General features: G+C 42.5%; 1 protein-coding gene across 5 annotated transcripts; it reads left to right on the top strand.

Moving 5' to 3' along the window:
* Window positions 1-24,653: 24,653 nt before the first annotated feature.
* On the top strand, window positions 24,654-137,501 carry LOC130206398 (RNA-binding Raly-like protein). 5 transcript variants are annotated; one of them, XM_056434347.1, is made up of 9 exons: window positions 24,654-24,731; window positions 71,162-71,435; window positions 122,905-122,980; window positions 123,738-123,785; window positions 125,006-125,184; window positions 130,050-130,166; window positions 132,212-132,381; window positions 133,683-133,721; window positions 135,287-137,501. In XM_056434347.1, exons 2-8 carry the CDS (start codon window positions 71,180-71,182, stop codon window positions 133,713-133,715), a joined length of 879 nt encoding a protein of 292 aa, XP_056290322.1. In that variant the 5' UTR covers window positions 24,654-24,731; window positions 71,162-71,179; the 3' UTR covers window positions 133,716-133,721; window positions 135,287-137,501. The 5 variants fall into 5 exon arrangements, with proteins under 5 accessions (XP_056290322.1, XP_056290323.1, XP_056290321.1 ...); XM_056434348.1 differs by having other exon boundaries at window positions 24,663-25,482; window positions 132,215-132,381; XM_056434346.1 differs by having other exon boundaries at window positions 24,663-25,482.
* The last annotated feature ends 6,678 nt before the right edge of the window (window positions 137,502-144,179 follow it).

The raw sequence follows: 144,179 nt of genomic DNA, 5'->3' as shown, positions 1-144,179 counted from the left end.
ATCGGATTAAAACTATAAATACACACAGAGCACAGATTAATAAAAAGACCTGCAGAGTAACCCGGTCTCGGAAGATTTTTATTTATTTGCAACAGAGATTTATTTTTCCAGAACACATTTAGTTCCAATGCAGGAAGAGTGTTACGTTCAGTGTGAAAGGTTAAAGGTGAAAGGTGTGTGTCTACTTTTAACTCATACATGCAATCTTGAAGTTGTCCTCACCCTTAACCAAGTAGTTACATCATTGAAATAAGGACTTCTTTTTAGTTATTATTAAGAATATATATATATTGGAAATAAATATATAAATTATCCATTGCACTACAAAGCATTGTTCTCATGACACAATATTTAAAAAATAAACTAGATGCAAGCGTTGGGCACATAAAACTGTCACTCATCGATATCAACCGGCTTTTAAAATATCTAATAGCTAAAAATATAATAGTTAAATCCAAGAAGCGCTTGATATCACCACAGTTGCTCTCTCCTGATTCCATCATTTGCTTCCGGTATTTCCTGACTGTTCCTAAAAACTTCAGGACAAATTTAGCTCAATCTTAAATCGCTGCCACGGTGAGATTGATGCTTCTGTTACGTCATATAGGACGAATAAAAGCATGATTATTTTCACAGCTTATCTTTCTCTTATTTTTTTTTACGACTCCCTTTTGGCCAAGAGTGCGAGTCCTGACGAATACGCTCAGAAGCCTTATCAGAGCCTCCTTTCATCCCGGCGAGGCCTCTGCAGACGTATCTCCCCCTCCACTTCCCCCACTCGCTCCGTCTTCCTTCAGCCCGCGTCTCTGGAACATCGATGATAATCGCTGAAAATCTCAGACGCATGCCAGCGGCGTCACAATCTCAGGAATTCCTGCTTTATTTTGGGTTTTTTTGTTTCACGTCGACCACTTAAACATCTCTCCGCCGCGCGTGCCCTCCGTTGCTTTTTTTCCCGCGGCGTTGCCAAAGAGTTATTAATCGCTTTCGGAGGAGACACTTCAAAGTCCTCATTTGTTAACCTTCATTTGCCATCGACTCACCCCCCCCCACCCCCCACACACTCCCAGCCCCAGCTTAATCCCGGGCAATTACTCATTGTTGAAGATGGGGAAGATGAGCGGTCCATAATCAAGCCGCTCGGAGTTGAGAAACTCTTTGTGATTGATAGCGAGTTGTCATTAATGGCGAAATAATAAAGGCGCAACGCGCCACGGGGAGGCCTCGGCCAATGGGATCGAGAGGAGAGGAATTAATTACACGTCTTCTCGTTTGAAACAGTCCGTGGACTGCGTCGCCTCTCCTCACTCATTTTAAGTGCTTCCTCTTTGTCCTTGGGAAAAGTTTCAAGCCCCCCCCCGCCCTGCGTTGATCCGGCCTCTGAGACGCTGCTGTTCAGATGTTGTGTTTGAGCTCCTTTTTTTTTTTTTACCTACTTAAAGAAGCTTCTGGAAGCACGCGAGCAAAGGAAAGTCGAGGGGAACGCCGAATGAACGAGAGGTTTTGAATTGATGATTGGGGAAGATTAATCCTTATATATGTTGAAGTTTAATCATGATAAATGTCTCCTGAGACAATGGCGGGATCCAGCAGTCGAAGACAAACAGCCCTCCGCTTTCTTTAAACTCTTTATCTTTCAATATGACAATGGAAGACAGAACAATGTGAGGACATCTTTCCAAAAGAACTCCTCTGCCACATGACAATGGGATAAGTGCTGCCTCAAAAAAAAAGCCACAGATTGATCTTCTTTTCTTTCTCATAACTTTTTTTTGGTGAAAGAATGACATCATCAGATTCAGATTTAGATTCAACTTTATTGTCATTGCACAGAGTAAAGGCAGTGGGGCAACGCAGTGTAGTTTCACATCTGACCAAAAAGTGCAAAGAAGCAGTATAACATGAATAAAAAATAAAAAATGCAGTGCAGATATGGTCAATAGGGGAAATGTACAAATATATATAAACAGCATGTAACAACAGCAAACCAACCAAAGCAAAAGCCAAAGGTGCAAGTGACTATATTTAGACATTTAAGGTGCAGTGTGATTGGGGGTATTCTCTCTGGAGAAAGTGTCCGTTTAGATCTGAGATACACTGAAGCATAATAGAGAGACATCATCTCGTGTTTATTCACGATGACAATCAGTGTGTAAAAACATGTAAAGTCGGTCTTTGAATTTTGACGAAAGATCCCACAACAGTTAAAAAATGCTGGGCAGCACATTTTCTCTTTCCTACGAATATTTTTTATTTGGCAAATCCAATTCATAGCTTACATGTGCACATATCTTGTTGGCCAACCTGAAACAAAAATATTCTGCTAAAAATCACTGCTTTATTTTTCTTTTTTAAATCAATATTATTGAGATGAATAATAAAAACAACACCGAAAAACATTACACTTAATAAGGTACATCGATACATGGGGTTCATGTGCTATCTCCAAAGCCACAAATACACATAATAATATTAATAATAATAATAATACATCTACACACCGACAGATAATTACTTAGATAACGTAATATAATATTCCAAATCCCTCCTGAAGTCACCTTTAGCTGTGGCTGCTCCCACCTGTCACTCACACCAGAGCCCGCCCTTAAATTATGCAGAACTTTAAGCCTTACTATAATTGAAATTGATTTATATATAATGAAAAAAAGTTGGGATTTGTTTATCATTGGGTTCTTTAGGGATGGTCATGTGTTAAACGACACACACACACCCACACACACACACACACACACACACACACACACACAAAGAGATTAACAAGGTAAAACAATAACAGCCGCCTCCATCCTCCGTGACCTTTTTCATCTGCTTGCACTAAGCCAACACAGATGAGAGAGGAGAGCACAAGTCTTCCCCTTTTTATTGATTTGTCCTTTTCTTTCCATTTTTCCGTTTTTTCTTTTCACTTCCAAATTCATTTCCCCTTTCCTGTTTCGCTCAATTCTCTTCCCATGGCTTAGTTTATCATCAATGTAGAATTTTCATGGTTACTCATTTTCTTTTAGATGTCAACCCAGTGTGATTTAATATTTGACATGTTCAACATTAAGCTGGTACCTTTATTATGCATGCGTTGTCAACAAATATGCATATATATATATATATATATATATATATATATTATTTGCTGCTACTCTGAACATTATATGGTTAGGGGTTAGAGTGTTAGGGTTAGAGGGTTACGGTTAGGGGTTTGGGTTAGGTTTATAGGGTTAGGGTTGAGTTAGGGTTATTTGAATTACTACTCTTGGAAAATAAAGCTCCTTTTTGCTCTTTGAGGGCAGAAATATGACTTGAAACGTCCTTCAAGGTCAAATTTGCTCGGGTTGAAATTTCCTTCTCTGTCACAGTTCATCACCGACTCCTTTCATCCCTTTTCCCAGGTGGAAAGAAAACAACTATGTGAGCTGTGAAGCACAACAAAGCATTAATACACGTGCAGGATTATGTTCGCTTGTCCTTTAGACGCAGCGAGTCCACCGGCCGACCCACCAACCAGCTGCCGGGGTCTTTCGAGATTAGCCGAGAATTTCGTGAAACGGAAACGACGGCGCGTTTGCACAGAGTTCGGCGTCGGACCATTTTTTCATTGTTTCATGACAAACAACTGCGGCGCTGCGGGGGGAGCAAATAGTAATGAAGGGAAAGAGAAGAGCGACGAGGAATCCAGACGAGGATGAGAGCGGCTGGAGGGAAATCGGCTTCAATTATTCCGAGAAAGGTCAACTGCTGTGATGACAGATTGTTTGACATGTGATGAGAGTGCACATTATTAATAATCCATATGTTCTACTGTGTGTAATGAACAGTCATGAGTAGTGATGGTTGAAATGAGCCACAGTGTGTGTGGCTTCATGCGAAGGCCTTTCACAAAGACACACAGCAATTATTGTGACTTCCCTTGACATGCAGGTCAAACATGGCATCTCACCTACGGGACTCGGTGCCGTGGAGAAGTGAATGATGTGTACAGTTTCTGGAAATGAAGTGTTTTGATATTGAATGTGGATGTTGTATTTTAGGTTGCATACACTATACGAGAGAATATGGTTTATTAATTAACGATATTATAATGCCCTTTCTCCCTTTGCTCTCTATTTACTCGTCTCTACACGTGTTATGTGCAGTTTTTTTAATCTCCAATCGGGTGCATGAAGTGTCCTGAAGATGAAAAGAGAGCTCTGTCGTATAGATACAGGAAAACATTCCCGCCCACTTCAACAAGACTATACCATACATCAGGATAGCATCTATCAACACTGTTACACTGCTGTTTGTTTGGTTGTTTGTTTGGCTAAGTCTTTTCACTATTGTTTTATTTGCTTTAATATTTAATATCAAATATTATATTTATTTAATTTTAAGTTATTATGCATTTTTTAAATTATTATATTTTTTTTAATATATATTGTGAATTTATTTTATTGTGTTGCTTACCTGTATGAGTAAATGGTGCTGTTGTCCCCTTGTGGGATTAATAAAGTGTCCATCCATCCACCAACCCACCACCCACCCATCTATCTATCTATCTATCTATATATATCGATCGATCGATCGATCTATCTACCTACCTACCTCTATCTCTATCTGTATCTCTATCTATCCATCAACCTACCTACCTACCCACCTACCTACCTATCTCTATCTCTAGCTATCTGTCTATCTACCTACCTATCCATCTACCCATCTATCTATCTACCGTACCAGTGGTACCGGTACATACCCAGTGGTGCTGGTACATACTCAGTGGTACTGGTGAGTATCCCTATAGCAGGCTCACATTTTCAGGTTTTTCCAGTCAATGTGTTATCTAACGGGACATCATCAGAAAATCCTTTATTATTTCTAGATTGGGGTTTATTTTTATGAATTTTATTTGATTGATTCATTTCTTTTGGTGTTCTATTTTCTCACTTCACCGTCTGCCTCCGATAACGAAATGCCCCAAACAGCTGAGCACCAGACGACCCATCGGCTTCATTATCAGAGTGTTTCTGCTTCTCACACCATCAGTCGCCTTCATCTCTTCCTTAGCAGCCATGTGTGTGTGTGTGTGTGTGTTTTGTTTCACAGCCACGTCAATGATCAAATTTATTCACTGTACATTTTAACATGAATCCCAACAGTTGATGAAAATATTTTGACTAAGTCGGCCGCGCTGTGAGTGCAGACACAAAGTGGAGAGACGACTACAGGAATCAAGTGAAAATCTTTTTTTTTAATCAGACCTATTGAATTTTAATAGAGATGTTATTCCTATAAAAATTAATGGACGCTGAGAAGATCTCAAACCTTTAAACAAGGCTGTGTTTGGTTCCACAACAATGTATTAAAAAAATAAAGTTTATTTCCTAAAAATATGGAGACATCAAGGGACAAAGCATCTTAAAATGTTAAAAAGGTGTAAATAATGTGTTCTTGAAATATAAAAAAAGATTTTTTGCTATTTTCCCACGTACAGTATGAAGAAAATGCAATGGCCTATAAGTAAATATGCGACGTGGTCCTCGCTATCGATGCTCATCCTGCATGGATGCTGATGTCTGTCAAAGGGCTCATACTAAAAAAATAATAATTAGGATCTGTCACTGCTGTAGATGCAGAACGTAGTCAACTGGAAATAATTCAGTGTGTAAATTGTGTGTTTATTGGCATATGAAGGCGAACCTGTGCATGTATAAATAATATCATCACGTTCCGCCTGCACGGGAGTTTATTTCTGTACGTGTAAATTAGTTTTCAAACGTTTCCTTTACTTTGCTCTCAGATTGAAATGCGACTTCTTCCAAGTGGCTCGATAATGAAGCTGATAACTAGACGCCGGCTCCGGCCTCCTGTGAGAGGCATATAGTTTGGAGGCATGATTAATATTCATGTTGTTGGTGTGTAAGCTTCAAATCCCCGTTGAGTGAGTGCAGCGCTCTTGTCACAGACGGCTGTTAATGCGGAGAACGAGCCAGTCAGCAAACGCCTCTTCACGTTCAAGAGCTCGGGATACATAACTCACATTATGATCAACTAGCTTTCCATAAACGGAGTCAGAGGAGGTCAGAAATATTCTCCCGGAGGAACGACGGGAACATAAACTCCCACTGTTGGAAAATCTACATCATGGCGTGTGTGAAAATTACAGTTTAGACACACGGAAGTAGAAGAATAGCTTCTAAAATACAATATTATAGTCTTGAATTGTTCAGGAGACAATTTAAAGTGCATATATGAGGGATTAAACTGTTTTTGCATTGTGGAAATAAAATTTAAAAAAGCTTTTTTCTCCCACATTAAGAACCGTCATTAATTAAAAGTTACACGCTTGAATGACATTTGGTTTTAAAAAAAAGAGTTTCTGTTTAATTTGAACTATTTTCCGTTTCCTTATTGAATTAATGGAAGAGCCTTGGGTCGCCTTGGTATAAAAATTACATTTACGATGAATAATTTAATCAGTGCGCTTAAAAAAATTATTATATAGAGAAATTGCGCTCACAAAAGAAGTAAAAAAACGAAAAAAAATTCACAACTTAATAAATAGTCCAATAAACTATTTGAAAAATGTGAATAAAATATGGAAAACCCATTCAGTCCGAAGCCGTCTGCTCCTCCGTTATGTTCGTTTTCCTCACTTCACGTTCGGCGTATTCGTATAACTATCGACCACGGCCCGTTTGAATACTCGATTCTGATTGGTTGCAGGGTGTCCATCAATTCCTGATCACGCAGCTCCAGTGACACCATTCTCAACACTACACCACATGCTCTCTGCAGCTATCCGTTTGTTATATTGCGATATCGCGAAAGGTTGTGAAATTGAAATCATGTCGGCACGAGCTGATCCGACGGGTCCAGGTTTTCCCCGCCGGAGCCGAGAGGCCGGCGGCACGCGGCTCGGGCTGGAAGAGCGTCGGCTAGCTGTGAGCCTCCCGAGCCAAAAAGGCACCCGGAAGAAAGAAAAAAAGCCATTCGGCACCGCGGCGAGCTTCAATGGGAAGAAAGGACAATAGCAGGCAAGCTCCCGTGGACACGCTCCTGCCCTTCCAGGGGAAATGTGCATCAGAAAGACCGGCAAGGCTGCCAGAGTCCCGCTGGCCTCTCGGCGCTATCGGCTGCTGCAGACATCTGATGAAGACGGATGTCACACAAACTTCCAGAAGCACCTGGTCGCCAAACTGAAACTCCAAAAAAACCAGTTTGGGTCAAGCAGGAGAACATGTGGACACACACACACACACACACACAGAAGGTCTTGGTCCACCTCAGGGCCGCCGTTAGGCCTATTTTAGGGGGGCTTCGGCATTTCGTTCACTTGAGGTCAATTAAAGAGATGAGCAAAATAGCGAGCGAGGTATTTTGCTAGAAACTGTCTCCGGTGAGAGAGCAAATTCAAATTGTTAGAAATAACTATCGACATCTCTCTGTTCTTTGCATTAATATATAATTAGAATATTGTTTTCTTTATTTTTCTTTATTATAAGACAAAAGACAATACATAGACATAACACCTAGAGGACAATGAAACAATGCGGACGACAAAACAATGGACATAACATCATGAAGTCAGAGTATAAATAAATAAAATAATAATAATAATAATTAGGAGAAGAAGAAAGAAAGACAGATGCATGTGTATATGTGTGTGCGTGTGCATTATGAATTAACTAATAAATAAGAGGAGAATATTGTTTTCCATTGAATGGTATAGTTGACACTGAACTAGTTCATCTTTATCTTAGTGACAGAGTCCAAATGAGCATAACATATCACTATGACCCTGAAATTATGTCGCTTATGTTCTCATAAACTGAATGCAGCAAAACTACAGAGCAAAATCACTTTCTGAATGACCCGATCTATGAACTGTTGGAAACCTTATGCCTAACAACATATTCTGTTTCTATTGCCAGATTAAAAATGTATATTTTATGCAGCGAATGTTGTCCCCTGTCATGGAAACGACGCGTAACAGTCGGTGTCTCACTTTAACTCAACCGCAGAGCAAGGGGCTGATGCATTCCTGACTTTGGACCACATCAGTGCACATGTGTTCTCACAGTGTGTGTGCTCAGAGTCGGGTTAAAACTAATCACCGTCTTCTCTCGGTACGTCCAATAATAATCAACATTACGTGTTTTAACCCTCCTGTTATGTTCGTTTCTTACATACAGCCGTGATGGTCAATTTGACCCGGATAATGTTGAATCACCCAAAAGTGGTCAGAAACAAAAAAATCCTCTAAACTATAGTTTGTACCTCATCACCAACACCATTACTAACAACTCAATCAGTTTTTAGTGTAATTGAGTTATTCACCCCTCCATAGATCAGAGTTCAATCAGGAGAACTCACTCGTTTTAATGAAAAATACATGTTAAAACAATTTTTTAGGTACATTGAACAAATCTAAATCTAAATTGCTTTAGTCTGCCATATGTATTCTCCTAAATTTTATTTGCATTTTGTAAAAAAAAAAATTTATGTGGTGATGGAAATAAATAGAGATGAGACACCTGTTCTGTTCAGGGTCATATTGACCCGCCCACTAAAAGGCAAGCCAAATGACTCAATTTGACCCGCTACATAACAGGAGGGTTAAGTATTAAAATATACTCAACACACATATCTCAGCCATGTCGCAACTTTTAAAAAATCCCATCCAGTAAAATCTTAAAACGGTCTCAGTGATCATCGTCTATAACGGGTTTGAATAATTGATTAGCTCGTACATGTCAGCTCAGCTCGGTGAGTCTCAGGAACGATCTCATTAGGACTTATACCTTCGGGCTGGTTTCCCTAATAGATGTCAACCGTTATCTATGTCGGGCGTTTTACTGGCGCTCAACAACACAGCCACAATATCAATAGAATGAATTGAGTGTAACATTAAAGGATACAATCAATATGTTCAGCTCTTGCATTTTATAATTGGTATTTCATAAATAAATAAAAAAGGGAATATGAGAAGATGTACATTTGGCACATTGAGGGTAAAAAAAATAAATGAAAATGTTCATCAGCAATACTAAATTGAGCAAATAGCTTTGAAATGTTAAATAAAAAGACTAAATCCGAAATGAGTTGGGGACGTGAGACCACGCAACACAGAAAATAAACCAATAGCAACATTAACAATGTTAAACAGCATGAAGCTAATGAGCAAGAAGGATGTGCCTAAAATGGATTCTTTAGTAACACAACTGGCTTCAGTTAAGCTTAACTCAATTATGAAATTAAGAGCAATCAGTGTAATGAAGTATTGTGCTTCCTAATTTAGATTATATGGCACGGCGTCCTGCGTCGTCCTCGAGCTTCAGCCTTCATGCACCGACATCAACCGCAGCTTTCAACAGGTTTCATTAATTGGAAAACAAACGGCTCGTTAATTATCCAACAGGGTGCCGTTGTTGTTATTGTTTCCCGTTAGCATCAACAGCACATGCTAGCATGGCATACGAATCTTAATTTAACGTGTGATTCCACGGCGTTCAGTCTGCACTGAGACGCGTACGACAAGAGCGAGTGGTGGAGTGTAACAAGACCAGGTGGAGGGAAGTGGACGGGTCAAACAAACAAAGGACTTTCAACCAGGAGGCCAGAGTTCATGTCCCAAAGTGTTTTTCGGAAGATTTCACCATCAACAAGAGTAAACGCATTTAGAAACTAGAATGGGCACTCGGTAGAGGGCATACCGTCGCATATCACAAGATTGGGCATTGAATTATGAACATGTTGGCATTAGTTGCATGCCAATTGGATAAAAATTGACCGTGCTATGGTAAAAATAAGATTTTGACCTTTTCATGACCTTGACCTTTGACCCGATTGATCCCGAAATCTAATCAAATGGTCCCCGGATAATAACCAATCATCCCACCAAATTTCATGCGATTCGGTTTAATACTTTTTGAGTTATGCGAGTAACACGCATACAAATAAATAAATAAATACACGGCGATCAAAACATAACCTTCCGCGTTTTCAATGCGAAGGTAAAAAGGAAAAAAATGATGTTTTTTGTCAACTAATGGTCCAAACCAAAAGAGTAGGTGTAAAATAAATCATACACCACCTTTACGTTGAACACATATTAGATGTGTTTTTAAAATATAGAACAACGCGTATACAGTATCCTTTATAAAAGTGTGACATGAGTCCTGTGGCTGAAGCAGCCAGTGTGTAGCTTCACATTGAAATGGGCGACAGGCGTTTTTATTTACTTTTAACTCTCCTTACTTGGGAACAATTCCTAACTCCTGTTGTTGTTAGCCGAGTTCATTTTTCATTTCCAGCAACACCGAGGCAGCAAATCAGAGGTGACGAAGACTTATGCAGAGGTCTTTAATATATCAAAATCAAACCACACCCGGGGTTTTATTGTGTTTCATACAGGCAGACGTAGAAATGAGAAACACGCAGGTCCTGAATACCAAATCATTCTGCGTGCGTTGCTTTAACGGCCTTGGAAGTCCAGAGGACGAATTGACAATCTCCAGGTGATTTTTCTTTTTTTATCACATCCACCGCTGACAAATAATAACACTGAGCATTATGTAATCTACCTTTGTGTGCTCAGTCAGAGAGAGCAGCTTCTCTGCTGTTATGGGCACTCAGCAGAAAGAGAAGAGGAGCAATCATGACTATCAATAAAGATGGATGTATAGATGGACATGATCGCTGCCATATACAGTATATATATGAAAAACAAATAATAATAAAAAAACATATATATATATATATATATAAAAAGAGGAGGCAGCAGAGAGGAGAGGAGGCAGCGATATATATATGTTAAAATAATGAATATTGTTTATAAGAAATAAAGAAACAGTATATTGTTTTCTTTAGAGTTTATTCAATAATTGTAGTTACGACACACTTGTATTCATATATACTTGTATTTATACACGTATATGTATAGATATGTACTTTTAAATAAAAGTATGTATATAAATGAAAGTGTAGATACATATATATTTATACATATACACACTTTTATATATATATATGTATATATATATACATATTTTTTATTTATATAATTGTATTTATATATATAACAAATACAAGTTATATCAATTATTATCTATATGACCGTCTTTAGTTAAGTCGGTATAACATTAAATATTCATGACGTAATTTAGTTCTCTCGTGAAATAAAAACTTTAAATCTTGTCTAAGAAGCGTCTATATACATCTATGCAGGACCCATTTCTCATCATGTCACGTTGGCCTTTTAGAACGTTAGCGGGTATCAGTTCTGTGGAAATTTGAGAAGCGGCCGTGCACAAAGACATATGCTACAAGTAAAGACGTTTTTTTTTTGTAAGACATTAAAAAACAGTTAACTGATATCGTCTTTTGGCCACACGCAATTCACTCCCAACAGTCGCAGCTGGACCAATTTCATGCTCCCGTGATCGAACAAAGTGCTTCGGCGGTTCGGCGTCTGTGGAATAAAAAAAAAGGTCCAGCGGTGTGTCCGACATCCGGAAACCCCAAAAGCGAAGCCGGGGTCTCCTTCCACACACACACACACACACGCTCCCAAATGAGAACGGGAACGCTCGCACGCAAACAAATTAACTGTCATGTTCTGGTGTTAGTTAATTAATCCAGAGGGCGCGGCGCCGTCAGCCAGCCTCCGTCTCCCACAATGCTCCTGGCGGAGCGGCGGCCAGCGGCGGCCTGCTGGTGGAAAGGTCATCTGGCCTCAGCTTGCAGCCGGGGAAATGGAAATGTCCCCATGTGACATGACAATTAGTCTGACTGCCTGTTAACAAGGTAAGTACATCAGGTGTGTGTGTGTGTGTCTCCTCCTTCCTCCCGTCTATCCGTGACACTGTTTACCTCGTTTTCTCCCTTTTTTCAAAGCCAATTATTTTGTTCATCAGAATGCAACGGCGTGAGCGCTTTCTTTTCTTTTCTCCTTTCTTCTCTTTTCTTTCCTCCCCCCATCCCCTTTGTCACCGACTGCAGAACAATGAACTCGAAGCGGAGGAGGAACCCGCCGCTCGGGACTCTTCGTTTCTCTCAACTTAATCGGAAGCGTAAACGCTTCGTGAGACGAGACCGCGGCGAGCAGGAAGTGTGTGTGTGTGTGTGTTTGTGTGTGTGTGCACCTCCGGCTGTCCGTCTGCGTCTCGACCTTTGACCCCCATCGATTCATACTCGTGTTTACCTCTTGACGAGACAGCCGAATGAGTATCATGGGACGCGAAGGGAAACGGCGTGATTGAATACAGGACGCCGTGTAATTGGCTCTCGTTCCACAAACGGAGCGCCTCGGTTTCCACGAGAACCACGACGACTGTTGACCGTTGTTGTTTTCATGAGAAAAGACTTCAAGTAACTGCAGCACAGAAATAGAAACAAAGCAAATGAGCGGACCAACAAACAGCCGCATGCGGTCCACCGGGGCGTCGCTACAAAAGCAACCCGGGCCTCTGGACATACATATTAATTTGGGACGTCTGCGGCGCCATCTGGCGAAACTGTGACGATTCATTAAATGCGAAGATAAATAAACGGAGGCATTCTTCATCTCGCGTCTTATAATTGTCACGCTCGTGCGTGATCGGACTATTAGGGAATCGTCGTTTTGAACTTTCTACCCCCCCCCGATCGGAGAGATTAACCCTCCTGTTACTTTAGGGTCAATTTGACCCCATTCAATGTTTAACCCTCCTGTTACCTTTATATTTACTGACATATTTTACCCTCGGGGTCAATTTGACCCCAGCAATTAAAACCTCCAGAAAATTATTAGAATTAATATTGTTTTCCAGGTTTAAGTGTGAGGTACTTTATGTTTGTTTGTTGACTACCTAAATAGCCCTTTAAATATATAAAAAAGTTGATATTTCTTATATGTTTGACACAGTGAAAAACAGCCTGGGGTCAAATTGACCCCAAAGAACACCGACATTAAACATTGATCGGGATCAAATTGACCCTAAAGGTAACAGGAGGGTTAAAGAGACGGATGAGAAGAGGGTGATGGAAAACACGCTTCCTGCTCATTGAGAGTCCAACAGCTGTTTTATTTTTAAAAAGCAGGCGCAAAATCATTGCCGTCTTTATTCCACGCGTCCTTCGAACCTCGCCGACGCTCGGCGCCTACATTTCCCACGATGCATCTGGATTGCCGACAGTCCAGAAGGGGACGCGTTTCGCGAGCGGCGGTTTTGAATGTAGCCTCGAGCCAGAGACGAGGAAGTCGCCTCCCCCGGGTGTCCAACTCGTCTCAGAACTCGGCCCCTCGAGCCTCAAATGACATCACCATGAGGCGAGTGAGCCGAGTTCACGCTGCTCCCTCTGGAGCGCCAACAGGCTCCTCCCCTCCGGCGTCAGGCATGCAGTCATACTCACAAACGCAGCAAACGGGCTTTGATGCGTGAACTCGACGAGGAGCGCTTGAACTCTGTGACGTTCGAAGGTTTCCTTACAAATATGTCCACTTTTGTACTCTCGCGAATATCAGGCCGAAGATTTCTCAAATGAGCAAAGTCGGCATATTTCAGACTCAATGTGACTTTCTGAATGTCGGGTTGATCGCAACATTAAAATCATCTCTTCATACAAATCTTGAACTGAAGATATATCCCCTGAGATTGGACTAATCAGCACGATGTCACATAACCGCCGCCGACTTACACATGAAAGGCTTCGCTCTATTTACCCGACTTGTGGAAAGGACGTTTGCATTAACGGAGTGAAGAGCTCGCCGTCCGTATCTCCCGATGCTGACGCGTCTATCTCGGTTTGTGACTTTGGTGACGCCGTCTCTTCGACTTTCAAGAAGGCGATTCGTCTCTTTTGAACCGCGTACCGGCTCTCGCGTCGACTTTAGATCCCGTTCTCGGTGAAACGTACGGAAACACGCGGAGCTGCAGCGCGGCCGGTGAGAAGGAGAAGCTCTTCACAGGAAGTGGATGAGTTAACTCTCTAGGACTTTGCTTCTCTCTCTCTCTGATGGAGTACCCAGAGCCCTGTTTCGTCTCCGCATCCTAATTACTTCCCAGACAACAATCCAATTGTCCGTTTCGCTCTGGAAGGGAGAAGGAAGTCGACCGGCGGTTCGTCGGCGGAGGATTTGCGATCGACGCTCCGCTTCGTGATAAACGCCGCCCCGCCGCTTCAATAGCCCGACGCTTGAGTGGCGAAGCGGTGGGACATGTTGGGTGCGCGTCATTGGTAATTAGATACGGCTCAGAAAGAGGAAAGAGAGAGGGAACTGTAGCTAGAGAGGTTGAGGACGATGAGATCCAGTAAAAACTGTTGGTGCCGGATTACGAGCGTCTGTCGACTGCTGAATCCCTCAAGAATGGGAGGGACATTTGGGAATGTTGTTACCGTCCACGGGGGATGGATGGATGGTTGGATGGATGGGTGGTTGGATGGGTGGATGATAGGTGGGTGGGTGGGTGGATGGTTGATGGATGAATGAATGGATGGGTGGGTGGATTGATGGATGGATGGATGGGTGGATTGATGGATGGATGCATAGATGGATGGGTGGGTGGATTGATGGATGGATGCATAGATGGATAGGTGGGTGGGTGGATTGATGGATGGATGCATAGATGGATGGGTGGGTGGATTGATGGATAGGTGGGTGGGTGGATGGATAGATGGGTGGATTGATGGATGGGTGGGTGGGTTGATGGATAGGTGGGTGGGTGGATGGATAGATGGTTGGATTGATGGATGGATGCATAGATGGATGGGTGGGTGGATTGATGGATGGATGGGTGGGTGGGTGGATTGATGGATGGATGGATGGGTGGATGGATGGTTGATGGATGGATGATTGATGGATGGATGGATGCATAGATGGATGGGTGGATGGATGGTTGATGGATGGATGGTTGATGGATGGATGATTGATGGATGGATGATGTCCGTTCTGGACTACCGTAGAAATGGCGGACTAAAGAGGAACCGCTCTGTATCTAAATATATCGAGGAAACAAAAACACAACAAATCCAACTTATTGTTATTTGTATTCAATAGATCCTAAAAGCTTCACGCTGAAACCAACAGTTATCTCCAAATGAACTGAAGCAAATAGTCATACAGCCTCAAACCCGAGTGATGGATGCGACACGAGGCCGGTGTGTTTCTGTGGTTTCTCGACCTCTGACCTCAACCGTGACCTCCTGCAGGAGGAGAGGTGTTCATGTCAGGGCGTCGGCCTCCAGGGACGAAGAGAAGAATGAAGATGAGGGTGCCACGAGAAATATTGAGGCCGATACGTGAAATGCTTTCATTGACATGTTCCTAATATGTAAAATATGCACGATGGTTTTACGAAACCTGAATGTTCACTGCAAACACAAGCATTGAAAGAAAGAAAAAAAGTCTTTCAAGTATATTTCCAGTTTAACTTATTTGATTTAATCCTTCCACCTCAAGCTTTAGATTTGTAAATGTAAGTTATGTACCCCATTTATTGTAATGAGCATTAAATCCCCTCACAGTTATGTGTGCAGTGCACACTCCGTTTAATTTTGATTAAAATATCCCACACGATTTCTGCGGGCTCCTTGACGAAATGCTAATTAAAGAATTCAAATCCGCTCATTGCTTTAATAAAGGAAATTAATTCAGTCCGTGGTTTATATTTGTGTATTGTCTCCGGATCGTGTTCACCGCCGCCGCCACACGGTGAAGTGGGCTTTCAATCAGGGGACTAGACGGTATAGAGGGGTCACAAAAAGCAGAACAAGGGGGATCCGCTGCTCTTCTTCTTCTGGAAATGACGATATTCCCCTCGCAGCTGAATTGCCGTGATAATCTGTGACTTCCTAAAGTTTCTTTCCTCCCTGCGTTGCTGCGTGTCGATGTCAAAGCGGATTAATAATGTGAGAACACGCATTGATTAAGGCTCCTCCAGGGGAAAAACATGTCGGATGAGTGGAAAGGCCCAAGGGCCCGCATGCTGTGAGCTCGGCCTCTGATTGGCTCTTCGTGGCCCACGGCAACCAGCGGTCCTCGCACTATGAATTATGATTCTGCTAAACTATCGTATTAAATTTTTTTTTAACAATACCAATAGCGAGATTTATATTAGTGTCGAATTAAAAGGGGGAAAAAAGTGTGTGTTTGTTGTGTGTGTGTTGCTACTGATGTATACAAGGAGCCCCCCCCCCCCCCCCAACGTCAGGAGGTTGATATGATGGATATTTCTTATTTCATATATTTATAAAGGGCATTCTGTTACCTTCACATTTACTGACATATTTTACCCTCGGGGTCAATTTGACCCCAGCAATTAAAACCTCCAGAAAATTATAAGAATTAATATTGTTTCCCAAGTTTAAGTGTGAGGTACTTTATGTTTGTTTGTTGACTACCTAAATAGCCCTTTAAATATATAAAAAAGTTGATATTTCTTATATGTTTGACACAGTGAAAAACAGCCTGGGGTCAAATTGACCCCAAAGAACACCGACGTTAAACATTGAATGGGGTCAAATTGACCCTAAAGGTAACAGGAGGGTTGACCTTGCCAGTCACTTCCTGATGCACATGCCTGATACAGAGTGTGTGCTGCCCCCCCCCCCCCCCCCCCATTGTCGAACCAGGAGGAGACGGTTGAAGTCAAGTGACTGTTTGTCAAGAACGATGTCATGCATGAGTCATAGTTTATTATTATAAAGTGTGGAATTGGATTACCAGGAATTAAGCCGGCTGCGGTCTGATTGCCTCTCTCGTCGTCACCTCCGCTCCGCCGTCTCCATCCATCCCCGTCCTCAGTTAGAGCTCCGCGGCGTTCCGGATCCCCTCGTCGGGGTCACGATCGCCCCCGGGCTCCGGTAATAACGGGCCGACGCGTTCCTGCACGGCAACACGCCGACCGCCGAGTACAGTTTAACGGGCGCGAGGACCGGTGCGCCGCGACACCGCTGACCTGTGACCCCGGATGGGATTGAACAAACAGCGGCGCGCACGTTGCCATGGCGCCGACGAGAGAGGAGAGGTTAAACACACACTCGATGTGCTTCGAGTGAAGTTCCTGCAGGACGCCCCCAACGCATTCTTCACAGTCTGGGAAAACATGGTTGTTTTTCTTTCTCCAGCGTGCCTCCCAAAGGCGACTCGGATGTGATCTGGAACAGTGAATTAAATTATCCGTGCGCTTAAAGGTGGGAACAGTGCGGCGCTCATGATGAACGGTGGCAGTCGTCTCCGGCGCCGCGTCACACGCCGACTTACAGCGAAGCCCGTCTGACGGCGGCAGGCAGACGGGAACGCGCCAATAACACGTTATGACCTCACTGTCTGGAGCCATCAGCACCAACACACATCCACAAGGTGTGTGTATCCACATGGCGGGAGGGAGAGAGAGAGAGGGGGAGGGAGAGGGAGAGAGAGAAAAAGGGAGGGAGGGAAAGTGCGAGAGAGGGAGGGAGAGGTGGAAGGTAGATGCAGGGAGAGAGGGGGAGGGAGGGAGAGAGTGAGGGGGAGTGAGAGAGGAGGGGAGAGAGGGAGAGGGAGAGAGAAAAAGGGAGGGAGAGTGCGAGAGAGAGGGAGGGAGAGGTGGAAGGTAGATGCAGGGAGAGAGGGGGAGGGAGAGATGGAGGGAGAGAGTGAGAGAGGGAGGGGGAGTGAGAGAGAGATAGGGGGGGAGGGAGAGAGGGAGGGATTGAGAGGGGGAGGGAGAGAGAAAAAGTGAGGGAGAGTGCGAGAGAGAGGGAGGGAGAGGTGGAAGGTAGATGCAGGGAGAGGGGAGGGTGGGAGAGATGGAGGGAGAGAGTGAGAGAGGGAGGGAGAGGGGGAAGGTAGATGCAGGGAGAGAGGGGGAGGGAGAGGGGAGGGTGGGAGAGATGGAGGGAGAGTGAGAAAGAGGGGGGAGAGAGAGGGATGGATAGAGGGGAGAGAGAGAGAGGAAGAGAGAGAAAGTGAGAGAGAAAGAGGGGGAGAGAGAGAACTAGAGAGAGAGAGAGGGAGATAGATAACTAGAGAGAGGGGGAGGGAGAGGGGGGGGTGGGAGAGATGGAGGGAGAGAGTGAGAGAGAGGGATGGATAGAGGGGGAGAGAGAGAGAGAAAGTGAGAGAGAAAGAGGGGGAGAGAGAGAACTAGAGAGAGAGGGGGGAGAGAGAGAGAGGAAGAGAGAGAAAGTGAGAGAAAGAGGGGGAGAGAGAGAGAGAGAGTGTGTTGTTTTCGCTGTGTTTTTTCTGGGAGAAAACATTGTTGGTGCCATGACCCCCCCCCCCCCCCCCATGCAGCGTATGGATTTAATGCACAACCGGTGTTCACCGCCATGAAGCGGCTGCAGCATTCCGCGTTGTGCATGGCGGGAATAAAAGAAAGACAAATGTAATCAACAGAAGATCCAGATGACCTGAGCAGCTTCCAAAGTCATTTCTTTAACTTATATTCAACACATTATGAAGTCCTCTGCATCGCATCCCCCAGAATGCATTTCACACACTGCCACGCTTATTCCTGTTAATTTCCGCACCGTGGAGACGACCAGGCGGCGTTAATAAACATGTTGTTACGAACTCAGACACTTAGGAAGTAGGACCCAATTGCACGACCCGGGAGACAGAGATAAAGTATTTGTAAGTACTTTATTCTTCGGTTCTGCAGTGAACAAAATGAAAGCGCTCACGTAGTGAGGGATCAAAAACTTTTCAAGAGCACAACATAACCCGACCTGATCATGGCAAAAGACCAGACGAACTGACAAGGAACACTGGGAGACAGGGGAATTTAAGCACATGGTAACAAGACACAGGTGGGACCAATCAGGGCGCGGGCTGACACTGATGAGCATAGGAGACAGGTGTGATGACAGGTGAAAACAATCAGGAAGCCTGGAATGAGAGAAAGCGAACATAAATGACATGAACCTCTCTAGCATATCTGTCGGTGCACAACAGTACCCCCCACTCTAGGGCCAACTCCTGATGGCCCAGGCTGATTGTAAAAGTCGTGGATAAGAGTCTTGTCTCGATAAATGAAGCAGCTATCCAGCTTCTAGCCTCAGGACCGTAACCCTTCCAGTCTACCAGGAATTGCTTGCCCCTCCCTATTACGGACCTCCAGTAGCTTACGGACCTTGTAAACGTCACCCCCTTCAAAGAACTGGGGCGGTGGAGGGGGCTTGGAGGCGGGAACAAGTGTGCTCTCACACACCGGCTTGATTTTACTAACGTGAAACGTTGGGTGCACTCTCAAGGTCCTGGGGAGTTGCAAGCGTCGGCCGGGTTGATGACTCTGGATACTGGAAACGGACCCACAAATCTCGGAGCCAGTTTCTTTGAGGCGACATGGGTGGTAAGTCTTTGGTAGAGAGCCAAACCTTTGGCCTGGACTGTAGGAGGGAGCGACCCTGCGATGAGCGTCCGCAACAGCCTTCATCCGAGCTGAACCGGAGAAGAGACTGGCGAGCACCAGCCCAAACTCTGCGACAACGTCTGATCATGGCATGTGCCGATGGAACCATCACCTCTTCCTCGTTGTTAGGGAAAAGTGGAGGCTGGAAACCATTGACACAATGGAATGGAGAGAGACCTGTGGCCGCCGTAGGAAGGGTATTGTGGGCAACCTCGACCCATGTGAGGTGGTCACTCCAGGTGGTCTGGTTCGGGAGGCGAGACAACGTAGTGTAGTCTCTAGTTCTTGGTTCAGGCGCTCCGACTGTCCATTTGACTGAGGGTGATATCCTGATGACAGGCTGACGGTGGCACCTATGAGTCGACAAAACTCTTTCCAGAAGGCGGAAATGAATTGTGGACCCTGTCGGAAACAATGTCATTAGGAATCCATGGATCCTGAATACTTGATTCATCATGACCTCTGCGGTGACTTTGGCAGAGGCTAGCTTGGTCAATGGGATGAAGTGAGCCATCTTTGAAAATCGATCAACCACTGTTAGAACCGTAGTCTTGCCTCTGGATGAGGGAAATCCTGTCACAAAATCCACCGAAATGTGTGACCAAGGACGATGGGGAATCGGCAGCGGCTGGAGCAAGCCCATCTTAACTTGAGATGAGGTCTTATTACATGCACACACCGGACAAGCCGCTACATACTCGGCCACATTTTTCTTCATGGATGGCCACCAGAAACGTTGTTGAATCCTGAACATTGTTCTTGCTACTCCCGGATGGCACGAAAGCACAGATGAGTGAGCCCAGTGGATGACCTTGGAGTGAAGAGCCTCCGGAACAAACAGCAGATTGTTGGGACACTCGCTAGGCGCTGGATTCATGACATTTGCCTCTTTAACGTCTGACTCCACTTGCCAGGAAAAGGCTCCGATCACCCGGTTAAGTGGAAGGATGGTCTTGGGCTCTACCGCAAGTGGTTCGGGATCGTAAAGTCGAGACAAAGCATCGGGTATTTGATTCTGAGACTCGGGACGAAAAGAGAGTGTGAAGTTGAATCTACTAAAGAAAAGTGTCCACCTGGCCTGACGGGAGTTGAGACGCTTAGCCTTTCTTATATATTCTAGATTCTTGTGATCTGTCCAGACTAAAACAGTTGCTCTGCACCCTCTAGCCAGTGTCTCCATTCCTCGAGGGCAGCTTTTACAGCTAACAATTCCTTGTTTCCCACGTCATAATTCCGCTCTGCCGTTGTCAACTTCCGCGACAGGTAAGCACATGGATGCATCTTGTTGTCTTCTGCAGAACGTTGAGACAGTACTCCTCCAATTCCCTCATTGGAAGCATCCACCTCGACCATAAACTGGCGCTGGGGATCTGGAATGGTGAGTATGGGAGCTGATGTGAATCTATCTCTGAGAAGTTTGAAAGCAAGATCCGCCTGGGGTCCACTTGAAGGAACCTTAGGAGAAGTCAGAACATGCAGAGGAGCAGCAACAGAACTGAAATTCCTAATAAACTTCCTATAGAAGTTAGCAAATCCTAGGAACTGCTGAACCTTTTTCCTGGAGTCTGGTGTGGGCCACTGGGATACTGCACTGACTTTCGCAGGATCCATTTGGATATGATTAGGTGAGACTATGTATCCTAAGAAAGACACCTCTTCTGTGTGGAACTCGCACTTCTCTGCCTTGACATATAGCTGATTATCCAGTAGTTTCTGCAAAACTTGGCGGACATGGTTAACATGAGATTTAGCGTCTGGGGAGAAAATCAGTATGTCATCCAGATACACAAACACTGAAATATTCAAGAATTCCAAAACCTCATTCACAAAAGCTTGAAAACAGCCGGTGCATTGCACAGTCCAAAAGGCATTACCAAGTACTCATAGTGACCATTCTGAGTGTTGAATCCAGTCTTCCACTCATCCCTTGTTTTATTCTAACCAAGTGATATGCATTTCTTAAATCCAACTTGGTGAATATCTTGGCCGTTTGAAGCAGTTCAAAAGCAGATGACATGAGTGGCAGAGGATAGCGGTTCTTCACCGTAATGTCATTTAGTGGACTGTAGTCTATGCAAGGTCTCAGAGACCCGTCTTTCTTTCCCACAAAGAATCCGCTCCGGCTGGAGACGATGAAGGACGGATAATCCCTGATTTGAGTGAAGAGGAGATGTATTCATCCATTGCTGTTCTCTCAGGTCTCGAAATCGAGTAAAGTCTCCCCTTGGGAATGGGGGCTCGGTAAGAGATCAATGGGACAGTCAAAATCTCAGTGAGGAGGTAGCGACAAGGCTTTAGACTTGTTAAACGCTTCTTTTAAATCATGGTAACAGGAAGGTACCTTGTGTAGATCAGGATAGTCAGGGTGATCTATAATGATCCTACTAGAGTCTGTTGGTGCATTAACAGGTTGCAAGTTTACACCTGCCCTTACAATCCTCTCCCCATTCCTTAACTTTCCTGAAGGCCAGTCTATGTGAGGATTGTGGATCTTCAGCCAAGGAAACCCCAAAATAATCGGGTGCTGAGTCGACTCAAAATATGAAATTGCATGCTCTCGGTATGGTCCTTATTTATAGTAATCCGTATGGGCTCAGTGCAATGGGTAACTGTGAACAACAAGCGGCCGTCTAAGGCACTGGCACTAACAGGATGAGATAGCGGGACAGTTTTATTTTTAGCTGTTTGACTAGGCCCCAGTCTATAAGGCTTTCGTCAGCCCCTGAGTCTATTAACACACCCTGGTCAATGGTCTGATTGTTAATACAAATGTCTACCTGAGTAACAGGTCGAGGAGGGAAGTCTGCGGAAAACTTGCTCACCAGCGCCCTCCTTTTGACTGGTGAGCACGATCTTTTCCGGGCATGAAGCGAGTTGATGACCCGGCTGGCCGCAGTAGAAACAGCAACCCTCCGTGACGGCGCTGCCTCTCCTCCAGAGAAAGCCTGGTTCTTCCAAGCTGCATGGGTTCACGGAGTCATCCGGAAGTGTAGTCCTCTGATGGTCCGGTAACATGAGCTGGAAATCCTCCGCTGGCGGCGCGACCCTCCGAGGCGAATTCTGGAAGCTGGGAATAACATCTCGGTTGCGTCGACGCTCCTCTCTCTTTCGAAGGCGGTTATCGATCCGGATGGCCACAGCGATGAGGATTCCAGATCCCGGGTGTCTCCAGTGGAGCCAGCTGGTCCTTTATCGGTTCGAAAGTCCTGTCATGAAGGCGTCACGAAGAGCGGAACATTCCATCCGCTGTCCGCTGCTGCTGTACGAAACTCGATGGCATAATCAACCACCTGACGGTTGAGCTGACGTATTTGAAACAGTCTTCTGCTGGCCTCCGTAGCAGGCGATGAGTGGTCAAAATGCGCCTCATAGTCTCTATGAAATCGGCCAATGAGTAACATAGTTCGGTGTCTCTAGACCATTCTGCAGTAGCCCAGGCTGCAGCTCTTCCCGTTAAATGAGACACAATAAACGCCACTTTACCATGCTCAGATAACGAAGCTGCTGGGTTGTGTTGAAAATGCAGATCACACTGTACCAGAAAGGCTCTGCAATTCGAAGAGTCTCCGGAAAATCTCTCCGGAAGAGCCAGCCGTAACGCGGAGGAAACAGCCTGACCTGGGTCGTCAGCTGGAGTATTGACAGGCAAATTCTCAGCTGTGGATGACGTCACCGGAGGAGCAGTCTGTTGATGAGTGAAAAATTATTCATTTGGGCAACCAGTTGTTGCATCTGTGTAGATAATTCTTCCTGAACCCGGCCTGGCGTCCTCTCAGCTCTTGTATTTCCGGCTGACTTTGTCCAGTCTTTCCTCGTGATGAAAAATCGTCACGCCCTGTACCGACAGAGCGGCGTGAAGCGTTCTTGGGTCGGCTGGGTCCATAATGTGGTCAGTTCGTTCTGTTACGAACTCAGACACTTAGGAAGTAGGACCCAATTGCACGACCGGAGACAGAGATAAAGTATTTGTAAGTACTTTATTCTTCGGTTCTGCAGTGAACAAATGAAAGCGCCACGTAGTGAGGATCAAAACTTTTCAAGAGCAGAACATAACCCGACCTGATCATGGCAAAAGAGCAGACGAACTGACAAGGAACACTGGGAGACAGGGGAATTTAAGCACATGGTAACAAGACACAGGTGGGACCAATCAGGGGCGGGGCTGACACTGATGAGCATAGGAGACAGGTGTGATGACAGGTGAAAACAATCAGGAAGCCTGGAATGAGAGAAAGCGAACATAAATGACATGAACCTCTCTAGCATATCTGTCGGTGCACAACACATGTCTGTGTCTGAAATCACTATTCCATGACACGTGTATGTGAAGCACTCTGCGGACACAGTGGCGGACGCATGCTTGGACTTCCAGTTTTCAGCACCATGAACCGGACCGTACATTAATACAGCACAGCTGGTATTCCATATATTCAGCTTCACTCAGGGATTTTACCATTATTTAGGTCATTTCTGCATCAATAAAAAGAGAAATCCAGCCACAAGCCCAACCTCAATTTTTATTTTTCCAATGCATAAAGGGAAGATAATGTCCACCAACAGACCTTTTTAAAAATCCAACATTTCTATCATGCATTCAGACTTGTTCAGTATAGATTTTACATTTACGACACACTAACAACCTGATTGGAAAATGTTATAAGTAACTGAGACTATTTTTCTTTTTTCCCCTTTACATTAAAGTACATTCCCAAGGCGTCCATGGACAGAGCTCGTGGATATCACGTGGTTTATACCTTCAGCACCATGGACAGAGCTCGTGGAGCGAGCTGAGCGGATCACAACGCCGTCGCTCGTTCCTCTCATTCTCCCTGTGATCACTGGCATTGGAAGAATGTATGCGATGCCAGCGTGTGAGTGTGTGTGTGTGTGTGTGTTTTGACCTCGCACCCACTGTGATACCCCTGCGACGCCCCGTCCCCTCCATTCCTCCCACCGAAGGACCAGCAACTCGCGGCGGCGCATTCCAGCTCGCGCACCGACGCGGAGTGAGAAAAGCTCGTCGGGATCTCGCCGCCGACGCCGAGTGAGCTCTCTGCATCTTTAAAACAGAAAAAAAGAAGGAGAAAAAAAGCCATAAGAGAGAAAACACACAAGCAGCTCAGTCATAACTGTGGGATGATAAGGACTACCTCTTTTTTACTTTTGGAGCGAGCCGAGCCGCTAGGAGAGCATTCGGCGTCAGCTGTTCAACGCCGCTCTCTCATTGCTGGAAGTCGGGGCTGAGTGAGTCACGTGACACATCTGGAGGCAGAGATCTAGAGAAAAAGGCACAGCATTACGGCTTGCACCGCCATACTGTATTTTGAGCCATATCACGTTTTTATTGCAACATTTTACTCCCGCTCGGTGAGTACATTTTCAATGGCTTTTTTGTAAGCATTTTTTTGGTCTTTTTAATTGCCCCCCCTCTATTTTTAATTTTTTTCTTCCTTTTGCTGGTGTTTGAATTTGAGCGTTGACGTGGTGGTTTGGAGCGTTTTTCACATGCAGGCTTCAAGTTTTTAGCATGCCGTTATTCCAACAGGGTCCTCGGTGCAGTGTCGGGCTCCAGAGAGCCTTTACTGCCTTGCCGTTTTGTTTCGAGGGTTCGAAACCGAAACAGCTTTTGTCGGTATTGAGATTTTTCAAACAATCTATTTGGTGGTTTTGAAACCTTTTTTCCCCATTTTTTTTTTCCGTCTCGACTTTTGCTGTTGCTGTGCTTTGGTTTGCATTTTGCGGTGTTGTTTGTTGCCTTCGAGTTTTGTGATTTTGATGTGTCGGTGAATCTCACCCACCAAACCCTTTGCTTTTACTTTTCTTTATAACAGAAAAAAAAACACCGAGTCATTTTTAAAGCCCGATGACGTTTTAACGTGATACTTTTCTTGCAGCTGCAGCTCTCAGGTTTGTTTGTTTTTGTGTTTCTCTCTCTTTTTCTTTTTTTTTCACCCCGATTTCATTATACTTTTGCTGGTGGCAGTGTCGAGTATTTTTGGATGTTATCGCTTTTTGACTAGATGATGCTGGGTGATGGGCAGTTTTGATTCTTGGGGCAGTTCAATGCGTTTTTGTTTTCTGTACCAACGAGGATGAACAGACATTTCCCCCTCTGCAGGTATACATATATAAAACACGAGTGGATAAGTGACACGTTTCTGTATTTACAATAAAGAATAAGGTGACAGACATATGCACCTGTGGCTGACGTGTTATTTCGTAAGGTTGGCCAAATAGCTCTTTAGAGAAGGCATTCCTTATCAATGTTATCTGAAGGTTACCTGATTTGTCCGTTATGCCTCTTAAAAAAATATATAAGAAAAAAAAATGTGATCAACAAATTCAAGAATATGGATTTTGAGAATCCCACACTCAGTTTGATTGATTCCAACGTGTGCTTTTGGTTTTGAGTTCAACAATCTTCAAGCCGTTGCAGCTGAGGAGTAAATGTGAGTCGCTACATGCAGGTCCCCTGGGAAGCATGCACTGTAACCACTGTAATGATCTCCCACTGATAAAGTATCTCAACTACATCATTACGTCGACTCGGAGGGGCAGAAATAACTATTTCCTTCACTGGAGCGAGATTTAAACGGCTATTGACGACGAGGAAGACACATAATAGGAAAACCACAGTTTGCATTGTGTCGAATATCAACGCTACACTTAAGTGCCCTTCCTCGTTGCTGGACAAACTCAAACCGGCTTTCATAGGCCTAGATTCATAAACACTCTTGGATTTGTCCAATCTGGTGTTGGCAGGACATGGATAGAGCCACTAAAAGAGGATTTAGGCTGGATTAATCCTCCAAGAGGCAGGGTTAACTTCAGATTAATGGCGTGCTGCGGGATACACACACACGAGTTGTCGGGCAGTTTTAGGGAAAAAGCCATGGGGTGCTTTGTGTTTGTGTGTATCGAGGGCTGCTGGGTATTTGAACCTTCTCTGAGTTTCCTCTTTGCAGGAGATCATGATCATAAAGTCGTTCCCCACAGACCGTATCTGACTTCTTCTGGACTATTCCAGGACTGATCTCTATATGTTGTGTTAAGTGCTGGCGTCAGTCCTCTCTCTCTCTCTCGTAAGAAATAAGTTCATCTTGTGCATATTATCTCGTGGATTCGCTTCATTTGGATCCATATGTGATCACTTTAGCAGAACACGGCTTCTCTCGGTCTATAACAGATATGAGCGTGGGCCATTAAGTCTGGGTAAAGACCGTTGAGTCTCAGTCATTAAACAAGCTGACATTTCAGATCTGGATCAGTCCAGTTTAATGTGGTGAAGTGATGAATACTGAACTAGGTGGGTAAACCTTTAAGACAAAAAGAAGGGCAAAGTGTTTGTCGCAATTAAAAGAATCCATTTCATCATGCATTGAAAAGCCATTTTCCACCTATTGATTTTTTTCAAATCATGCAGCGGAGGGACGATAAAGAGCCAGTGGGAGGCTTTTAATGTTTTTTAAGTTGTGAGACAATTTTGAAATGTTCAACCCCTTGTCGGGTTGCATCATCAGAGCTGTCATTAACAAGGCTCAAGGTGCGTTAGAAACCAAACAACCCAACAGTTGGATTCTGCTGCAGTGACCCAAGGCAGCCATTCATTGTTCTTAATAATTAAACCCATTCTACAATAAGGCACTAAGTGAAATAATGACGATCATTTCCAAGACCTTTTCATTCTCATCCTCCATCATCCACTACCGTTCAAAAGTTTGGGGTCATCCAGACAATTTCGTGTCTTCCATGAAAACTCACTTTTATTTATCAAATGAATTGAAAATTGAATAGAAAATAGTCAAGACATTGACAAGGTTAGAAATAATGATTAATATTTGAAGTATTAATTTTGTTCTTCAAACTTCAAGCTCAAAGGAAGGCCAGTTGTATCGCTTATATCACCAGCATAACTGTTTTCAGCTGTGCTAACATAATTGCACAAGGGTTTTCTAATCAGACATTAGTCTTCTAAGGCGATTAGCAAACACAATGTACCATTAGAACACTGGAGTGATCGTTGATGGAAATGGGCCTCTATACACCTATGGAGATATTTCATTAGAAACCAGACGTTTCCACCTAGAATAGTCATTTACCACATTAACAATGTATAGTGTGGATTTTTGATTAATGTTATCTTTATTGAAAAAACAGTGCTTTTCTTTGAAAAATAAAGACATTTCTAAGTGACCCCAAACTTTTGAACTGTAGTGTACCTCCAGCACACTTGTTCATCTCTGCAGAAGGAAGCGCAAACATCCGCTGCGTCCGGCTTCCACGTCCATCTGCCTCTATCGGAGCGTTTTCCTTCCCCGTCGATCACGACGTGTCGCCTGTCGCCTCTTCGAGGCTCGACTCGTTGACTCGTTGCATCGCGACACATCGGCGTTTCTTGCCGCCCCCTCGCCGAGAGGCCACGCCCCTCCCGCCGAGCATTACGATGGCTTGAAACAGCAAGTGTGAACGCCACGCGTGGCCTTCACTGTGGGATCGTACCAGCGTCTCCATATTGGTCTGGATGTCTCTGAAACAACGCCATAACATAACTAGACAAATTCAATTCATATCATTTTATATCGCCCAATATCACAAATTTCGAAATTCCCCCTCCGCGGGCTTTACAGTCCGTCCACACACACATGGCATCTGTGACCTTTGACCTCACGTTAGATCAGGAAAAACTCCCGAGAAATAGAAAAAAAAACTTTCACGGGGGAAAAAAGGGAAGAAACCTTAACGTGGAGACATCATTTATATGCCGTGCAATGCACGGGTGACGCATGCGGGATAACTATTATGGGATGTTGGATTCGGCCAGCTGCATACTCAGCTATCGTCATGTCGACGGGATGAATACCCCCCCCCCTCCCCTCCCCCAACGCCCAATCAGTGCTGGTGGTAAATGTAGTCCAGTTGAGGAATGAGAATTCCCCAGTGCACGCTCCAATGAGAAAGCTGCTTCCTCCTGTTGTGTCTCTGCATTTGGCTACGTATGAAAATAAACCAATTCTTACACCGTAACATGTCATTTAGCTGACGCTTTTATCCAAAGCGACTTAAAATCCTGTTACATTCGTACACAGTAGACGCAGCTACAGGTAGCAACTCAGGGTTAAGAGTCTTGCTCAAGGACACATCAACTAGGGCGGGAATTGAACCGCCAACCCCCTGATTGAAAGACAGACCTGCTAACCACTGACCCACATCTGAGTTAAAGTTTCTTTCTTTCCCCCGAACTAAAAGAAGTTCAACTGCCTTGTCGACTTATAGTAATAAAAAAAACCACTTCCTTAACCCTCCTGTTACCTTTAGGGTCAATTTGACCCCATTCAATGTTTAACGTCGGTGTTCTTTGGGGTCAATTTGACCCCAGGCTGTTTTTCACTGTGTCAAACATATAAGAAATATCAACTTTTTTATATATTTAAAGGGCTATTTAGGTAGTCAACAAACAAACATAAAGTACCTCACACTTAAACTTGGAAAACAATATTAATTCTAATAATTTTCTGGAGGTTTTAATTGCTGGGGTCAAATTGACCCCGAGGGTAAAATATGTCAGTAAATATAAAGGTAACAGGAGGGTTAAACATTGAATGGGGTCAAATTGACCCGAAGGCAACAGGAGGGTTAAAACTGGTCCGAAACAAAATGAAACTCGACAAAAAGAAAACATCTCGTTTCGTCTTTTCTGAGCAGATCGGGTTTAGGCGAAAAAAGAAAGAAAAACGAAGCTTAATTCAGCGATTGAGAAGTGACGATATGATTTACACGCCGGTCTTTCCCTCCGACGGGAACAAGGGCGCTGAAGCTCTGACGTTTTTCCATCGATGCCACTGCAGGACGTTGGGAACAATTGGCAGGAAGTGCAGGCATTCCTCCCGTCTCCTGACTCCGATACGCAGAGATGAGGTTCAGATTCAGCACATTGTCCCCCTTCTAAAGATATTTTTCATAGATAATCTGAGATATTGGAAAGGAGTCTGGAAGAAGTAACGTAAACAGCAGCGGTGGAGCTCCAGTGGGCTTTTTTGGCCTTCTTGTATTATATTTATTTATGCCAACATCAATTGAACGTGTCGTAACTGCAAAGCCAATCATAATTCTACCGCGAAGGTCTCGTTCATTTTCAGTGAACCCACTGATTTCTCAATCCATTTCTCATATATAACTCATAAATAGGAGAGTAGTTCTGGTTTTCTGAAAAGACGAGGAAAATCAAGAAGAAGAAAAGCAATGCTATTTTTTTTAAAAGTCAATCTAGAATGGAATTTTCTTCCACTAATAATGTTACAATAACCAATAACCAAGTGAACAAATCATGAAATGGTTGCATTATTAATGCACTTTATCTACATAACTCACATTCAGCCTCCTTGGAGCCGAGGTCTGCTGGTAAATGTTGTTTTTTATATATTTTTATTTTACGAGAAAGTCCAATTTAAATCACATATATTCATACATTCATTTTAAAAACAACAAACATTGACCAAAGTGCTCTTCCAAGAGCAACACAGTGAATAAAACACGGGGATGATCTAATAAAAACGAAGACAGACATAAAAGAATTTAGGTAAATTTATTAAAGCATTACTAAAAGCTTCTTGAAGAAAGATGAGCCCGTAGGCAGTAAGATGTTATCTTTAGAGAAGACTATTAATTACAAAGATTATAGAATATATATAGATACATATATATATATATATATATATATATATATTTATACTTTTTTTTTTTTTTCTTTCAGTAAAAACATTCAAAAGAGATAGAAAAAAGACAAATAAAGGTACACATTTTATTTATTTTTTTATTCTCACAATAAAATAAAAACAGTACAAATGTAACATTAATAAAAGACACAGAAATGAGTGCAGGTGAGAAAAGAAACCAAAAGGGCTTATACAAGGTTCTCACCTAAAGTAATAAACAAGAATGAAGTCAAACAGTGTAAATCAAATAAATAAGACACGATAAACCAAAAACATAAATCCGTGGCATAAACAACCAAACAAACGAGTCTTTGCTTCTACAAAGGCTAAATTCCTCAAATTAGCATATCATTAGCGTTTCATCATTTGGATTTCTTTCATCTTACAAATATATAAATGACCGAGAGTCTCAACCCGCAGCTGGCATGTACTTCCTGTTTCCTCTCTGCTCGCCGCGTACCTCTGTTACGACTCATTTACGCGGGGAAAACAGTGTAGAGTACTTTACTGTCCTTTTTCCGAGCTGTTAATTTGATAAGTGGGGGCATCTGCACTCATATTGTGGGTAATTAAACCCCCATCTGAAGAAAAGGGTCAGGCTGAATGACTTTCCGGTGTCTATTATGGGAACCGCGTGAGTTACGGCGCGTCTCCTCCGTGAACCTTCTGCACCGACGCGACCCGACTGTAAAGTTTCCTTTTAGTTTCATTTCCAGTGCGTCGAAGACGTGAAAGAAGACATTCGGGAGAAGTGAGAAGTGAGACGACGGACTAACTGCTCCCGCTGTTGATTAGAATTTGGAAAACAAGAGTGAGAGTTGATGTGTGTGCGTTCATTCGTGTGAAATTAGTAATTCGCAGCAGTTTAACTGCAGTTTAAAAATGGCCGATTAAAGCCGCAATCACGTCCCTTCATCCTCGTTAAGATCTCACAGAGGAATTACTTCTCTTTTTCAGAGGGACTTAGGCTTCATGCAGTTTCATAAGGAGTATAATCTAAACTCACACAGATAAATTAATTACTTTACAGTGAAATTCTTCATTTATCCCTCCTGTTACCTTTATATTTACTGACATGTTTTACCCTCGGGGTCAATTTGACCCCAGCAATTAAAACCTCCAGAAAATTATTAGAATTAATATTGTTTTCCAAGTTTAAGTGTGAGGTACTTTATGTTTGTTTGTTGACTACCTAAATAGCCCTTTAAATATATAAAAAAGTTGATATTTCTTATATGTTTGACACAGTGAAAAACAGCCTGGGGTCAAATTGACCCGAAAGAACACCGACATTAAACATTGAATGGGGTCAAATTGACCCTAAAGGTAACAGGAGGGTTAAAGCTGTTTTACTCTCTATCATCCCACCAACCTGTTTCAGGTTTTCTTATCATATTCGATACGGTTTCCTAATCACACTGTTCATCATTCAGCAGCAGCATCACATGGGATCAAAACATCCAGAATTATTTTTCAGATTACATATAGATTCAGCGTTTCTGCCCCCGATAGATATTCATTTTTTTTCTCAGGCAGGAATAAATGAAAATTCACATCATGACTTTTTTCCTGCTGCAGCAGCATCTTCTCCCTCTTATTAAACCATCCTCTTTCTCCGCGTTTGTACACAAGTTTGTTTCATCGCGCTTTACTTTTTTGGCATATTAGTGCGCGTTTTTCACACTGCGTCCGTGGAGCATCATCATTAAAAAAAAGTTTAACACTCAGGCAGGAAGACACTAAAGATGACTCGCCAATTTTCTGCTCGTGTCAGTCTGTTCTGAAAATAATAGAAAGTCTCACCTCAGGGTGAATCTAGAATTATGTAAATGTGGCAGAAATGTTCTGGCAGAGTGCAGAAATGCTGCTCCGAGAGACATTATGAATATAAAACATACACAAACTCACACAAATATACATACAAATTGTCAGATGGAAACAAACGGAGGCCAATCAACCTCCAAAAGCAGATTGAATATCGAACCATTTCTTTTTATTCTCCGTGTTTTATTTAAATCCCGGTGAAAATAAAACATCACCACAGTTGCCGGATGCCTGTTAAAACCAGATTGGTTTATTAAAAAAATGCTTTTAACGTCTCCAGGACATAACAACAACAACATCTTCTTAAAAACTTGTAATCGCGTGTTCACTTCTTAGAATTTCTCCCTAAAGGTTAAAAAAATAAAAAAACATAGAACATAACAGAGCAAATAATACTAAAAGAGCACCATCAGACAAAGGGAACCATAAAATGCTAAAAGCAGCATTCACAAGACAATTAAAACGAAAGACTAAAAACACTTTGAGCAGGTCTTCCAGGTCAATTTAGAGAACGCGGTGAACTTTTAATGCACTTGGAACAAGGCAGACTTAATTAATTTAACATTGAGATGCAGAGATGAGCAGCACTGGCCATTTAGAAATGACCCCGGCATGAATGTAATAGCCTAAGTGTAGAAACATCATGCATGGAGAACATTTAATTAGGGGCATCATTTTTGTTTGCTACAAGATAAGTAGGTAGAGCAGCATATTTTGTGTGAATCATTTCATGGTAACGTATTCTCTGAGGACGCAGTGGGAAAACCAATGAGGAAGTGTCTCAAACAGAATTACACCTGCATTCTTTCTAATGTCCAGCAGGGGGCGCCTCCATCGGTTTGAAAAAAGAAAAGAAATTGACTATTACAATTAGTTTATGATCTAAATCGCAATTTTTTAGTCTTGTTCAATACAGAATGAAGTTCATTTTGTAAATTCCGGTATGTGCTTTTGGGCGGGGCTACCTTGTGATTGACAGGTAGATACCACCTGTGACGTCCGTGTTTTAATTTTTTAGAACTTTACCTCTTTTACGGTGTCGTTTCAGTTCATGAAAGTAGTTGAAATATTTTGGTCTGCCTAAAAATTTGTTATTCAGCATTTTGTTGTATTTAGCGCCACTCCATCGCGTCACTTTTGGGTTGCAAGAAACCAAGATGGCGACGGCCAAAATACAGAGCTCGAGGCCTCAAAGCGGCAGTCCACAAACCAATGGGTGACATCACTGTGTTTATACGCAGTGGACGCTGAGGAGACACAGCCAATGAGATCAAGGCTCCTCAGGAGCATATCTGACTAGTCTAAGTGGCTGTGAGGTGTTTGCCGAGTGATGGAGAAAAGAGGAAACAGACCAACCTGAATTTAAAGAAAAAAGGAGGCAGAGGAGAGGCGTGAGGCCTTTTTCCAGAGCAGGTGGCAGATCTCTCCAGATGCTGCGGAGAAGCAGCGAAGCAGATAATGTCCTCCCTAGATTACCTCCGGGACCCCGATTACAGCAGAGCGTCCTCACCTGGGTCAGCTCCAGGCCGGTTCTGCAGGGATCGGCTGTTCTCGCTGTCTCGGCTGCCTCTCACCTGCTTGTGACTGGTTGTGTCACAACAACAACAACAACAATAACCAGTCTCAATAGACGTGATGCACTGTGCTGCGCCTCACGTGTATTGGCGGACACAGCTGCAAGCTTTTTGACAGTGTGCATGTCATTTTGCATGAATGACACCTGCATAAAGACACTGTTCATAAGCGAGGATGGATTACTGAACAGAACCACAGCGCCCCCCCCCCCCCCACACCCACCCCCCTGACCCCATAGATCCCTGGACCAGAGCCCTGTTTGAAGTTACTGTTAAATAATCACAAATCACGAAGACACACAGACTAACTTCAAAAAGGAGTAAAACAACCACAAATATACACAAATTAATAACACAAGAACACTGGACAAAAATAAAATACAAAGAGATGCAAAACAACCACAAAGAGACACTAAATGATCACAAAGTGACACCAGACGACTGTTAAAAAATACAAACAGACTTAAAAGAGACGCAAAAAGAGCTTAAAGGGATGCAAAACGACGACAAAGACACACAATGTAATGGTTTTAAGACACAAACTGTATACTGAGACACAAAAAGGACATAAAGGGATGCAAAACGACTCCAAAACCCGAACAGAGACAAACCAAATTGCCATAAAGAGACAAAACAGCCAAAATGACACACAAACCGACACAAAATAAACTAGAACGGGCACTCGGTAGAGCGCATACCTTCGCATATCAAAAGATTGGGCATTGAATTATGAACATTTTGGCATTAGTTGCATGCCAATTGGATAAAAATTGACCGCGCTATGGTAAAAAGAAGATTTTGACCTTTTCATGACCTTGACCTTTGACCCGATCGATCCCAAAATCGAATCAAATGGTCCCCGGATAATAACCAACATCCCACCAAATTTCATGCGATTCGGTTTAACACTTTTTGAGTTATGCGAGTAACACGCATACAAATAAATAAATAAATAAATACACGGCGATCAAAACATAACCTTCCGCATTTTCAATGCGAAGGTAACCAGATTAAGATGCAAATCCAAACTGATCATAATGCATTGTCCTCTTCGTCAGTGTTGGCTGCATTGTTTGTGGATGCGCTCCTCTGAAGGAGGGGTGGGAGGTGCCCGGAGGCTCATTCCTCGTCGTCTGTCCGTGTTCATAAGGAGTTTGAGACAGTCAGAGGTTTAGAAACCTTGAACATTAAATATGTAAATAGAGTCCCATCACGCCCACAACACACATTAATGTCTCGCAGCCTGGACAGTCTGTGGTCACTTGACAAAAAACGCTGCCAAAGGGTTGATTTTTTTATTTTGTAATGTAATAAAAGTGCTCGCTCGCCTGTTACCAGCCATTCAAGATTCAAGATTCAAGATGTTTTATTTGTCACATACACACACAGGGTGTGCAGTGAAATGAAAGTGGCAATGCTCAGCAGGAATGTGCAAGGGCAACAAGTACACACTATTTACAATAAAAAACAACACAATATTTACAGTAAGTGTGTGTGTGTGTGTGTGTGTGTGCCTAAGAGGGGCAGTTGTGTGGGTCTATGTGGGGGTCCTGGTGAGGTCGGAGTTCACAGTCCTGATGGCCTGAGGAAAGAAACTCCGTCTCAGTCTCTCTGTTCTTGCAGCGTGACTACGGAGGCGCCTGCCTGACCGCAGCAGCTGAAACAGTCTGTTGTTGGGGTGGTGAGGATCCTTCATGAGCCATGTTAAAGAGATGGCGAGGATTTCAATGCTAAATTTCAATTAGTCTTTTTCTGTAAGAGAACTCCCTCTTAACGCAAACCTGGAAATATGTACAGGAGTTAGACTCTCTTGTCTTTAATGCAGTGGAGTGTTTTTAAGGTGGTTTAAACTGAGAATCGAGTGTTTTTACATTAAACTAAAAGGAAATCACAGAGCCTTCGGTAAAGGATTCAGACCCTCTCCACATTCACATCATGTATTGTGTTATATATTCAATTTAAAATGCATTACATGAATTTTTTGTCAAACAATTCCACACAGAATAATCAATAATGACAAAAACAGTGTTAGACTTTTTATTTTTTCTTCTAATAAATGCAATATTGCGACTTCTCTCATATCCATAAATGTGCATTCAGGTGCTCCCTTTTTGTAATAACATCATCATTGTGAAATTATATAAATCTATAATACAGATATACATTTTTATGATAGCTGCAGGATGGAATATACATCGTACAGAAGATGCTGACAAAGAATCAGACGCATACAATAACTGTGACTTGTGAAAAAAAGAGTTGGATATTCAGTAAAAGGGAGAAAGTCTATTTATTTCGGAATATCCACAGTAGATATTTCAATCAGACGTTCCCAGAAATAGAGGAGAAAAAAAAGAAGAAAGATATTTCAACACAGAGGCATCTTGACTCACATACTCACGAGGATCACGACCTCAATTTTCGGCGCCCGCCGCTGGGAGAGCACAGGTGCACTCGAGGGGAGCCGACGAGCTAGCTCGCTAGCTATTGAGTTTGTGTATCCCAGAGGGCACAAAAAAACAAAAAAACATGTCCACCTAGCAAACGTTCTATGTCCTCTCTCTCGACAAGCGGATCGCGATGGCGAGAACGCAACTCGACCCCACATTCGAACTCCATCCAGTCTCCTCTGCCCCCGGTGGCTCCGTTTTGGGAGTGGACCCAAACCCTCATGCGGTAATCACGATTGTGTGTTTTGTGCGCCGTGTCCCAAACAGGATTGCACGCTCGCCGGATTGAGACCAAAAAAATGGCGAAATGTCGGTGGGATTACGCTCTTCGGACCTCTGAGCTAAATCCGAGTTCAGGGCCTAATCAAAATAAAAAATAAAACCGAAACATCTGTGTTCTGCCCCACATTTTTATTTGTTGCATTAGAGACGCCAAGTGGCGTAGAATCCAATTGCCTTTTTGTTTTTGGATTTATCCCTCCTCTCTTACCGTAGTTACCGTCGCATTGAAAATGCGGAAGGTTATGTTTTGATCGCCGTGTATTTTTGTATGCGTGTTCCTCGCAGAACAAAAAAAGTTTTAAACCGAAACGCATGAAATTTGGTGGGATGATTGGTTATTATCCGGGGACCATTTGATTAGATTTTGGGATCGATCGGGTCAAATGTCAAGGTCATGAAGGTCAACATCTTCTTTTTATCCAATTGCCATGCAACTAATGCCAACATTTTCATAATTCAATGCCCAATCTTGTGATATGCGAAGGTATGCGCTCTACCGAGTGCCCGTTCTAGTTAGTTCCTGTTTTATGATTCTACTGAGAGGACATGCTGCAGCTAAGTTTCCCCTTTACTGCTTGATAGCCTTTGAAGTGCTAAGTCTGTGACTAGCTATGTATGTAACGTGTAAATATATGCTACTGTATATTATCTATATAGTTGTTGTTAATCATTACGGTATAATCTTTGTGCTGTAGCAATATATGCTAATTAGCGTCTCGCTAATCGCGTTTAGCTAGATGCTAATGGCGATTAGCATTCCGTCATTGACATCCATGTTGGGGTTAGCTTCGACTGTTAAGTAGTCAGGGGATTCATGTTGATGGATATTGGTCATTTCTAACATGATGGCGTTGTGCTGAATCATGTTTGTGTGTTCATGTACATATGTGTGGATAGTGTGTACGGTTATGTTTCCACTGTTAGCTATGTGCTAAGCTAACGAATAGAAGCAAGAGCAGAATAATCTGACTCGCTAAAATGTAGCCCGACTCACTCGCGTTCGCGTGTAAAAATAGAACTCCCATCATTTAATTCCCCCCCCCCCCACTTAGCCTCAAAAGGCAATCTTCTCCTGAAACATTAATAGCCTGTTGACATCTCGCAGTGAGCCACAGTCAATCAGGTGAAGTGTGTAAATAAGGCTTCATTCTTCATATTGATTTTTTTCGCCTCCAGGTTTTGACATCAGAGGAAATCACGGAACTCGTTGCCGCGTGTTCTCTCAGACACCGCCGGCTAGTACAGCCGTTACGTCTGTTTCCATCTACTTTTCTCTTGATAAACATCGCGAGCCTGAACTCAACACTGTGCAGAGAAATGGTTTGAATTTGTGCCTCATATTCGGGCGGGAAAATAAATAAATAATTCTATTCATTACTCAGCACCCGAATCATTAAAGTAGTCTTGCCTGGATATATTAGAGTGTATCGATTTGACTTGCTCATGAATTACCCTTCCTCCTAATAGTCGTGTGTTCCTCCAAATTATGTTTTGGACCCGGTTAGTGTTCACGCTACATTGCAGTTTCCAGACATTTTAATATTCATAGCCAGCCGTATCTATTCATTTCACTAATGTGTTTTGTTTCAACACTTTGTGCAACTTGCCAAATGCTTTAATTAACATTTTCTCATAATGTGATTGTTGCATGTGTTTTTGTGTGAACCGTATCACGTTGTGTGTACTTAGATGTCGATAAATGTAATTTGTAGGAGACGTGGATGCTGAAATACGGGTAACACTTTATAATAACTCAACGCTATGAAGCATTATTAAATACTTCATTTGCACATGCTGGATCCATCATTCATAAGCTGTAGAACAATGCTTTATAAATGAGTAATTAAGTGTAGCTAACGCTTTATAGCTTGCAGTTATTATAAAGTGTCAAAATAAGCTCTTTTCTATAAGGTCAAAAGAGAAAGAAAGAAAGAAATCCAATGATCACGACCCGTTCTTCCTCTAAACTCATCAAATCCTGGCAGTCGGTCCGTGCCCCTCGACGTCCGCCACCGCTGCTCCGTGGTTTCAACTAACTCCAATGTAAACCTCCCTGTGTCATTATTTAACGGGACTGTTCATCTCCCTCAAATCGAAAAGCAAACGTTGAGCTTCTGTCTTTGGTGTCGTAGGTCAGCGGTTTAGTTGTCTTGACCTAACTTAGTGGTTTAGTTGTCTTAACCTAACTTAGTGGTTTAGTTGTATTAACCTAACTTAGTGGTCTAGTTGGCATAACCTAACTTAGTGGTCTAGTTGTCTAAACCTAACTTAGTGGTCTAGTTGTCTAAACCTAACTTAGTGGTCTAGTTGTCTAAACCTAACTTAGTGGTTTAGTTGTCTTAACCTAACTTAGTGGTCTAGTTGTCTTAACCTAACTTAGTGGTGTAGTTGGCTTAACCTAACTTAGTGGTTTAGTTGTCTTAACTTAACTTAGTGGTTTAGTTATCTTAACCTAACTTAGTGGTCTAGTTGTCTTGACCTAACTTAGTGGTTTAGTTGTCTTAACCTAACTTAGTGGTTTAGTTATCTTAACCTAACTTAGTGGTCTAGTTGTCTTAACCTAACTTAGTGGTTTAGTTGTCTTAACCTAACTTAGTGGTCTAGTTGTCTTAACCTAACTTAGTGGTTTAGTTGTATTAACCTAACTTAGTGGTCTAGTTGGCTTAACCTAACTTAGTGGTTTAGTTGTCTTAACCTAACTTTGTGGTCTAGTTGTCTAAACCTAACTTAGCGGTCTAGTTGTCTTAACTTAACTTAGTGGTTTAGTTGTCTTAACCGGTTTAGTTGTCTTAGCCTAACTTAGTGGTCTAGTTGTCTTAATCTAACTTAATGGTTTAGTTATCTTAACCTAACTTAGTGGTCTAGTTGTCTTAACCTAACTTAGTGGTCTAGTTGTCTTAACCTAACTTAGTGGTTTAGTTGTATTAACCTAACTTAGTGGTCTAGTTGTCTAAACCTAACTTAGTGGTTTAGTTGTCTTCACCTAACTTAGTGGTTTAGTTGTCTTAACCTAACTTAGTGGTCTAGTTGTCTTAACCTAACTTAGTGGTTTAGTTGTCTTAACCTAACTTAGTGGTCTAGTTGTCTTAACCTAACTTTGTGGTCTAGTTGTCTAAACCTAACTTTGTGGTCTAGTTGTCTAAACCTAACTTAGCGGTCTAGTTGTCTTAACTTAACTTAGTGGTTTAGTTGTCTTAACCTAACTTAGTGGTTTCGTTGTCTAAACCTAACTTAGCGGTCTAGTTGTCTTAACCTAACTTAGCGGTCTAGTTGTCTTAACCTAACTTAGTGGTTTAGTTGTCTAAACCTAACTTAGCGGTTTAGTTGTCTTAGCCTAACTTAGCGGTTTAGTTGTCTTAGCCTAACTTAGTGGTCTAGTTGTCTTAATCTAACTTAATGGTTTAGTTATCTTAACCTAACTTAGTGGTCTAGTTGTCTTAACCTAACTTAGTGGTTTAGTTGTCTTAACCTAACTTAGTGGTCTAGTTGTCTTAACCTAACTTAGTGGTTTAGTTGTATTAACCTAACTTAGTGGTCTAGTTGTCTAAACCTAACTTAGTGGTCTAGTTGTCTAAACCTAACTTAGTGGTTTAGTTGTCTTAACCTAACTTAGTGGTCTAGTTGTCTTGACCTAACTTAGTGGTTTAGTTGTCTTAACCTAACTTAGTGGTGTAGTTGGCTTAACCTAACTTAGTGGTGTAGTTGGCTTAACCTAACTTAGTGGTTTAGTTGTCTTAACCTAACTTAGTGGTCTAGTTGTCTTGACCTAACTTAGTGGTTTAGTTGTCTTAACCTAACTTAGTGGTTTAGTTATCTTAACCTAACTTAGTGGTCTAGTTGTCTTAACCTAACTTAGTGGTTTAGTTGTCTTAACCTAACTTAGTGGTATAGTTGTCTTAACCTAACTTAGTGGTCTAGTTGGCTTAACCTAACTTAGTGGTTTAGTTGTCTTAACCTAACTTAGTGGTCTAGTTGTCGAAACCTAACTTTGTGGTCTAGTTGTCTAAACCTAATTTAGCGGTCTAGTTGTCTTAACCTAACTTAGTGGTCTAGTTGTCTTAACCTAACTTAGTGGTTTTGTTGTCTAAACCTAACTTAGCGGTCTAGTTGTCTTAACCCAACTTAGCGGTCTAGTTGTCTTAACCTAACTTAGTGGTCTAGTTGTATTAACCTAACTTAGTGGTTTAGTTGTCTTAACCTAATTTAGTGGTCTAGTTGTATTAACCTGACTTAGTTGTCTTGTTGTATAAACCTATTTTAGTAGTTTAGTTGTCTAAACCTAACTTCCTGTGAAGATGGACGTTTATTTTTAAGACACTGTATGTAACGGGTGGGACTTCACATCCATTAACACCATCCTGACTGCGTTAAACATTGGAAACAGTTTAAAGGGGATTGACCTGCCAGGTTTGAGTTTATTTTAGCTTCAAATTATGCAGTGAAGAGAAGAAAAAAAATGCATAATTGCTTTATCGCGACTGGAAATCCAGAGTGTTTAACTGGATTCAAAACAATGAATTTATTTGAGCCGTACAAGAAGTGTAGAAGCGGTAACATGGAGGACGCTTGTTGGCGAGCTGAAGCAATTAATCACCTCACGTAGCTTATTAATTCACAATGTAGCATTTTTACTGTGAAATCCCCAAACATTTTAGTTCTTCTAGAAATGTGTGTGGAAATGGGAGAATTTAAAGCCTGATTGTTTTTGTGGACGAAACTTGAAATATAAAAAAAAAATGGAATCATGTGCAGAACTATCTTGCCAGGTTCGGTGACTTTATGCTAAGCTAACTAGCATCTGGACAAAGCCTTATCTTTAATAGACTTGATATGAGAGCTTTATGAAAAAAAAATGTTTGCATTGCAGAAGACATCGACTTAAGCTGTAAAAATATTTGTTGCAAAACCAAAACATATATTTGTATACTTTGTCTTTGACACGACAAACAGTCCATATTTGTAACCAGATAAACAAAAGAGATGAGAGATTCGTTGTTTATATTATTTCCAGATATATATATTTTGAAGCCATGGGGAACCGACTACGAGGAAAATCCATTCCTGTCAGTTTCTGACATGTCAGTGGGTAACAGTGAATATATTTGTCGGGGGAAATACGTAAAGTTGTTGCTCCACACCTCCGTAATGCAGGTAGAGACCGCCGTACGAGATGAATGAGCCAAGACATCTGCTGAAGTCTCCTCTTATTTCACTATATCCTCTAAAAGACACCTGTCAGGGACATCAGCGGGGAGTACAAACATAATTAAGTAATCAAGCCGACACATTACATATGTAAATGGCATTAATTGCAGACATGGGTTTGAAATATTCATTCAAATTAGTCACATCATTTAGGCAGAGATCTCTACCCAGCGAGCGTAATCATTGAACTAATTAGGTCAGTCAATGCCAGATGAAACAATTTGAGAAGCAATTTCAGTTTCCAATTATTTCTTGATTATAAGAATGAAAGCGATACAAGGACGAAAAATGCGTGAAGACGGAAACGTACCGGTAGGCTGATGCCAATGCGAATGGCCTCGAGTCACGCGAAATCCCGAAATGTGCTAAGACAGCTAGCCACGATATCCACTTCGTACGTGTCGTGGGTGTTTTCCGACATTTTTCAGACGTAAAAAAGCAGAAATAGGTTATTTCTTCCATGGGCGGACAACAGGAATGATAACCGTTTCCACGGAGATAAGCCACGCCTCCTCTCTGACGCGTCAAAGAGGGGCCGCATCGTCGTCGCAAATAACCGCGGATGGTTTGGCGAGTAATGTCACGCAATTCGCTTCACGAGAGAGAAGTTTGGCATCTTGGACCCCGGCGAGTTATTAATTTTTCATAAATGTACGGGTCACAGCGCGTGAGCGTCTGTATGGATTTTGGAAGGATCTCATTGCAGTGGAGTATGAGATGAAAGCCAAGTACTCTTTCACATCTCGGATACAAAACAAACCACTCAAGAGAATTCATAAGCACCTGAGTCACCGTGTGCAGGAACACGCTAAACAAATAGAGCCGAGGCACTCTGCTCACACTTGATACCGAGGCACAGTTTGATACGATGATAACGGTGCCGGCTGAATCTGAAGTGACACATTAATAATAGACAAATACGGGGAAATTGTGATTTATTTAATTATATATCCAAAGAAAAACACATCTTACACTGTCAAACAGCTAAAAAGCTGAATTCATATTTTTCTTTTGACTTAATAATACTAATTAATATCACAGGCCTGGATTTGAAAATAAGAGCATTTTCACTGCACATATACCTACAGGCAGCAAACAAATACACAGAAAAATGAAGGTGCCATCTGGAACCGAAAATGTTTCTTCAGAGTGATGCCAGAGAAGAACCATTTCTGGTTCCATAAAAAGACTTTCCAACATGGGTTCTTTAAAGAACCATTTCCTTGAAGAGTTCTTCAAATAACCTATAATGGTGCCTCAAATGAAAAAAATGGTTCTTTAAGGCACCATTTCTGGTTCCACAAATAACCTTTCAAACCAGGGTTCTTTAAAGAACCATTTCCTTAAAGAGTTCTTCAAATAACCAATAAAGGTTTCTCAAAGAACCTTACACAAATGGTTCTTTAAGGCACCGTATTTGGTTCCACAAAGAACCTTTCAAAGAAGAGTTCTTTAAAGAACCATTTCCTTGAAGAGTTCTTCAAATAACCTATAAAGGTGCCTCAAATGAAAAAATGGTTCAGCATAGGTGATGGTTCTTCGTAGAACCACAAAACCCTTTAACGAACCATTATTTTTCTGTGTGTATGAAATCATTAAACTAATACAAACTACCAGGTTTTACAGAGACAAATCACGCAATACAGCACAAATGCAATTTTAAAAAAAAGTTAATTATATTTCATTATTTGATTAATCTATACAAATAAGTGATTGGCAGTTTAAACCAAGGTAACACAGAGCATGAGAGCACTGCTACCTCCAACCACACACTACTCGCTATGCATCTCAACACAGATATTTCTTTGTGGCATGTTGTTACATGTTGCCCTTGTGACGCCGCGTTATGAAACATTCCCCCGGTGCTCGTTTGCTCTCGGCTCCTTTCAACTCTTCCCCACGCATTACCTTCACCATTCTCACTTCCCACCTTCCCACAGCGCTGGCCATCCCTCCATCCCTCCATCCCCAGAGATCCCACCAGAGGCCTCCAGGTGCTTTGTCCATTCATCCAGTAATTACATTCCACTGACAGATCTTTGCAGGCTGATTATGTATCCGTCTCCCTCCCTCTCTTTATCTTTCGGGAAACCACTTCCTGTGTCTTGGCTCTGATTCGGGGCACATTCACAGTTCAGGCTTGCATCCAGTAACACCATCCATTCTGCGTGAAACAATGGAAACGGTTTAAAGGGGATTGACCTGCCAGCTTTGAGTTTATTTTAGCTTCAAAATTATGCAGTGAAGAAGAAAAAATGCATAATTGCTTTATCACAAATGGAAAAAACAAAGTGTTTCACTGCATTCGACAGTGGATTTATTAGAGAATGTACAATATGGGAAGTGTAAAAGCGGTAACATATGGGGGATGCTTGTTGGCGAGCTGAAGCAATTAATCACTTCACGTAGCTTATTAAATCACAATGCAGGGTGTTTACTGTGAAATCCCCCCCCAAAAAAGTTAGTTTTTATAGAAATGGGAACAAATGCCTTTCGGCTTTATTTCTCGCCTTTTGTTTTGTGTTTAAATCACAGCATCGCCAGCTGTTGGTACAGATGGGCAAAGCGGCAATTTAAACCCAATTCAATGCGAGCGCACGAGAAGCCGTAGTGTAAGTCACTCGCTCTCCGGCTCGTCTATATTTCCCCTCTTCTCCGTGGAGAAGCCGAATCCCCGCCGCTCTTTGATTTTGACGCGCAGATTTTTTTGCCGACATCGGCCTTCAAGTGAGATTGTTCGCCTCCGGTGACAAAAAGAGGAGAGCGGCGAGGTGCCGGAAGATTCCAAACGGGCACGAGATGCTATTAAAGCAAAGTGTAGTGCAGGGAGTTGGAGGCAGGTAGGGAGTGAGTGTTGAAGGTTTCGCTGCTCTAAATTAATATTCGGAGAACACCTGGGGTGATAAGCGAGAGTCTTTCTCCCTTAAAATCTTTCTTGGATATTTTCTGCATATTCCCCCCCAAAAAAACATTTTTTATAAAATATATAATTTTAAAATGAACATTGAGTAAAATAAACGGTATAAAACCAACACATGTACACACACATGTATATATATATATATATTAGTACATTGATGCCTTATTCTACCATAGGTGTATTGCTGTCCTGCTGCTATTATATATATATATATATATGTGTACATATATAAATATATATATATAGACAAGTGTATATATATATGTATATAAAATTACAGTGAGGCCTGATGTGTTACCATAGTTGTATTGCTGTCCAGCTGAATTATATATATAAATATATTTCTTGATTGCTGTCCTGCTGCTATATATATATATGTGTACATATATAAATATATATATATAGACAAGTGTATATATATATGTATATAAAATTACAGTGAGGCCTGATGTGTTACCATAGTTGTATTGCTGTCCAGCTGAATTATATATATAAATATATTTCTTGATTGCTGTCCTGCTGCTATATATATATATATATATGTGTGTGACTGTAATTCTATATATAATTACAGTGAGGCCTGATGCGTTACCATAGTTTTATTGCTGTCCTGCTGCTATTGGCGGCATCTAATGAGTCCTTGCTCCCCGTCCAGCCACTTGTAATAAAGTGCATGAGTGGGAGGAAGTGGAGGTCACTTTAATAATACTTGTACTGACTGAAGCCTGTTAGTGCAGCAGCAAAACAAAAAAAAGCGTCAAACCCAACGACACTGACGGACTTGTTTTAATCAATTTCAATTCAGAGGCCCAACAGGATTCCTCCACGCCGGCAGCCGGCGGGAAGCTGTTGCTTGTGCTTTGAAAACGGAGCAGAAAGCGTGACCCTAAGGACGGCGTTAGGGCGGGCTGCAGTTCAGTATAGTACCTCTTAAAGCGTCCTCATTTTAAAGGGAAGCTTGATATGTGATGAATGTGGCACTTAGATAGCACTTACTTATGTTTTTTTGTAGTCGACTGTATGTTGAAATGTTACTTCTGTTATTTTGTTGTTCTTAGTTTGTACTCTAGGTTGAAATGCACTTATTGTAAGTCGCTTTGGATAAAAGCGTCTGCTAAATGACATGTAATGTAATGTAATGAATGTGTGCCTGTTGACGTACGTCACACGTCCAGATGAATGTAGTCCTGAAAGTAACAAGAGTTTTAGAGGTTATCACTGCAGTGCAGCTTGGCCCGCTCTTATAGCGTTACAATAAAGGATATATTTAGGAAATACATTATTCTTACTGAGGTATGAGAAGGTGCTCCTCTTTTGTTGTTTGTTTGTACACTAAATGTGACGCTAATGCAGTGCTGCGGGTTGATAAGCCAACAGTTAGCATCGCTCTGGTTCCCACGACGGAAAAAAGACAGAAAATATATACAAATGATTATGACACTAAAACATTTTATTCAGCAAGATAATCTTTTTTTTTTAAAGCTAGCATTAAACTATAAATAAGCCACACCACGTTTGCAAGAGCTCCGTAAAACGCAGCGTGAACACGAGGAGGCCGCGAGGGCGGATGAGTCGGCGCGATGACGTAGCGTAGCCCCTTGTTGCCGTTTTTACTGATGGATTTTATGTTGCAGCGCGAAAATGTTAAAATATCTTACGCTCGTATTAACCACAGGATGCATTTCAGGCATCCATTCATCATTGTAGTACTCAGTCCTGCAGCACTCAATGCTAGCAGACAGTTAGCTTAGCTTAGCTAGCCCGGCTGTGTCCAAAACAGACCTGCAAACCGGTAACTTTTCGGCAAAATTCGCCGTTTTGAAATCAAAATCGGTCACCCACGTGAATCGTGTGGATCCGAAGAGATTTAAATGTGATGTGGTGATCTTTCCAATAAAACATCTTTAATAATAATAATAATTTAGACTTGTATCGCGCTTTTCTAGTACACAAAGACGCTTGATGGGACGTGTCGAGTCTCGGCCAATCAGCGCTAAGATGTCTACAGCTGTTGAGGGGTTAGGGTTCACCTGAAGGTTAGATTGAATGTCAGCCCGCGACATCTCCTGCATCCTTTCCAGCGTCTGTGCTAAGCTAAGCTAACTGCCTCTGGTGTAAGTGAAGCAGTTCGTTTCCCAAGGTGTCCAACTGGTCATTTAACTATGCAGAGGATGACGATGATGAGGAAGGTTTAACTAACAACTTAGGACACATCACTTCCAAAAATATATCGCAATGTCCTGACCCGTTCGGGGAAAAAAAGTATAGGCCGAGTTTATTTTGGCAGTGAAAAGCAGTGACGTGAAACCGCAGTAATGCAAATGAGACAGTCGGGAGACGAGTTGAGAGGGTGATTCTTCTGAGATTCTTCTTTTGGGACCAATTCCACTCAGATGTAGTCACAAAAATACTTTTGCTGAAAAGCCTTCAAACATCTCTGAACTCTGACAGAATAATTCAGATCAACTGGAGGGTCATTATTTTTTGCAGTGGTGTGTGAACACTAAATAGACATGTTAGTCCCTCGTGAGCATCCAGCAGCAGGTCTGAACATGGCTCTGCCTTCCTGATATTTAGAGCCTAACTTATCAGTCTTAAATATTCAAATAAAATATAAATACAAGTTTTATTTGTACTTCATGTCAGAGTATTTTCTTTTTCCTCAATATGTTATTTATTCGATCACCAAAAAGACCTTAAACCGTAGAATAAAAACAGATAAAAGGGTATTGTGCGTGTATTGTTTTATTGTGTGTTCACTGCAAAAGTGTCACGACGGGATTAGGGTGGACCCAAATGCACGACTCAGGAGACAGATAATGCAAATAAAGATGCTTTACTGAGAGTATTGTCAGGAACGGAACAGACCGAATAAACTAACACACTGTGGAACGCTCGAGGGCTTGGTCTGAGAAACACAAAACAATCTGGCAGAGGACAAGTGGAAGTGAGGGAGCTAAATAGTGAGGGACTAATGAGGGGATGGGCTGCAGGTGAGAAGGGCGTGAGGACCAGGTGAAGGGAATGAGGGACTAACGAGGTGATCAGAGGCAGGTGAGGGGAGTTGGATTGACGAGATGGGAAGCAGGATCTGGAATGACAGGATAGTTAATGACAGGATGAAAACAACTAATACAAAAAGGAAGGCGTGGAGATAAACTGTGTTGTAGCCAGAGTTATTAAATAAAATGGAGTTTCCTGTGAAACCTCAACAGCCGTCTTCTGCTTTAGTGATGGAACAAAAGGCCATTGACGAATATATGTATCCATCATTTTTGTGAACAAAAAATATCCTTGGCTTTTATCTTGGTCCCCCCCATAAAGCTTTTAGGACACAGTGTGGGACGGTGTGTAGCTGGTACACAACACAGGACAGAGGGCCACTTCTCCTCCATTGATTCACGATAGCCGCTCCACCGACTGGTCGAGACTCAACTGCAGCATGAACATTATTATATAGATATTGCATTGAGAGAGGATTACCGCGAATAAAGTCTTCCATTTATTGCTCCGAGCAAAGCAATAGCAGTGAGATGACACTCTGCTCAAATAAAAGCTTTAGAAAGGGTTTTATAAACAGGGCGTTGTTGCCTTTAGAGTTTAAATCCCCCCCTTCATTACAGGTGAGGACATTATCGGGATATAGAGACATAAGAGGGATTTATGAATTATTAAATGTAAATAGTAAAAGTCTGCCCACTCGACATCTGCGACCGCTCCCCACAATCTGTACCCAGACCATGTTTGAGACACAAAAAGAAGCTTTACTCTGTTGTGTAACTTTCCTCTAGCAGGAAGCATTCAGTGTCAGTGGAAATCAACGCACTTTAGAGAGAAAAAAGCAGCATAAATACTGCATGTAAGCTCTCAAGATGATTTTTTTTTCTTCCCATGTCCTTGTTGTGCTTTCGAGTCTCACCTCCGCGCGTCGCATCTCTGCCGGCGTCGTCGTAAATGTGTCGGGGCGTGTCATCGTCACATGTCCCGGGGCCCCCGTGTTTAAGGGCCCCGTGTTTGCGGGTGATTGGCGGCGTGCTGCACCGGTATTTATTTGTAGACGGCCCAGCCGGCGCCGACTGAAATTCCGAGTGATTTAATAAGTGTCAAAAAAAAAAACGTGGAGAAACGTTCGCCCGGGGTTTGGGACATCAGCCTGGAAAAGGTCAGCGGAAATTAGCGGAGTAAGAGAAAACGTAACCCCCACACACACACACACACACACTCCCCTCCCCTCCCCGGGTTGACTGACAGACAGACACTAGTGGCTTGATTGCAGCCATTGTGTACTCTTGTGTTTGATGATAATTACACATCGTGTTGTTTGCCCGGCTTCATGAATAATCCATGAGCTCCGATCACGGATTCAGAAACACAAGGTTTTTAATGTTCCGGAGACCGGTAGTCTCTCTGACGATGACTTCTCCTCGGCCCTTTCTGACCTCGCTCTTCCTCCCGGGCTGCGTATTCTTCGTCGAACACGGAGCCTCTTAAAAGTTAGATTTCACTCAAGCACTCGATAAGAAGTTTTTCAAATTATTGCTATTGTGAATGAATGAATTTGAGTTGTTATTTTTCTTTCCCAATATGCCAAACTATTCCTCTAGTTTGGCATAATTGGGGGAAAAAATAAATAACCCAATTTGTTTTCAGCTTTCCAAAACAACTCTAAATAAAACACGAATGCACCTCCGTGCGAACGTCTCAAACAGCCTTTTTAAATTCAAATCCGTGCGAGAGAATCTAACATTTCTGAATTGACAGTCAAATAAATGAAAACCGTTTGTGTCTGACGCAAAAAAAACAGTTTCTTTTTTAAATAAGCCTGCGGGCCACAATGTGTTCAGAGGCAAATATGTTTTATAATCAAGTTGTGGAGAACGACAACAACACTTAAATCCATATTGCATCCACGAGAAAGCGTACAGAATGATTGCCGTGCAATTTTACTTTCTGCGTTGTGAACATCACCGTTTCCCTCCTTCCATAGCGTCATGATGCGTGTGTCGCTATTACCTGAGAAAACATCCCGTCTCTCCTCAGAGCATCGAGCTGCAGCGTCCCTGTGCAGGGTTCGTATACGGTCATGGAAAACCTGGAAAAGTCATGGGAGACTGCTGGGGTCCGTATTAATGGACACAGGTTTTCCACCCACTGTAACTTGGCATTTTTAACATTCACTGGCTTCATCATCATCATCATCATCATCATCATCATCATCAGTTTTGGCCGGACAATGTTCTCGTTGTACTTCTATGATAGAGCTTTTTAAATGTGTGTATTCCTGTTTTTAACATACATAGGTTTTAAAGTGTGTATTCAGGTATTACTTATGGTATTACTTATGGTATTACTTATAGTATTACTTATAGTATTACTCATTGTATTACTTATAGTATTACTTATGGTATTACTTATAGTATTACTTATTGTATTACTTATAGTATTACTTATGGTATTACTCATAGTATTACTTATGGTATTACTTATAGTATTACTCATTGTATTACTTATTGTATTACTTATAGTATTACTCATTGTATTACTTATAGTATTACTCATTGCATTACTTATGGTATTACTTATGGTATTACTCATGGTATTACTCATGGTATTACTCATGGTATTACTTATTGTATTACTTATAGTATTACTCATTGTATTACTTATAGTATTACTCATTGTATTACTTATAGTATTACTTCTGGTATTACTTCTGGTATTACTCATGGTATTACTCATGGTATTACTTATAGTATTACTTATAGTATTACTTATAGTATTACTCATTGTATTACTTATAGTATTACTCATTGTATTACTTATTGTATTACTCATTGTATTAATTATAGTATTACTCATTGTATTACTTATAGTATTACTTATGGTAATTTTGTAGTTTGGCTTTCTTGAAGAAATTTTACTTTCTTGATTCTTGTTGTTCTGAGTTTGTAAATATAGTTTTATTGAATGCACTTTGGATATAAGCAGCAGCTAAATGACATGTTGTGCAATCTAATGTTATGTAATATGGACTAAAAGTAAAAGATAGCTCGCAGCCTCTCATCATCCAGTTTGAGATTCAAGATTCAAGGTTTTATTTGCCATTTGTGCCGAGAGTCCAGACACATTGAACATCTCAGTTTAACAATAACACAATAATAATAAAGAAAAATACAAAATATTTTTTAAAAACACTACACAAAAGGTGGTAATGTACAAGAACAAGAAAGGTGCGAGTCTGCCCAGTTTTGGATCCAGTTTTAAATGACAGATAGTGATAATATGTCACATATTGCACATGATAAGTGCCGTGAGGTCGTGTTGGGTTATTCCACATACTTCAATCGATTTCTTTTGCCATCAGTCTGACTGAAAGGGAAGAAGCTGTTGAAGAAACGTGTTCAGTGAGAGATGACGCTGTCCGCTCAGCTGCGTCTCAGGTCGTACGTGCAGAGCGAGCAGGCAGCGAGTCTCTGATGATTCCCTCTTATTTCCGACCGCGCCGCACACACACAGTCCACCGAAGGAGGCGTTGTCCTTATGATCCTCTCTGAGAGCGAACCGGGTGTAATCCAAACCTCCCACTATGAGACGGCGTAAACGGCGAAAGCTCAAATCGCGCAAAGACTCGAAAGCAGTTCAACGTCCGGGTCACAAACAAAGTGGACGTGAGGGAAAAAAAACAGACCTGAAACGCATCCAGATGTCACAAAATAAGAAAAATCCCACCGTGGATAGCAGAGCAACGTTCTCCATCATTCATACGATCGCTTCGCCGCACTCGAATCCCTCGAGCGACGTCTCCCAGGTTCAGCGGCCCCATTCAACGACCACGAACACACGTTCAAGGCCTAAAATAAAATTGGAGAGGAGAAGAGTGCAAAAAGGAGCCGTTCGCTGCACCGCGTGTCAGGCCCGAAGGCTAATTGGGCGCTGCGACAATACTCGGCTACTTACAACTGCCATGAAATCAATACCGTGGCATTTTTCCAACCCCTGGTTCGAGGAATCGGAACACGTATACCGGGAACGTGACATCCCGATTGCCGAAGGCGTTCTCCGCCACGCCCGCACCCGGCTTATTAAATACGCAGGATTCCCCGGCTGACGTCAAGGCGAAGCCATTTAAGGGGAAACAATGTTTTTTTTGTAGTCCACAAACGCGGCGCGTCGCTTCAGTTTGTCCCGGTCGTCTTCGATGACGCCGCCGAGCGAGCTGATTGGACCGTCAGCCTCTCCCGGAGGGGTGAGTAACGGGCCCTGTGGCGGGCTAGTTCCTCCAAATGAAAAGCCCTCCCTGGTTATCTTTGTGTATCTACTTTATTGCACCTATTGGGAATACATTTTAACATATGTCATCATTTCATCATGTGTGAGAGAAATGTGCATGTTTGACTATTTGCACGTCGTTCATTTTAGAACATTAAGGTTTTAGAATTGCACCCAGACAAACAAAAAGAAAATGTTTTTAAGTTGTTAAGTATTTAGTTGTGAGATATTCAGTTGTTGTCGTCACAACGTTAAATTAGACTTTTTTTTAAGGCTTTGCATCCCTTACAAACATGACCGTATAAAACGAACATCTATTTTAGAAGATTATGCTTTTAGAATTGCACCCAAAGACAATCTTTTGAAGTTTTTTTTAAAAGTTATAAAGTATTTATTTGTGAGATATACAGTTGTTGTCGTCAATGTCAGCATGTTAGCGCGTTAAATTAGACTTTTTTAAGGCTTTGCATCACTTACAAACATGACCGTATAAAACGAAAATTTATTTTAGAAGATTATGGTTTTAGAATTGCACCCAAAGACAATCTTTTAAAGTTATTTTTGAAAGTTATAAAGTATTTAGTTGTGAGATATACAGTTGTTGTCGTCACAACGTTAAATTAGACCTTTTTTAGGCTTTGCATCCCTTACAAACATGACCGTATAAAACGGACATTTATTTGAGAAGATAATGGTTTTAGAATTGCACCCAGACAAAAAAAAAGACAATCTTTTAAAGTTATTTAGTATTTAGTGGTGAGATATACAGTTGTTTTCGTCATTGTGAGCATGTTAGCGCGTTAAATTAGACTTCTTTTAAGGCTTTGCATCACTTACAAACATGGGCGTGTAAAATTTACAACGTTTATCACGCGTTTCAAATCGGCAACCGTGATCTGGGGAGTTGGATAGAGTTGTAATCTTTACGGAGCAGAGTTGTTTTGTTTGTGTTCAGTTGCACGGACATGTCTCGGTGTTGAATCTCTCCATTGACTTTGTGTGCAATTTCGCATGCTTCCAAATATTACCTCGCCCACTTTATTTTCAACACCAGTGGAGATTCCAAAGTTTTCCAAAGAGTGTAAAGTTTAAAATACGATGCACTAAACCATCTGATGGAGCACTGCGGCCATAATAACTGGATTTAAAGTCTTCGCTCGTATAGCTCCAACGGAGAGCTGGAGCAAGCAGATAAAGAATATATATATATATATATATATATATATATATATATATATATACAGGACTGTCTCAGAAAATTAGAATATTGTGATGAAGTTCTTTATTTTCTGTAATGCAATTAAAAAAACAAAAATGTCATGCATTCTGGATTCATTACAAATCAACTGAAATATTGCAAGCCTTTTATTCTTTTAATATTGCTGATTATGGCTTACAGCTTAAGAAAACTAAAATATCCTATCTCTAAATATTAGAATATCATGAAAAAGTATACTAGTAGGGTATTAAACAAATCACTTGAATTGTCTAATTAACTCAGGAAACACCTGCAAGGGTTTCTGAGCCTTAGACAAACACTCAGCTGTTATAAATCTTTTTATACTTGGTCTGATGAAATATTAAAATATTTAGAGATAGGATTTTAGAGTTTTCTTAAGCTGTAAGCCATAATCAGCAATATTAAAAGAATAAAAGGCTTGCAATATTTCAGTTGATTTGTAATGAATCCAGAATGCATGACATTTTTGTTTTTTTAATTGCATTACAGAAAATAAAGAACTTTATCACAATGTTCTAATTTTCTGAGACAGTCCTGTATATGTATATATAATATATATCTATAAATATACCTATATTGTTTATCTGCTTTCTTTATATATATATATATATATATATGTGTATATATGTATATATATATGTACATGTATATACAATATATATATATATACACACACATGTATATATATGCAATTTAGTAGATATATGTATATATATATTATTTTTTTATCTGCTTCCTTTATATATATATGTGTATATAAATGAATATGTATATATAATATCTATACACATATATAGTATATATATGTATATATATATATATATTGTTTATCTGCTTTCTTTATATATATATATATATATATATACATACATATATGTGTGTATATATATATATATATACTATATGTATATATATATATACATATGATACTGTCAGAAACTATTTCTGGACATTCAGCTGCTTTATCTTCCTCCCATTGACGTGATTTGGGAACAGAGTGAATGTAATCAGAGTATCGTCGCTGGGTAACGGTGGTTTGGCGTTTCCCCGTGCGGGTGCCATATCACGTTTTCTTCATTGTAAGAGAAATGACACAAACTAAAGTATTCATTTGAAAATGAAATACTTTTTTTTTTGTTATGTTATTCACGTTCCAAAAGTGACGATTCAATTTCAGTTCCCATCAAATTCTCTTTCATCTCCCGCCTATTACACACAAATACACTTCCATCAATAAGCTCCCGGGTGAGTCATTAGAAGGAGGAGGAGGACATTACATGTCTTCTGCGTGCTGAATAATGGAGCTGCTGCTGCTGCTGCTGGTTGCTTTTGTTATTAAATTGTTCATAAGAAAAACTGAAACCGTTGCCAAATGGATTCAGCAGGATTCTGTTGTTTCATAGCCAAATCACGGAGATATTTGAATTGATCTAAATGACATTAGCTCAGGGTTCTGCAGATATTCATACAAAAAAATTATTGATTCTTTCATTTTGATTGAAAAACTCACATTAACAACAATATACACTTTTCTTTGTATCTTCTCTCACTTGTTTTGGTCGATCTTAGTAAGTGTCAACAACTCATCATATTATCTCCATTTCCTGACCTCTCTCTCTCTCTCTGATTTCACACTGTGTATGCACTTGGTTTACATCAGACTTTGACAAAGTGCGGTCGACACTTCTCTCCTCTCTTTTTTCTCTCCTCGGTACTTCATAAGCATCATATTTTCCTCTCACAAGAGAGAGGGGGAAATCTCTCTGCCTCCGTTTGTGCGTTAGCTGTCACCGTCTTTAGAAATAACCGCCGCGCCGCCGTCGCGAGCGATAGACTTGAAGAAGTACGTCGTGTAGCCAAGGACTTCTGATGACTAACTTGGAAGAACGACAACAACACTCCACCAGAGCCAGAGAGCGAGAGGGAAATGTGCTGCAGTTCCAGAACATCATGTATGCTCCTATATGTCCTCCTCACATGGGGGGGGGGGGGGGTTGGATGGCATAAAACACTGCTTCAGTGGAGTAAAGAATCATCAAATAACCCAAACATCTTTTTTAGATTACACACAATATTAAAAACATACAAACTTAAATATTTAAGTGACAAGTCAAGATATTTCCTGTCGAGACATTATTTGTCTTTGTTGGCATTGTACCAAAAGTACATTGAAAGCTGTCGTTAATGCATGGTTTTGGTCTCTTTTGAAAGGTAACACTCTGAAGAAATCACTTTAAGTGCTGCTGACATTGAGGAAAATAATTTGGAACGCACATAAGTAGAAGGTTTTCAATTTTCGCCTGAATATTTGTGTGAAACAGATGCCTGCACTGCGACTTTTAAACTGGAAAACACAATGGGAGTTTAGCATAAAGCCTTACCTCGTCCAAGTAAAAAGTAGATTCTAATTTCACAGAAAATTAAGATTTTACACATGTTTTACTAAATGTATGTCGAGAGTGTTTTCCAATAAAGGCCATTTGGAGACTCCATTGTAGGCTCTAATGAAAGGTGAAACTGAGAGGTATCCTGTCCAATATACATACATTTATATTGGACAGGAGTAGAGTGTTTTTTTCCCCGATTTGAAACTAAATGTTGTGCACATTGAACCAACATCCACAGGTTATCACTGAAATTCCCTGTCGTTGCATTCTACCCGGCAACAGAATCGGCATGCTGTTGAATTTGTCTTTTCATTGGCTCAATAAATCCAGTGTCATTTGACAAATCGGGCTCAGTGTACAATATACGAAAGAAGAGGGTCAATGCAACCATTGCATAACAATTATAATGCAGTATGATCCCAGAAAATGTCAGTGAGTAGTTATAGATTATCAAGTATTATGATACTCGACCAAATGTCCTGATGAAATACTAAATCATGTGTTGTGATTGTTATAAAACATTATGATTATAGTTATACAGTGCTATACGTTATAATGGATTGTCCATGTGTGTATCCTGCTTTCTGGATATAGACAGAGAGGGCCGACGAAGGCACAGAGTTTACCAGGAACATTCCCATTTAAAGTTTATATTTTAAAATTAAATAAGTGATAGTGTGGCCAGTGTCACCAGCGTATCTGATCTGTTTCTTTTTTTTCAACGGATTAAAAAAAGATTACGTGTTCATTTCTAGGATGAGAAAATACATTACAATGTGGATCAACCAACTAATAAACCTCGTGAAGATATAGTCTCAAAGCTGAGAACATGGTGATGATGTTTTGAGATAAATGAATCTCACAGGACAGCGACAATACACTCGTCTTGCCAGTAAACGCACTCTTCACAATGTGTGTGTGTGTGTGTGTGTGTGTGTGTGTGTGCGAGCTAAGGCACTGCATTGTATCTTGATTACCCGCTATATATATATATAAATATATTTATATAAATATATATTTATATAAATATATTTATACACATATATATATTGCTATATATTTGGATATATTTATATATATAATATATATATCAACAGAGCTATTTCCATCCCTCATATATATATATATACATATATATATATATAAATATATTTATACACATATATATATTGATATATATATTTATATATATAATATATATAATATATGTATAAATATATTTATTCATAAATATATATATATATATTTATATATATATATACATATATATATATATATATATATATATGAGAGGGATGGAAATAGCTCTGTTGTTATAGCTACCCTGATGCAGAGGCTGGAGGAGGGCGCAGTGCAGTAAAGGTATCCGTAGTGATTATGAGTGAGGAGAAGCAGAGGTGATGGAGGGAGGAACATGAACGTGTCTCTGCCGGGCGTCCGAGCCCCTCGGAGCTGTGAGGCAGTAAACCCTGAGCCGCCTGCAGCTCCGTCATACACATTATTGGGTTAGCTCTGAAGGGAACCCAGGTTTAATCCTCTTCAACCCTGCACGGCAAAGTAAGGAATCAGTGCGCAGTGATTATCACATGACAGCGTATGTATATATATATATATATATATATATGTATAAATTATTTTGTTGTATTAAAGTAAATCTATAACTTTTCCAACCAGCCAAATAAACTGCACGTGATGAGTGGGAATAGTAGCCGATTCCTTTTGTGGCGATTACAGGATCGTAAAACGCTGTGAAAAAAGAGAATCCACCAGGGAAGCTTATTACTGTGTAATACTCGCGATTACTTCACCAGCACAACAAATTAACCGGATTCCCTCTTCCGTGAAAAAGCTATTTATCCATGTATTTAAAAGTCCCTGGGGTTGGTGTGGCGAAGCTAAACCCCCCAAAACAAATACCCCCACGCATGTCATATTTTCCCTCACACTGCTTTGATCGTGTGACCTCTCTGTGCCCCTCCTCCTCTTCCTCCTCCTCCTCCTCCTCCACCGCGGCGGTTTACGCACGTGACGATTCATGGACGACTGCAATCCGACAGATATTGTACGGAGGCTGAGAATGAGGTGTCGCTCACAGCAGCAAACAAGTGAAGAGCTGGATGACGTGATGAGGCTTGATACGGAGCCCCTCATCCTCGTGCGGAAGATTTCACGTGTCACCGTTTTTTTTTATTCCCAGAAGATTTATTCAACTATTTTCTGGAGAGTATTTTTAAGTCCTCTTCATTCAGACACGCACATGGATATCATTTTGGGAATGAGAACTAGTCGTGACGCAGGCAGACATTTGAAAAACAGCCACGATGGTTATTACCATTTTAAAAGGTGCCCGCATCGCCCTCAGGGCAACATCACCATCCCCGAAATAACTTTTGCCATTTGAATGTTTTTTTGAGGTTCCTCCCAAGAGGACGTGAGCGTTCATCCACAGCACGCTCCCATTGGTTCTAACGTCAAGACGTGCGCGTCATTTTAAACTGGAAATCCTTTTTTTTATATTGAGGTTTTCACATACACACACACACACACACACACACGTCGTTGCACAGATACAAATACATTCTTAGATGTGATGTTTAAAATCTCTTTTCTTTCGATGTGTCTTATGTTCGTGACAGAAATAATCCAGGAAGAGCAGGTGTCATGTTTTCTTTCTCCTCCATACGGGTTGATGTCACATTTTGAAGAAGAACCCTTCAGATGCATATTACCGCCCTCGTACTTTTTCTCACGTCTATTTTTATATCGTGTTTTTCTCATGAAACCATACGGAGCGTGCGTCATGTGACTCCAAGAGGAGAGGGAGAGTGGAGGGCGGCAGGCGGACTCCGGAACCTTCCTCTGCCACACACAGCATGGCGTGTGCCGTCAAACTGTCAACACTTGCACTCCGAGGCCTGTCGTCGGTCCGCCGCGTGAGGTTCTCCGCGTGAGGTTCTCCATGTGAGGTTCTCCATGTGAGGTTGTCCACATGAGGTTCTCCGCGTGAGGTTCTCTCTGTGAGGTTCTCCATGTGAGGTTGTCCGTGTGAGGTTCTCTGTGTGAGGTTCTCCATGTGAGGTTGTCCACATGAGGTTCTCCGCATGAGGTTCTCTCTGTGAGGTTCTCCATGTGAGGTTGTCCGTGTGAGGTTCTCTGTGTGAGGTTCTCCATGTGAGGTTGTCCACATGAGGTTCTCCGTGTGAGGTTGTTCGTGTGAGGTTGTCTGTGTGAGGTTCTCCGTGTGAGGTTGTTCGTGTGAGGTTCTCCGTGTGAGGTTGTCCATGTGAGGTTCTCCATGTGAGGTTGTCCACATGAGGTTCTCCGTGTGAGGTTGTTCGTGTGAGGTTGTCTGTGTGAGGTTCTCTGTGTGAGGTTTTCTGTGTGAGGTTCTCCATGTGAGGTTGTCCACATGAGGTTCTCCGTGTGAGGTTGTTCGTGTGAGGTTGTCTGTGTGAGGTTCTCCATGTGAGGTTGTTCGTGTGAGGTTCTCCGTGTGAGGTTGTTCGTGTGAGGTTGTCTGTGAGGTTCTCTGTGTGAGGTTCTCCATGTGAGGTTGTCCACATGAGGTTCTCCGTGTGAGGTTGTTCGTGTGAGGTTGTCTGTGTGAGGTTCTCTGTGTGAGGTTTTCTGTGTGAGGTTCTCCATGTGAGGTTGTCCACATGAGGTTCTCCGTGTGAGGTTGTTCGTGTGAGGTTGTCCGTGTGAGGTTCTCTATGTGAGGTTCTCCATGCGAGGCTGTCCATGTGAGGTTCTATGTGTGTGGTTGTCCATGTGAGGTTCTCCGTGTGAGGTTCTCCATGCGATGCTGTCCATGTGAGGTTCTATGTGTATGGTTGTCCGTGTGAGGTTCTATATGTGAGGTTCTCCGTGTGAGGTTGTCCATGTGAGGTTGTCCGTGTGAGGTTCTCTATGTGAGGTTCTCTATGTGAGGTTCTCCGTGTGAGGTTCTCCATGTGAGGCTGTCCATGTGAGGTTCTATGTGTGTGGTTGTCCGTGTGAGGTTGCACATGTGAGGTTCTCTGTGTGAGGTTCTCCATGTGAGGTGCTCTGTGTGAGGTTCTATGTGTGAGGTTGTTCGTATGAGGTTGCACATGTGAGGTTGTCCATGTGAGGTTCTCTTTGTGAGGTTCTCCATGTGAGGTTCTCCGCTTTTTTTCTCTTGGTCTTCGGTGTTTCCGTACCCGCGCCACGTGTTCTGTGTGAGCGCCCACAGGTCGGCTTGTTGAGTTGTTTTTGGACGTCTCTGCATGTTTACTTGTTTACATTCCAGGCGTCGGCTTCTCTCCGACACGCATTAACACGCCGGTCCGTCAAACAGAAGTCTGCAGCGCTATCTTCGCACGTCAGTAGACTTGATGAATGGAAATATGCCAAGGGCGAGCAGAAGAAGATGGAAAATATATATATATATATATATATATATGTGTGTATATAAATTGCTCGGCCTCATGAAGCACGGTGGCGGCTTCATTGCCCAGGGGGCCCCTCGAGGGTTCCCTTGGGCTCCAACTAACAGACGCTTTTAAAAAATCTGCAACTGTGCCTCGCAATTCCCGCTGGGCGTAAGCGCGCCGTGGTTTGTCTAGTTCAGAGACGGTAGCCATTAGCAGCCGCTACCTGCTGTCTGCAGGTGGAGGAAAGTGAGCTATCGACCCCTCCGTCGCGCGCTTCTTATCGTCTCTGCAGTTCTTGTTCATGAATTATTTAGACAAGTAACCTCTTTAAACAGTGCCGCTGTCAGCAAATATTGAGATTGTTTTAATTTGCACCTTTACTGTTAAACAGAAGAAGAAGAAAAAAAAACGCTGTGCAATTAAAGGGAAATGAAATGAGGGGGCGTGATGAAGTGTCTATAGACAGACGGGGAGGGCGGGAGCCTTTTTCCTTTTTTTTTATGGAGACCACACATGCAGCCAACCAATTAAATAAAGCTGCGTGTTGAACATTCAATTTCCCTCTGTATTTATTTATTTCCCCCGTCTCCGAGTTTCTGCCGCGCGGCAATTCCAATACTCGCCTCGGATTTAAATTCGTCGGCGAGAATGTGAGACGTGTCATATTCTCAAGTAACAAAGTGTTGCGGCTCCGCCGGGACTCGCGGGGTCATTGGGATTCAGAACCGTAAATGCGGGACCACTCTTTTGATTGTTTTTGGGGAAACCATGCCCTCGGCTACGCCTGCTGGCTGCTTTGATATGCACATTTTAGATGCAGAGAAATCAATTGAATTGAACAACGAGCAAGCTCTGCTTTTGTCTTAAATCCCTTTGTGCTTGCAGGAAAGTAATTGATTTTGGACTCCCGGTACGTCTCTCAGATCCATACGCCTAAAGAGGGGGCGGAACCAGTGCATTCTTTGGTTACGGGGAGCTTACTAAATAGTTCTACAACCATGCGCTGGGTTTGACCTTCTGGACTTATTATCAACATACAGTGTTTCTGCAGAGCGGCTCATGTTTATTATCTCTGTAGGCCTGTGTTTAAGGGGGTAGGGGGGGGGGGGGGGTAGGAGAAGGCTGATAACTGGAATGAGAGTTGCATGTTTCTGTTTCTGAGGGCACGTTTCCTCTGATGTGGAGACATTTCACCTGAGCTTTCTGCCTTAGTGAGATGAAATCTCAGAGCCGTTGGCGCTTGGACTCCACGGGGCTGATTTGTAAGTGAGGGCCGACAAGATAACTGCTACCTCACCGCTAGATTCCACTAGATTCTACCTGGCAGATTTAGAAAAAACTCTATCAAAATCAACGAAAACAAACGTCAAAAGAATCCATTTAAACATGGAGTCAAAAAAATTGCATTTTGTTGCAAGGTTCACCGAGAGGTTCGACAACATTCTTTACTCATTTCTGGGGGAAATTGAGCACAACTGACATTTGAAAGGAGTCTATCTCCCCAGTATTTGCATCAACCAGTTACTCACCATTGATTTACCACTCAGTATAAACATAGATTTAATGTGCTGTTCCACTCAAGCCGGGACAAAGCGCACCGCCATTAAAAGTCCTAATAGCAGCTCGAGTGATTGAGTGTCTCTTTCATCGCCTCGTGGTCGAAGGACTCATCCATGGACTGAGCGGTTATGAGAGAAGTTATAACAAAGTATTCCTCTCAAAACGGAAAATTTTTCTCCGGATGATTTCTTGAGATTATCGTCAATCAGAAGGCATACAGAGGAAGGATAGATCTACAGAAAACTGACTGGAGTAAACCTCCCAGATTGCCATTGATTCGCCGAATTTGCTTTAATGCGAGGCTGAAACCTTTAATGCTGAACTCGTTGGACCGATTGGTTCTCCGGCCGTCGTAATTACCAAATGTCTTCAGCCAGGGGCTTTGTATTTCACACGGGTGAGGAAGACTTTGTCTCAATTAGCTTTCGTTTTTTTTATTTTATCTCCTCTCTCTTTCTCTACGCCGCACACCTCAGTGGCGCCGACAAGCATGTTTGTCCCCGCTGTACGCGGCGGCACAATCGGCTCAATCCGTGGCACGACTTTGAAGATTAGTCACCGAACCGCGAAGAAGCTTTTTGAAGTGTCGGGCGGATTCTTTGAAAAATTTATTTCTTCCACGTGAAAGCATGACACGAAGATTCTGCTGCTACCTTTTGAACATTTAGTGTGGCAATAAGAGGAGGGCGCAGTCACAGGCGTCGACACAACACGATGGAGTTTCGTGTCATCAAAGTCCGTCTGAGGGGGCGTTTCGACCCGATGTCTCCGGCGTACGTAAAGGTGCCTTCACGCTCCGCTGTCGATGCTGTTTTCTGAGATAAGCATCTTCCTCTTCGGGGAGTTCACAGGAAACAAAATTGTGGATACATTCCCGTGTAATATTTTTCATATTTTAAGTCGCCGCCCTGTTTGACCAACAAGTGGATTGAGAAACTCTAATTGTGTGAAATTACTTACCCACAGGCGTGAATACCAATCCTTCTAAGATGTTTATCCCCGGTGATGAATCACGAGAATAAACGCTGCATCCATTTTGCACTTGGCAGGCAACGTGATTCTGAAAATGAAACCGACATTGGAAACGACAAAGCGAGAGAGAAACCTGCTCATTGAAGCCCGATGAAGCCACGTAAAAAGGCGTCTGTGCATGTGTGGGCTGACTTCTCCTTGGCCGCTTCCCGCGACACGAAAATGAATGCATTTTTTTTCCGGGTTGCTTGATTGATGGAGTCGCCTCGATGCGTGAGCGCGTGGTCGTGGGCGGCCGCGGAGAGAGGGCGAGCGTCTTCTCGTCGGAGACGTTTTCAAACGACGGGCGTACGGGCAAAAGGGCGGCTTGCTGCTGGGCCAAAACACACGGGTCAGGGCGAGGCTACAGATGGCCGACCGGCCCCTCTGCGCAACACCGCCAGAGAAGAAGCGATGCCAAATATATCGTCCCTCTGACCTCTTGAACACACACCATTCGTACGCGTAGGAGCAAAGTGCACCGACTTTGAAAAATGCGCTTATTTTGATGACGCCGTACGGATAATATTCCCACTCTCCTGCATAATAAGACCATAAAACAAAAGCCGTGAATTCTAAGGTCATTTAAATACCACTGAGCTGTTGGCAAGCCTTTGAAGCCGAGATAAATTGCCCGTCGTCCTCTTACAATACAGTCTATCGGGCACAGCGCGGCTCACGGGTGCCCGCCCGTAAATAAGAGATATCCTTCTGCAAACTGTTAATTGTGCGAGTGGAGAACAAGATTAAATGCGATGTCCCCTCCGCTGAGGAAACGCCGCTAGGCGACAGTTTTAGAGACTCGAGCCAGGGCTGCAGTTTGGGGTATTTTCAGAAACACTTTTGAAAAGTGTGGATTGATGCTCGCAATGAAGAGTTGGAGCTTTGTTGTACTTCTCCTGCAGAGTAGATGTTAATAAATGCTAATTTGCCCCCCCCATTAAAAATTTGTCCCAGCTGCAGCTGCAACTTGGAGCGCTAATGATGACACATCCAGATTTAATGAGGAGAGCAGAACGGTCAACGGCCAAATGCATTAGACCTCCACTACATTTTAACTCATTGGTGTCGGCTATGCCATTTTACATGTTTCATTCGTTTCCGATTAGTTTGGGATTTTAATGCAGTTTGCGGCTCCGTATTAGTTATAAAGCAAAAGCACCAGATACGATATTCATATGCAGAATAATCGTAGGAAGAGGCAAAAGTCTGGTCCCAAAATGTTCATTTGTTTTGTTCTGTTAACATTGAATGAAGCGCTTGTGTTGTTTCTACTGTAAGCAAGATGGTGTGATCAGCTGTGTTTGCTACCATTTCAATATTCTTTGATTTGGATTCTTTGGCTATAATGAACATTTTCCAATCACATGACTACGTGTATGTGGAGGAAGGGATCCACAATAGTAATAATAAACCCACAGAGAATCATCACCCGTCTCTATCGAGATTGATCTTGGTGTAGTTGGTGATATTGATTTTTCAGTGGAAAACAATTACAGGTTCACAATGGACCAGCACAGACCAGTCGAGCTGGTACAGTCAGTTTGCAGTTTAATACACACCGAATATTAACTTTTTTCCAAGATCATTTTGTCACAACAACATCCAAAGTTTCCAAGTGCCTTACAGTATATAACTAGAATGGGCACTCGGTAGAGCGTATACCTTCGCATATCACAAGATTGGGCATTGAATTATGAACATTTGGTAAAAAGACGATTTTGACCTTTTCATGACCTTGACCTTGACCTTTGACTCGATTGATCCCAAAATCTAATCAAATGGTCCCCGGATAATAACCAATCATCCCACCAAATTTCATGCGATTCGGTTTAATACTTTTTGACTTATGCGAATAACACGCACGCACGCATACAAATACACGGCGATCAAACCATAACCTTCCGCATTTTCTATGCGAAGGTAATGACACTGCTTGTATACATGTGTATAATAGTCATACTGTAGATGAACATGATCATACATCAGGCTGCAGCCCTGCAGGAAAGAATTAACTGCCGTAAAGCTACGTATTAGTTTTTTAAATGAGGCGTTAATGTGAATGCAATTTGAGTTTGAGAGCGAAAGTGCAGAAATGGAACGTTTGAAGGTTTATTTTCAGTCTATTCCCCGGAGAGTGGGCTTCACTTTGTCCTCGGTACTTTCCCCATTTCTATTTCGTGATCCTTTATTCGGACTCCACCACATCTCGGAGATAATCAGGTGCATTCAGAGCATCTGATGAGTGCATTAAACATGAGGCATCGCTCGAGGACCCAACAGTAGAGACCCAGTGCCACCTGACCTTGAGTATTTCTCATTTGTAGGACGTCTTGAACTAAACTAAAGGATTTCAACAGTCTTCCACCAGCGCTTCAGTGTTTCTATACGACGGGTGTGCTCATAAACATCCTGGTTGTGTGTTGGGAACAAAACTGATGCTATTGGTCAGATTACTTGCTGATATTTTCACTACACAGAGTAGAGAAAGCCTTTAAATATCTCGCGGAGTTATGAGGGGAAACATTAAAAAAAACATAAAACCATATAGCCATACTAAGCCATCAAATTGGATTAAGAGAGATTGATCTATTCTGCTCACTGTGTTTGACCGGATTAGCTTCAACTCTGTGCGGCTGAAGACTTCCATTGGAAGAAATGAAATCTCGTCATTGTTCCCCTGTCCATCACGAACAGCCGACTCACCCCGGAGACAAATACGTTCCACTCGCTCCTCATTTCCCACCTTTTCCACACTGCAGGTGAACGAAGACCAACCGGATTCATTTGCAGCGTAGCTAATTGTGTCTTTGCTCCGGGCTTTCTGTGAGTTAATTTATTTTCTGAAACAGAGTTTGGGAGGAAGAAAAAAAATTATTTAAAAAAGGTTGGGGCTCTAAAGTGTGTGGACACGATTTGTAGTGAAATGAGGTTTGCTAGGTGTAAGAGGAGGCTGGGAAAGGCTGTGATGACATGAATAAGGTGCATACGGTAAGGTCTTTCCCCCAAGACCATAGGTACACATTAAAGCACTCAAGTTACAAAATTATTCTTAAAAAAATATAAAGGAAACACTGCATATTTTATAGATTTTCTTTATTTTTAAATGAAGTATATTAGTTAAGTTATTAAAAGTGAAAGCGTCACTCGCAGTTTAAAAACGAAAGCTTGTGATTCTTCAGAACATAAAGACATCAATATTTTAACCCGTTCTGGAATATGCTCCCACCAGTATATAAAAATAGTACAGGTTACTCATTAAAAATAAGTCCATGGTACATACAGAGGCCTACTAGACAAGTATAAATAAATATTATAATATGACTTATATGACATGCTGTTAAAACAGCTCTGACAGATTATCACAATACACAGTTGATACGCGTTAGCAAACACGACTTACGCGCGCATTTATTTGCTGTTGTTTCTGACCACCTGGTGAATGTCTGTCCAATGTTCATTCTCCTTTTACCTCTGATTTGGTCTCCACCACCTTATGAGAGAAATGGCTCCTTTTTCTGTAGTTTCTTTATCTGTCAAACGCTCCAATATGCTAACGTAGCCGGTTGCTAACGTTGTCAGTCTTCCATCCGGTAGTGTATGTTTATTTGGAGCTTTTATGCTGAACAAACTGCCTGCCGCAGCTGGAAATGAGTCACGTTAAGCTCCTCCATTAACACGACAAATATAACGTTATCCAAAAGAGAAAATTGCAAAAACGGTTAAAAGGTATAAATACAAAAACTAGCGAAAGAATACACACAATCAATGCGAGGAATGATAAAAAGCTCTCCGCTGTCCTCCCACGGTGTTGTACCCACTGTATATTCTTCTAAAACAAGCATGGAAGAGGATTTATCCAGAGCCTTTCAGCTTGGGTTCTTAACGCTGATAGGAGTATACAAAAGCGCACAACACATGATGTCACCTCACAGTATTTTAGGGTTAAAAAAACCCCACTTAAACCAAGAGATATTTGACGTTTTCTTTTCAGCTTGTGATAGTCGTAAATAGTGATGTTGTGTAAATGTCCCAATCACTGCGAGTCAGTCATGCTTTCCCAGCGCTTCAAGCACCCCTGGCAGCCCGAGTTAGAGTTGTTTCGCTTCATTTTATAGGCCCTCTTTGCTGTCGCTGTCTACTTACTGAGCCGAATTCCAGCCCCACACGTTACACCTCGACTCATTGAGCCAAAAGGGCAGCTGATTGAAAATATGGAGGGAAAATTAGGTTTATCCCTCTCTTATCTTGAAGATCAAACTCATTTTTCAAGGTGCAGGTAGAATCGTGGATATGGCATTTAATTGTCCACTTTCCAGTTCATATTAAATGAAAATTTATTTTCCCTTCAAAATGAGACGAAATGCTGTGGCTGCAGTTTCTCTTTGGGGTGGCAGAGTACCGTGGTCCTCTTTCACAAAAGTGCACAAATTGGTGGCTGGTTGCAACACAGAAATGCTCTTCAGCCTACAATACAAATGGCAGCATTGATTTACAAATTGAGGGGAATTTACTTTCTCGGGGGTTGTTGCCGTTGCCGTCGCTTTCACCGACAGAGCGACGCATTTTAAGACGAGATATAAATGGAAGGAGTCCACGAAGCAATTATTCCACCGCCTGCAGTACACGGCAGCAGCGCCGCTGGGAAAAAAAAGAAAGGTGTATCGGGCTCTACCTTCCTCGGTTCTGTCTCACCGAGCAGCTTCTCCAGCCTCTTTTCCTCAGTCCGTCGAACTGCCTTGGCAACAATCAGAGCGGAGTGGCTGAGGCATGGCGGAGAGAAATGTACAGAGGTGGAGTGGTAGGAAATTACAAAAGGAATCAATTCGATGAGTTCCCATCCTCTCGTGAAGAAAAAAAAAAAAGGTCTATAAATCAGGCAGATGGCCGGAGCAAAACAACAACCTTTTAAGAGCCTGTCTGCTAAGGTGCACCGGGCAAAATACAGCTCCGTAATATAGCTTCTTCTCTCCTAAATCCAGTCTTTTTCCACTCAACCACTTTCCCCAACTGTCAATGCCCTGACCTTGGTGCTTTTTCCCGGTGACCTTTTCCATATTTCTTAATCTATGGCATGCTATATGCTTTTATTTGTATATTATACGGTATTAAAGCTGAGGCGTGCCAGGGTTTTCTGTAACGCAACAAGAGCAAAGTGTTTCGTTCCAGAAGGACACCAATTCTGACAGGACCACGTTGGCATGAAAGAGAAAATGAAGACTTAAACGTCTCCTGCTCTTTCCTGACAGAAAAGGCAGCGGCGTAGAAGCTATAATCATTTTTAAAGAGCGGTGCTTTGAACACCAGGGTCATCATTTCTCCTCGAAGCCATTTGTAGACGGCATTTCTGGGCTGAAGTTCTTTGTGCTTTCAAGAAGAAGAAAAAACGTTCAAGTCTTCGGAAAACAATTATTTTTGCCGATTACGCTCCCAATGCCTCTCACTTCCTGTGTAGTTTCCCCTCATGACGCTATCACCTCATAGGATGAGAAGCTTAATGCAGGTTGTAAATAAACTAAAACGGCAAGGTCAGCAGGAAAACCCCTGATGGAATAAATTAGTGTCCAGCTCGAAAGAAAACAACAGAAGACAAGAAGAAATATAACGGTAAGGAGTGGTAAAAGGGCTCCGTGACCGCTGCCCACTCCTGATTTATCAGAGGAGAGAGGCAATCTAACGCTTCTCCACTGATTTGTCATGTACCACGGACATCAATACGGGACGGCTGTCAGACCGTGGGCTCAAACTACCGTTAGGTGGCCGCCGTGGCGCTCATTTTAGTTAGCACACATACACTACCGTTCAAAAGTTTGGGGTCACCCAGACAATTTCGTGTCTTCCATGAAAAATCACACTTTTATTTATCAAATGAATATAAAATGTGGTGAAGACATTGACAAGGTTAGAAATAATGATTCATATTTGAAGTATTAATTTTGTTCTACAAACGTCAAGCTCAAAGGAAGGCCAGTTGTATAGCTTATATCACCAGCATAACTGTTTTCAGCTGTGCTAACATAATTGCACAAGGGTTTTCTAATCAGACATTAGTCTTCTAAGGCGATTAGCAAACACAATGTACCATTAGAACACTGGAGTGATAGTTGATGGACATGGGCCTCTATACACCTATGGAGATATTTCATTAGAAACCAGACACTTCCACCTTGAATATTAATTTACCACATTAACAATGTATAGAGTTTATTTTTGATTAATTTAATGTTATCTTTATTGAAAAAACAGTGCTTTTCTTTGAAAAATAAAGACATTTCTAAGTGACCCCAAACTTTTGAACGGTAGTGTATGTGTGTGCCGGTGCCAGATTAATTTCCAGTGTGCGCCGCTGATAAATGCCAAGGCCACTTGAGAGATGGCGAGCAGCAGTTTTATTCACACACACACACACACACGTGCAGAAACAACACACGCCAATAAAAACAGCAAAGTCGTTACACACACACACACCCGTAGTGGATAGTCAAGCGTAGAAGCATGAACTGAATGTGATGTAATGCTAAAAACATGTGCCGCCAAGTGGAATAATGTGTGTTTATCCATGAATGAGCAGCCGGGTGTCTTGCATGATCTCAGTCTCAGGTGTAATGGATGCCTGACAGAAAAATATCTCTCTGCGTATCACAAGACTGCTCTCGCATTTCCTGGATGACTGGTCGGTTTCCTCATCATATACTGTCGGTGCGGAGAGACGCCGACTTTACGGTGGAACGTAACCGTCACTCCAGTTTGCGAATCGCATATTTTTCGACATAATCTCGTGCCCCCTGCTGTAATTAGCCGAATGAACCCATTATAGTGTAGCGCGTCACAATACGACTGCGTTGTGTTGTCGTGAAGATATAAGGGGCCACACAGTGTCTGGCAGAGAGGTTCTGCAGCCTCTTGCAAGGGAAATGTGTTGGATGAAAGGTACAAAAGAAAAGACAGCTTGTGACACAATGTGTGCGTTTCTCCAAGCAATATTCCAACAACATCAGCGTTACCTTGGTAACTAATCCCATTTACTTAGGAGTGGATCCACTATTCAGATTCTTCCTCTCAAAGCAGGGACAGAGACTCAGAGGAGGAAAATATTGAATATTCAGTGTTTTCTTCACAATAATGCACAATTTTAATGGACAAAAGTGCAAATCATTTTGGAATATAAACTGTTGTTATAAAAACCTCAGTCTCTACTGCTATAAAAATGGAATCATGTGCGTGCATAAAAAAGAATATCAATCGGATATACTGTAGGACCCATTCACATATCCATCTTCTTTATGCTGGCATTAGCTATAAAACATGAATTGTTCAACAGTGCATCCTTTCCTTGTAATGTCCCCGTTTCCCTTATAATTTTCTTCCGTAAAAACATTCAGGTGAAGAAAAAGGTCACTTAGAAATAATTGCAAGGGAGACCTGCAAAAGCCGAGAGTAATGTGCACTGATAACTTGACAGCACAAAAAAAGTCTGAATAAAAGTGTAACATGAATTACAGCCTCCGTATTCTGTGATCAGTGGAACGGCACACAACGCATTAGGGATGCAACAATATGGGTCTTGAGAGAGCTTTCCCACTGACAGCTACTGCTTTTGTTTACTCAAAGCAAAGAACATTTATATATTGTTGCTCCTTCTAATTCTCCCACTCAGCCATCCAGTGGTAGCATTTCAACCACGACAAAATTGTTGTTTAGGTAAGCAGTTGATTGACCTTGCATAAAAATGCAAGAAGGTAAACCTTCATCAACAAAAAGCCTTCAACAAAATAGTGTCTGTTTAAAATAAATTGATTTAGATTCCAACACATTTGAGTATTGATGTTGTGTTATATGAAGCCCCAAAGTGTTTACTATTAAATTATCTAAATAAGACATTGTGAAGTAAATAAATACCTGAATAGATATAGTGTAATAAAACCTATGACTAAGCTAGTACATTCTGAATTATCTAATTAAAACATTGCTCATCATCATTCTTATTTACATAATAACTTCTTATTTGATTATAGAATTACATTATATTACAATTATATCATTTCAGTTGTGTATTACATTTATTTTAAATGTTTTACTTTCTTTGGATTGACGGTATTTCACAAAAAGTGTTTTATTTATTTTATGACGCCACTTTTAAGCCAATAAAATGCCCTCAGTTCTTCAGCAGGCTCGACAACTGACGGATAGCTAACTAACTAGCGCCCTTCGGCAAACCTAGAAACACTCTTTGCTTTCCAGAGGTGTGTGATTTCTCTGTGACACATCTTTTAAAATCAAAACACTGCTGAAGTATCTCTGATTTAACCCGTTTACGCAGGCTCACAAACCAGCTTAGCTAACGCAGTAGCCTCAGTAGGTTGTTAAGCCTTTTAAAGTCAATACAAAAGAGAAGTTTGTAGCATGTGTATTGTTTTTGTTGTTGTTTTACAGTAGAAGCTAGTTGACTCAGCACTTTGACATAGCCCGCACTCTAGCTAACGGAAGCTAAACATACTAAATGTGTTAAAGCTATCAACAGTACCTCCCCGGCTAACTAGCCAACTAGCTTAAGGTGAGTTCAAAATGAAGAGCCGATGTAAATGGCAGCAGTTAAGAAGTTAATTATTGTCAATGTTGTGGTTTGAAAGATGTTTATCAAAAGCACACAACTATAATGAGCAGTAACATTCACTGTTTCTCTGTTGTTTCCCAAACCAGCAGGAGTTAGCTGTTAAGCTAACGGGTAGTTGATGGGCCTGGAGGAAGGCTGGGGGCAGGAAATTAATAAAATGACACAATTTAGGGCTCCTTTAAAATAATTGAAAAGTTTAGCAGCTCATTCAGATATTTGCTTCTATATAATTATTTATTTCCTAATGTCTTATTCAATGATAACACACTTTGGGGTTTGATAGTGTTTTAGCTTGAGTTCGCCTGCCCCAAACCTCTAAAGCTATGTCCCTCCCCCCACTCTGTCTGTGTCCCAGGAGGGCAACTGGAGGAGAATGACTGGTAAACTCCAGACCAGCAACGTGACCAACAAGAATGACCCGCGCTCGCTGAACTCCAGAGTCTTTATCGGCAACCTCAACACAACCATCGTCAAGAAGACCGACGTTGAGGTCCTCTTCGGCAAGTACGGCAAGATAGTGGGTTGCTCCATGCACAAAGGTTACGCCTTCGTACAGTATTTGAACGAGAGGAACGCCCGAGGAGCTGTGTCCGGAGAAAATGCCCGCGTCATCGCTGGACAGCCTCTTGGTGAGTCTTTTCTCTTTTCCACTCCATCTGTTGTGCATTGCTTGCAATTAGAAACTCATGAAAGGCCAGCGGGATACAGTGGAGACGTCACTTCACGAAAAACGTTCCCCTTGAAAAGCAGAATGTTTCGTGAAAGCCTGTTCTTTGCTGGAGGAATGGGAACACAAAATGCCTCGGGCGCCTCACAGACTTTTAGTTTAGAATCTCCCTGGGCTCACTGCGGTCAAGCCTGCCTCCACTTCGGAAAAAAACCTCAGTCTAGTCTGTAAATATACAGATAAGTTTACGAATTACTGAAAAATGACAATTAAATCATTTCCATTGTCTGATTACTTTACCTAATATCGACAGCATGCCACATCGGAAGGCACCTCTTCCAATATTAGGACATTCTAAATTTCGAATTTCAAAATAAAAGCTCTCGAAAATCACATTCATGAGCCCGATGCACGTCTAATTCCAGAACTAATTTCACTTCAGATTTATAGTAGGCCATCTCAAGGTGTCCCTCAGAGGCTGGTGGTCTGGCAGAACCATAGGTGAACACGGATAGGAAGGTGTAGTGGCTGGGCAGTAGTTCAGGCACAGGAATCCTTGGCACAGGGGGTGAGTAATGAAGTGAATCACAAAAAGTACTCTTAGTCGTTAAAAGGGCTCAGAGCGGCCGAGAGTCACACTACCACTGAGCTGACGAAATAATCTGGCAACGGGTCGATGGAAGCCGGGGAATTTCACAGGATGGTTTGATGACCAGGTTGATGGAAGCCACACACACACACACACACACACACACACAATCCTTTCCATTTAGAGAATTCGAACAGCTCTTATCACGGCAGCCACTTACAATGCCTATAAAAAGGATTCACACCCCCATGGATGTTTCACCCTTTGTTTCACTCCCACATGTATTTAAACCACACATAAATATAATATTTAGTTATATGTACCGTGTGCCTTTGATCTAGGTTATTGATGCAGCCATATTGAAGGCTGTTTATTTTCTCCGATATTTAATGTCCATGGTTCATGATCAACTGGTGAATGTAAGCACAGTTTGATTCTAACTTTTATCAGGCAGCAGCATGCAAAAAGACACAGATCTTAGAGGAGTATTTGTTCAGTGGCAAGGAATGCAGCAACAATATGCTGTGCAAGCATTGTTTTTTTCTCTTGTGCATGCACTTTGTAATGAGTTTTGTGGATGTTGGCTGTTAAAATGTCTTTTTTTCACATTAGTTTTGCTCAATCAGAATTAGGTTTGTCTGTGAGGAGGATACTCTGGAGGGTTATCTTGTTAAACCATCTCTGTGAAGCCTGGGGATAAATCGCAAAGATGCAGCGGCACTAATTCCTAGAGACTCGTGCTTTAAAACATGATTTTTAAAATAGTCACGACTGGATAAGACTGCATGCAGGCAACAGACCTTTTGAATTAAGCATTTGAAATGCGTTAGGAGACTTGAGGTTCGGAGTGCAAAGAGTGCAGATCACTCTCTGTCAGTGTGTTACGCAGTTAAACATATCAGCAGCAAGCGATCAAAGGGAGCAGTGCATGATGGAAGCAAAGGAACGGGAGTGAGTTATGATGTGAATGTGGGATATAAACAGAGCGGGTCGTTGGCATTGAGGCTCTGACTTTGTACGTCCTCACAGTGACGCACCAAGTTCACCCAGCAGAGTGAAGAATTTAGATTCAGAACCCACAACGGGACCTTTGGGTGGAGGTGTGGCTCGTGTTGACGTGGGTGATGAAAACACCCTTGTTTCCACATCGCTCTGTGTACATATGCAAGTCAATTGAATTCCACTCATTCCTATGGGAACTCAATCAATAATCTGAAATGTAGTCGTGAAACTTCTCCTTTCATGTTTTTTGGGGGTTTAGAACTAACTTCCTGTGGAATTAGTGAATCGATATAGTTATTTATGAATGTAAAACTGGCTACACACCAGTCCAACCTTCGACTTTATTTGTCTGTGCATTAATGGTCTTGTTTTTGTCTCAATAATGCTCCATATGTACATGTCATAGGACTGGATGGCAAAAATCCAAAACAAAATGAACGTCCCTCCCATTTCTGTGTTGTCTTTTCTTTCCATACGTAACTTTATACAATAAAAAACGAGCCGTAAAGAATGCGAGGCTGCGAGTATATTACAGAAGCTTTTTTAGATTAAAAAAAGCAATGCGTGATGGAAGATAATTGGCTGCTTTCACCCCACCTCTACCTCCTGCTACCTTTTCTCTGCAGCAGTAGATGTTGTGGGCTGACCTTCAAGCTAACCCTAAACCCCCCGATGAATATGCTGTAGACGTCTTAACGCTGATTGGTCAAGACTTGACACAAAGATGTATCTATATATTTGTATTTTTTTTATTGCAAAGATCACAACATCCTCTTTTCTCCTTGTCTCACTCCAATCTCAGAAACGCTGGCCGTCAGTAGACCCCCCCTCCCCCCAAACAAAAACTCTTCGGATCTACACGATTCACATGGATGACATATATTTCGATTTGAAAATGGCAAATCTCGCCAAAAAATTGACACGTTTCTGACCTGTTAATCAGGTAAAATGCCCGTTGTGATAAATAACGGATCTAGTCGTGATGATACTAACTTCCCCTCTCCAGGATGAGGCTTTGCCGGTCCGATCTTGGGGAGGCTCGAGTGTTGCATCAGCCGTGGTTTGGGTATGAAGATGGTGTCTTTGTGTCCGCTGGCTTGAAGAGGATCAGCCTGGCCGCTCACATGCTCTGCCTCTCCATTAAACCGTATCCTCAGGGCGGATTTTGGGCGCTCGGCTTGCAAGTTAGAAGAAGAAAACTTTTTTGCAAGATAATAAACACAACTGAGGTAACTGGTTCAAGGGCATTACCCACTGAAAACAATCTTCCCTAGACTGTTAACTCCCATGTTAATGAATGTTCGCTAATGTGCAGGGGGGGGAAAAAATGAATATTCAAAGCAATAAAACACAAAGCTCATTTAAAAGGTTGTTGTGTCTCCTCTGCATCAAGAAGACAGATTACCGCGCTACCTTTTCCTTCCAGACTTCATTTATCAAGCTAAACATCAAAACAAGAGTCTGACTCGACTGTCCCATCCTCGTCTGAAATCCATCTGGCCGTTGAGAGACCGATTCTTCATCTTGTCCTCTTGTAGAGATGATGGCTGTTCTGTGACGCCCTGTCCATTCGGACAGGTATTAAAAATGTAACCTATCCACACCTAACAAATACGATGCCAGGACTTGACTTTCAGATCTGATATCGCCGCAGCGATGGATGAAGGATGGAAAAGACAACGATCCACCATGAGAAACGGAGAGAGCTCCGTTTGCCTGATTAATGGCGGTTCACGTGTTTTCGCTTCTTTCATTAGTTTCACGTCTGGCATTAACAATGCTGTGAAAAACACATCAGTTATTAAAACAAAGTCGCAGCCTGGTGTGAGTGAGCTATCTGTTGCTTTTCTGCAAATCCTTTGACTCCCTTGCTTTGCTTTCGGATTGAGAAAGCGCCGACGTTCGAACCGACCTCGCCCGGCCCTCGTCGTTACCACTCTATCTGCAAATTTGCGAGATGCATCCTTAATTGACGATTAAGGAAAGGTTGAGACTATAGGTTCTTTGTATCAGCGTGGCGGAGGAATGGATCGGCCACATAACGATTCGAAGTCGATGATTGACCTTCTGCAAAAAGGATCCGTCTTCCTGTTGGGAAACACTTTGAACAACCGCCGTCGGCTGCTGGGATCGCCCACAGCCCACGTCAAGAGAACCAGATGTGGAGGCCGAGGTCGGTTTTCTGTGGTCGGCGGTATAATCGCATCACACTGCGACTGCACGGATCCACCTCAGCTGCCCCGGCGCACTGGTGATGACTAATCTCTGCTCTCAATGACACAAGCGTCAAGGGTCACAGCCACGGAAGATAGAACCGTCAATCTGTGTGCGAGTGTGTCTTCGAGTATGGATGAAAAACAGCTGATGAACAAACGCAAAAATTCTATTATAGCACAGCTGGCAGCAGCTTTCTCCCCCCGCCGCTCGGTGGATAGAAAGTGGATGCTCCATTACCCCTATCTATGGATAGCGATTCGCAAGATCACATCAAGGATTGTGAGCACAGCAATCATGACTAAATAGCAGTGCGTGCGGCGCTATTCTGGATGGCGGTGTCAGAGTTACGAGCATGAAGAAATTCCTTTAAAAGCCCTCCGCATGAACTCCTCCGTCTTCCTGCACGGGGCTGAAACACTCAAGGAGCCAGACGGCGTCGCAATTAATAAGATGAAGCATTCAACTCTTTGGAAAACAGGAGTAGCTGACATCAAGCATTCTGATTGGTTCCACATGTTTGACGGCCGATTCCGTCGCGCTCTCAGCGTCGCTCCCCGTCGGAAGAAAAGGATTGATATGTTGTCATGGTTGCTTAGCAACAGGGTCAGCAGGGGATCACTTCCGACCGACATTTACCCGGTAACGAACCGCTCGGAAATGGAAACATTTAAGGTTAACGGGGGGGGGGGGGGAATCCATCAGTTTAACCACATGCAGCGCGACGTAAGGAGGAGGTTTAACGATGTTGTCCAGAGAATGCAAGCAGGCAGAAACACACGGGCCAGATCTGAGGGTCTCGCCGTCATCCCGCGGTCGTTCATACACAAGTGTTGGTCAGTTAGACCTCTGCTCATGTTGGGGGAACTCACAAGGAGTACGTAGCGCATCCCTCTGAGGTCAGCTGCTCTGTTGGTGCTACTCCAAGCGCTTTTCACACTATTAACATTCACACACACACACACATTCATACACTGAAGGCACTGGCTACCCTACGAGATGCCAACCTGCCCATCGGCGTCTCATGTGAATGCTAGTTCTCACACAGACACTGATGGCTCAGCCTTCGGCAGAAATTCCGGGATTAGTATCTTGCCCGACGACACTTTGACAATCTGACCGAAGGAGTCGGGGATTGAACCCCCGATCTTCCGATTTAGAGAAGGACCTCCCGAGATACGCCACGCCACAGAGTCAAAGAGTGACGGATTGTTTTGTTTCGTTGCCCCGAGCTCTCCCAGCACGCACTCAACCTGACCACCGCACAGGACCGCTCTCCAGATCGACATTTCAATCAGGGAGACACCAGTTAGATGAAGAAGGATGTTTATTGTTAACGGGCGATATGCGACGATGAAGTCCCAGAGCCTTTGGCGCTTGGACTCTACGGAGACATTTGTAATCGAGGGCCGACTGCCGCGATCAGCAACGAGATCTCTCTTCGCAGAATCTCAGAAGACTTTCAAACACATATTTGCATCAAATGCGAGACGCATTTTGAGATGGGCGTCGCTCTTTTTCGCGACGCATGTATCAGTCTCGGCCCTTTTATATGTGGCGCGGCGAAGATCTCTCTTTTTCTCGTTACGTCTCTCATCTACAGAGGCGCTCGTTTTCCACCGCGTCCCGACGAACCGGCGTGCGCCTGAAGGCAGCAGACGCGTGTGATTGGCGGGAGGCGATTGAAGCCCTGATGGGGAGAGAGTGACATTTTGTTCCCATGTATGAAGATACAAGCCGCCGTGGAGAAGGACGAGAGGTTAATAGCAGAGCGAGGGCCGACTAACGACCTCTCTGGAGAGTCCGCCTGGAAACCGGCACTCCAGATAATCTCCCCCTCCCCTGACTCGTGTTTTTGAGCAGCTTGACCCCGAGAGATCAGCGACTCCCCGTCTACCTGGAAGCTTCACGCTGAAGGTCCATCCCATTACAATATTAATGCCCACGGTGAAGCATAATGCGTGATGGATCACCAATCACGCCGCCTCCAAATGGCATTGGCAAGAGTTGGGCGCATAAATAATAAAGTGATTTAGATGCAAAATCCATCCTAAGCGGATTACAAAGGCAGTGCCACTGCCATCAATCGTCATTTTGGGGCCAACATGATGCATAGCAAGGAGCGCTGGAGAGTATCGGGAAGAAGACGGAGCATAAACAGGTAGAGGGAGTGCATATGTTGTGTTCGTGGATCCATTTCGTCTCCTAATTTTGTTTGTTATCTTTTATTGTTGTTGATAACTGGCCACATACAGTTGGTGCGACGCCGTTTGGGAATATTTCCAGGCGCTTCTACAATAGACTTTGATGGCATAAATGTCTCTTATTCTCTCAAAGGCCTTTTGGACTGTTATTTTGGATGATCCCGTTTGGAAGATGAAAATTGTACGACATATATATTATATACACTACCGTTCAAAAGTTTGGGGTCACTTTGAAATGTCTTTATTTTTCAAAGAAAAGCACAGTTTTTTCAATAAAGATAACATTAATCAAAAATAAACTCTCTACATTGTTAATGTGGTAAATGACTATTCTAGGTGGAAACGTCTGGTTTCTAATGAAATATCTCCATAGGTGTATAGAGGCCCATTTCCATCAACTATCACTCCAGTGTTCTAATGGTACATTGTGTTTGCTAATCGCCTTAGAAGACTAATATCTGATTAGAAAACCCGTGCAATTATGTTAGCACAGCTGAAAACAGTTATGCTGGTGATATAAGCTATACAACTGGCCTTCCTTTGAGCTTGAAGTTTGTAGAACAAAATTAATACTTCAAATATGAATCATTATTTCTAACCTTGTCAATGTCTTGACTATATGTTCTATGAAATGTTCAATTCATTTGATAAATAAAAGTGTGAGTTTTCATGGAAGAAACTTTTGAACGGTAGTGTATGTATAACACATTGGTGGTGTTTCAGTGGGTTATCGCTGTATGGTTGTCCCTCACTGAAAACCAATTTCCTCCTTTTGAATAATTAAGATAATCAATCAAATCAACACCTCAGAGTGTGTTGCGAAACATTGCAGAATACATTTGAAAGCCGTGGTAATGCCGACGCAAAACGAATAACTAGAATGGTATCGTTTTTATTTTGCTTTACTTTTTGCTTCTCAAAATCTTTTTTTTTGCTTCGGGTTTTGTTTACTCGTTTCCCCCCCGTTTTTATTGTATTTCGGTTATTCACTGGGATCCCAAATGCCTCGTGATTGATAAAACGCAGTCAAACAGATTGTTACCGACCCGTCTCACACACAATGTGACAATATCAATCATCTCTTCTCGGCAAGACATTTGTTCAACCACATTTCCCAAGATGTCCGACTATTGCCCCAGGGATTTGTTTTCTCCGCGAGTGTCTTTAACAACAAAAACACAAGAAAATAGTATCCAGGTTTTTTTTTTTAAACACCCAAAAAATAACCCTTTCAGTAAATTGCAAGACTTTCTCACAAAATACATGCACCTCCTTCAATGCTGCTGTGAATATCAGAAGCTTAACGTTTTAAGTGAATACCCTTAGGGGGATTTCTCTTTTCTTTAATGTCTATCCAAACCAATCCTCTTTTCATTTTCTCCACCTGGCTGCCGTAATTCTCTTTTCTCATTCTCCAGTAGTATTCACATGCGCTCGCATTCCCCCTTTTGAAATGTGCATCGATAATTCCAACTCTATCTCCAATAACGGCGCTGCTCAGTCACTTTATTTAGAGAGAGCCAGGTTTAGAGGCATGAACGGCCATGAGTCAGAGGCCTTGTGGGTATTGCAGTCTGCAACTAGATGGGCCAATTCCCCCTGATTCATCGGACTGAGCCTCGCCAACGCGAACCCCCATAAGACCCCCTCTGTCTTTCATGTCCCTGTGTTTGCTGCTGAGGCTGTGAGAGTGTTCACTGTGTCTGAGTATGTGTGTGTGTGTGTGTGTGTGTGTGTGTGTGTGTGTGTGTGTGTGTGTGTGTGTGTGTGTGTGTGTGTGTGTGTGTGTGTGTGTGTGTGTGTGTGTGTGTGTGTATGGGAGGGGGGGGGGGGTCTATTTGTGCCAGCAGATGGGAAATACTTGAGAATTCAGGTTTGTGCCTCTCTCAGAGAAGGATTTCAACCCCGCCGCCTCACACACAAACCGTATCAATACATAATCTCTTTCTCTCTCTCCCTCTGTGTGTCTCTTTGCTCTGTTATTCCCTTTCTTCCCTCCTTTCCACATCCCTCCATGTCCTTGCGGCTCATTAGAATGCACCCCGGTTGTGCGTCTCCGCTCCTCGTTAATCACGCTCTCCGAGAGAGAGAGAGAGAGAGAGAGAGAGAGAGAGGGGGAAACCGGGCCGGACGCTGTATGCACAGTCGGTCCCCGACGCCCCACTCCTCCACAGAAGCATCCGTCTGCAGTCTCACAGTCGGACAATAACATCAACGGTATCCAGACAGAGCGCCGCCGGGGATGTATCTGAGCCGTAATGCGTTGGAGATGAGAGCGCGTTCCTCTCTGAGGAAACAATACCGGAGAAGTTTAAAGATTGTCATTGTGCAACTAATGGGCTTTAATAAAGCCACCCAGGAAGCCAGGGAAGCACATCTCCACGGCAGGATATCTCACTGTGTCTCAAAATGTATCCTCTCCCGTTTATCTCCCTCTCTCTCTCTCTCTCTCCCCCACTCTCTCCCCCGCTCCCTCTATCTTTCTCTGTCCCCTCTCTTTCTCTCTCTCTCTCCTTCTCTCTCCCTCTCCCTTTCTCTCTCCCTCTCTCTCTCCTCTCTCTCCCTCTGCCTCTCTTTCTCTCTCTCTCCCTCTCTCTCCAACGCTCCCTCTCTCTTTCTCTCTCCCCTCTCCCCCCCTCTCCCTCCCCCTTTCTCTCTCCCCTCTCTCCCTCTGCCTCTCTTTTTCTCTCTCTCCCTCTGCCTCTCTCTCCCCTCTCTCCTCTCTCTCTCCCCTCTATCCCTCTGCCTATCTCTCTCCTCTCTCTCCCCCACTCTCTCTCTCGCTCTCTCTCTCTCCCTTTCTCTTTCTCTCCCCCTCTCTCTCTCCTTCTCTCTCTCTCTCTCCTCCCCTCCCCCTCTCTCTCCCTTTCTCCCTCTCCCTCTCTCTCTCTCTCTCCCTCTCCCTTCCTCCCTCGCTCTCTCTCCCTCTCCTCTCTCCCTCTCTCTCTCTCTCCCTCTCCCTCTCTTTCCTCTCTCTCCCTCTCTCTCCCTCTGCCTCTCTCTTCTCTCTCCTCTCTCCTCTCTCTCCTCTCTCTCTCTCCTCTCCTCTGCCTCTCTCTCTCTCTCTCCTCTCCTCTCCTCTCTCTCTCTCTCTCCTCCTCCTCTCTCTCTCTCTCTCCTCCCTCTCTCTCTCTCTCCCTCCCCCTCTCCCTCTCTCCCTCTCCTCTCTCCTCTCTCTCTCTCCCTCTCTCTCCCCCCTCTCTCCTCTCTCCCCTTCTCTCTCCTCTCTCCCTCTCCCCTCTTTCTCTCTCCTCCTCTCTCTCTCTCTCTCTCCTCTCCTCTCTCCCCTCTCTACCCTCTCTCCTCTCTCCCCTCTCTCTCGCTCTTCCTCTCTCTCTCCCTCTCCCTCCTCTCCTCTCTCTCTCTCCCTCTCCTCCCTCTCTCTCTCTCCCTCTCTCTCCCTCTGCCTCTCTCTCTCCCCCCTCTTTCTCACTCTCTCTCCTCTCTCTCTCTCTCTCTCTCCCCTCTCTCCCTCTGCCTCTCTCTCCTCTCTCTCTCCCCTCTCTCCCTCTCTCTCCTCTCTCTCTCCCCTCTCTCCCTCTCCCTCTCTCTCCCCTCTCTCTCCCTCTCCCTCTCTCTCTCCCCTCTCTCCCTCTGCCTCTCTCTCCTCTCTCTCTCCCCCTGCTCTCTGCATACTGACAAATGCTTTAGTGGGTCATGAGCCACGGTGTGGACAAAGTGAGATGGATTACTTTGTGGATTTTGGCATCGGAGACTGAAGCTAATTCTCTGATTAGAAACCGGGAGTTCAGAAGACAGAGAAACACGGAGCAGGAACGTGAGCGTTCAAAACATTTAGCTTTAGTAAGTCAGAGTTAATTTTTCACGACAAAAGATGTTCGGAAACAAAAAACATTGAAAAAATATGGTGATCATAGATCATACGGTCATATTATTTCTTAATCATTCACTATTGTTCACATTTCTACCAAGCCAGTCATCTTTTTTACATCCCTCATGTAAGATTATTTAGTTATTACAGTTATTAAAATTCACCACGATCAACTTATTGTCCATTTTTGTAATTTTTTGTATTGCTATCCGCGATAAAATCCTAGATCGCCCCCTCCGTAGTGTGGGGAGAACAAGATTAATTTGACAGCAGGTGTTTTTGTTATTGTTGTGCTTTACTTGTGGTTAAGCAGCATCATAGTGTCGGTATAAATAACTTACTAAAAGCAACTGAGATTGCAGCGGCTGTGAAATATGTGCATACGTCAACAACCTGTCCGATCGATACTCCGAAAACAGACTTTCGACTAATGAATGATGACTGACGCTGTGATACACGTACGCCGATAACACGGTAGCTCATATTAACACGTTTATACATTTCAATTAAAATGGTGCTTTCCTTTTTGAATAAATTACACAAATCGCATGTGATCCGGCTCAGATGAAAGGCTGCTTATGAGGAAGATAATCAAAGTCTTCTTGGGGTTCTTGAAAGCAGCGCCACAGAGTCTTGCATCATGTGGGAAAACTGCAGGCGAGCCGTCTTTGAAAAGAGTAACTCTACTTAAACCCTAATGTTGTGTTTTTAAAGATCCCCGGGCCGTATTATAATGATTTATGGTCAATTCTATATATTTTGTCACCTTCGGCAATGGCGCGAGCTCCATTTGTGGCAAAAAGAGTGTTTATTACCGCATTCCCTTTCCACACTTTGAGTTTTAATAAGGTCACAAGAAGCGGAGAGAAAAAAAAAAGAAGTAGTGAGAAGTTAAATCCACTATGCACAAACACATTCATTTCGGAGGAACACTACAAGTCAATGTAGCGTTTTTTTAAAGGTATTATACTAAAAGGGATTGCTTTCCCTACCTCTGTACCAGGCACAAGGTCTGAAATACACCATTCATGCCCCCATGAGTCTGTAAGTTAAGGGCCCATCCGTCTCCATTCCGTCTCCCATCAGCCACCTCGGACGCCAAGGCCTCGCGTCTTTCCTTTGTCGGGCCGAGGAGGATCCGCGAAGCTCCTCGGCGGTTAGTAAATAAACTGATGGAGGCCCAGTCTGAGGTGAGCAGTGGGGGCAGCGAGAAATGAGATTATCCCGAAGCCTAACGAGCATCCCGGCTGAGGTCTGTTCATTAATATTACATCCGTCTGCGGAGGGAGAGAGGCAGAAAGGGGGAGTGGCTTTGGACCGGTGAAGAAGAACGGGGTTGGATAACTGTTCCCCCGTGTGCATCATCATGGAGGCCTGTTCATGACGGAGAGCTCCGGTTCACGTTTAGGCAGGGTGTTTGTAGGATTCAAGAATTGACAATTGACATTGTAAGAATATATATTAATGCTAATAATAGAGAAATGTCAACAGTTATTTATTGGATTTCAAATTCAGTTTCTAACTTCTCTTTCATTTGCCTTCAGTAAAGCTAATTGTAAGCAGGGAATGCTCGTTAAAAACTACCGATATATGATATTATATATATATATAATATTATATATATATACATAATATAATATATATATATATAATATATATATAATATTATATATATATATATATATATATATATATATAGCCACATTCTGTAACTACCTGGACTTACAGTTCACTCTATGCATCATTGACTTTGAGCTAACCTCATTGGCCGTAACCCTGTCTGCCTTTGACGAGAGACGTTACTTGTCAGAGTGAGAAAGCCTGCGCGGCAGCCTCCCCAAGGTCCTAGTGCCCGGGCCGAATCTCCCCTAAAATAGGCCTAACGACGCCCCTCATGCACGCTGATGCAGACGGCTCGGCTTCGAATGAGCAGATCGTTGTTTGACATTCAACATCCGGGCTTTCGTAGGAGTGCAACTTTGCTATAGATGTGCATGTCTGTGATACGACGGCGTGTTTGGAAGAAGCTCAGAGAGGCTTCCCGCGCCCCAGCGGCGCTGTAGCAGCCTGTACTAGTTGATCCGCAGCGCTCTCATTCCCAGGGAGTCAAATATTGACTCGTTTGTCGCGTCCCCCCCTTCTGCGTTTTTACAAGAAACTACGAACCCCATCCGCCTCTTCATTCAGACGCTCAGAGACGAGAACAAAATAACGCTTGCGGGAGTGGGATGGCGAAGAGCGTGAAGACCGACGCGTCACTTGGCCGCGGGGGGGAAATGACCACACTGGGAATTGTTGTCGGTCTACACTGACTGTTGGCTGATTTAAGTGATTTTTCTAGTGCAGATGCTTTTCAGGTCTGGAGCCTTGAATGCCAGCAGCGATAACAAAACAATCTCTGAATCTCTCTCTCTCTCTCTATATACAGGACTGTCTCAGAAAATTAGAATATTGTGATGAAGTTCTTTATTTTCTGTAATGCAATTCAAAAAACAAAAATGTCATGCATTCTGGATTCATTACAAATCAACTGAAATATTGCAAGCCTTTTATTCTTTTAATATTGCTGATTATGGCTTACAGTTTAAGAAAACTCAAATATCCTATCTCTAAATATTAGAATATCATGAAAAAGTATACTAGTAGGGTATTAAACAAATCACTTGAATTGTCTAATTAACTCGAAACACCTGCAAGTGTTTCCTGAGCCTTGACAAACACTCAGCTGTTATAAATCTTTTTTACTTGGTCTGAGGAAATATTAAAATCTTATGAGATAGGATTTTAGAGTTTTCTTAAGCTGTAAGCCATAATCAGCAATATTAAAAGAATAAAAGGCTTGCAATATTTCAGTTGATTTGTAATGAATCCAGAATGCATGACATTTTTGTTTTTTTAATTGCATTACAGAAAATAAAGAACTTTATCACAATATTCTAATTTTCTGAGACAGTCCTGTATATATATATATATATATATATATATATCATCTCTCTCGGCAATCAGCATTGGCGTCAGACAAACATGATTGGGGCATCTCCCAAAGGTTATAGTTGCTCCCTTTTTCTATCTCTGGATCCGATCCATAACTCAAAACGATGATATCATCCGAACTGTTATGTGCCGCAGCCTCCCCCTCCCCCACCCCCCCTCCCCCGATGTGTATCAAGAGTAATGAGCCTTTTGTGTATAGGCTTAGTGTTCTTGCAGATGCTTTACTTGTGCATGCTGGGAGATAATACTTCAGTAAGAAAGTTCTGTGTGCCTGTGTGTTTTGTGTTTGTGTTGTGTGTGTGTGTGTGTGTGTGTGTGTGTGTGTGTGTGTGTGTGTGTGTGTGTTCCGCCGTTGCTATGACAGAGAGCGCTGCAGTGCGACCTTTCCTCGGCTAAACAGGCAGACGTCCGTAAGCGCGAGACCCCGGGAATGGAAAACCTGCCCTTTAACACTCCCCACAAGCATCGATCCGGTCAGTCACATCCGTTTCTTCATTCACCCCCGAACATGTGATTGTCGATCGAAAACAAAAACAAAGGTGACGTGTGTTTGAGGAACGCTTCGTGTCTCGTGATCGCACACGCGGCGACAATCACTGCGACCCCCGCAGGGTTTCTGAGGACCCCTGGCTCACAGGGCTCTGCAGTGTAGACCCTCTGACTCTACCCCCCCCCCCCAATCCCCCCCCCCCTCCTCGACTCTGCTTGCGCCCGTCTCCTCGCTCTTCCTCACGCCCCTTCGCCTCTCCACCCTTCTTCTCTTCACTCCCGAGGGCCGTTCGCCAAATTACACCGCAAATCGGGAGGCCTCGTGAATCATCGCATCCCAACACTGACTCACAGGGCATAAAAAAAAGGCGGTTAACTCCTAATAGTTTATTTCAGTCAACACTTTGCATTGGCTGCAGCCCGGACTAACCTCCCTGACACCATGCAGACGCAGCTTACAGTCGGGCCGGGCTCCTCCCGGGGGACCCGGAGCGTAGACCACCAGTGCGTGACAAAACGGTCCACTTGGCCTTCTCAGACCTCCAGCTGTACTCCGCTACGAGGATCATTCCCCCCCCGCCGGAGAAGAAACAGATTAGTTCCCGACAAAAGATGCAAACATGTCTAATTGAATGTGCGGCGATTAGACAAAACGTCGGTTTCATCGTCCTGATGAATTTTTTCCGCAGCCCTTCTCCTCACTTATATCTCAAAACACCTTTTCTCACACTCAGCGTCTTCTCCTTTTTTTATCCGTCTCCTCCTTTGTGACCGGTATGGATTTAATTAAGGAAATCTGTCAGGCATAATGACTTCTACCTGAATTGACCTCTTTATGGAGAGAGAAAAAATTGTCTTGGAAGATTTTGCATATTCTGGTGAGGATTTGATTAAAAAACACTGAACCGGCCGCTCTCTCGCCCCGGGAGAAATTCCCTCCGGATGGAGAGTTAGCCGAAGAGATAGCGGGGTAGGAAGGTGCACGACAGGACCACCGAAACCTCTCCTGCAGCTGGTGGAGAGGAAGCATACCGCCCAGCTGTCTGCTCCGCGTCTCCAAGGAATCATTGACAAGCGCAAGCTTGATGCACACGGGGCGGGGCCGTCTTCAATAGATAGCAGCTGGCTTCAAGTGCACGCCTGACCTTGACAACTCCTTGTGGCGTGTTCACACGTTTCCTATTAGCCTGTAGCTAATCGCTTTATCAAAAGGAGGAACATTTTTTTGGTACATGCAAAGTGGTTTAAATGTGATATATGAAAGCTGGGTGGCAGGTTTATTGTGGACTAGCAAGGTCTTGAGCATCTTGGTCTTCAGGGTACATCATGTGAACATACCTCAAGGGGCTTTGTGGGACTGAGTGCTTGTTCCTCCCCCCCCCCCCCCCCCGTATTCCTTACCTGTGTGACAGGATTCATAATGAGCCGTGTCTGTATTTATGCACCTCATCTAACGGGGGAAGATGGGCTGCCTTCATTACTTTGAGATGTGGGAGCCGTCCTGTCAAATGAAATTTGAGCCTCGGCAGAGATGAGCGCTTGTTATAAGAAAAGAAAAAAAAAAGGGGGGTGGAAATTCATCAAGTGTTCATTTGGTTTGAGATGATGGGTCACGACAGTGTCACTCTCGTCTCCTCGTACTTAGAGGGAATGAGGATCATGGAGTCAGCAGTGTGTGTGTGGGGGGGGGGGGGAGGCATGTGTGTGTGTTTGTGTATCAGACTTTTTTCACTGTATGGTCACTGAGCACCACACTGTGGTTCACAGCAGTAATTACCACTAACCAGATACACAGTAAGTTGCAGTCATGCCATCCAGGTGTATGACCACTGATACAGCTAAAAAAAATTTAAACATCTTTTGAATTATGTTAAGTTTGTTACTGCCTTTTTTAGTGTCGAGAATAAATGTGTTTGAGCAAATTGGATTTGAATCATGTTGAAAGTCCAGGAAGCAGAGGCACATAACATAACATTAGATTGATGACGTTGATCAGATTCAGTGCTCATAAAGTTTGATTGTTCGAAATGAATATGCAAGAATAGATACAGAGATGTTTTTATGCATCTATCTGATATATTATTTATAGTTTAACTTGTTTGCAAAGTGCTGCAGTCGTGTGTGTGTGTGTGTGTGTGTGTGTGTGTGTGTGTGTGTGTGTGTGTGTGTGTGTGTGTGTGTGTGTGTGTGTGTGTGTGTGCTCTTATATAGTCCTTTTGTGAGGACCATGTTGTCGGAGGACTTCTAAGACATTACAATAACTATTTTTTGTTATGCTTTTTATGTTGAAGGTTAGGATTAGGCATCGGTTAAAGTGAAACATGTTGTTTTTCTTACAAATTAAATGTTGTATGCATACGCAATACAATTCACCATAATTCAAAACTCGGTTTTGTTTCATACAGCTTTGCTTGTATTAATATCCAGGGAAAAAAACAGTTACTAGGTTGACAGTGCAGGCAGAAATAGCCCCAAATCCTCATCTAGATTATCATCTGCACACAGATGTTCTGGCATACACTGCACATCGACTTATAAATTAAACTGTAAAAGCCCACAAAACCAACCTCATGTCTTTGTTATTGACCTTTTGTAAAATGTGGGTCAGATTAATTTCTACTTTAAAAATGTGTGCGTACTACATCTGAAAACCGATATAAAACCTGCAGGAGACCTACAGGACTGTCTCAGAAAATTAGAATATTGTGATGAAGTTCTTTATTTTCTGTAATGCAATTAAAAAATCAAAAATGTCATGCATTCTGGATTCATTACAAATCAACTGAAATATTGCAAGCCTTTTATTCTGATTTATTGCTGATTATGGCTTACAGCTTAAGAAAACTCAAATATCCTATCTCTAAATATTAGAATATCATGAAAAAGTATACTAGTAGGGTATTAAACAAATCACTTGAATTGTCTAATTAACTCGAAACACCTGCAAGGGTTTCCTGAGCCTTGACAAACACTCAGCTGTTATAAATCTTTTTTTTAACTTGGTCTGAGGAAATATTAAAATTTTATGAGATAGGATTTTAGAGTTTTCTTAAGCTGTAAGCCATAATCAGCAATATTAAAAGAATAAAAGGCTTGCAATATTTCAGTTGATTTGTAATGAATCCAGAATGCATGACATTTTTGTTTTTTTAATTGCATTACAGAAAATAAAGAACTTTATCACAATATTCTAATTTTCTGAGACAGTCCTGTACATGCTGTCTCTTTGTCATCTATGACAAGTGGACATCCTCAGATTGCATGTGTATAACAGCGCCCCCTTCAGGATACAAGAGGAGCTGCATGTACATATCAGCTGTAGATTGCTGACATGCAAACAGATCATTTCCTCAGTCATAACATACAGTAGGTGTGAGGTGAGTTAATGATGTAGACACCTTTAAGTTTAATTTTGTTGTATTACTTTATATAAGTCATTGCTGCCACACAACATATAAATATTCTACTGTAAATCTGCCCGTTAAAAGTGTTTATATTTGTAGATGTGTTAATAGAAAAGAAACTCCTGGTGTTTATTAGACTGGTGTGCTTTTGACACATGTAATATGGATATAAAAACAAACTACTTCGAACTGTGTTTCGTGTAATGCAGAAACACACACACACACACATCCCTGTATTTCTATATTTGTGAGGACCCTTAAATAATGCAGTCCATATTTACTACCCTAACTTCAACCATAACAACTTAATGCTTAACCTTAATTCTAGCCTGGACCCAATATTAAACTTTTGACGCATGTAATATGGATATGAAAACAAACTGTACTTCGAACTGTGTTTCGTGTAAAGCAGACACACACGTCCCTGTATTTCTATCTTTGTGAGGACCCTTAAATAATGCAGTCCCTATCAACTACCCTAGATTCAACCATAATAACTTAATGCCTAACCCTAATCCTAGCCTGGACCTAATATTAAATTGAAACTTAAAGCCACTTCTTGGCCCTCTAGTGGGTCTTTTAATGAAGTGAGGAAAAATACCCTCATTTTTTGGTATTGGGTTTTGACCTCACTATGTAGCAAGTACAGTCACAGATGGTGCCTATACCTAAATATATATATATATATATATATATATATATCAGTAAAATGTAGTTTGTGGTGGGAACAAGTGAGAAAAAAGCATTTATGAATTGAACATATAAAACAGGCATGTTGAACAAATGTTCAATTCATTTCTGATTTGAACTTGTTCAACATGCCTGTTATATATGCATAAAGACAGAGGGATTAGTGATAACAGATGTTCTTTTTTAAGAGCAGATGCCTCAACGATACTTCCAACATGCAGTCCTTTGAACAGTTACACATGTCTGATGTGCACTTTGCTTTGTGAAGGTTTTCAACCTCGGAGCATAATTGCATGTCCTGTGTGATTTATTTGGAAAGTGACATTCTTGTTGGTCTCAGACGCAGAATAAATAATGAAGTGAAGATCCACCTCTTTTGTTCTTGAGCCTGGGCAATGGCTCAGTCATTTGTGACTCCATTACTTCCAGGAGACATTATTGTCTATGAAGCAGGTTTCTCCAAGCCACCGAGGCACGGACAGTGCCTGAGCTGAATTAGATTTGACAGCCGTTAATGCCTGTATGAATAGCAATTGTGACTAGTTCAACATTTGAATACTTCTAAATTTGATTGTTTGCACCATGCTGACCCTGACAGATGGATAGACAAAACAGAGCGAGTGAGAGGAGGAGGGGAAAGGATGGAAAGAGAGTACGGAGGAGGAGGGAGGGATAATGCCGATTAACGCCAAACAAATAAAATAAATGAGGTCTTACTTAAAGACGTCGGCTGTGTGAAGTGAGTGAAAAGGAAAAAGATTGAAAAGAAAGATCAGTAAAGTCTTAACATGTATTTACTTATTTGTTTAAACTTTACTGTCAAATAAAAATACTATTTACACTATATGTATATATTTACAAAAATAGATTCATTAAAATGATCTTTACTTAAATGTTATCATCCAAACAGACATGTAGGAACCAACTGGATGTATTTGAAGTATACTTGGAGTTACCCAATCAATATTATTGTTGGTCTTGGTTATCAAGTTTGCATGTTTTTTTTATGGAAAGTAAAGTAGCTCAGTAATGTTAAGTTTTTAACTGAGTCTAAGCAACACATATAATTGCAGTAAACATTAGTATAATTAATTGTATAATGTAAACTCTGTCAACTGATGTATATATCTGAGTGAAGTCAGCTTAAATTCATTAATAGTGACGATAAATAGTCAATTCAGACAATTTAAAGATCTGAGTCATATTAAGTACTAAAAATAAAAGTTCCATGTCCAAGCATTCACACGACTAGGAAATAATCAGTAGACTGATATGTCATTGTGTTGTATTCAAACAGTACAATGAATTGAACATCTGCTCACCAAATTATCTAATTACGAAAGAAAAATAACATGGTTACCCATAATTGCTTATTCTTGACAATAACATCCTTAATTGTCTGAAAAATTATGAACTGCTTTGTTCTTAAGATCTTTTGACTTTGTTGTGTAACAAACAATAGATAATCAAACTCAATAGTCAACCAGACGACATGACCCAAAAAAATTACTTTTTTATTCTAGTAAAGATTAAAGTTTGCGAATCTGACCCGCCAAAAAAAATATAACTTTCCATATTAGTGATGGGTAAAGTTCTGGAATCTGACCCGGCATGTCAACTTACCATTCACATCGTAAAGACAGTCCTTTACTGCATCAGCAGATTTCTGAGTGATTTGTATTTTAGGTTTTAGGGGTTTCGGTCAAGGAGAGAAGAACTCCTTGAATAACCTCAAAGGTGTTCCTGAGTTGTGGAGTTGTCAAGGTCGTCCATCCTGTTCCTTCCAAAGCGATTACAGAAGCTGTGGACTCTAAGGGCAGCGAGTGCGGAGAGGCCACGCTGTCTTCGGCAATCACTGTCAGAATCCCCATGGAGGTGTGGGGCATGTCCGGAAGGTCATCGCATTCCTAAACAACATCAGCAGCGTTAAAACCACAATTGCATATCAGATGTCACTTCGCATTTGTATGGTGGAACACACAATGGTTTTATTTATGCCTCACAGAAAAACAAGGCTACACAAAATCAACCAATCAAATTATTGAAAACACACAACAACGAAGAAAAAGCTAATATTATTAGACAGTCAGGTGAAGGAAGATGCTCTTATAAAGTGAGTAAATAGTAGAAAAGCCACCCACAACGGGACACCAACAGTAAAACAATTTAAAACACGCTTACCGAATTCAAGAGTGGACCTAAACGATTGACATAATTATCATTTCATCCGGTAAAAATCACGCTGCGTTTGCTGAAACGCAAGGCGTGGTTATATTTACTATTCTGTCCTAGCAATTGTGTGCATCCTTACATTGCACAGACAGATAGCTAACCAAAGAGTGCAGAAGGAATGACGCTCCAGAATGTTTTGTTGATGAACTTTACTTTCAGATGTTCATTCTTTAGTTAACTCTGTTGCTCTTCTTTCCTCTCTTTTCAGTGTGGTAAAACTATAAAATAAACAGAAAGACAACATATCACATATGTCTCATTACTATATCGTTAAACATGTGTCTTGTAAACAAGCAAAATACAAAACATATCTGACAATAACCACAAGCTACATAGTTAGCAAACACGGGCTAGTTAGCAAGCTAGTCATGCCAGCATAGGTTCATAACCAAACGTAAAATTATGCTAATTCGTTTTCTTTAGAATTATCACAGAGGTATTTTGTAACTGTTACCATCTTATGTCTCAAGCAATTATAACATAGAACACTTACGGACGTATTTACTCCAAGGATCTGACCGCTAGAAACTGCTTCGATCCATACAGCTCTTTGAACAGGTTAGAACTGGATTTTGGCGGAGCAAAACAAAGGCACTTAAGGTGCGATACCAAAATACACCAGCAGGTGTCTTTCTTGGACAAGCTTAAACAATAAAGAGAGCAAACTCAATAAATTAAGTCAGAACACTCCCCGTCTGGTATGATTAATATTATACCACTACATTACTACATTATCCCGGGAAAGCAGCAAAACAACATCGTTAATGGGTCTCAGATATTCTTTTACAGTCCCTTGATTTACAGTCTTGACCATGACCTTACGAACACTGTTGTCACTGCTCGGTATGGCTTTTGTGATAAGTCCTACTGGCCACTCTTTGCGTTTCACCTGACAGTCTTTGAGCAGGACAACATCACCTTCCTGAAGGTTCGGCCTGTTCTCTGTCCATTTCCTTCGAGGCTGTAGAGTTGTTAGATATTCCTGTCTCCATCTTTTCCAGAAAGAGTCCGCCATGTTCTGGACTTGTCGCCACTGACTTTTGTGCAGATGATCCATTTTGAAGTCGCCCGGAGGGGCAGGAGCGACGCTTGCTTTCTGGGTCAGTAGCATCGCAGGTGAGAGGACTTGAGGAACCTCTGTGTCGGACAATATGGGGGTCAAAGGTCGAGAGTTCATGATGGCCATGACCTCAGCCATAAGTGTGGTCAACACTTCGTGTGTGAGTCGTGTGGCGCTGTTTGTCAACAAAAGTCCATCGAGGATGCGCCGTGCGACGCCAATCATTCTTTCCCATGCTCCTCCCATGTGGGAGGAATGCGGTGCGTTGAATGACCAGGTGCAGCCTCGGTCTTGCAAGAAGTTTTTGATCTCTGGTTCTTCTGTGTTGATTTGTAGCTCTTTGCAGGCCCCTACAAAGTTTGTGCCTCTGTCTGACCGCAGATGTTGAACTGGCCCCCTAATAGCCAGGAAACGACGGAAGGCATTGATGAAGCTTGACGTTGACATGGACTCGATCACCTCCAGGTGAACAGCCCTTGTGCTTAGGCAGCTAAACATGACGGCCCACCTTTTGTTTCTGCGCTGCCGCCTCTTGTGCAGCGCGTCACAACACTCCATGGGCCAAAGACGTCCAGCCCTGTGTGTGTGAATGGAGGATCCACAGACACTCTGTCCGCTGGCAGATCTGCCATTTTCTGATTTTCAAGCCTTCCTCTCATCTTCCGACACGCGACGCATTGGTGGATTAGACCAGAGATGCGTTTTTTACCTTTAACGATCCACAGTCCCGCGCTGAGTATCGCGCCCATGGTAAAGTGACGGCCTTGATGTGCCACTTGACTGTGGTAGTGCTGAATGAGCAGATTGGCTACGTGGTGGTATGATCAGAGGATGCTTTTCTTGGTCAGAAAGATCAGCTGCTTGTAAGCGACCGCCCACTCTCATCAGTCCCTCGCTGTCGATGAAGGGATCTAGTCTCTTGAGTGAGCTGTCTTGTGACACACTTCTGTGTTGTGTTTGGCTTTTGAATTCATCTTTGTACGCTTCTCGCTGTACAGCTTTGATGATGGTAGACTTGGCCTGTGAACGTTCTGTTGTGCCAGGTTTCATGCACGTATGCCATTTCTTACAGGTCTGTGTGTCAGTCGATTGAGAGAATGACTTTGCTACATGGGTGAGTGTGGCAATAGCTCTCACAAGAGATTTCCAGCTAGAAAAGCGTTGGAATCTGTGTGTGCCTAGCGACGGGTTTGTGACCTTGGTGGCCAATGTGGTTACTTGGGGTCGAATCTCCATGTCCAGATCTGGGCCTATGAGCTGGAAATGCTCCACCACACTGTTTTCTGCTGCATCTGGCTGTTGCAGGAACGCAGGTCCAGAGAACCAGTTTGTGAGCTGCAATTGAGCTGGAGGCATGGGTCTCTTGCCGTGGTCGGCTGGATTCTGATCTGTCCGGACATATTGCCACTGATGAGGTGCTGTGGATTTTCGTATACGCGTTACTCTGTTGGCTACGTACATGTGGAATCTTCTTGTTGTGTTGTGAATGTAGCCAAGCACTACACGGCTGTCTGTGTAGAACTTCACATACAGTTCTGAGTCTAATTCTTCCTTTATGAGCTCCATGAGCTCGACAGCGAGCACTGCAGCGCACAGCTCTAAGCGCGGGACAGTGTGAGCAGGAAATGGGGCTAGCTTGGCCTTGCTCATCACAAATCCAACATGGCACTGACCTTTTGAATCTTTGACCCTCAGATACGCCACTGCTGCTATGGCCAGAATGGATGCGTCTGAGAAGACACACAGCTCTTTGTCATGGGCTTGAGAGAGCGAGACTGGAACATAAGATCTTGGAATGTGCAGGAGCTCGAGGTCGGTGAGGGATGTCGTCCATGCTTCCCACTGAGCCCTCTTCTCTGTAGGGAGAGGCTCATCCCAGTCTTGCTGCAGAGAGGTGAAGTCTCTGACAAGAGCCTTTCCTTGCACTGTGATTGGAGACGCAAGTCCCAGAGGGTCATACAGGCTGTTGACCGTTGAGAGCGTCCCTCTCCTAGTGAACGGTTTGACTTCTCGTGACACTCTGAATGTGAAGCAGTCTGTTGTTAAATCCCAGCTAATGCCAAGACTCCGCTGAAGAGGTAATGTGTCAGCACTCAAATCCAAGTCCTTAAGTTCCTTTGCTCTCTCCTCAGGGGGGAAAGCCTCCATGACTGTGGTGCTGTTAGACGCCACTTTGTGGAGTCTCAGGTTTGTTTCTGCCAGCATTCTTTGCGTCCTTCTCAGAAGATCAACAGCCAGGTTTTCGCTGGAGACAGAAGTAATCCCATCGTCGACGTAAAAATTGCGCAAAACTAATTCTTTGGCGTCTTTGCCGTATTCTGCTTCGCCACGTTCTGCTGTGCATTGGAGCCCGTATATCGCTACAGATGGGGAAGGGCTGTTCCCGAACACATGTACAGTCATTCTGTAGTCGATGATTTCCTTGCTGGGGCAGTTGTCTTTGTGCCACAGAAAGCGAAGATAGTTGCGGTGGTCTTCTCTCACCTTGAAACTGTAAAACATTTGCTCAATGTCAGCAGTAATGGCAATCTTTTCTTTGCGGTAGCGTAGCAGGACGCCAATCAATGTGTTATTGAGGTCAGGCCCGGTGAGTAGTACATCATTGAGTGAGATGTTGTGAAACTGAGCACTAGAGTCGAACACCACTCTAATTTTGTCTGGCTTTTGGGGGTGATAAACTCCAAATATCGGCAAATACCACAACTCCTCACCAGGCTGCATGGGTGGAGCGGGTTCGGCTTGACGGTTTTCTATTACCTTCTGCATGAAATCAAAGAAGTGTTCTTTCATACCTGGCTTTTTCTGGAACGTGCGCTGTAACGAATTCAGCCTCTTCATTGCCTGTTCCTTGTTGTTCGGCAGCCGTGTTCTCGGCGAGCGGAATGGCAATGGCGCCACCCAGTGGTTGTCGACGTCGAGATACATACTGTTGTCCATCGTCTCCAGGAAGATGTTGTCTTCGATTGAGAGGGCAAGTTTTTCGTCATTTGCGTTTCTCTTGAAAATGTTCTCGCCAAGGCGGTCTTGGTCGATGAGGGTAGTGCATGAGTGACAAGCTTCACGTGGTGAGTCAGGGCGGCACAAGAGGGCACCAGGGCCCCCTCGCTCTTTGACTTGGATGCTTTTAGTGCACGGTGTGAAGAATGAAGTTCTGCCATTAGAGAGTATGTTCGTCTTGTAGACATTAACTTCAGCTGGCTGATGGACCCTGTCGAGGCAGATCTCGCCTACGATGACCCAACCCAAATCTAAGCGCTGTGCATACGGTGTGTTGTGAGGTCCATTGTACTGCTCACGTACCTTGTGCACACTCAGGACGTCTCTCCCCAGGAGAAGAAGTATCTGTGCATCCGGATCTAGAGGTGGTATCTTGTCTCGCACCGGAGAGAGGTGAGCAAAGTGTCGTGTGATGTCTGCCGTTGGAATTTCTGACTTGTCATCTGGCATTGTGTTGCATTCGATGAGGGGAGGAAGTGCTACTGTAGATTTCCCATCGAGTGACTCTACTGTGAAGCTACATGCCTTTCTCCCCGCCGTCTCAACTGTGCCTGAGCACGTCCTCAGCGTGTAGGGAGAGGAGTCGCCTCCAATGCGGAACAGGTCGAAGAACTGTGTCTTGGCCAGTGACCTGTTGCTCTGTTCATCCAATATTGCATAAACATGTTGAGCTCTTTCGCGATGTTTTGAAGGATAAACTTTGACCAGGCATACTTTGGAGCACGACCTGGGCTGGGGAGAAGTGCCACATATTTCTGTGCATTTCGTAGTGACATCAAGTTGCTGTTTGCTTTGCTCTTGGTCTCTTCAGATGACCAGGGGGCGGGACCAGGATGTAGGGCAGACACATGTTTGTCACTGCCACATTCTCTGCACTTAACAGACAGTTTGCAGTCTTTTGCAACATGTTTAGTGGAGGCACAGCAATGATAACAAATATAATTTTCTCTAAGATAGGCCTTACGGTCATCCAGGTGCTTAATCCTAAAGGCCCGACACTTGAAGAGGGGGTGAGGTTTGTTGTGGATGGCACAATATTTGTCTGGTTCATTGTTTTGCTTGTCTGCTTGGCTGCTGGGAAAGTTTCGAGTCCCTGCAGACACCTCAGTTTTCTTAACAAAGACAGATGGTTTGTTACTCACGTTGACTGTTCTGTCTGTTTTTTTTTTTTTTTTTTCAAGTTTCAAGTTTTTATTGTCACATCCCCTTTTATACAAGTATAATCGGTTCGTGAAATTCTTATGTGCAAAACACCCGACAGCAGTAGCAGACTAAAAAAAGAATAAGAATGAGAATAAACTATACAATATCCACACAAAAAAAAGAAGAAAGTATTAACAATATATATATAAAACAATGTAATAGAATATACATCATGGCAATATATATATATAAAACAATGTAATAAAATATACACTTTTTTTGAGACTATATATATATATATATGTATATACATACAATATATATATACAATATATATATATATAAACAATGTAATAAAATATACACCATGGCCATAGATATTCACAGAATATGTTCTGGTGTGTAGTGTTAATGAGGGTCTCAGTCCTTGTTGATGGCCTGACTGAAGAAGCTGTCCCTCAGTCTGTTTGTGCGGCACTTGATACTGCGGTATCGCCTGCCTGACGGTAGAAGGGTGAACAGTTTGTGGCCGGGGTGGTTATTGTCTTTCATCATCCGTTTGGCCCTGGCCACGCACCGCTTGGTGTATATGTCCAGGATGGAGGGAAGCTCACCTCCAACGATGTACTGTGCCGACCGCACCACCCTCTGTAGTGCCCTACGCTCCAGGGCGGTGCAGTTCCCGTACCAGACGGTGATGCAACCTGTCAGAACACTCTCGATGGTACTGGTGTAGAATGTTCTGACTTCTGTGTGGGCCATGTTGAATTTCCTCAGTCGCCTAAGGAAATACAGGCGTTGTTGGGCCCTTTTCACCACGTGAGTGGTGTCGTTGGTCCACTTGAGGTCGTCGGAGATGTGCACGCCGAGGAACTTGAAGCTGCTGACCTCTCTACTGCAACTCCGTCTATGGAGATGGGGTGTGCTCTCCTCTCCGCTTCCTGTAGTCCACGATCAGCTCCTTGGTCTTCTTGACGTTGAGGACGAGGCTGTTCTCCTGGCACCACTGTACCAGTGATCCAACCTCCTCCCTATAGGCTGTCTCGTCGTGCCGGTAATCAGCCCCAACACTGTTGTGTCGTCAGCAAACTTGATGATGACGTTGGAGCTGTGCATGGCCGTGCAGTCGTGGGTGTACAGGAGTGAGAGAGGGCTCAACACGCATCCCTGAGGGGCTCCCGTGTTGAGGGTCAGCGGCTCTGAGGTGGTACCGCCCATCCTCACCACCTGGCGGCCCGACAGGAAGTCCAGTATCCAGCTGCACATGGTAGAGTGCAGGCCTAGACCTCTGAGCTTGGTGTCGAGCTTGGCGGGAACAATAGTGTTGAAGCTGAGCTGTAGTCCACAACCAGCATTCACACAACAGTTCCTCCCTCCAGGTGGGAAAGGGGGCGAAGTGCCATGGCAATTGGCGTCGTCGGTGGATCTGTTTTGACGATATGCAAATTGCCATGGGTCCAGCGTGGCAGGCAACATGGAACAAATGAAGTCCTTGACCAACCTCTAAGCATTTACTGACAATCGAGGTGAGGGCTACGGGTCTCCAGTCATTCAGGCAGGTTACCTTGGGGTGTTTGGGGACAGGCACAATGGTGGACATCTTGAAGCTCTCAGGAACAACAGCCTGGGACAGGGAGAGGTTGAAGATGTCTGCAGTGCCAACTGGTCTGCACATGCTCTGGCGCGCCCGGGATGTGGTCGGGACCTGCCGCCTCCGGATGTCCACCGGCAGGCTCTGCGCCACGTCAGCCTCTGAGATGATCAGCAGGCTGGTCTCCTCGGCGGCGCTGCCTGGCTCCCGTTCACGTCGAACCGAGCAAAGAATGTATTTAGCTCGCCTGGGAGGGAGGTAGAGGAGTTCTCTTCACCGCTGGTTTTCCCTCTGAAGTCCGTGATTGTCTGTAGCCCTTCCACACACCTCTCACGTCATGGCTCTTGAGCTTTTCCTCCACCTTGTTCCTGAACTCCTGGCAGAGCCGATGGTCTTGAGGTCGCATGTGGGGCTCTTTTTTTTCCGCCATCCATATTCAGTCAGAGCGGGTGTACGCGCGGCGGTGCAGCGCGAACATCGCCATTTATCCACGGTTTCTGGTTGGGATAAATCGAACCCGACTTGGTAGGAACAACGTCATCTATGCATTTCTTGATGAACCCGGTGACTGAGGCGTACTCACTGGCGTTGTTGTCCGACGCGACCCTGAACACATCCCAGTCAGCACGTTCAAAACAGTCCTGTAGCATAGACCCGATTGGTCCGACCAGCGTTGCACTTCCTTCACAGCGATTGGTTGCTTAAGCTGCTCTGCCTGTGTAGTTGGATGGGCGGTGGTCCATGGGCCGACGTGGGCGGAGGAGGGCTTTGGAGCGTGGGCGGGGGAGGGCTTTGTATCCATCCGGAAGGGAGTGTAGCAGTGGTCGAATCGCTCCCCTCGTGTTGCTTTTTATGTGTTGGTAGAACTTGGAGAACTTTCTTCAGGTTCGCTTTGTTGAAGTCCCGCCACAATGAAAGCAGCCTCGTGATGCCGACTCCTGCTCGCTGATCGCCCCGTAGAGTTCCTTCAGCGCTATGTCCGTGTTAGCTTGAGGGAATGTACACAGCAGTTACGGTGACTGCTGTAAACTCCCGCGGTAGCCAGAATGGTCGACACATGAGCATTAGGTACTCCAGGTCCGGGGAACAGAATGACTTGAGAGTATGTACATGACTTTGGTTGCACCAAGATCTGTTTATCATGAGACATACCCCCCCTCCAAGATCTTTACCAGAGAGAGTCTTTGTTCTGTCCGCGCGGTGGGGAAAATCCCCTGGCGCTCGATGGCTGAGTCGGTAACCTCCTCCGACATCCATGTCTCCGTAAGGCAGATGATGCAGTTGTCCTTAGTTTCCCGGAATTTTGAACGAGCCCTGCTTCGCGCAGCTTATTGTCCAAAGACTGTACATTTGCCAGTAAAATGGTGGGTAGTGGGGTCGATGGCTCGGCGTCTCAGCCTAACCAGCACGCCAGCTCGCTTCCCCTCCGTCGGCGTTGCGCGTGTGTGAAAATCTAAAAAACCGGAGAATAGTTCGCTTCTGTTCCTGGGGGGGGCGTCGGTAAAGTTGAAAAACTCTGGTAGGAGCAACTGCCGATCCAATCTCCAGAAGTGTGCATCTGTCGTACGTTAACTGGCTGCTAACGTTTTGTGCAAAAATAGTCGCAATAAGAAGAATAAATAACAAAAAACTACTACAAAATCCGGGAGCTCGCAACACAGCCGCCATCACGTACGGCGCCATATCACGTTTCATGCTGTTTGAGTCATTGGATGAGGAGAAGAAGAAGCTCGGGTCATTTCGAGTCTTTGCTTGATTGCAGATAAACTTCACGAAAAAACTGAAAGGTGGAAATGATACCTTGAACTCTTCTTTGTATCTGGAGCCTTGTGTGACCCATTTTTCTTGAAGGCCGTATGGGAGTTTTTCAACTATGGGTCTTACACCTCGAGCCGTGTCGAGATATGCAAGCCCCGGTGTTAGGCCACTCCACTTTGCAGACTCTAGCTCTTGTAGCAGGTCTCCCAGCTCTCTCAGTTGGCGAGGGTCTTTATTTGAGACGCGAGGGAAATCTTCAAGCCGTTTCATTAGGGCATGTTCGATCACCTCTGGGCAGCCGTAGCAGTCCTCTAGACGCTGCCATATGGTCTCCACTGCTTTATCTGGACTTGTGACATGGACTGACCTGATTCGCTTGGCATGAGTGGCTGACTCCGGACCAAGCCATTTGACGAGTAGGTCAAGTTCTTCTCTGTGTGTCAGGTTGAGGTCCTGTGTGATGCTTTGGAAAGACGTTTTCCATGCCCAATAGTTCTCTGGGTGATCGTCGAATTGGGTCAATCCTGAGCTCACCATCTCTTTCCTTATCAAGTATGTGGAGAAGTCTGGCATTGGAGGTGGCGCACCAGTGTAGTGGTCCGATGTTGCATGAGAAGGGGGCGCTAGGGGGTACCTGCTTGGCGTTGGAATGTTGTTTGGGCCCACGTAGTCAGCACCGCTCAGCTGTGGGTGGTTGGTTGCCTGAGGGAACAATTGAGCAGGGTGTTGCGGCTGAAGCATATGCAGCTGAGCAGTTGCTTGAAGAGGACGGCTTGGTTCTCTGTGCGTCTGCTGGGATGTAAGGAGTGGCTGTGGAGCGTGTTGCACTGGAGTGTTCTGCACGTACTCCCTGGTGCGCTGAGCTCGGTTTTCCTCGCCTGTATCCAGTAGCTGGTTGTCTTCCCACTCGGCTGCAGCCTGATAGACGTCTGCTTCTCTGGACGCTGCTTCTGCCTCCTTCTCTAACTGTAGCGTGTGAAGATCAGCCTCCACCTCTGCTTGACAGCGTGTTGCTTCAGCTAATACTTTCTGTTTTTGTTCTTCAATGCGAGCTTTCTCCCTCAGCATAACGGCTTCCTTCTCTGCGTAGGCGAATTTCACTTTTGATGCTTCAGCCCTAGCCCTTGCTTTTGTGGCAGCGTTGCTACTAGCTGTTGATGCGCTGGACCTGCTGCTTACGTGAGACCTCGTTTCTAAAGTCGCTTGTGCTTTGTCTTCTTGCGAGGTCGTCATTTTGTAGCTGTGCGTTTCTGACTAGTTGAGTGATTCGAAGTTGCTTCTTTGTCTTCACCCGCTGTGTATTCGTCCTTTTACTATTCTGTCCTAGCAATTGTGTGCATCCTTACAAGTCACAGACAGATAGCTAACCAAAGAGTGCAGAAGGAATGACGCTCCAGAATGTTTTGTTGATGAACTTTACTTTCAGATGTTCATTCTTTAGTTAACTCTGTTGCTCTTCTTTTCTCTCTTTTCAGTGTGGTAAAACTATAAAATAAACAGAAAGACAACATATCACATATGTCTCATTACTATATCGTTAAACATGTGTCTTGTAAACAAGCAAAATACAAAACATATCTGACAATAACCACAAGCTACATAGTTAGCAAACACGGGCTAGTTAGCAAGCTAGTCATGCCAGCATAGGTTCATAACCAAACGTAAAATTATGCTAATTCGTTTTCTTTAGAATTATCACAGAGGTATTTTGTAACTGTTACCATCTTATGTCTCAAGCAATTATAACATAGAACACTTACGGACGTATTTACTCCAAGGATCTGACCGCTAGAAACTGCTTCGATCCATACAGCTCTTTGAACAGGTTAGAACTGGATTTTGGCGGAGCAAAACAAGGCACTTAAGGTGCGATACCAAAATACACCAGCAGGTGTCTTTCTTGGACAAGCTTAAACAATAAAGAGAGCAAACTCAGTAAATTAAGTCAGAACATTTACACTGAAGCTCTTTTTTAACGTGAGCTAACATTAGCTTTCGAAATCGAAGACATAAAGTTTAACTCCATTCACTAATTAACAGATGAAGAATATGGCAAAAAGACAACTAAGTTTACTAAATAGATGAACGGTAACATTTTTATTACGAAGCTGAAACTTACCGTAAAATAACTTGGTAGAGTAGAGCTTCCTTCACGCTTTTTAACATTCGGCATTCCGCCTCACGCAAAGGACGTCTTCAGTCGTCAACTAAGCAATGTGTATTCAAGTCGGGTGGTTCCTCCTCACTTTAAATAAAGGTTACATGAGATGATAAGTATCAGTGGGCGGCTGTAGCTCAGTGGGGTAAGGGGGTCGTCCTGCAACCCCAAGGTTATCGGTTCAATCCCCGCTCTCCACATAAATTGCAAGTCAAAGTGTCCATGAGCAAGTCACTGAACCCCCAGGCGCTCTGTACCTGAACTCTGTGCAATAAATTGAATCATAACTTTACTCACTTTTTGGTGAGTAAAGTTATGATACTGATTCGATAATTACAACGAGGGATTATCTGTTACATGAGCCATGAGAGTGAAACATGTGTCTCATTCGCCAGGCGGTTTAAACTAGGTGCAAACCTGGTTCATATGCATTCAGTCAAACATTACATCAGTGGTTGTTGCAGATACACCTGGCAGAGATCTGCACTCCAGTTTCCTATCTGTATTTTTTGCTCTTTAACCGACCGGCTGCCAGGTGGTTCTCCATCTTTTGCCCAAGGCATTCTGAAATAGATGCTCCCATGTGGTCCTCAATAGGTATCAAACAGATAAATGATCTGCATTTTACGATCCAATTGGAATAAAGCTAAATCCACCCCACGACAATTTGTTTTGTTCCTGTGATTTCAGACGATGCATTTTAAATTTGCAAACACAGAAAATTAGAGGAAAACATTAGGTGATAGACATCTTGAGTGAGTGTGCCAACTGACGAAGATTTATTTACATATAGGCTATCACTCCATCTCTACATCTGTCTCTCTACTATTTGGTATTTCTTTAAAAGCTGAACATCAAACAGCATAGAAATTATTTATTATAAATGATGTGTTTAGTGTAGACGCTGTCATGCTGTCTGTTCTCCACTAGATGGCGGAGTCTCCCTTCCTAAGTTCGGAATTCAATCAACACTTGAACTTGAAGCTCCTGCTGAAAGCATCATGCAGTTTGTGCTTTCAGAGGGGATACATTCATCTGTGTGTGGGTGTTAATGTGTGTGTGTGTGTGTGTGTGTGTGTGTGTAGGTGTGTGTGTGTGTGTGTGTGTGCTCGCTCTTATACAGCCCTTTTGTGAGGACCATGTTGTAGTGAGGACTTCTAAGATATTGCAATCATTTGTTGAAATGCTTTTTATTTTGAAGGTTAGGATTAGGCATTGGTTAAAGTGAAACATGTTATTTCATGTTCGTGTGCGTGTGTGTGTGTGTGTGTGTGTGTGTGTGTGTCAGATAGGATGCCTCTGTTCTCGGTTTTTTAGCCTTCCAGTTTGATGTTCTCTTTCTAACACAAAGCCCCTTTGAGGTTAAACTCCGCGCATGAAGTCGGAGAAGGAAATGGATTAATTCTTGAAATAATTGCGAACAATGTGGCGCCGGTTTATAGGGCCTTATCAGAGATTATGTGGGCGCGTGGCTCTCATTGTAAAGGCAGTGAATTCAAATGAACAGAATGCACAGGTCATATAAATCACAAGCCTCCCAGCCGAATCGATTGTTTTGAGTCTGTGTATTTCTTTCACACCGGTTCATCGAATTGGACCCAATCCAAACAAATGAGTCGTTCGGGCTCCGGAGCTCAGTATCTGCAAAGAGAGGCGCTTTGCTGTCACAGACCGCGAAGCACTGGCAGCAGTTGATCCATTTGCAAGAAAGCAGCGCCTGTCTAATTAGCTAAGTGAGGCTATAAGTCAGAGGCCAATGAGACGCGTGATGGCTCGAGCAGATTCACATCCGTCATGTCAGAAATCTTCCCCCTCGACATCCGCGGCATCCCTCCTTCTCGCCTGTAAAACGAGGGCCCTTGGTGAACGGGGAGTGTGTTTCAAATGCCAGCAGACGCCGTCCGAGCCTGTTGGATCCTGGAGTGTATTTTGCATTACAGCTCTTAAAGATACAGCCATAAATATAGATATGGGCTCAGAGGCCCACAAGGTGTTCATGGTAGAGAATGCCATTGTTTAGAGTTGGACCAGATGGTTTACGTTAGGAGACCCTTATGGAATGACGTGATTCTGCTCCAAGGCTGGAGCAGCACGCCCATTCCTGCTTCCTTAAAAGAGGTAACACAAATTCATTTGTGTGGATTTCAGGGGTTCAGTGGATTTCAGGGGTTCAGTGGATTTCGTGGGTTTCGTGGATTTCGTGGGTTTCGTGGATTCCCTGGACCTTCTGAAATCACCCGGGCTGTAAGCAGTATACGCTCGTAATTAGACCTGTTTTCTTTCTGTAATAAAACTGCATTATATCAGCAACGAGACAGTGTCCGCGGAGATTCTTCATCACCTCGGCCGACAGAAGAATTTACAACAATCCGCTTCACGAATGTAGACGTTCTTCTCGTTGGAAGCTCTTCGCATCGAGGTAACGATGCGCTCCGTGCTGTGAAGACTCTTTGAGGTCTGCACCTGCAGTTGTTAAAATCACTCTAACTAGAAATAATGGTGGTGCAGATTGCAGAATAGCGAAGGCAAACGACAGAGGCTGCTTGGGAGAGGTGTTATTGTGTTATGTGCAGTGATGGATAGTTACTGTGGGACATTGTGGGCCTGAGGGAAGGTTTTACAGTTTCCCCCCTCTTTCCCACATGGCGATTTACATAATTCAATAAGTGCAACCAAAGTGAGAATATAAAGGTGTACGACCTCCAGGTGTGCAAAGTGAAAGGCGTGAGGAAGTGCCTGAAACCTGCGTTTATTTCTCGTTAATCCTCTGGTTGCGAAATAAGTCTTTGGGAAAATACTAATAAAGAACCATGATCCAATTTACCTCTAATTGTAGATGCTATTTTGAAGGTAATGGTGCATAGTTACAAACTAATTTCACTTACGAGTCATAGTAGACCATCTTAAGGTGTCCCTCAGAGATATTTAAGATGTTCTGATGTAGAATTTCAAAATTAGAGCTCGTGAAAATCTCCTTCATGAGCTTCAAATCCGTCATGAGTACATTTCCCCCTAATATCAGATTAGATTTTAAAGGACATGGTCCATAGTTACAAACTAATTTCACCTCAGGTTAAAAGTAGAGCACCTCAAGGTGTCACCCAGAGACAATCAAGACATTCTGATGTAGGATTTCAAAATAAAAGCCTATTCAAATCTCTTTCATGAGCTTCAAATCAGTCATGTGACAATTTATCTCCTTTATCATGATGATGTGATTTTGTCAGAGGGTGAAGACACTGACAGCGGGTTAGATGTTGAATGAGTATGACAGTAACAGTGATGAAGGTGCAGTGATGATATAATAATGAAGGTGCACACAGGTAGGAATAAACCAACTGTCTCTTTATTTTATTGCCTCGTGATCTACACATCTTCGACATAGGACTGTTTGGTTCTAAAATTACACAAGTAAATAGATGATGTATATAACTAGGTGGAAAAAGAACAATGATCATTAGATATCAGGGGAAATAAACAGCATTAACTACGTCTGTATCAATAACCTAGATCAAAGACACAGGTAAATATGACTAAATGTATGTTTTAAATACACATATCAGAGGGTAAACACCTGTATTCTGCATCTCCTCAACGGGTATGTCTTTGTTTCTCCTTTCTGAATACATACTTTCTGAATGTGGTAATGTGGTGTGCCACAGTTAAAAAAACATTACAATTGTCTTGTTGTGTTCTTTGAATTTATTTTAGCCTGCAGCCTTTTGCGAAATTTTTTTATTTGTTTTTGATTCATGTTGTTATTAGTTGCTTGACTAAGTTCTACTAGAACACAAAATAAACACAAAAGACAGTTTAGTTTGGCTGCCCTGGAGCTTTAAAATGTCCATTAAAACCTTAAAGAAAATGATAATAATCAATAATGAAGAACGCAAATGTCATGTACTCGTTCCTTCTGTCCTTGTGTCCTTGTGTCCTCTGTCCTCCTGTCCCGCTTCCCTTCTAGATATACATGGCTTTTCCTAAGCTAAATAAAACATAAGGATTATTAGTTTGAGGTCATTACAGACTAATGAAAACATAATTTTTGCTAATTATATTCAATGTATGCTAATCCATCCCCCAAGATTGTACACACTGTTCCTTGTAAGTCAGGGGGGAGTGTCACACACAGCTGGCCTTGATTAAAGTAATTCATTAACTCAGTAATTAAGAGAAATTACTCAAAATGAATCACGAGCAGAGTTTTAATATTAAACGATACAAATGTGGTCATTTCCTGCCGAGTTGACTTCCTGCTTCCGGCTTCCTGCTTCCTGCTTCCTGCTTCCTTGAGGCTCTGTGTTGTATTAATCCATCACGGACAGCAGATGTCCCTCTATTCATTGTTTCTCTCTCATTGCTGGTTGATGATTATTGTAACATATTCACACCTTCTTTCTTTATTTCCTCATCCCCACAAATCTATTTTAAGACAAACTTTGCAGGATTACATTTTTTATTTTTTATTTTGTGTTTATGTAAAAGCTGTTTGTCATTCTGGAGCGTGTGACATCATCGGCAGTTTCGGAGGAGAGCAACATCGATTGAATTCCTACAACTTCCATGCAGCTAGCTTTCAGAGTTGTTTGTTTCCATTGCACAATTCACCTCTGGCCAAAACAAGTGTTGGTATTAAACCCACACGACAATGATGTGATATCCAGGAATATGGTTTTGCACACAGAGTCAACATCCAGGCCGCTTCCTCATCCCCGTCTCCGTAGCAACACAATCCCCTTTGCAAGTAAGATGAGGTGCACCTTCTTCTCAAGTGTGACCAGAGGTCGTGCAGGTCGTGGAATATCATTTCTATATGCAACGTCAGTGTGTGTGTGTGTGAATATGGAGTTAGATAATAATCAGACAATATCACAGTGGAGTGGCCTCCTCCTTCGTGGCTTATTTACAGAAAGGATCCATCTCCGCTTCATAGAATGAAAAAAAAAACCCTTAAGGTCACAGACGGTGTTTCATTTCACACGTTGGTCCTTTTTCAAAGGTTTAAAGATTTAAAATAAAAATGTGAAGTCAAGTGTGCGGTTGTCCATGAAGTCAGAATACATTTGAAGCACTTATGAAGGATAATAAGTAAGAGAAATTAACTTTGAGGACAAAGTGCCAACTCATTTAGCAGATATGCAGCAAAGTTTAGGCACCCTCTGAGGATTGCATGATAATTTCAGTTCAGCAGAGTTCTTCGTGAATTGTAAGAACCTGAAAAATACTTGCAAAACTAATGACATTGATATATATGTATATATATACATATATTTATATATACTGTATATATATAGGTTTTGGCATTTTATTAAATACATATATATATATGTACATATATGTACATATATATATACATATATATTGTGTAGTATTTCTTGAGTATCCTTCTTAATTTCATGAGATGATCATTTTTTTTAAGAGGATGGTTATATTTTATTATATTTATGATATATTAGTCTAAGTTTATATGAGAGAAATTGATAAAAATATCAGAGGAATAGATACAAATAAATGGTACGTATAAAGCTTATTAGTAAAGTTTATACATCAAGTTTGATTTACGACTAAATGTAAAATAACAAATACATTAACCATATTTAGTGACTTATCAAAGATGTTTATAGATAAATGTAAATTGAGAGAAGATGTGATCACCATCTACAGTTTCTTTGAATATTCGTGGCCTTTCCTCATGTCTTTGCTTCACTGAGGAATGTTATTAAGAAATGGAAGGCAACAGGCACAGTTCTTGTTAAGGCCAGAAGTGGCAGGCCAAGAACGAATATCGGAGAGGCAAAGGAGAAGATGGTCATGGTCAAGGACAACCCTCAGACCACCAAAGACCTGCAAGGTGATCTTGCTGCAGATGGTGTCACTGTGCATTGCTCCACCATTCAGCGCACATTGCACAGAGAACAGCTGTATGGGAGAGTGATGCGGAAGAAGCCTTTTCTGCACACACGCCACAAACAGGCTCGCTTGAGGTATGCAAAACTACATTTGAACAAGCCAGGCTCATTTTGGAACAAAGTGCTGTGGACTGATGAGAAAAAGCTCGAGCTCTTTGGTCACAACAAGAGGCGTTACGCATGGAGGCAAAAGAACACAGCATTCCTAGAAAAACACTTGCTGCCCACAGTCAAATTTGGTGGGGGGTCCATCATGCTGTGGGGCTGTGTGGCTAGTGCAGGTACTGGGAATCTAGTTAAAGTTGAGGGTCGCATGGATTCAACTCAGTACCAGCAAATTCTTGACAATAATGTTCTAGAATCTGTAACAAAGCTGAAGTTACGGGGGAGTTGGGTGTTCCAGCAGGACAACGACCCGAAAAATCGCTCCAAATCCACTGAGGCATTTATGCAGAGGAACAACTACAATGTTCTGGAATGGCCATCCCAGTCGCCAGACTTGAATATAATTGAAAATCTTTTGGGTGACTTGAAGCGGGCTGTCCACGCAAGGCACCCATCAAACCTGACTGAACTGGAGATGTATTGTAAGGAAGAATGGTCCAAAATACCTTCATCCAGAATTCAGACACTCATCAGAGGCTATACGAAGCGTCTAGAGGCTGTTATTTTTGCAAAAGGAGGCTCTACTAAATATTAATGTGATTTTTCTGTTGGGGTGCCCAAATTTATGCACCTGTCTAATTCTCTTATGATGCATATGGCATATTTTCTGTTTCTCAAATAAACCTTATTTCACTGCTAAAATATCACTGTGTGCATGAAGTATTATATATATGACAAAGAAGTTCCAGATCCAAATGCCCAACAATTTATAGATGAAAGTAATGGAGATTATCAGGGGTGCCCAAACTTTTGCATACGACTGTATGCACGGCAACGTTCGGCCAACTACCGGATGGATTGACATGAATTTCAGTTCAGGCAGAGTTCTTCTCGTGAATTGTAAGAACCTGGAAAAATACTTGCAAAACTAATGACATTCCCATCAGCACGCTAACACGTTAAACTGAGATGGTCAACATTACTTCATGCCTCCATCATGACTGTAGACTTTTGGTATCAAGTCTTGTTTTGGCATTTTATTAAATATATATATATATATATATACAGGACTGTCTCAGAAAATTAGAATATTGTGATAAAGTTCTTTATTTTCTGTAATGCAATTAAAAAAACAAAAATGTCATGCATTCTGGATTCATTACAAATCAACTGAAATATTGCAAGCCTTTTATTCTTTTAATATTTAATACTTTTTTAATTGCATTACAGAAAATAAAGAACTTTATCACAATATTCTAATTTTCTGAGACAGTCCTGTATATATATGTATTTAATAAAATGCCAAAACCTATATATATATATACATATATATATGTATATGTATATATATATATATGTATATATATACATATATATATATGTATATATATACATATATTTATATATACTGTATATATATAGGTTTTGGCATTTTATTAAATACATATATATATTGTGTAGTATTTCTTGAGTATCCTTCTTAATTTCATGAGATGATCATTTTTTTTAAGAGGATGGTTATATTTTATTATATTTATGATATATTAGTCTAAGTTTATATGAGAGAAATTGATAAAAATATCAGAGGAATAGATACAAATAAATGGTACGTATAAAGCTTATTAGTAAAGTTTATACATCAAGTTTGATTTACGACTAAATGTAAAATAACAAATACATTAACCTTTAATTAACCATATTTAGTGACTTATCAAAGATGTTTATAGATAAATGTAAATTGAGAGAAGATGTGATCACCATCTACAGTTTCTTTGAATATTCGTGGCCTTTCCCCTCATGTCTTTGCTTCTTATTTCTGTTAAATGTCCCTCCACTAACGCTGTTCGTGCACGCGCGTGCGTGTTAGTATGAGTGTTTGTGTTTGGGGTGCGCTGTAGTCCTCCCACCCCTCTGCCGGCTCTGAATAATGGTACGGTCCTCGCTCAAGCGGCGCCTCCAATCCCCCCTTTTTCTGAGGGGCTAATTTATTTCTGGTCAGAAAGTATCGCAACACGCACGGAGACCACGACGTCGTGTGTCCCTGAACGCAGCACCTGAACGAAGACCCGCACGAGCGCCAAGCTGGACCCGTACTACAAGATGACCATGTACAAGGGGAAGCGTCGCAACCACCGATGTAAGTTACCCCACATACGCGCGCGCGCGCCGTCGTTTTGGCGACGCGAAACGCGCGAGGGTTCATTTTTGGGTTGTGCTGATGTCGCGCGACGCAAGTTGCAAATATTGAGGCGTGAGTCATGTCATTTTAGGACGTATCCGTGTCCCCTTAAAACTGGCGGCAGGCCATTGAAGTTGCGTTAAAACCGCAGAATTCAGTGAAAATTGAGATTAAAAACGCCGCTTTATCTCGGGATATATTTATTTATATATTTATTTTTTATTTATATATATATATATATACCATTTAAAGATTTTAAATAAATACATACATTCATTTATTTATATATATATATATATATACCATTTAAAGATTTTGAATAAATAAATACATGTATATTTTATATATATATATATATATACCATTTAAAGATTTTTATATCAATAAATATATTCATTTATTTATTTAAAATCTTTAAATGTTTCCCAACAGGAAGTGAAGCGGCCTGCTGGCCGATTAGTGTTTCCATCAAGCTTTCAGTTGGGAAAGCTCCTCGCAGCTGCTCTGTTGTCTGTTGTAATATATTCATGCTGCTGAAGTTGGCAACATTATCACGAGATGAGATGTGTCGACTCATCAAGGGTCTACGGTCCCAATTAATATATGTTTATACATAACAGTCATTTGAGGTGGATTTCATTCACCTCATACTTTTTTTTAAAACACACGCACACATATATTTTTCCGTGGTGGAGTCATAGTTTGGTCTCCATTGATGGCTGCACTCATCTGGTGAGAAGGTAGACTGTGTTGATGTACAACATGGAGTCCAACCCCGTGGAGCAATGGTGGAGCAATAGTGGAGCAATGGTGGCCCTGAAAGCACCACACTAGGGGGGAAGAATTGGTCATTAAATGAACAGTCGATAACATATTAATCGTTGGCATTTTTCAGGCAGCACGTCGTCGTCTGTTTGTGTCGTGTGATTCAAACTAACCGATCTTCAGGTTACGGATCGTGAGTCAGACAAAACAAACAATTTTGGGACGTCACCTGGGTCTTGCGGCAATTATGACTGTGACATTTTTTCAATTTTTTTCAATATCTTCTGATGTTTGATGAACCAACGTGGTGAAATGAATAATCAACAATCTGAGGAAATAATCGGGAGATTAATTGACAATGAAAGCAATTGTTGGATGGAGCCCTATAACTGTGTAACAGAGGCTGTGGTGCTCCGGTATTCAAAGCCTCTGGGTATCGTAGTCCTGATTACCAGTGAGTGAAATTGCTGTTGGCACAATATTAAGTACACACACACACACACACACAGACACGCGCGGTCCGGCAAACCCGGCTGCAGAGGGTGATTCAGGACAAATCTGTAAGCGCTCACGTCGTTACGACGAGTCGTTACGAATGTGCCGTGTGAAAACACCGCTCGGGTTTTTAAGGTCAAGGCTTCTGAGCGATCGCACGATGTCGCCCGCTGTGATTTAATTAATTTGGTAAAAGCCGAACCTCTCGGCCTCTTCTCTATGCGAGCGGGAGACCGGAGCGTTTTGATTTGAGCCCCCATGAATATTTAAGACGTTGCAGTTCAGGAGCCTTTGGAGATCAGATGCGGTTCCAGCCGCCTGCACCACCCCGGATTTGCTCCGTGAATGTGTGTATGTATGTGTGTGTGTGTGTGTGTGTGTATGTCTGTGTGTGTGTGTGTACAGTTTCGCGATCTCATCTCGGAGAAGCGCAGGACGACGGACCGTGAAGCCCGATCCGGCGCGCTAGGAGGACCTCCTCTCTCGACTCGCTGTTTCCTGCGTCTCGGCCTCCGCGCGATGGAGGGCGGCGCCGCGCGACAAGTGAATGTGTGTCTCTGTGCTGCAGATGTTCGTCCGCGGCTGTGCTCGTGTGCCGCCGACGGTGGATGGAGGGATGGAGGAAACGAGGAGGAGGAGGGGGGAGGAGGAGGGGGTAACAAGGGGCAGGCTGTCGATGTCCTCCGTGTATCTTAAGCCGTGTGTCAAGGGCGGTCGCGGTCGCGTGTGTGTGTGTGTGTCAGACTCGACTTCCTTTCAGCTTAACTCCATTGCTGCCCCCAAAATTCCCCTTTGCATGTCCGTGGGATGGAATACAAATCGCGCACAACACGATCCTGGGTGGAAGCTGTTGGAGTCTGCAGCTCTTTTTGCACAAATCACTCACAACTACGGAATACAATACGTTCCTGATACTTTAGTTGCCGGCGAACACGCAGTTGCTCGACTTTCAACGACGGAAATACACACCGGTTGTGTTTGTTTTTTTGACCCGGACAAGCCATCAAATCCCACTCTGTCGTGGAAAATGTGATTTTTATTGTTTTATTATTTCCTTCCATCTGTCGGACGCGCGATGACGAAATAATGTGACAGAGTTGTCACAAGATGTCGCTCCCCTGAGTCCTCGCCTCAGCTCCGCCGTGTGGACCGTTGCCAGGAGAAGCAGCGATCAGTGTGACATAAAGACAAGCATTCAGTGAAACACACACACACACACACACACACATACACACGCACTTACGAGCGCTGATGCACAGCGAGAACACCAGCACTCTGAAGCTAATTACATATTATCATCCCAATTCCTCTGTGCAATAAGCTTTTGGGAGGGAACAGTTTCGTAAAATTGGCAGATTTTTTTTTCTATTTTTGTGTCTTATTGTGAATAAGCAGAATATTTAGAGCAACAGGCTCGGGCTGAATGCCGTGTACTAATATCGGATCCGGCCGACGGATGCGACTGAAGCAGTTTGAGGATGCTGAAATTAGGGTCTGCACGGAAATAATTGGGGGACTCTCACTCTGTCGCCATCTCATGCTCCCCCGTCTCTACAGGGGTGTGTGTGTGTGTGTGTGACATCTCAGCAACATGGCCGCCAAACGTCTCTCAACCTGTAATTCTCTTTTTTCACGGTTATATGAAATATAGAAATGCATCAGTGTCTGAATAACTCAAAGATTACGTTTTTTGGGGGGCAGAAGGAATTCGGGGTGTCGGCCTACATCACAAGTTTTATCGCGAGAGCATTTATCGTATCATTGCCCCGAAATAATTCATTTAGTATCCCGATATCACAAAATCTGCCACGATTTGATTTGATTCGGTGGCCTGCGATCGATACGAGACGATATCAGGAGCCCGTCTCACGCGACCAGGCTCATGTGTATCAATCAGTAAGGCTGGAATATATTTAAATATCATAATTCATCGTCTTGCAATTTGAATCGTGGCGTGGTGAAATCGTACATCGTGATACGTCTAAATTGATAATTAGCACTATACGAACTCGAGTGTCTCAGATGATTTTTTTGCGTTCGAAATCCTAATTAAATGAGAAATTACAAGTATTTAATCCACACAGGAGTATTCAAAAACCGTGTGGTTATTTCATGTTGACTATTTATTATTTTAATTACTAGAAGAAGACAAAAGATAAGATTCCACAAATTTTTCCGTACCGGGCTCTGGAGGAAGGAAACCTTGACCCTTGACCTTTAACCCTTGAAGAGGACGAGTATCAAAGTAGAAATGATTTGGTGATCATTTTATGTCTTTATCTTGAGCAAAAGTGCCTCTAAAATGATACTTCTTGATGATCTTATTGAAGCAAATATTGGACCTTGAGCTATTAGTTCGACAAAAACGGCGATTTTAAACGTCGACTTCGCCGTTAATTATCTATTTTCTGACATTTCATCAGCCAAATGGATAATTAACGAACAGACCGAGAGTCATAAGTTGAAGCCCATCACAGATATTAAAGCCACAAAGAAAGACACTTCTAATGTTTCTTCCTCTTTTGTTTCATAACCATTAGTTAATGAATCAATTAGTCAAATTCTTGATCATTTTCTAAGCACATTTTTGGATAGTTGACGAATCCTTTGGCGTTAAAAAGGCCGAACTCCAACACGCCCTCCGCTATGAGGCTCTTCTCTTATATCCTTGTCATTTGAACCATCCCCAGGCTGATTTTGAAGCCTTCGCTTCGGGACCCTGTGATCGGCACGTGGGACACTTTGCTCCGATTTCTCGCCGTCTTCATATGGATTGAACATTTAAACGATTTTCTCCGCCGGAGATTGAAGTGAACAAGATGTGACGTCCGATTCCTCGCGGAGCAGGAGGAGCCGACGTGCGCGGCATATTTAATCCGAAGCCACTCTGAGATGTGGATGTGGATGTGAGGCTGTACATGCGATGTGGCCTCTCTCAGTGCTCGGAGATCCACCAGAGGAGGAAAGATTTTTATAAAAGACGTATATCCGGAGTTTTATTTTTCCGATGCCCACGCTGAGCTCCCGCTGTGGCGTCTCCTTCATCCCGCTCTCCTTTGGTGGTCATCGTCATTAGACAGCTGGCGCTCGCGAGAAGAGAGGAAGGAAAGGAAAAGAACGGGAAAAGAAATTGTCATATTTTGATGATTAGGTCAGAATAAAACAACTATATTCAAGACTTCCCCCTTGAGAGCTTGTGACGGTGATCGTACGGTCATGGAAAACCTGGAAAAGCCATGGAATTTAAAAATGGCCTGGAAAAGTCCTTGGAAAAAAAACACATCCCAAAAGTTTTGGAAAAGTGATGTAAATGTTGTTATATTCATATGTTCATTCACGCAGTTTGATTAAAAGAATAAACATTGATATACACATGTATTATTTTAATCAAACTGTTGTCATTCATGTGGGTCGTTTAAGGTATATATGCCGAGATTTCCCATAATGCATCATGGAAAGGTCATGGAAAGGTAATCCATTGGTTAACATGTATATTGACATTCGTCACACTTCTCTCTCCCGCAGTCTTTTATGCATTTCACATTTAAAGTGAGTCATATTTTATTTCCCTGCATATTCAATAAAGGCAATGAGCCGAGCGGCGGTGGAGTCGGCGTCTGTCGCCGGGTTTCGGCGCCGGAATCCGACCCAATATTCTCTGCACGTAGCTCGGCAATCCGCCGTTATATATATTTGCACATCATCCAGTGTTTTTCTGCTCATAATCAAATGTATCCACGGAGACGGGGCTTTGTTCTGGAGAGGGATGACGGCGTGGAGCTGCAGCTCGTGTCACCTTGGAAGTTGTTGTTCCTGGCGGCAGCCGCGACGGGCTGGGAATCCTAATTGTGAACTTATTCTCGCAATATATTATAAAGTTTAAAGTTAATAATGATGGTGTGACGCTAGAGCAGCGATGGGTGATATGTATTGATTTATTTTAATCGGTTGGTGGTTATTGATGCTATTTAAAAAACGTATTAACAACTTACTTTACATTTTGAGAAACTCAGTTTTCATACTAATCGACTGGGCCACGAAATGTTATGAGTGCGAGTCAACTAAAATATGTATTTGGTTTAGGACAGTTTTTATATAAGTAAAATCCTCATCGCAGTATATGTAATATAGATCTGCAACCAACAATCATGCTAATTATTAATGGATCTATCGGCTATAAAATGTCAGAAAACAGAAAGAAATGCACTATATTAAGATCTATTGTAATTTTAGATTAAAAATAATATATTTTGGGATAACATTAATATTTTGAATTGCTGAAATAACCAGACAAGAATTTCAGATTTATGTAAATCCAGGATATGAAACATCTGTCAAATCAAAGCACTTTACACACGTTGACCCCAAAATCACATTATTATCAAATATTGCCGTAAATCAGTTGAAGAAACCTGAACGACCAGATATTAAAGCAACGTAGTGTGTCTCGCGGTACTAATCAGCTTGATTTACGGTCCGGAGTTAAGCTAAACGGCTCATGTAATGAACTCCCAAAGTGTTCACTGGGTATCGTACCGAGTCACATAACTTCACCTGGAGCGTCCCTGTTCTCCCGAGGAGCCACGGGTTGATGTGTGGGCCTCAGAGTTAATAATAATAATAATAATCATTTATTTTATATAGCGCTTCTCAAGGAGATCCCCTTTGAGATGCAGAAACTCTCCGTCTCCGTGTGACCGGACGACCTCTGTTGTCGAGAGACGTCGGTAGACGAGCTGCCTGGTTGAGAGAGAATAATAAAAAAGAAAAAGGTAATTGTCCATTTCCGTTCGGAGGACCCTCAGCGCCTCGTGACCCGGATCGAGGGCTCGCCGGGCTCAGGAGAGTAAGAACTGGGCTAGAGTCTCTGAGTGGAGGGCTCGGCGTCGAGCAGGCTCCTCCACGATGGAAGAGGCAAGGATCGATTTTAAATTCGAAGAAACTTTTTAATTAAGTTGTCGCCTTTTACCTTTTTTTTTCATCTTTTTTTATGAGAAACAAAAAGGTGTGCGTCGGTTGTGACGTGGAGACGGATCTGCACGTCCAATTGGTTACTGTGCTCAATTATTTATAAATTTTCAGGACATTGAGGAAGCTGCCGACAGAGTTTCCCGATCGGCAGCATCCTCAGAGAGTCTGCGTTTGTACTTTTTTTTTTTCATTTCTTTTTTTTCTCTTTTCCATTCTTCTCTCCTCGCAACGAGAAAGTGACACGTGTGTCGTCGAGCCGTCGGCTGGGCAACGGAAGAGAAAGGGACCCGTTCCTCGGTCACCGATTGGTCTGAAAGGGACTTCATTGCGGTCGCTCGCCCGGTCGCCGTGCTGCGCGGGTTAAAGGGCCAGCGCGTGGCTTCTTAGGTAATCGGCACCTTTTATTCAGGGGGATTCATGGAGCACGGCTGGCCTCTGAATTAAATATTCATACTCCATATAATTCCATCCCTTTGACGTATAGCTGCATTAGTGAGCTGACTAATGAAATCCTCAATGCTTCTGGGTAATCTAGCGATTGGTTTACGCCATGGCCATCAGTGTTATAGATGTGGTCATTTTGGTTCTGCCTTTTGGATTATATGAACCATACTTCTCGAACACAGGATTGCAAAACTCAATTTCATATTGATACAGCAGTATAAACTGATTCTCATTCCCCAAAATATAGATTATTTTTGTATGGAAGTATTCACAGAATGGACCAACTAACTGTGCACTATATTCAACGTGATAATGAAGACCCACCTGTTGTTGTTTTGGTCATATACTGTATAGCTCCTGGTGTGCAGACAGGTCATGTGCAGCAGCAGAAACCAATAAAGAGTCATCCGGGCTTCGGCTCCGGCTTTCTCTGGAGCCTCTGAGAACACCTGACATGAAGCGAAGGCGCACTCGACGCGTCTCGGTGTGTTTTCAGCCGTGAGGTTCGTGTCATTTGCCGGAAGGCATTTGCACCGATGTATTTTCTCTCGTTGGAGACGCTGTCGTCTGGATTTACTAAAGCAAGTAAGCAACGCAGTTTGAGCGTTGTGTCTTGATTACGACGGATTGCTTTTGTGTGTGTGGCGTCGCCGTGTGTTTCGACCGGTGGTTCTCAAATAGGGGTACGTGGACCCAGCATCGGAAATACACAAGGGCAAAACTGCCTCTAAGAAATATAATGTTCCCCCTGATATCACGAGGAGAGGGGCAAAAAATGACCCCATAATTTAGATAATTTCATAGTGTTTTGTTTTTGTTTCTTGTGTCCTATCTGTATTAACTGTACTAAGAGGGTACATACAACAAATAAATAAACTTAATTTTGAATAAAAAATAAATGAACATAATTTTAAATAAAAAATGAATAAATATAATTTGGGATAAAAATAAATAAATAAATAACCACAAAGAAATAAGAATAACATTTAATATGATTATTTGATTTGTGTTTTCTGTTAAAAAAATCTAAGACTTCTGCCTAATAGTCTTATTGTTACCATTTTTATGACAATTGCTCATATACTTTAAGCCTAAATAACTATATTTATAATGTTTTAACAACGGTTAAATGTTCTTTCACACGTTTCAGAAAGTGCCTCCATTTTCTTCTTTAAATGCTCCTGGATTTCAGTCAGAGGGTGAAAAATGGCCCCCTAAAAAATATGTAAATATCCTACCCTGGGGGTACGTGAAGGCACTCCAGGGGGTCCATGAGATTTGTAAAAAATATATTTTAAATTAGCATCCATTAAAAAAAGTAAGTTCATAAAAAATAATTGTATTTCTTCTATATTAAATCAGACGCCGATTGCACAGAGCTGTGTATTTAACCAAAAATGGCGAGTTAGGGGGTACTGAAGAAATATTTCATAGGGGGTGCATCACTAACAAAAAGGACAATAATCACCTTTTTTAAAGAAAAGCCCATTGAAATGAGTTAAAGCTGAGTGAACTGTCTTTATTCCGGTAGCACAGAGTTCTCGCTGAAACAGCTTTCCCCTGAGTCTCCATCCTCCCGCCGCTCTGCCCACGCTAACACAAAGAGGCTCTTTGGCTGACGCGATACAATCCATCCGCCTCTCCTTCTCTGCGACCTTGTGGCGACCCCTGCTGTACCCGTGGTCGATAGCTTACATCTGGAGCCTTGGGCTCTTCAGCTGGTCGGTCCCTCTCTTCTTTCCGTGAGAGGAGGAAGAGAAGAAAAAAACCGGAAGAGACGGAAAATCTTTTTTGTGTGTGTTTTTTTTCCCGTGCTTCGTTTTCAGGAATATGAGGTGTCCTCCTGTTCCCTGAGACTCTCCTTCTCCTTACGGTTTTTTTTGGGCCCTGTTGATTTTCACGGGAGTACTTCTCTCCTCCCGGTGATTTCCCCCTTTGCAATATGTTGCCATATGGCCGAGTTTCCATCCTTTGATTTATTCAAAGCCTCTCCTGCTCTCCGCTCGGCTGTTATTCACCACTCGCCGACGAAAAGGAGGGGAGAAGACTCGCGAGAAGCGGTCGTTGTCGACTCACAGGTGTCGGAGTAGAGAAAAAGGCCTCGCAGGTGACGCTCAGCCTGGAAATGTCTCGTAATGAGCTTCCTCGGCGAGATGGCGAAGACGCCGTTAGATACGGTCTTGTGCGAGGGAATAAGAGGAGCGAAGACGGAGGAACGAGACGCTGAGGGATGGGAGGAGGCCGAGGGCGGAGCAGGGCGAGGCGACAAATGAGAGCGACGACACACACGGGCATCTTTCTTCAAGATCTTTGGTTTCCTCGACGGAGGAACACAAGTCCTTCTCCCCCCCACAGCCTTTGTTTCCCTGGTTACAGGTGTCGGTGTTGCCTTTAAATATTTATTTTCCGGGTTGTATTTCTCTCGCTTTCGCCGAGAGGTAGAAAAGGCGAGATAGGAGGCGAGCGCTCAAACATATCTATAAATAATTTCACGCCTGCGAAGTTCAAATGTGGGCGGCGGTGGCGGCGGGTCAAGGCCTTTTTGTTTCATTCGCTGCCCAGACAGCAGTGCAGCAGACCTGAAATCCCCCCTCCCCCCCCCCCTCTCCGATCAGCACCGCAGACAGCTCCGCCTCCTCCTCCCCGTCTGACCGAGCTAATGGTACGAGCCAACGACTGAATAAATGAAGTCCCCGACACGTGAAGCATCTCATTCAGACTGATCTTCGTGCGTCTGTGCTGCGCAGAAACAACGGGGGCTTTTTTTCTTTTGAAGGATGGGTTTTTACCAAAGCTGCTGGAAGCCATTATCATGGGCAACCATGCCAACGTATTCAGTATTTCTGTATATCTGAGAATAAAAAAAGGCAGTGTTGAAACAATGAATAGCAGCAGTTTGGAGAGATACATTTTATGTCTTCATTTCTCTTTTTAATTGATATCTTGGTGAGACGAGCAAACCCGTCACACGACGCGTTGGCAGCTCACATACTGCGGGGTTTTCCATCGAATCGCCATCACAATTTTCCAAAGGCGACTCACTCTAATGTCTTTTCATTGTTCTAAAAAAGACTAATGTGGAGGGAAAAAATCATATTTAAGAAATGTCTGACTTTCCCCTCAGACTTAAACGATAAATCGACTATAAAAATATTTTTTTCTGTTGGAATAACCATCAAAAAAATTATACCGGGCAATATATCAATATTACATCTGCTGTGATGTGAGCTGTCGGCCTGAGGACAGCAGAGCGAAGAAGATCTGGGATCAGGGACTTTTAGATTGCTCCAGCTTTTGGATGCCTAATTATATTTAGCTGGATTGATGTGGGCTAATTAAAGGATTGATCCTCACTCTAAGTAAACATTCAGGTTAATAAGCAAAATCATAATTATCTCCGAAATCGACATCGCAGTCAATCCCATCACGCGTGCACGCACACACACACATTCGTACACACTCGTATGCACACATTGTTTACTGGGGTACGGTTCTCAGACTATGAGATGAGCCGATTGAGAAACTCTCTACTTGTTGTGTTATGTCAACGAAGCCATAAAAATATATAAACGGGGGGGGGCAGCCGCATCCGGTTCTGAACAGTGTGCTTTAAATGTGCATTCTCTCTCCTGGCCAGCAGGGGGCGACTGTCTGAGAAGTCAATGAGAAAATGACTCTTCTTCTCTCTTGATTTATTCCCTCACATGAGTTTATGGTCTCAATCTCTAGCTTCAGGTCTTCCTCAATTCAGCATGACGTCGATTTAGTAAATTATGGTCATTTAGAGTCAAACGGACCATAAAGCATGCTTTAGGGGCGTGGCTACCTCGTGATTGACAGGTCGCTAACGGGACCGAATACGTGTACGGCATCACCCATATCTATTTTTTTTTCCTTTTCATTGCCTTTTGAGGGTTTTTAATCTGGAGCAGGTGCTTGTTTTGACCCGCTGGCTGCGCGCCCAGAAGCCACTCGGACACGAGGACCTTGCAACGCCCTTGATGCACAGATAGCGATTTGAAAAATGCAGCATCACTGACTGGCCTCGTCATACAGCTCTCCCCCTGATGGTGTATGGATATACACTACCGTTCAAAAGTTTGGGGTCACTTAGAAATGTCTTTATTTTTCAAAGAAAAGCACTGTTTTTTCAATAAAGATAACATTAATCAAAAATACACACTATACATTGTTAATGTGGTAAATGACTATTCTAGGTGGAAACGTCTGGTTTCTAATGAAATATCTCCAGAGGTGTATAGAGGCCCATTTCCATCAACTATCACTCCAGTGTTCTAATGGTACATTGTGTTTGCTAATCGCCTTAGAAGACTAATGTCTGATTAGAAAACCCTTGTGCAATTATGTTAGCACAGCTGAAAACAGTTATGCTGGTGATATAAGCTATACAACTGGCCTTCCTTTGAGCTTGAAGTTTGAAGAACAAAATTAATACTTCAAATATTTATCATTATTTCTAACCTTGTCAATGTCTTGACTACATTTTATATTCATTTGATAAATAAAAGTGAGTTTTCATGGAAGACACGAAATTGTCTGGATGACCCCAAACTTTTGAACGGTGGTGAAACATCCATCTATTGGAGGACTTCAGTATGTGGGACCTCGGTATGCTTATTCTTTTTCATCGTTTTCATGCGTTCAAGGATCCCATCCTGCCAAGCAACAGGAGTTTCATTTCGTAATCTCTCCAGTGCAGCCGACCAAGGTCTCCAGCACACAAAATTGGCTCTCGCGGTCCACCTCGACATCAGCGCACGTGCCCTGCACTACTGCAGCGTTCCCATTTGAATCATCTCAGGAAAAGTTTACTCTCGCAATAAAATAAAATTTAAATAAATTTAATTAAATTAAATATTTTAAGAAATTTATTATTCCCAAGGGAAATTAGTTCTCTGCATCTTTACATCCTTGTAGTTATTGCGTGTGTGATGCGTGCGTGGAGCACTGGGGGTTCAGTGCCTGCTCATGACACTCTCTCGACTTGCGACTTGGGGGAGGGAGGGATCGAACACCCCACCAAGAAGTGAAGGAAGGACGGCCCTCTTACCCACTGAGCCCGCCCCAAAAGGAGTCTGCAAGCAAAAAAGAGTCAGTCTGTGCGCCACCAGATATTATATATATATAGAGACGGGGGCGGAGCTTCCCGAGGTATTTTACTCTCTCGTATTGTGAAGTAGTACTTTCATGTTCCCGTGAGTACATGACCTGTGAGTCAGTACCATCATTATCACGAAGCTGTTTCTCTTTCTTTCACACAGCTCTCTGCTTTTCATTTGATTTCACTGCAGCAGAGAAAATATTGTTGTTGATAATCATTCTAATAATATCCCTCATGCTGTAATGTTCAGTACGGGAATATTCATTAATTGAGCATTGTTATAAAAAAACAAATTATAATTTATATATATCGTTGTATGCAGACATAATAGCGCATTTTAAATAGTTTGTTCTTTTTCTAATAATCTATAAACCAGAGCTGTAATTGTAATGTAATGATATCTTTTAAACGCCTAAAAAAAATCCATAACAGTGTGTAACTGCACTTTTCTTTGTGGGGGTATGGAGGGGGGTCTTTTTCAGGTTCATGAATTTAGATTAAAGTTGAAGTGTCCGATATTCATAATCCCGAAGTGAAGCTGCTCAGATTCAGTTACAAAGTCAAGTCACGTGAATAAATTGTAGTAATTCAGACCGGATCAAAGTCAAACTAGAATGGGCACTCGGTAGAGAGCATACCTTCGCATATCACAAGATTGGGCTATGGTAAAAAGAAGATTTTGACCTATCCACGACCTTGACCTTTGACCTGATTGATCCCAAAATCTAATCAAATGGTCCCCGGATAATTACCAATCATCCCACCAAATTTCATGCGATTCGGTTTAAAACTTTTTTTGTGATGCGAATAACACGCATACAAATAAATAAATAAATAAATACACGGCGATCAAAACACAACCTTCCGCATTTTCAATGCGAAGGTAATTACATCTTTTCTTCGCTTGCGCAACATTATCAATCCGGATGCTTCACAGGAGCAGTTAGTTCAAGTCTCCCCAGATACACGAATGAACACATCGTACAATATGTCGTGCTATCGCCCATTAAATGTCACATTGACATCTTTATTCACGTGAATGTCTGACGAGTGATTTGTCCGCGTGTGTTGTGTGTTTTTGCAGACATAAACATGGCCGGCGAGCCGAAGCCGTACCGGCCCAAAGCCGGCTCCAAGCGGCCGCTCTCCGCCGTCTACAGGTACGCTGGAGTTCCTGCGGCGTGACCCTGGTTCTGCACACCTCCACACACCAGAGCAGCGCTTGTTTACTCACGTCTAACGTGACAGTCGGGCTTCTTTCTTCTTCTTTCTCTTCACTTTTGCAGCTTTTAACGCCTACTCGTCAATTAGCAAAAGTATATATTCCCGCCAATTAACTTCTCTCTGAGTTGTTTGTTTTGTCTTATTCCCACGAATGTATTAGTTTGGGCTTTTGTGTTATAGTGTTAACTCTGGTTTGCATTGTGCAGCTGCAGCTGTAATTGTGGAGCAGAGCACACACACACACACACACACACAACAGTACTCGAGAGCAATAGAAATGCATCAGGTCTGATTATAATTTCCTGTGAAAATGGCAGCAATTTTGAAAACGGCTCCTTCTTCTCTCCTCTCGTCTTTTTATTTTCTCTCTCTCTCTGCCTGAATTAAAATGAGTCGTCATCCCGAAGCGTGCAGCCCACTTAACATTGATTTTCCTCTCCCGGGGTCTACGAAACAATTTGACTTTTCATTCTGCGACTGTATTTTCTCTAAAACGTGATCCCTGCACGCCGGCGTGGCTTCGGCTGGTTCACCGGCGCCAAGCGACGACGAGAGCGAGTCCCCCCCCCCCGAGTTCGATCTGCGTGATTTGGACGGATCCAAAATGGCCGCCTTTAATACAGTCCATCTCTTTCTCTTTCTCCTCCCTGTCTGCGCCTCCTCCCCCCCCCCCCCTCCTTCTCTCTCCCCTAGCGGTTATGAATTGGATTACGAGTACTACAGGGATGATTTCTACAGCAGGTATGTATCATTCGCGTTAGAGTGAGTTTACTCGCTTGACTATTTGTGGCTTTTTGCTTTATTCACTTAATTTGCGCCTCGGAGGGGGCGGGGCTTATCTCTGTGGCTTTACTCCGTGGAAACGGTGATCATTTCCTTCATCCACCACGGAAGAACTAAACACTAGTTCTGCTTTATACTTGTTGAGGACATCCCACAAACGCCAGAACATCTAACTCCCTCGTGTTTGGGTTCATAACATTAATATCATCGCCGTTATTTTCCATTTTCCTTTGTAGCACGAGGAGGAATGCCAAAGTTTGACAGACCCGGTGCCTAGTTACGGTAGCTGATCTGTGATTGGACGATGCCCATGTAGGGGCGGGGTTTAGCTAACAGTCAATCGGTCCTACGTCTTGACTCTTTCCTCCCTTAAAGTCTCCCTCGCCAGCGGTAGCTCACCATCCTTCCCTCTAATGAACTTCAAAATGTCCGACTAGATGAAGCGTGCACGTTGAAAGAAGAAACACTTGTTTTCTTTTATTTATCGGACCGCTTCTCCACGGAGACATTTTCTAAATGTCAGACTTGTTGAGAGCCGTGACCGGCGACAGAAAGCCGACACTTTCGTTTGACATTTAGCGCCCTCCGCTTCTCGTCTTCTTCACTTTCTTCCAGAAGAGAGGCGACGGGGCTTATTGGCATGCACGAAAAAGACGTAGAGTCGTAGGTTTTATCTGCCTTTTTTTGTTTAATTATATTACTTTTATTCCAGACTCATGAGTCCATAAAACAACAAACACAACAGTAATATATACAATACAATACGAGGACACAGGTACAATCACTGCCGTTAAAAACATACAAACACTTCCAATGTTTCCAGAAACAAGAAGAATACCTCGGATCACTTTTATAATTACATCATTACATCGACATTTATATTTATATATTAAATTCCTCAACGCAGCATAGAAAGTGGGAACATTTCGAGTCACAAACATATGACTTGCACTTGCAGTGTGTGCCGTTTGAGAGAAATCCATAACAATAAAAAATCTATCCTGGAATACAATCCTGGGCTCAGATAATAAGCTTTAGAAAGAGCTTTAGAAATAAACCGAATGAAACCCGTTAGGCTCCAGATGGACTCCCTGAACGCCCTCTTAGAAAAGACAGTCAACCGATAAGTGGAGGAAGTGAAGTGTGTAATATTCTATATATTATCTTCTTTTCTGGAGGCTTTTTGACTACCATGGCAGAGTGGCCCCCCCACCGAGGGCCGTGATCCCCGTCAAGCGCTCCCGGGTGCTCGCTCCCTCCACCCGCCGCGGGAAGACCTCCTTCCCCATCAAGACAACCTCCTCTTCCTCCTCTTCATCCTCCAGACCTCCTACATCATCCTCCTCCGGCCTCAAACGTACGTACAAAAAAAGTGCTTTTTTAAATTTTTTATATACAGGACTGTCTCAGAAAATTAGAATATTGTGATGAAGTTCTTTATTTTCTGTAATGCAATTAAAAAAACAAAAATGTCATGCATTCTGGATTCATTACAAATCAACTGAAATATTGCAAGCCTTTTATTCTGATTTATTGCTGATTATGGCTTACAGCTTAAGAAAACTCAAATATCCTATCTCTAAATATTAGAATATCATGAAAAAGTATACTAGTAGGGTATTAAACAAATCACTTGAATTGTCTAATTAACTCGAAACACCTGCAAGGGTTTCCTGAGCCTTGACAAACACTCAGCTGTTATAAATCTTTTTTTTTACTTGGTCTGAGGAAATATTAAAATTTTATGAGATAGGATTTTAGAGTTTTCTTAAGCTGTAAGCCATAATCAGCAATATTAAAAGAATAAAAGGCTTGCAATATTTCAGTTGATTTGTAATGAATCCAGAATGCATGACATTTTTGTTTTTTTAATTGCATTACAGAAAATAAAGAACTTTATCACAATATTCTAATTTTCTGAGACAGTCCTGTATATATATATATATATTTTTTTTTTAATGTATTAATGTTAAATATGGGGAGTAAAGTGTAAACACAAGATGAGTTATATATATATATACAATGTAATTTAGTATTTGTGGATATTTTGCACAAGACATTGGTATAATTTTCTAAAGATTAGAGTTTTTTAATATATATTTATATAAATATATATATATATATATAACTCATCTTGTGTTTACACTTTACTCCTCAGATTTAACATGAATACATTTATCAAAAGTGCCTAATTACGCTAATGGCATTCTGTCCTTTTCTCACACACACACACACACACACACACACACAAATACAAAAACCTGAAGGCTTAATGCAGATCTCAAATGATTCGACTGTGCTACTTACGCCACTGCAAAAATCTATTTAATTCCAATGTAGAGCAAAAACACTAAATCACAAACACAAATATAATCCGAGTTTTGCGCCTAGTCAGCAAAACGGATCTAAAAAAAACCGGCATCCACCTGGCTCTCGTCCTCTCCACTGATTGGCTGTCGATGCATTCCAACGCGCTGAATGTAATGAGTGTGAGATGAGCGGTGGTCATCTGTGTTTACCTAAACGTTTAGGCTCCGCCCAGCAGCTCGTGTAATTGTCTCCGGCGTTTGTTCCATTGTTGCCCGTCTGGGCCGGCGTTATCAGCGCCAGCAGCTTGGTGCGGCGTGTGAGCCGGAGGACCCGATTGCAGTTGGTTTTATAGAGAAGAGAAAGCTCTTTTTGGAGGGAGTCAATGGATTCTCTCCTCGGTCCCAGCGGTGCTGCCGTGTGTTCCGGAGACTCGTTTGCTCCTGCCAGCGCCGTGAAGACGTGTGGGTTTGTGTCGACTCTGGCCGAGATAGATTGGACGGCCAAAATAAGGTTCACTCGACCCAAAAAAGCGGAACGGGGCGGTCCCATTTGGGTTTTTAGGGGGGGGTGGGGACGGTCATCATATTCATCGATCACAAGGATGTAAACCCTCTTTGATGCCAAATGTTAGTTGTCAGTTCATGACGTGAGTTTACTTATTCGTGTCGATTCGGCAAAGACTTTAGTGCTATTAAATGAATTTACTATGTTTTGGGGTTTTGTCCAATCGATGGGAAAATTCGAGACAATTGAAAGCATCGCCATGGGAACGGGGAACCTCGTTTAGTTGAGACAAAACTTCAGAGGCAGCGACGTTAAAATGATAAGACGTTTCAAAATAAGCACGTTTTGCTGCAGTGATGAAGCTCATGAAATAGTTACACAAGGCGTCATGGTTTAAAGTCTAAATACCTCCCTGAGTCATGTGACCCCCCCCCCCCCCACACTTATTGAGATAATGATATAAAACCCAAGTACATGAACCACAGATGTCTGACCTCCAAAAAGGTCAATTTTTTTTATCCATTGCTCAAATTCATGTACCAGCCCCCTCCTCTTGTTCAGATAATAATATAAAACACAGATGTCACAGAGACGCTTTAAAAATCACATTTCACTGCATTATTCCTCTAAAATCTGCCTCACTGCGTCGGCATCGCCAGCCCCCAAAACTTTTTGTCCAGCTTCATTATTAAGATAAAAAATCTCGCAAGATCCAAAAATGTGATCTATTACTCATCCCCCTAAATTTTATCTAATAATCCCTACTGGATAACAAGGACCCCCCCCCCCCCCTTTTCCTTTAACAGCAGCTATTTAAAGACGCCGTGCGGAGGAGATGATGTGGGATTAGCGCGTGTGTGTGTCGTCTCTCTGCAGCTGCTGCAACTCTTATGGAGGAACAACAACAACAACAAAACAGCTGGAAGCGGCGATAAATTAAAAAAACAGTTCCACACTTTCTTATCATCAAAGTAAAGCTGCTCTGAGCCGGAGCAGATTACGGCGGGAATACGGAAAGCGAGCGCGTTCACGGACGTCGGCTCGTACGATGCCGAGTCACGGGACGACAACTGTTTCCTCCTTTCTTTCTTTTCGTCTCACCCGGGTCGGCTTGTACTTCTTTCCGAATTCTCGTGAAAGATGAACGCGTCGGAAGCCGTTGCCAGATTTTTTTGGTTTGTTCATGTGAATTGACATCTCCTCGAACCGCGGTGGTTTCACGCATCGGTCGAGCTCGTACGCGGGAGGCGAAGCCGCATCGGGACGTCGGCGTGAATACACGTCAAAGAAAGACGACGCGTCGACGCGACACCGGACTCGTTTTCATTCGAGTCTCCTGCCTCCCGCTTTTTGTTTTTCTCCGGCTGCAGCTTTACGGGAAGCGGTGGGTTTGTTTACCGAGCGCTCGTCTCTCGTCAAAGACAATTTCAGATCTTCTCCTCACACCTTCGGTTTTTCCGCCCCCTTTTTTTTTCCGCTCGGCACGAGATTATCTTCCCACTTTAAACGGTCCGAGTTCTTTGATCTGCTCCGTTGGCGCCGCTCACGCTCGCTCACCGGTTCAGAAGTCGCGTCGCGGGCGGAGAGCGGATTCACGCAGGACGCCGGTTTATTTCCATCCTTCTGCATTTGCATATGACACGTAGAAAAAAAGGTTCAAACTCAAACTGCAGTAACGCCTTATTTACCCAAAGCCCCCCCGATATGTATCGCAGAGCGGAGCCGGAAGAGGAGAGGAATTATTCATGAGGCGGTAAACAGAAGCAGCGGGGGGGCGAGAGGCACTGATGGCCAGTGTGCGATGCCAAATAATACTTCAAATACGTTGATATAAGAGTGTTTTTTAATCGTAACACAACATTAGATTCAGTCTTACTTTAACGTTGATATGTTACAACACATGCCTGTTGTTTCATTTTCTACAGGGGAAAAAACACGACCTTTTTAGAAGGCCGAAACACTAATTAATGATTTGGGTTTTTCAAATATTCAACGAGCGGCTATTGCTCTGCAACGGAGACGTTTAGGACTGCTAATGTTCAGAGGGTCGGTCCTGGTTACTGGGCTTACATTTGAGTCGAGTCTGTTTGGTAACGGTGTATTTTAAGGGTCCTGTAATGGTTTCACAGTATAACGTGTGGCACTGCGGAGATCATCTTCTAAAGACGGTTGTCGTGAGTTCATATGATATGATATTCCTTTATTCGTCCCACAGTGGGGAAATTTCAAAAATCACAGCAGCGGTGCACATCAGAGCACCAATGAAAATAAATATAAAACACAAAACTAAATACTAAAAACGAAATACTTATACTAGTACTAAATATACAGGGGAAAAACAAAGTAAAGTGCTGAGTAAAGTAAAGTTTACTTTACTTTAGTAACATCAGTTTGAGTTTGAGTTTAGTTTATTTCGATCGGCAACATATACAACTAGAACGGGCACTCGGTAGAGCGCATACCTTCGCATATCACAAGATTGGGCATTGACTTATGAACATTTTGGCATTAGTTGCATGCCAATTGGATAAAAATTGACCGTGCTATGGTAAAAAGAAGATTTTGACCTTTTCATGACCTTGACATTGACCTTTGACACGATTGATCCCAAAATCTAATCAAATGGTCCCCGGATAATAACCAATCATCCCACCAAATTTCATCCGATTCGGTTTAAAACTTTTTTTGTTATGCGAATAACACGCATACAAATAAATAAATACACGGCGATCTAAACATAACCTTCTGCATTTTCAATGCGAAGGTAAAAATAAGAATTCAACAAAAGAAGAAAGTGGTCATGTCTTTACATCTTTTCTTGAATATCCCCAGATTTTTACTTTCTTTGATCCGTGCGTTCAGTCCATTGGCAGCTGTCACTTTTCAAGACTCAAAAGTACTATAATCTTATGTTTAAACCTTACTGTAAGTCAATGTAAATCCCACTTTCACCACTTTATGCAGACACGCTCCGCTGACCCTGAAGCTGAGAAAAAATGGCCACTAAACTATCAAATAAATAAATAACATGAACATCTTCAGGATTACAACTTGACATTCACACTCACAGTAGGCAGGAGGAAAGATGCGATCCTGAAGTGTGAACAATCTCCACGCTTCTGTAATCGCCCGTCACGCCGACTCAAAGATAGCGCACAGTTTGATGCGCCCGCGGCGACGGCGACGTAACAAACTAAGCCGCGCACTAATCTTCAGATTTAAAGCAGCAGGTGCTCATTTACAGCCGGATAAGTTTTGCAGTCGGATCGAGATGTTCATCCAAAACTCAAGACGCATGACCAGATGACGGCGTGCGGGCCCCGCGATTGAAAAAAAAAGAACGAGGGATGAAATTAGAGGACGAACTCAACAGCGTCTACGAGTCTCGGTGCTTTCTGTGTCCCTCAGCGGTGAAGACGGGCCAGCTGCAGACCATCAAACGGGAGCTCACCCAGATCAAGCTGAAGATCGACTCTTTGCTGGGACGCCTGGAGAAGATCGAGAAGCAGCAGAGGGCCGAGACCGGTAAGATACCCGACGGACGAGGGGGGGAGAGAGAGAGAGAGAGGGAGAGAGGGAGGGAGAGAGAGAGAGAGAGAGAGAGAAGAAATTAAGAGCACACGGCGGCCATACGTCTCTGTGACATGAGAATAATGGAGCTCTCCATCACGACAGCAGACGGGTGTCACCTTCACGCTGACTCTGTTTATTTGGGAAGGCTTTTTTTTTTATTCTACTTTTTATTATCTTTATTTTATTATCTTTATTTAAAAGGGACCACGAACATAAAAAACATAAATGTCACCATTTGATGTGCTGTACCAGATTGTAGCTATACAGCTAATTAGCATCTGTAGTTACTTGACAGACCATAACAAACATAAAATTAAAATAAATAACTTTAATAATAATAATAACTGTATTTATAAAGCACCTTTAAAAACAGAGTTTAGTTAGAAGTTTGAAGTTACTGGGTCTGCGTGCCTTATCCCCTCTGGTAGGTCGTTCCAAAGTCGAGGGGCTCTAACGACATAAAACAATAATAAACATAAAACTATAACAAATATAAAACAGTACAGGATAAGACACTACAACAGTAAATGTGGTGAGAAGAACACAAAATACACACAATGCAAAGGTACAGGACAGCACGTTAAAAGTAAGTAATATTTCAAGTAAGAAATAAAAAACATTAAAAATAAGCAAAATATAATATTAAAAGTAAGTAATAAAAACATTAAAAATAGGTAAAATATACTATTTAAAGTAAGTAATAAAAACATAAAAAATAAGTAAAATATACTATTAAAAGTAAGTAATAAAAAACATTTAAAAAAAGTAAAATATACTATTAAAAGTAAGTAATAAAAAACATAAAAAATAAATAAAATATACGATTTAAAGTAAGTAATAAAAAACATTAAAAAATAAGTAAAATATACTATTAAAAGTAAGTAATAAAAAAGATTAAAATTGAGTTTTTGTGTCAGTTCGTTGAGTGGATGACCTGCAGGACGTGGAGCTCGTTGAGACTTCCTGCTCCAAACCCTCCGCCGGGGTTGCGATGGTTTATTCAAACTGTCCCTTTCTCTCTGTTTTTAACTCCGTGACAATAAATCACACGTCCTGGTCGTCCTCCAGGAACGCTGTCGTGTGATTGGTCCTTCGAGAGAAAAAAGAAAGCGTAACTAGATCGATGGGTTGGAGGCAGAGAGGCGACGGACCCTCGGAGTAGTGACTGTCACGGTCGTTTACCGTAAACATTGGTGTAAACTACACTTCGATCTTTATCGTTTGATATGTTTTTATCTCCCATTTGAGAGTATTGAATATAACTTTGGGCTGTGATTTTATTATCAATTATAAAAAATACAATCGGCAGCCAGTGGAGGAGAGCAGGGATCGCTGAAAACGGGTCTTTATCCTTCGGTTCAGCGCCGTTTTCAATTTGCTGTAAAAACATATATACATATAAATATTGAATGTGTTTATCTATCCGTGTCGCTGAGTTCATTACCTCCAAACCAGCTGATGGACTCGGACCTATTTTGCATTTGTCTTTGCAACATTTTTAAAAGGTCCATTTCACAGACTAATGGAAACACAAGTGGTGACCGTCTGAGGCCGCTGCGTGTGACGACCGAGACGAGGCGGGAACAAAGCGTCCCGAAGTGACACAAAGATGCAGCTGTGGCGAAAAGAAAAGTGGAATAAATGTCGAGTAAAAAATAAAAAAAGAAGGAAGAGCAGCGTGAGTTTGTGCTGAGCTCTGAACACATGCGGCGGCCGCATGCGTCATATTTAATTGACGTAACTTTAAAAAATGAACGCTCCGAGGCAAATGTGTCTTTTTCGCTATAACAACCCCCCCTCCCCCAACTCTTCCCTCGACACCTCTCCTCGCGTCTCGTCCTCGCCTCGTCGACAAAGACGCGAGGAAAGACTTCAAAGATGAACAAACGGGGATAACGGGCACGATGATTCAATCGTGTTCTTATTCGGGGGGGTGGTTCAAAAATAGATTTCTTTGGCTTGGCGGTCATGAGAAAACCCAATTCCCTCTCTCCCAGAAGCTCAGAGGAAGTACGAGGAGAACTGCGACTCCCTGCACGAGGAGTCCGTGTCGGAGACGGCGGAAAACTCTGGGGAGGAGGCGGGCGACGGGGCGCTGGACGTGGAGGCGGGAGAGATGACCGACGGGGGCGAGGACGACTACGACGACGAGGGAAACCACCGTCTGGTGAGAGAGAGAGAGAGAACGACTGACGGGTTTGACAGGTGTGATGGGGGGGAGAGGGGGCGGAGCAATGCACTTTGGGAGATCTCGAGCTGAAAGGTACTTTTTGGAGAATTATTCATGGCCCCCCGGGAGCTTCACATGAGTGAATGGTGCGAGCACCCGGAGCGACAGCTTCTCCCCGTGGAAGAAAGGCCCACACACACACACACACACACAGGGCGGCTGTGAATCTGAGCGTGAAGCGGTGGACGTAGAGCAGCATGTAAAGTACCACCGCATAGAAGAGCCAACATGAGCTTATCCGTCAAAGATTCAGTTATAATACGTTATGAATAGAGATAAATCTAACCTGCAAGATATTATTAAATAAAAACATAACTGTCCGCAAAGTGTACGATGGAACCAGCTGATGTCAAATATATTATTATTATTATCATTAAGCTGATCTATTTGTGGTCCGTGGACTAATTCTTAGCACCCTGCAGCGCAGATGATGATTAATAGTGTTCAGGATTGCCTTTTTTTGCCCAATATTTGGAGAAATCGGTTGCTGAATGTGTTTCTTTTTCTAAACTCCAAAGAGAAACACACTCGGAGATTACACAGGATTTTTGTTTTGTAATTTTTTTGTCGACTAAAATTTCATCCAGGGCTTCAAAAACATGGGATATGAACGTCACGGAAGCATCTCAAGCAGGAGCTCTAAATTACGCCTTAAAAACAGATAACTGCACTCCCTGGGATCCGGAGTAGATTTGCATTTGAAACATAGTTTTTTTCGTGTTTTATCTTTTTTTAAATCAAAGTGTGCGGCCGCTCTGTTTCATTTCACAAAGCAGCACCGAAATCAAAGTCCTCGGTTTAGTGCAACGTGGCTGTGCTTTCTTTATTGTGCCATACATATATATATATATATATTTATATATTTTTTTATATATATAAAAATATATATATATATTTATATAATTTCTTTTTAAATATATTTATATATATAAAAAAAATTCTATTCAGTATATATTTATATATTTATATTTATTAACCGTTAAGCAGGTGAGCATGGCCGTGCTTTTCCTCAACGAGAGCCAATAGAAGACTTATTTTTCCCGGAGACCCGGCGGGGGGGAGGGGGGATTTATTTGTTCCCTGAAGGTCACATTGATCACACGTTGTGATAATGGACCGCGAGCACCGTCGGCATGGCGGCGGCTGTCGGGCGTTTGAAGAGCGGTGACCTTTTGGAGAAGATTAAAATACAACCTGTGTGCGCCGCTAAATCCCATAATCCTCTCTCTCTTTTTCAGATAGAGAACCACGTATCGGATATCGACAACTGAGACCAGGTGAGGATCCGTCGTGTGTGAGGTTTATTGTGAAATAAGATCGCCGTACGTGTCTCGAGCGTCTCTAAACATGCGCTCGCCGCCTCCTCCGTCATACGCTCAACGACATCCAGAGCAACCGGCTCCCGTGAAGGCCGGTAACGGCGCTCCAACGGGCCGGAACTGCCCCGTAAACAACATTCGACCGATTGAATGGCGTGCCGGGGAGTTTGAATGCGGCGGCCCGAGGTGAAGAGGGCTCGCTGCCTCCTCTTCCTCCTCCGTCATAAGCGAGGAGGTAGCGATGCGGTCGGCTCGCCGGTGCTCGCGAGCCGTCGACGTTAACGTCGAGTTCAGAGACGTTTTCTCTTGCTGGAAAACACAGAAAGTGGCACTGGTGATTTTGCCGCCTTTTTTTTTGGAGTCTGATAAATGTTCATCGGGTTCATCGTTTTATTCTTTATCTCCGTTTTTATGCTTCATGCAGTTTAAACTGGCAAAAACAAACAAAGCAATTTTCTATTTTATGGTCATTTTCCATTGACTTTGAATGTAAATTAAGGCCAATAGAGGATTATAGGGTTAGGGTTTTAGGGTTAGTGGATTATAGGGTTAGGGTTAGAGGATTATAGAGTTAGGGTTTAGGATTATATGGTTAGAGGATTAAAGGGTTTTAGGATTAGAGGAATATAGGGTTAGTGGATTATAGGTTAAGGGTTAGTGGATTATAGGGTTTTAGGTTTAGAGGAATATAGGGTTCTAGGATTATAGGGTTTAGAGTTAGGGTTAGAGGATTATAGGTTACGGGTTAGTGGATTATAGGGTTATAGGGTTTTAGGGTTAGTAGATTATAGGGTTAGATTTTTTGATTTTATTTGGAACCACGAGCTGAAGCTACGTCTCGTCTCCGACAGAAACGCCGAAATGCCATAATCCTGCAGTGAACTAGAAGATGAACTAGGAGGTGGTGTAAACGTTTGACGGGCGCCTAGCAACAACCTGTAAACACCAGAGGCCGCCGGCTGGAGGCCACCGGCTCCTTCTTCATGAGCCGCTGAGTTCCTGTTTCACTTCCAGTGGGATTACAGATGTATTCATATTCCACCAATCTCTTTCTTCTCACCGTCAAAGAGCCGCCGGCTGAAGTTAGTTTAATACCCACAGCCCCACCCCCCCCCCATCATAAATTTGCTGTCCAGCTTCTATCCACGTCTTAAGAAACCTCGTTACACTTCAGCTTTCCCATTTCCTTTACACACGTCTTGCCCTTTTTCTACATTTAATATCCTCGCAGCACAGACCCCCGAAAATCCCAATGTGTGAATGTTTTTGCCGGCGGTCCTCTGGCGAGGGTCGAGGATCACAGCGAACCTCCATAAGACGCGTCCGGAAGGATTAGAGCGGCGGCTCCTCGGCTCCCATGAAATCTATTTTTCTTTTTGCACTTTCCCCGGGTTTTTCCGAGGCCATTAAAAAAACGGACGGGTTTTTAAAGTCGGCTTAATCCCCGTCAGATTTACAGCATTTTAAAAAGCCGGACGGTCCTGTCATGTGTCTTCAATCAGTGTTCTCCTTCGTCCCTTCAGGAGGAGGCAAGCGGACCCCCGCCCACCCCCCCCATCAGTGGTTTTAGAATTCATCATCACCTTCAAGAGACTGAAAAGGATCCAGATCTCATCCTGGACTGTAAGTCGTGTCCAAGAAGCCGAATCACTCTTTTCTTTTCTTTTTTAAGCCCAAACTGTGCAGCCAAATGTATTCACGACCCATTTATAATGCGTCGGCCTCGTGGATATCCAGCGCGACTTATAGATTTTATTTCCACGAAGGCCGACGGTATCGCGCACTATAAATCCTGTTGGCGGAGAGAGAGAAAGAGAGAGAGATAATAAAACAGAAGGAGAACGAAATAAAGGCTTTTATTCTGATTCATCAATGACGTGGGACGGAGGGAACGTGAAATCTACCGCGCCGCGGTGATGAAATGTGTTTCACTAAACCGTGTTCTTTTTATTTCATCTTTTTTTTCTTTCGATTTCACATTTCAAAAATCAAACGAATAAAAAAGGAGTCGGAAAAAGAAGAAGAAAAAAAGATTCATGCATGAGCCAATATCGGCCAGCATGACTTTACCCATCTTTACCCATTTGTCACACAACTGCCCCGCGGGGCCGCTCCGTCCTGCCAATTTCGGGAAGCAGAAAGGACTTCCTGTGGTCGAGAGCCAGCAGCCCCCCCCCCCCCCCCCCCGGTCTCTCAGCCTTCGCATCCCAGCATGCACCGCTGCTGTTTCGGGAGCCAGCGCCCGTTTCTCCGTCCGCCGCCGTCGCCCTGAGAGAGCGAGACGAGGCGATTCAGATCGCTTAAGCAATCTGACGCGACACGGCAGCCTCAAAAACACCTGAATAAGTGGTGACGTTAAAAAAATAAGAAACTCTTTTAAAAGAATTCCCATGAATATCAATATTAAAGTAAAATACAGGCTGTGGAAAGTTGTAATTATTAATTAACAGCTCCAAAGGGAATGATATGTAATGAATAAATACCTTTTCTTCAAATAATGATGTATTTTTTTCTTCTGTATAGCAATTCTCAGAAGCAGGCAGGGGGTTGATGATGCGCTGTGATCAGCTAGCACACTTATATCTATATAGACACATATATATTTATATATATATTTATATTTTTATATATATATATATATAGATAAACAACCTCATCTACAAACCTCTGCCGTCATTGACTCTAAAATAACTCGCCCCGAGCGTGTTTTTAAAGCATAAATATCGGACGGTTATCGGAAATTAGTTTTTTTTCACCCAAAATGCTAAATAAATATAGATATAAAGGCTGTTGGTGTTTCATGAACTATTTTATTTGTACATGTTTTGAGATTTTGGGCCATTGAGACCTGAAACCTGGTGTAATTAAGGTCAAACACATTGAATTGAAGTTGCTTGAAATAAAAATATAATTTGAAGAATTAGACTTTGTTTTTGGACACAATCCAGTGGAATTAGACATTTATGTAAACAAGCAAAAAGGAATGAGGATTTTTTTATTATTTTTTTTACATGGCCTTTTTTTCATTCAGGCAGAGCAAGTGTTTTTGAAAGTTTCGTAGTCTAATAACGAATTTTAAAGACCGAGAAGGTCTGCAACAGGCGGGTTGGAGTGGGGGGGTTCACGGTTGTTATTGATTTACATTGTTATGTTATTGTAAACGTGTCATTGTGCGTTCATGGATATGAAACGTGGTTTTAGTTCAGAAATGTCGACGTTCATCATGTTTTCTGAAACAATGCCAACATGTTTGTTTCATAACATGCTCTGTTGACCTTTTATCTGACCTTGAATAGAAAAATGGTTCCCATCCAACCATTGGATTCATAACCTGAATAATGGTGTCTTGTTTATATGTAACTCTATTCACACTTATTAGCACAACACCTGGGCGAATAAACTCCAACCACCTGGGGTGAGTGAGGACTTATAGTGTTGTGATTTGGTTGAACTGGCCCTTTAAATCAAGGTGAGGGAGAATTCCACCAACACAACATTCACATCCGGTTCTGCCTGGAGAAAAATAAAAAATACGATAAAATAAAAAGTATTTCCAGCAGCTCAAAATACGTGTCTGGTGAATGATGATGATGCACTATTTTTGAATACAAAAAAAATGTTTACGGGAAATGGCTGTGCTCCATGTTTATCCTTTTTTTGTTGTTGCTGGTAGCCTGTTATTTAATAAGCAGTTTGGTGATGTGTCAAATATTTCGCATTAAAAAAATAAAAAAATCATTGCTTTTAACTGTTGTAATTTATCTGCGTCACTTAAAAACATTTCTGGCTCCACATTCATTTATATTTTTGCCCTGTAAATATTCCTACATGTTAATTTCAAACACTAATTGACCGAAAGAGACATTTTAAAACAAATATACTGACAGTGTGTTGGGCTCGTTGCAGGTTTTAACCAGAATTGTAGTGTAACTGACAACTGTTGTATAGAAATGTACATTTTTTTGTAAAGATATTTTTATCAAAAGGCATGTTTACTGTAACTTTGTATTTTCAGTTCATGTCTTAAAAAAAATGTAAAAATACCCCGGTATATTCCAAATGTTGTTAGGCTAGAAAACCCCCATCGTCATTGTAGATACATATTTGTGTTATTATCAGTCAATAAAAATGTTTGTGTCATATGTTTAACAAGTCAAATGTTTCACTGATCAATACTTTTATTTTACAAATAAATACGAACTGAAGGACAAAGAAACCTTTTGGCTTCATTGGAAAGCTCTGTCATTTAAAAGAAATAAAAATGTCTTATAAATTAAATGCTCACATGTTGTTGACGCTGTGTGAATGTTCGATCATTTAAGGCACAGGTGTCAAACACAAGGCCCGCGGGCCAAATCCGGCCCGCCGCATCATTTTATGTGGCCCCTGACAGCTTGAAAGACACGTGATCACCTTTTCTTAAAGAAATTGAAGAACAATTTCCCGTGCTTTTATTTTGAAGGTTTCAAATTAAATGGATTTATGTGATAACATTAGAGACATTTTCTTATGTACAATATATCTACACTCAAATAAACAATAATCAAAAGCAAAGAGAGTTATTTCACAATATGTTCGAGGAGCTTCTAAAGTGTTTCCGGCCCTTTAAGTGGCAGCCATGATGCTGATGTGGCCCACGGTGAAAATGAGTTTGACACCCCTGGTTTAAGGCCTCTCGCTTCGTGAGCCGAGTTTAGCAGTTTGGCCGCGCTCGCCATCAAGATGATGCCTTCGCGGGTCGTTCTGAAAGCCCGTAAAATTAACGTCCGTCAGCGGGAGCGGCTGACGCCGTCACGGCGGCTCGTCATCTGGTCGTATTCCACTAGTGGCAACCGTCTCCCTGGCAACTGATATCGCCGTGCGTATCAACTTGTCCTTCTTGGCCACATGTACTTTACTCATGTTAGAAGGGTTTATAGAACTATCTTCATGTTGTTGCTAAGCAATCAGTTAATGTATCTTTTTTTTAATGCCCTGAAATGGAGCTTCTTCCTTGTAGTGATGGGATGAATCACTCAATGCACTTTGTAAATCACATTTCATTCACATAATTGTTAAATGTTTTGTCCCCTGTTATAATTGACAACCGTACTGATAAGTACAATATAAATAAACTTTACTTATTTACTTAAGCAGGAAGAATAAAGAGCGACAAACCTCCGTGTAGCGAGGAGGATCCAAAAAAGCAAACCGGACTTTCACCCAGGAGACCGTAGTCTGCGTCCTGATTAATTTGTCCCGTGAAGTACACACTGAAAGTAAAATCACCTTTTAAACCTATTTAAACTCCAACGTGTGATATTTCCCTGAACCTCGCCCAGTGATGCGTTGGCTTATCTCAAATCTACTTCAAATAACTCCAATCCTGTGTTGATTCTGGCGGTCCCTGTGGACATAAGCGGTTGTCAATCACAGGGCGCCATGCTAGGCCCTGTGATTAGTAGATTGACAGTTAAACCAAAATGGAAGTTACGGGAGGTTGACGGATAAGAGATGTATTGATCCATGTGCAGAAATAATGTTTTTAATGGTTGCCATCTTTAAGAAATAAATAAAATTGAAGGTCGGAGTCCAGGATCGCCTCCATCGCAGAATTTCTGGAGAATCACTTCCACGCTTTTGGACCCTTATGCGACTCATCACACTCGGATTAAACAACGGTCCAGTTCCCGCGCTTCACTCTGGACCACGTGATCCAGAACCTGATCAGTACCCTGATTCAGCCGCCACCTTAAAGACTTGACTGTGTCACAACAGAGAGAGAAAGAGAAAGAGAACCCAGACGCCAACAACGTTCCACAGAAACTTTAATCCTCTTAACTTGTACACAGCAACAGGTTCAACAACGCACAAGCTAAACGGTACAATCCATGTGTTTAAATACACGGGGAAGGTGCAGGTGATTGGACACAGGTGGAAACAATCAGGGACAGGGCAGCCAATCACAGGGACAGGAAGTGCAGGGGAAACGACAGATGGGGACTTCAAAATAAAACAGGAAACACAGGACACAAAAACTCCAGATCCCGAAGGTAGATTTGTGTCTATTACGCAAACAAAAGTTTCTATTGGTGGGTTTGACTCAAAACCCACCAATAGAAACTCCTCGCTCATTCAGCAGCATAAGCCCCACCCACTACGTCCAAACTCAACTATTTTCGTTTTGAGAGCGAAAGTTATTTTTTTTGACGTTTTTTTAGAGCAAATGTTTTTAATTTGAGAGCAAAGATTTATGATTTGCAGAAACAAATTCTAGTTTCATCACCAAAACTAACAATAAATCTACTTGCAAACGAGAAATATGCTCTCAAAAGTTGTGTGTTTGTTTGCGTAATAAAGACACAAATCTACCTTCATACCACGCAGCCTTTTTCTTTCACAGTCAGGTGGGTTTTACAACCGGTCCACGGGGACCCGCCTCTTTTGATTGTGTCTTCTCCCTGAAAAACAAATCTGTTCTTCATTTCATGAGCCGCCGAAAAGATAACACCTTCATTTCATGAAAGGGGATAAATATGTCTGCAGAGGATGAAACTCCCCAATAGAATCATAAAATCAACAGCCGCTGCGATAAAAACAGGAACTATTTCGAGACGGGAAGACAAAAGCAACAATAAAGCTCCCGACGTTGAAGCGAATCCTTTAACAAATGAGGGTTTATGGCTTTAAAGAAGCACTCGGGGTTTATGTGTTATTTCGAGACGCGCCACCTCCGCTCTGTTAGCCGCCGGTGGAGGTAGCCGGGCGGCAACAGGTCAGTGAGGGCCAACTGCAGCCACACTCAATTAGCCCCCGGTATCAAGTCTGAAGGGGGGGGCAGCTGTTCCCGTTTGACCCGCATATGCTTAACGGCTCGGAGTTTATTCATGTGCACCGAAGATAAGTGAAGATAGTCAGCTGTGATCTTGAGCCTGAGGATGAAAGCGACGACATGATTTAACCTCATCATACTGGAGCTGTGAAGCATATATATGAATGTAACAGGATTGTAAGTTGCTTTGGATAAAAGTGTCAGCTAAAATGACATGTAATGTAATATATATATACACTACCGTTCAAAAGTTTGGGATCACTTAGAAATGTCCTTATTTTTCAAAGAAAAGCACTGTTTTATTCAATGAAGATAACATTAAATCAATCAGAAATACACTCTATACATTGTTAATGTGGTAAATGACTATTCTAGGTGGAAACGTCTGGTTTTTAATGAAATATCTCCAGAGGTGTATAGAGGCCCATTTCCATCAACTATCACTCCAGTGTTCTAATGGTACATTGTTTGCTAATCGCCTTAGAAGACTAATGGATGATTAGAAAACCCTTGAAAGCCCTTGTGCACTTATGTTAGCACAGCTGAAAACTGTTTTGCTGATGAGAGAAGCTATAAAACTGGCCTTCCTTTGAGCTAGTTGATTATCTGGAGCATCACATTTGTGGGTTCGATAAGACTCTCAAAATGGCCAGAAAAAAAAGAACTTTCATGTGAAATTCGCCAGTCTATTCATGTTCTTAGAAATGAAGGCTATTCCATGCGAGAAATTGCAAAGAAACTGAAAATGTCCTCCAGCGGTGTGTACTACTCCCTTCAGAGAACAGCACAAATGGGCTCTAACCAGAGCAGAAAGAGAAGTGGGAGGCCCCGGTGCACAACTCAGCAAGAAGACAAGTACATTAGAGTCTCTCGTTTGAGAAATAGACGCCTCACAGGTCCTCAACTGGCAGCTTCTTTAAATGGTACCCGCAAAACGCCAGTGTCAACGTCGACAGTGAAGAGGCGACTCCGGGATGCTGGCCTTCTAGGCAGAGTGGCAAAGAAAAAGCCATATCTGAGACTGGCCAATCAAAAGAAAAGATTGGTATGGGCAAAAGAACACAGGCATTGGACAGAGGAAGATTGGAAAAGGTGTTCTGGACAGATGAATCCAAGTTTGAGGTGTTTGGATCACACAGAAGAACATTTGTGAGACGCAGAACAGGTGAAAAGATGCTGGAAGAGTGCCTGACACCATCTGTCAAGCATGGTGGAGGTCATGTGATGGTCTGGGACTGCTTTGGTGCTGGTAAAGTGGGAGATTTGTACCAGGTAAAGGGATTTTAAATAAGGAAGGCTATCACTCCATTTTGCAACGCCATGCCATACCCTGTGGGCAGCGCTTGATTGGAGCCAATTTCCTCCTCCAACAGGACAATGACCCAAAGCACACCTCCACATTGTGCAAGAACTATTGAGGGAAGAAGCAGGCAGCTGGTCTGCTGTCTGTAATGGAGTGGCCAGCACAGTCACCAGATCTCAACCCCATTGAGCTGTTGTGGGAGCAGCTTGACCGTATGGTCCGCAAGAAGTGCCCATCAAGCCAATCCAACTTGTGGAGGTGCTTCAGGAAGCGTGGGGTGACATTTCAACAGATTACCTCAACAAATTAACAGCTAGAATGTCAAAGGTCTGCAATGCTGTAATTGCTGCGAAAGGAGCATTCTTTGACGAAAGCAAAGTTTGAAGAAAAAAATTAATACTTCAAATACAAATCATTATTTCTAACCTTGTCAATGTCTTGACTATATTTTCTATACATTTTGCAACTCATTTGATAAATAAAAGTGTGAGTTTTCATGGAAAACACGAAATTGTCTCGGTGATCCCAAACTTTTGAACGGTAGTGTACATAAACATATTTATATATGTATATATACGCATACAAATGTATATATACATATAGATGCATATATACATCTATATATATATGCATATTTATGTATATATACATATACTGTATATATATGTATATACATAAACAAATATATATATATGGATATATCACGAATCAAAGAGGAACCCACACACCTACACACACACAGACACACACATACACACTCATTGTAGTTTAACCTCAGAATAAGTCTTAAAAACACTTTGACATCATTTACATTTTTTAACTGCCTTACAAGTACAGAAGTATGATATACGTTTTCAAAATCATTTCAAAAGTTATAAAAATATGGTATAAGAGATAAAATTGTAAATATTAAACCTTGTTTTGTGTTTTATATTTACTCTCAAACATACAGTAATATTGGGTCGTCTGATAAATACATGCAGACATTGATCTGATGCATAACTCTCTATATCTTTTCTCACTATACTTTGAATAAAAACAGATTATTATACTTATGATATTTTTGTAGTTTGGATTCTTGAAGAAACGTTATGTTCTTGATTCTTGTTGTTCTGAGTTTGTCATCGTGGTTCAATAAACTTATTTTATGCCACTTTGGATAAAAGCATCAGCTAAATGACATGAAATGGAATATTTACCATAATATTTGACGTAAAAACCAAGATACTCATTGTATCGTTACTTTAATAAAAAAAATTTTTAAAAATTAGATATCCACCACAGAGGACATTGTGACGGTCCTCGTGTCTAATTACTAATCATGCCCTAGGTGAGTGATTGCCTGATGCAGCGCACCTGGTCCGAGAGCAGGAGGGCATAAAAGCCTTGAGCTCGCACGGTGGGTTATTTACGTATCCTTGGAAATGGAGCGCTGTTAATTTGCAGTCGTGTTTTGTGTCCAGTAGATTAATGCGAGTCCAATATTTACTTTCTCCTGAGGGAAATCTGTCTCTTTTTAATACTCCATCCCCCATATTCACTGTTGGTTCACCAGCTCTGCTGTTTCATGCTGATAGAGAAGTGCATTGTGGGCTTTTAGTGAGTTAACGACCCCGATGAGAGCCACGTGACTCAACCGAAACATTGAGGATGAGCTCCGTAAAACCAAAACAACGAGCTTAAAGACACAAGAACTGTAACGTCGATGATAATATATGTTCGTTCAAACACCAGCGACACTTTTTTACAAAATCTGTCGTCTTTTGATCCATTGTTGAAATAAAGAAAAGAACAATTTCACCATTCGTACATTTTGGGGATATTGGACCGCTTCGATGACGCTACCTTTTTCCCTCCTTTCCTACCTGAACTGCATTGAAACTAGAAACACAGTGCCAATCCAATCAGCTCCGACTGTGAGGTCAAGTGGGCGGAGCTAGGAAGTTTCGCCTTAAAGAAAGAAAGTTCAATTAGCCAATCAGCAAACTCGTGTTCCAGCACACAAAAAGAAAAGTTAATACGGATTTAGCTTTAATTTGTACTTTTCCATCAGCTCCCAAGCTGAAAGGGTTAGCTGTCTTCTACATGTTGGTGAAAAAGACAATAAAGCTTCATTCAAGTGAAAAACTTAAAGCAGATTTTAGTTTAATATCTTATTATTGTCATCTTCCTTTAGACGTGCATTGGACCAGAATTTAATTTCGACTGTAAAATCTAGGCGTTTTTTAAAAACTGCATTAAAAAAAATATCAACGTAATAATAAGAGATCTGCTTTATGCTTTATGACTTCACGGCTGCTTT

The sequence above is a fragment of the Pseudoliparis swirei genome, chromosome 16 (assembly GCF_029220125.1).
Source record: "Pseudoliparis swirei isolate HS2019 ecotype Mariana Trench chromosome 16, NWPU_hadal_v1, whole genome shotgun sequence".
Taxonomy (NCBI): domain Eukaryota; kingdom Metazoa; phylum Chordata; class Actinopteri; order Perciformes; family Liparidae; genus Pseudoliparis; species Pseudoliparis swirei.
Note: the sequence above shows the minus strand (reverse complement) of the source record. Positions and strands in the feature narration are given on the sequence as shown.

Bases quoted from the DNA above. Each gene is read 5' to 3' on its own strand.
- LOC130206398 (XM_056434347.1), top strand. From the start codon at position 71,180: ATGACTGGTAAACTCCAGACCAGCAACGTGACCAACAAGAATGACCCG. The intron at 123,786-125,005 runs GTATGTATCATT...TCTTTTCTGGAG, and splicing joins AGGGATGATTTCTACAGCAG to GCTTTTTGACTACCATGGCA. The intron at 130,167-132,211 runs GTAAGATACCCG...CCTCTCTCCCAG, and splicing joins GCAGCAGAGGGCCGAGACCG to AAGCTCAGAGGAAGTACGAG.